The sequence below is a fragment of the Equus caballus genome, chromosome 11, assembly GCF_041296265.1.
Source record: "Equus caballus isolate H_3958 breed thoroughbred chromosome 11, TB-T2T, whole genome shotgun sequence".
In the NCBI taxonomy this organism is placed as follows: Eukaryota; Metazoa; Chordata; class Mammalia; order Perissodactyla; family Equidae; genus Equus; species Equus caballus.
In genome coordinates, this window is record NC_091694.1 from 9860442 (window position 1) to 10004620 (window position 144179).

A 144179-nucleotide genomic window follows, 5' to 3' on the forward strand; every position below is an offset into this window, starting at 1 on the left:
TCTGGTATCCTTATTATGCAAATGAGGAAGCTGAGGACTAGACAGGAGACTAGAAGATTTAAGTAACTTGCCCAAGGTCGAGCAGTGCAGCTGGGAGTCAAATCCAAGCTGATCCCTGACAGCTCATATGCAACAGGTGGCCAAACTACCCAGAGAATTGTCTCAAGAGATGCTGACTGGGCTGGTCTGCAGATGTATTATTTCCTCCAATCTGCCCAGCACTGGAGTTAATGTGCAGTAATATGAAGCGCTGGAGCCAAGAATCCTTTGCTGGGCAATCCTTTGCTGGAGGCAGGTCTCTTTAGCTCAGATAAGAGAATGGTTACAGAGAAAAAATGGTTGCCAGTTCTCAGGAAGAGCCCAACTTTGGCTGCTGCATGCCTTGATGTTTATATGACTTTAGAGGGCCAGGTTTTAATTTGAAGCTATCTTCGGGAGATCTAATTAGCAAGTCATAGGGTTTCCGTCTGCTGATCCTCCCTGATAGCAATTGTGTGTATCAAAACACAAGCAAGAAGACGCAGCAAAGGAGCCTCGGGAGGGGACTGGCAGGTCCTGGGCAAGAGTGCTGACTCAGTGCAGATGAGTCAAGTGTGCAGGAAGAGGAGGTGCAGGCCTGGGCTTCCTCCTGCTCATGGGTCTGGAGGCCCAAGGTGTAGGAGAGCCCAGCCAGGAAAGAAAACAAGCCACGTTTGGGTGGAATTGAGATAAGTAAGCCCGGTTGTCATTTTTAAATGTGGCTGAGATGGAAATAGGGAATTTCCCTTCTGTAGTGACAATTGATTCAAATTTTTATACTCAGCAGTTATCCCATGATTGTTTCAAAGATGTCATCAATATAAAATATTTTTTTAAAAAATCCATCAGTTTAGAACATTATAGCAGACTTTGGGTCAGCTAAGCCTAGGTATGAAACTTCACTGCACTACCTTCTAGAATCTGTTTCCGCATCTGAAAATGTGGGATTGAACAGTATCTTTCCCCCTGAGGGATTCTAACTGTTAAAGAGCTCTCTGTAAGCAAATCAGTGAGTTCAGAGTGAGTATTCATTGACTGTCATTAGCATCATTTATTAAGAGCACACTAACTGCTAATTATAAAATTAACAGTTATTGCTTGTTGCTTGTCCATTCTATATCATACACTTTACACACATTATTTTTATTTGTCACAAAAATTCTGTAAGATATGGCTGAAGAAATGGTAAAATTTGAGTCATTTTTTTTTTTTTTTATAGCAGGATCTCTCAGAAAATTTTAAATTCTAATGTCCCAAGGGGAATATAGGATCTAAGAGGAAATCACATAAATATGCCAGAATGTAAGACAGTTTTATTGACAAAACCATCAGGCAGAAAAAATGACTCACCTTAAATTTCAATCTTTACAAATCCTCTCCTATTATAGGATACTCTGTTAATTATGCATTTGGAAATGCAATTAGTAGTTTGAAAGAAATATTAACTTTTAAGTATATCAATCAATATTTGTTTTTTGTTTTTTTTTTTAAGATTGGCACCCTAGCTAACAACTGTTCCCAATCTTTTCTTTTGCTTTTTCTCTCCAAATCCCCCGAGTACATAGTTGTATATTTTAGTTGTGGGTCCTTCTAGTTGTGGCATGCATGCCGCCACCTCAGCACAGCCTGATGAGTGGTGCCATGTTGTGCCCAGGATCCAGACCAGTGAAACTCTGGGCTGCTGAAGCGGAGCCCGTGAACTTAACCACTCAGCCACGGGGGTGACCCCAATCAATATTGGTTTTGATGCATATAGGATTTCCTGAGATAAAAAGCTAAAAAAAGACAAGTTAAAAATGATGTCCGTGTAAATTAGGCATTTATAAATGGCTTTAAAAAATAAGTCTGGTATGATGATCACAAACATACACCTACAGTTCAAACTGAACCAAAACAACTATCTTTATATGATCCAAATGGGGGCATACAGCTTGTGATATAACTTCCAGTAACATCATTCTTTAGGCAGTAACAAATACTTAGAAAGAGGCAAAAATCACATGCTTTGAAAAAAATTTGACCAATGGCTTAAAAGTTTTTTCTTAAGAAAATCCTGTTGAAGATTTCGAAATAAAATGGCTTTATGAAATATAAGTGGAAAACGAATTATTTCTAAGTTAATCTCATTTAATATAATATGAGGTTATAAATATGTTACTAAATTAATAGATTAAAAGCAGCTAAACTTTCTCCTTAAAAGTTTTTTTTCATGTAGACAAAAAAAGAAACCCTTTCTCTTTTTAAGAATATTTATTAACATATTTAAGGAGATGCACAATATTGAATATTGCTGAAAGCAAGCTACTATGCTAGTTGTACTTATGGATACGAACATTAATCAGATACCAGTACTAACTTCAAGGAAACTTACAGAATGGTAGGGAAGATAGGACATATTTTAAAAGTAAGTATGAAATATGATAGGAAGTGACAAAGCCATAAAAGAAGTTATAAGTAAACTATTTTAGGAATTCAATGAGAGTTCAAAATAAGCCACAAGTATGAGGTCTAATAGGTTTCTTTCTGTGTGTTGTATTTTTTGTTTTGCTTTTGTCTGTTTCTTTGGTTGTTTGAGGTTTGAGCTTTAGTGAGGGGAGTAAGAAGGGGTGATTTAAAACATATCCGTGTCATGCTGACTATGTCAAAGAGGTCCACTGAATTAGATTCAGGTTTAAATACATAACTATACTTATCCTAGATCCCCAAATCAAGTAATGGTGGCTGATTTTATATCTTTTATCATTTCTAGGATGTCAAATTCTCCTGAAGTGCCTTTAATCATTCTTGAAGAATATACAAATATTACTACATTAAAAAAATGTGTGTCGATCTCCAAGGCAAGGGATAAAGGTGATTCTAAAAGGATTGACTATTTAGGCCAAGAAGAAAATCATTCCATATCTTTATGTGTTCAAAAACTTACTCATGTCATCTCCATGCATCTGTTTGGTATTTTAGCATCATAAGAAGTAATGCGCAAGTAATAGATTTTAGTCTCTGCCTCAGAAGAAAAATCCCATCCTCTGTATCTTTGGAAAGGCCATTGGCCCATCAGAACATCCTCAGTGACTCAGAAATTTCCATTTTATAAAGCTTCTACTTCGTCTTGGTTCATTATGGTGATAAACTTCTGTTTCCCTTAGATTGAATTAAGTTTTATTTCTTTATAAATCTTACTTATTCATTTAAATACTTCCTCCTGAAGCATTACAGAATATGCATATGCATAGTCATATTTTAAGCATATTAACTAAGAAACCACCAGAAAAGTGGGAAAATTGGGTTAGAGTTAAGCACATTTTAATGTTCTCTGGCCTCAAGTTTCATAAAAGATTATAAAAACTATCTCCTATGGCTTTAGGTAAGAGAATTAGTATTAAAATAGTTAAATCTTACTTGGAAAACAACAAAGAGGCAATTAGCATTATTAGGTAAGGTCCTTTATATTTTTTATTATAGCAATGATAACTTTGCTCAAAGGAAAAAACATCCAATGAATGCATAAGCCGGTCCACAATTCTAAGTCCAAGTCTATGCAAGAGTGAAAAAATCAGTTTATTCTTTGATGCCCAGCTCCAAGTAACCAGTTTGAATTGCTTCACCACCAGCCAACTATTTGGAGTCGCACAGGCACTATCTGGAGCTCTAATGTCTGTATCAAGCTTCTTCGCTCTTCACCCACAGCTAACCTCAGATAGAATTTCATTTCTCTCTTGGCTGTGAACTCATGATGAATCAAGGCTATAATGGATTTCCAATTGTCTTTTTTTTTTTTTGAAGTATTATTATTTTCACTGGATGCAGAGAGATGTATTTTCCTTTCTTCCGAGCAAATGCGTGACATCTGGCCATTTTCCCCCTGTCTGAAAGGCATTCTGCCATGGCTGGGCCGTGATCACACAGTTGTTAAACAGCAGGGATTATCAGGCAGGACAGTATTAAGTGGTATTTAACAGCAAGACCAAAGTTCTCTGTCAAATGCCTGACTTAGGGCTCCTTGACTGTTAGCATCGCAGCCCCGAGACCTTTTGCACGGAACCATTTTTCATTCTGACAACAAACTACTGTGGCTATCCAGGGTTGCTTTGCTGGAGCTGACAGCCAAGTATTTCTGTGGCAGAAATATTGCCACAGAGTAGGGGATCAGGGGTGCCGGGGAGACGTTTTTATCCCCTTTCACTCCAAGCGCAATGGCATTCCAAGCAGTAGGTGTCCCAAGTCAATGACTGGTTAATCTATTCAGTATGATCCCTTGTCTAGTCATAACAATAGGGGGGTAGGGGGCAGGGGAGTGTGGGGTATCGGCCTCACAATGCAATTGTCTAAAGTGCACACTACCTTCTCCATCTCTTCGAGGCACATACTCATTGACATAGGCTGGGGGGGTGACCACTGAGACTGTCAATTTAAGTACCATTCTCTAAAAGGTTTTTTATTGGAGGGGAAGGGGGAGAGGGAGAGGTGTTTGACAGGTCCCCAAAGTTCAAGCGCAGCCGTTTTATGACCATAGTGAGACATCAGTTATGGAACTTATGATATGATGGGTGCAAAGGCAGGAAATAAAAGAAAGAACTTAATGAAAGTTTAATCTTCTGGGGAGTTTGTGCCCCTCAGAGGCATAAATTGAGTGACCTAAAACTAAATTTCCCTGTCAGAGGCTGGCATCGAGTTTATGCACATTTTACAGCTATACTAGAGAGGAATATATATTTTTTAAATAACTATTTCTACTCTTAAGTGAGTACCTGTGATTGCTGATGGGGGCTGAGAACCGCTCACAGTAGATTTATTGGAGAGGTTATTGCCTGTCTGTGCAGCGTGCTTTATAGAAGAGTTACATGAACCTGGTTCCCTGCACAGTTGTCTGGTCCCAACTTTAGCTCTGCATGGCTGCTATTTGATTGGCTGAGAAGCTGAAAAAAATCTTTGGGAACAGTTACATCAGGCTGCTCTATCTGGGCTCTGGGATGCTAAGTCTGTATCATGGCTTCATGGCTTCGTATCAGAACTACTAACACTGGTTCATGGGTGAGATGTGCTTCACGGTCCCCAGGACATATGAAGCCTAATACAGACTGGAGGTCATGTGGCCAAGCCTGGACTGATTTCCCAGGTCTCTGGCAATGAACAGAGGGTCTTTGGTCAGAGGAGTGAGATAATGATTAAGACATGAAGATGATTAAGACATGAAGAAAGGTCATGCTGGGTGAGAAGATGCTGCCTAAAAGATGCCACGGTGACCTTCTCCTCTTTCTGACAAGAGCTACACTTGATGAGTGAGATCTTTGTCCATGTCAATGGGAAGTCTTCATTGTTTCAGTCTTTGTATCGCGTCCTCCATCAAGCCCAGCACATCTGGTCCTTGATCAGAGATGACATTGGGAAATTTACACTTCATGGGCAGGGCTTTTCTGATTGATTAGATCACTTCAGTAACAAGTCCTGAGCAAAATATCTTCACACACGTGCTGTGACTTGGTTGACACAATAAGCATTCAGTTTGGGATATATGATGTATTTGTAGGATGGACATTAATATTAGGTGATAGAGGCAAACATAATCTCTGATGTACATGATGAAAACAGAAAGAAAATAACATCAATATTCAATCATTGGAAGAGTGATAGTAATAGTTGCTTTCAAGGTCAGTAATAGTTTCTTTCAGATCAAGTTCAAATGATTAAATCTTCAATGCAAAGGGCATCCTCTATTCAGGCTTTTATTTTTCAAGTGTTAGAGATTAGTTACATTGCAACGAAAAAGAAGCTAAAGGAAGCATCTAAAAGAATATTGTTTTTTAAAAGCTCAATTTGGGAGCTAAAAAATTGTGTTTGTGACACCAGTTTAATTACTTATGATTATAAAATGCTCTGATTTAAGCTTCTAAGTCATTCTATGAACCATTTACCACTAAAAAGAGGAGTGTAGACTCTGGATTCGAATCATGGTTTTACTACCTATGAGCAACTTTATTAATTATTAAATGAGATCATGCCTTCCAGGGTTATTGGCATATAGTAACTGTTAAATAAATATAAGCCTTTATTATCATCCTTAATAATAGCCATAGTAGCAATAGTTATTTGGAAGTTAAAATTGGAGTCACCTTAATGCAGGGAAAAATGACAGAATAATTAACATCTACAATTAATTTTGTCTTTACAACATGCTAAATCTTTACTTAAATTGCCAGACTTCTAGCTCATTGTAATTGAGGAAGAGTCTTCAATTACTTTCCTTTCCTAATTGGATTAAATATGGTCTCATCTTCCAGGCATTTGAGGCCCTCTGAATTATAGCTTCCAAACTGGGTTTTCAGTCTTTCTCTCTCTTCAGTCCATGTGTAGAGATATGCACCAACCACTCACTTTGGCCAGGTGCCACATGGCCTAGCACTATAACTAATGCATGGCCAAAACCAAGATAGAAGCTGAAGTCAAAGATCACTGCTGTCGAAATCACTTTTGCCATATGAAGGTATACATGACATTTTATAAAAAATTCGCATTAATCTTGTGGTTTTTTAATTGTGTGGGTTTTTTTTTTTTTCCTTTCTGGCAGAGAAAGATTGGCCCTGAGCTAACGTCTGTTACCAATCTTCCTTTTTTTTTTTTTTTTTTTTGTCTCCCGGGAGCCCCAGTGCATGGTTGTATGTCCTAGTTGTAAGTGTTTCTAGTTCTTCTACGTGAGCTGCTGCCACAGCATGGCAAGTGACGGATGGGTGGTGTGGTTCCATGACCGGGAAGCAAACATGGGTTTCCGAAGTGGCAAGTGCCAAACTTTAACCACTAGGCCATCAAGGCTGGCTCTAATTGTCAGGGCTGGCCCAGTGGTGTAGTGGTTAGGTTCCCTCGCTCCACTGCAGCAGCCTAACATTCACAGGTTTGGATCCTGGGCACAGAACTGTACACTGCTCTTCAAGCCATGCTGTGGTGATGTCCCACATGCAAAACAGAGGAAGATTGACATGGATGTTAGCTGAGGGCCAATCTTCCTCACCAAAAGAAAAAAAGAAAAAAAAGAAAGAATTGTAATTGTCAAATGCCTGCGTGTTACATTATACTGTAAGAACAATTATTTCTTGGAATTGTCAGCTCCCAGATCTTTCTTTTTTTAAACTTCTTTTAGAAAACATATTTGCAATTACAAATTCATTCACATTTTCAAATGGTACATTTAAAATTTGGGTAACTTTTTAAATAGCTGACTACATAATACAAGTCTTCACTAACATGTTTTCTTGAAGGAACTTTGTTCTTAGGATTTATGGCTTATATAAATATCATAACCCCTTTCTCTTCAACTACTGAAAATAGTTGGCAGTCTATAAGCAATCATTTCAACATTTTGTTGTTATTGTTTAAAAATTTAACCACTAAGGATTTGAAACTATACAGAATTGTCTCTTTAAATTATTCTCGTAAAGTCTGTGATTTTGAAGTTTGAGTAAGTAATTGAAGCAAAATGTGTCTGAATACCTCATTTTCTCTAGCATTTTCTTCCTTTTTTATATTCCTTTTTTTTTAAAGATTTTATTTTTCCTTTTCCTCCCAAAGCCCCCTGGTACATAGTTGTGTATTTTTAGTTGTGGGTCCTTCTAGTTGTGGCATGTGGGATGGCGCCTCAGCATGGCTTGATGAGCAGTGCCATGTCCGCGCCCAGGATCCGAACTGGCAAAATCCTGGGCCGCCGAAGCAGAGCGCGAGAACTCAACCACTCGGCCACAGGGCCAGCCTCCCTTTTTTACATTCTTTATATTCTTAACTGTACCTGGATAAAAGAAGATTTATTAGCAATATTGTAAGTGACTTTTTGTTGCTTTTTTCCCCATTCTTTTGTATTTGCTTTTGGACTTTTGTTTTTTCCTTGCTTTAAGTATTTAGGGGGAAAGTTGACTGTATTTTTAGTTCTTTCTCACAAGATTTCAAGAAATTCTGAATGTAACTTTCTTATTTAAAAAATTGCGGACTAAATTTAGTTAATTCCCTGTAAGTTAATTGCATATTAAAGGATATTTTGTTTGATGTTAGGAATGCTAGGATAACAAATCTTTCTAAATAGCTTAGAATTATAATATAATAGAATTCTTGTTATTTTTCTTGTATTATTATTTAATTTTTATAAACATTTGATAACACCATCAGAAAATAATGTTTTATTACGTTTTCTAGTTAATGCTCTTTATTAATATTTGTATTAGATAACAATTTACTATTTGTGTATTTTTATGTATTTCTTTAATTGAAAGCCTTAATTGCTTTTGGTGGAAACTACTTTATCATAATAATAAATGTACATTATACTTGAGCTGACTAATTGAATTTCCACATATAAAATACTTAAGGAGATTTTCATTTCAATTTACACCTAGAATGAATTCTCTAGTTCAATGATTCTCGACTTGGTGTGATTTTGCCCCCCAGGGGACATTGGCAATGATTGTGACATTTTTGGTTCTTACAACTGGAGGTGGGAATGATGCTACCAGCATCTAAAGGGTAGAGATCAAAGATGCTGACAGACATCTTACAATGTGCAGGTCAGCCCCTGTGCAAAGAATTGTCTCACCCAAATGTGAAATCCTTAGTATGGAGTAGAATGTCTCCATAATCAGATCCCAACCTACCTTCCTGTGACAGAGACTGCTGAAATAGTCCTCAGATGTGTTCTCATTTGCTTCTGTAGCAAGAAAGCCCTTGATTTTAGGTAGGCACACATGGCCACCAAAATTAAAGACTATATATCCCAGCCTCCCTTGCATCAGCTGTGGCCAAAGAATCAAATTTTAGGCTATGGATTACAAGGGGAAGTGGTATGCACAAATCCTTCAGGGTGTTTAAAGGAAAGACAACATACTCATTTTCTCTTTTCCCTTTTCTTCAGGCCAGAGTGCATGTAAGAGGGTTGGAGCTGGAGCAAGTGTCTGAGACCACAGGGGCCTGGCTCCTGATAATTATGAAGTTTTCATAGCTGTGAAGGACCATCTATCCAGAGAGAGAGCCATAAAATTGATACAACTCTATGCTGTTGAAACTAACGTCATTTGCAATGGAAATTAATCCTAAATCATTGTCATCATCATCATCATCATCATCTCACCTCCGGTACATCCATCATACAACAGTCATTCCAGTCACCCTGGAGAACTTCCCAAGAATGCCCTATCCTTGCTCACACAGTTCCCTAGGGAGGGCTGCCTGCCTTAGACCCATCTCAAGTTGTATGTCTTCCCAGAATAATCAGTCTCTTCTAATTGTTCCTGATTTAATCAGGCTATTTTATTTGTAACACCAGATTCATTCCAGTTACCTCCAGTAATGGAGATTTACTATCAGTATACACAGGTATGAGAAGACAGGAAAACACGGAAAGCCAAGGTCTGCAAATGCTCCCATGAAAACAGGACTGGGAGGTCCAGGTAGAATCCTGAGCAGCTCCAGAGACTTCAGCAACTGGAGTTTGTGGAGCTTCATGGTTGATTTCTACCATTGCTGTGATTCCTCTGCTCTGTGTGTATTTTCACTCTTCCATTCTCTCTTCACACTCAAGCAATTTATTCTTTCCTTTTATTGCATACATTAGGTTTCAACTTGAGTATCTTTCTTTAGCTTCCGAAAAATACCAATGTATAGAAAATACTCTGTTTTAGAAAAGAAATTCTCAGCTTTAAAACAAATTGGAAAGTATTCAATTAGATGATTGAGGGGCCCGCCCAGTGGCGCAGTGGTTAACTTCTCACGTTCTGCTTCTCGGCAGCACGGGGTTCGCCGGTTCGGATCCCGGGTGTGGACACGGCACCGCTTGGCATACCATGCTGTGGTAGGCATCCCACATATAAAGTAGAAGAAGATGGGCACAGATGTTAGCTCAGGGCCAGGCTTCCTCACCAAAAAAAGAGGAGGACTGGCGGTAGTTAGCTCAGGGCTAATCTTCCTCAAAAAAAAAAAAAAAAAAAAGAGATGATTGATAATTTTACCTTCAATCTAAACAATTTGGTGCTGGGTAAAAAATTAACTATCACAAAAAAATTCATCTATTTTGACTGAGTTTAAGAGAGAATTATCATAGATCCATAACATTAACTTATTTCACAAGTAAAATTCATTTATTACACATACACATTTCACATCTCACTCAAGATGTCTTTAGAGCACCTGTTGGAATAAAACTTTATACAGCAAGCTGACATTGACCTGTGAAGGAGAGAAAAAAGATGCAAATCATGAATAAAATGCTCCAGAGTCAAAGGAGTGGTGCTAGAGATTGGCTAGAAAGTCAACTTATTGAGGAAGTGATTAGCACAGATATTATCATTTTCTTGGAGAAAGCTATACATCTGGCCAGCCAAAGCTGTATAAATCAACGATGTAACCCAAGTTGGGAATTCCATTAGCCATTGATTTCAAGGAGGTTAAAAAACGTAGCTCAAATACATTTGAAAAACAATCCTCTCTGAAGTGTGCGTGTGCACATGGAGTCATGCATTAAGAAAAGGCACAGCGCGGCAATCCCTTGACAGCACATGTGGCAGAGAAATCACTAAAGTTGGCTGCTTTTGTTGCTAATAGCAGAGCACTTGGTTTTACCTGCGACAAGACTCTTTGACAGTTCTTTTGAACTAGCAGCAACTGTTCCTCCTCTGCCTGTCAGAGAAAGTCAGACTTGAAACCTTGCAAACCCCATAGAGTGGAGGGAATCCCTAAATTAGAGAAATATGGGTGTTTTTTCCACCTCCTGTCCCTCAGGCAAGCTGCTTTATCCAGGACACAAAGAGACTGACGTTTCCTGTCTGCTCCACCCTTGTTGATATGTATGCTCCAAATCTGCAGACATTTTCAGGCTCTTAATTTGTTTAACAGCCTGATTCTAAAATTAAAGGTATTTGGATATATCCTAACTGGCTAAAATGGAATCTATCTCTTATTTCCTCTTTCAGAAGAGGCTCAATATATTACAGGAGACACAATTTATAATATGGGCTATTTTGGTAATTTGTCAGCTATTGAAATGAGTTCCATTTGGCTTGGCTTGACTCTGTAAAAATAAGTTGTAATAGTGTCTGTCGAATCAAAATGGGGCCCTGTTCTTCTTTGAAATGCCCTTGGCACAGATGGGTTTTTTAGGGCACCAGAGTTCAGGGTGAAGCTGACAGAAAGCGAAGGGTTGTGAAGCAACAGAAAAAGGAGTTTGCACAGGAGAAAGAGAAAAGGAGAGACATGAAAAATCAAATAAGGAATGCATACAATTTCCTTAGAATGTTCTAAAATATTAAAAATTATTAGCATCCTTCTGTTGTGAAAACTCTCTAGATTGATGTTTGCTAACTGGCCTTTTCAAAGAGCTTCATTCTCTGAACCTTTTGATGGGTCCAATGGTCATTTTACAAGCGCTATATTTTGAAATTCAGAGAATCAGGGAATTCTTCCAAACTGAAAGCAAGAGTCTGACATGTGGTTTTGGATGGAAGTTATTTTGAATTTCCAGAAAATGTTTTTTGGGTCATAGCTGGTTTGTTTCTGTTAATGCATAAATAGATCATCAGATGGAGCCTGATGTTGTGTTTGATTGTGGCCTCATAGCTTCAGAACCCCCACTTGAAAATGAAAGAATTGTAACTTAACTATTTACACTAAATGATTCTAGTTCTTTAGCTCCTTCCAAGGTTCCATTTGATGCTTTGATTTCATATACAGCACTAATTCGTCAGCTATTGAACTTCATATATACATATATTGAAATTCATATGTATTTTGAAATTCGTATGTATATTGAAATCAAAATGTCAAATACGTAAGAAGCACAGATGAAAAGGACTTCAAGGGGCGTGGATCTCTTGTCGGACTGGTTTTAATGAGGTACAGATCGAAGTCTTTAGGTTATATTCCATTCTGCTGCATTACTGTGAAAGAAATTTGCTTTTATTACCATTTTTATAGTCTCCAAACACCAGATTTCCAAATAAAAATGCAGCGGTCACTGCCCCTGTTGTATATAGTTCACCTTAGGACTTCATTTTGCACACTCAAGGTAGGGACCCTGGATGGAATTACAAGGCATGTAGAAGTGACTTCTCTCCATTTATTCTTACCCATTGAAGCAGCTGAAAACCCTATTTGGGCATATAGTCTTTTCTTTCCAAAGAAGAAAAACACTCCGTAGGATGCAGGTTAACTTCTCAAATTCACTACTGGTTTGCTTTGCCCTCTAGTTTATCTAGAACTCTAACTCTGTACCCTTTTGTATGCAGCTCCCATATTAGAGTGGCCCAATTTGAGATTTTGTTTAAAATGTAACATAGTTGCTCCACCATTTAGAGCTGTGATCTTGGCAAGATTTTTGACTGAATGAATGTTATTAGACATTATTATTTTTAATATTATAAGTTATATCTTACAACTTACGTAAGTCACGTCTTAGTGGTATTTCTATTTTCAAAGACCTTAACATAATTAGATACCAGAATCTTCATTTTAGGATGCATCGACATGGAAAAAGTAAAGAAACGAACAATTGCTAGTTAGATTAATATAAATTACTGATCTGGAAAGTTCACATTTAAAATCTCAAATAGCCATTTCTCTTTGGCTTCTGGAATTTGAGAGGAGGTTGAATTATCAGTCAATGACAGCAGTTACTCATGGAGTGTCCCATACAAACGTCACACTCTTTTATGTGCTGTGAGAGAGAAATACGAGGATGAAAACAGTGATTGCTTCACTCTGCCAGGAGGAGTTTCTTCGTGAGTATAATGGCACCAGAGTGGCCACAACTCATTCATCAAAATCTTTTCTCAAACTAGGTGAAGGAGGAAATCCGTCTAGATTGAAAGCCTCGTGAGCCACCACCAGACCCGCCTTCATGGTGTCCTTCTAGGTTGGTTGAGCCCAGAAGTCGGAGCCACAATGCTAGCTGGAGGAATGGAATTTCCAAACTCTCAGCAGAAAGAAAATCAAGAATAAACTGCGACTAACAAGTGGGATCGGAATGACCACAGCTGCACTGTGATCTCTGTGATGGTCTGTTTGGGAAAAAACATTCAGCATCGGGGCTTTTCCGCGATCATGCTACATCGACACCCATTCATAAAACTGTCAGGGTGAAATGGCAGATGCTTTGTAAATGGCCTGATGATCCGGATATTGGGCATCTGGAGACAAATTACACTGCTTGTTTTCTGAACCATGAATATACTCCCATTTTGCAACATTTTGCATGCATTAGTCTATAAATGGTCTAAGTATACATGGACCTATCCATACCTCCAGGCAGGTAATACATACTCAGAAAATATATGACTTTCTAACTCCCTTAACAACTGTTCCATCATTGATACTTAGCGAGCACCTTCCTTAAGGAAAACCTCAACGTGTCATGGGGACATTTATAACTTTAACAGTGTTTGATTGAAAAAATCTGATTTTTGTCTGTTTTCTTGAGAGATCTAGAATCATTTTCAGATAAGATCATCTATATCCCAGCTATAAACCATCCGTAGCACAGCTAGCTTTTAAAAGTGACGTGCAGTCATATTCCACAGCTATTACCAGAGTGTCCTAAACATTTTCTCAACATCTCAAGCTTTTTTTTCCTGCTAGGCAGCTGCATTCTTGGAAAGTTCCCAGCATCAGTTGTGCTGGAGTTAAAAATCACCTAACACCCACATAAAGATTTTTTTCCCTCCTTTATGAATTGGGCTTTAAATCTTTACCTTGATTTAGTGAGAAAATAAAATTGAGCAATAGTCAATGTCTCATTTGTATATATTTGTATAAATTCTGTAACCTGGAGGATATCTCCAATCCAAGGAAATGTAACCATTAACCCACAGCTAAACAGTTTCCAAAGAAACCTTTTCAAGGAATAGCTTTTAAATGCCCAAGGAGCTCAATCTAACGGCAAAGATATTTGAAATATACACAAACATACAAGCCTTTTAGATAAACACATTTTCAGGGAGCTTTTGATGAAAGTGATAAGTTACATTCTCTACAACTACACACACTGTATTTTATTACCCTTCAGTAGACACTTATCAGCTATAAATGTTGGGTGGTTTAGGCTAGGAATCAACCCTGAGGGAAACAGTGGGAGGACTCTGGAACTCACAGTTCTATAGATCAACATAAACCTGAGACTCAATTTTATTTTCATTTATTAAAAAGGTCTGTGGTCCACTTCTGCAATTTCAAATCCATTAGCTTCCTGCCCCCTTTAAGAAAAAAAAGAAGGTAACTGGAGATTTTATGGACTGATTGCTGATGGCTATGCTACTGCTCTATTGGTTTTGAGTGGAGAGTCCATTATAGATACATTATCCATAAACCATGTTTCCAGTGGAACCCGGAGCTTCCAATCTGACTGGGGAATGAGTGGAGCTGGCTTGGTCAAAGAGAGCCTGCGGAAAGGGTCAGGTCTCTTGGAAGCTAACACGGGGTAGGCACCGGTATAAATTACAAACTTTCTTCCTACTTCCACATAATTATGTCTCAAATGTGCAGCGGTTGGATTTCGTTAACCAGCCACCAGATGAACTTGGAAATCATATCGACAGTAGATTAGAGTGGGAGTTTTCAACCTTTTTCCCTGCCATGTATGTTCAAACAATATATTTGTCTGTCTTTGAAACTCCCTGCTTCTTGCCGCACATATTCAACAGCTGACTGTGCCCATATGGTTTTTCCTAGTCTCAGCTCTACCGTGTTCAAACCTTTTTCAACAAAGATGCAAAAACATTTTTAATGGCAATAAAACGAATGAAAATATGGTTTTATATTTTCCCTCTGTAACCCTAAATCTTTGATTTCCGAAAAGAAAAAAGTTCAATGTGTCTCCCGTGTGATTGCTTGATTTTCCTACTCAATAACCACTCTATTTGTGAAAGGAGACAGAAGAATAATAAGAACAATACAATTGGCATTCATATAAAAGGGGACTTTCTTTGAGGACAAGTCTCATTTATCTTTGAATTGCAGTACCTATAGACTTCATTTTTGGCCCATATTTGACGACCAATGAATTTGTCAAACTGAGCTAGATTTTTTTTAAGTGGAATTAATTGCATGAAACTAGTACAGTCATTCTTAAAATGGAAAGATACTTCGTTTCCATTATTAATGCAAAAGCTATATTCACTTAGGCAAAGCACAAGGAAGAATTTAGTTCTTTTTTTCTGGTAATTTTAATCAATGTGGTTCTTTCCAATCTACCACCTACACATTTTCCCCTCTACAGCCTGAAACTTCTACTTGAATTTGCCAGCATACATCCAAGATGTAAATAAAGTATGACAAGATGGGTCTTAAACCTAAGTATCTCGGTTTTGTCTAAACGGTGCCGTCAGATAACCTACTCTGATTTTTTTAAAGACTGTATTTTTTTAGAGCAGTTTTTGGTTCACAGCAAAACTGAGAGAAAGACACAGAGATCTCCCATGTACTGCCTGCCCATACACATAGCCTTCTCCATTATCAGCATCCTGCACTAGCATGGTACATTTGTTATACTTGATGAACCTACATTGACACATCATAATCACCCAAAGTCCATAGCTTACCTAGGGTTCGCTCCTGGTGGTGTACATTCACTAGGTTCGGACAAACGTGTAATAACATGCTTCCATCATTATAGTATCATAGAGTACTTTACTGCCCTGAAAATCCTCTGTGTTCTGCCTATGTCTACCCTGATTTAATTGCATATTGCATCCATTCATCAGTTAATCCTGTCTACCAATCTGTCATTTCTGACCATTATTTTAATAATTTTGCTTTCTAGTGACTAAAGACACAGGTTTAAAGTCTCTTCTTCTGTTAACTGCACGTCTTTGATGCTTAACCTTCCTCCCCTATTTTCCTAACCTGCTGATTGCTTTTGAGTTTTGTTATGTACGTCAAATTATATAAAATGTTTAAATCAGACATTAAACTCTGTGGTGACAGCATTAGAATCATGGTCACCAGCCAGGAGTTGCAGCTACTCATTTGTTTCGAGCTAAAAAGACTGAATACAGAGAATCACCCCCCTCCCTCCTTCTCTTCATCCTTTCAGAAGTCCTGCCTTGATGGGAGATTCTACTTTCAGGTCCCGTCATCATAGATCTGTCCATCATCAGCCGCAGTAGCCCCACAAGAAGCACAGGGTAACGTTGGCAGTTCTGCTAACAGAAGCTGTTAACAAAGATCGACTGACCCTGTGCTCTTTAAAGATGTTTTAAATTCCATCCTTTGATGCCCTTTGCCCTTTGACGGGAAGATATCAACCTGTCATCTAAAGCCAATGGGCTGTAATAGACAACCCTATGACAGTGAAACTTCCCTGCCTTGGTGGAGATATGCTTTGAATTCATGATTTTAAAATACAAAAATTCCATAAAAGCATCATTCTCTTCACCCACTCCGAATTCCCAGAATGTGCCATGTTCCCTACTCATCATTCTGACTTGTCAAAAAGAAGTCCTCGATATGGCCTTTCCAGCTATGGCCTATAACAAACTGGGGGAGGTTCAAACAGGTGGGATTGGCTGCAAGAAGTAGTACCTTTTATCCCGCACCCACATCTATAATATAGTAAGTAGGATTAAGGAAAATAGTAAAGAATTTTCAAAATGGGAGGCCCCAGAACCATTATTGTCTGTCGTCACGTTAGCCCTCAATAAGACCACAAAACCAGACAGTAAAAACTTGGAGCCTGTGGTTCTCTGTTAACCAAGGGAGACGAGAAAACAGAGAGGGAATGGCTATGTTTTCTTTTTACCTTTTTAGGGAACTCCTCATGAAGTCAGCCTTTCCCTGCTCAGTCCTGGTCTGACCACTGCACAGCGGTTGTCCTGTCTTCTCTAGGTATCGTGTGCTTTGTCACGGACACCATACACTTAGCTGTGGTTAAACCTTCTTTGCCAGTCCCCTCCCATCCTCCTAGAAGAAGAGTCATTTCAGGGTGGTGTGTGTGTGTAAGAGAAAGAGAGAGAGAGGGAGACAGGCAGGGTCCTTCCCTGGCAGCCATTGCCTATGCTGACCCCATTTAAGCACACGTTGTGCATCACTCTTGTGTACAGAAACAATCTCAGTTTCCAGGGCTGTGATTGGCATCACCCATCATCGTTTATTCTTTCATTTTAAGGGAGCACTTCTTGTGAAAATAAAGCGGAAACAAAATTCTCCCATTATCACTACCATTGGAAATAGCTGCTGTGCAAACGTAGAATCTCAAATTTGAAAGAGTGGTGCTTCTTGCTGGTTGCTAATGGCTAGTGTCTTTGGCCCAGAGCTCATGCTGTACTGGGTGAACAGAATCAAAGCCTGTCTGAACAGGCAAAGAATTGTAGAGGTAGAAATGGCCTTAGATTTCTGCCAACTTCTTCATTTTACAGATAAAGGAACTGTGTCAGTGAGGTTTAACGACTTGCTGAAGTTTACCCAGCTGATTCATAGCAGAACAGCAAGGTTCCCTGATTCCCATATGCCAAGAGCTTCTTCTAATACACGACCTCAATAATTCTCGGCAAATTGTCCAAAAGAGGGTGAGTGATGCGCTGGATCACTGACGTAAGCAATATCGATTTTCTCCATAGCGTTGAATCCCCAATGATGTTTTACTTAGCCGAACGTGAAAATTAGCTTGAATTGTGTACAGATCAATCTCACTCCGATGAGAGAGAGCCTAGAGTTTTGCTCAGTGGTAAGAGAGCAGCAATTTGGAGACGGAAATATTCTTAGGTATAATCCACAAGCTGGATAATCTCTGTGCTTTATTCACAATGTGGTTCTACCAGTTTTTCAGTGACCTCTTCCGGTGTGTTGATTGGTTTTCACTGAGGAAACATGGACAAGTGTGCTTTTCCGAAATGAAAAGAAAAAAATGTGTAGGAGATTAAAATGCAAATGAGCAGCAAATGAGAGAAAGATCTAGGCCTCCTACTTCAGTTCTTTGTGGTTCCCTGGCAAATACTGCTGCCATCCCCATTGCTTAGCACATAATTAGCCTTGATATTGGAAGCTCACGTTTGTAGATCTCACTTACCACATTTCCTGTATTGTACTAAACATTTCAACCCGAGACAGAGAGAAAGCAGGAGAAAGTGATTTCCACTGGCAAAAAGGCTCACATTTCTTCTGTCTTGTAAAACAAAAGAGGAAAAATAATGGTAAATTACTCTTATGATGACTTTTTTTCTTGAACTGCTCCCACTCCTTTCTCATCCTATTTTAAATAAAACCTGATGATGCAAAAGGCTGTTTGGTTTCTGACTCTGCAGTCCATCAGCTTGCAATGGAAATGTTTTCTTATTTTTATTTTTATTTTATTTTTTTTAAATGGCTACATATTAAAAGCAAACCAGTCTTTGCCAGGTTTGGATAAAAGGCTATTTATTTTCAACCAATTTGATAGCTGCAGTTTTCAGTAATTGAATTTTCTGTGGTCAGAAAAGCAGTAATCTTAGAAACCAAATAAATATTTTTTAATAAAATGGAACACTGAGAAACCCTATAATAATGTCAAAAATGTAGCCACTTATGGATGGATAAATATTTTAAGAAATTTACATTTCACCCAAAGCTTTATGCTTCTAGCTTCCCTGGAGATTTTGAAGAGCGTAACATTTTGCTTTGGGAATGGAACAATCTGGGGCTTAGATGAAATATACATGCATGTCCTATAGAAACCTTTCTGGTTGTTAGTTTCTCACAAGCTGGAAACTTTATCAATGCCCATGGTGAATAGTCCACACTAGGGTTCCTCCATCTTGGCACTACTGATGTTTCTTGTAGATGGCTGTCGTGTGCATTGCAGGCTGTTTAGCAGCATCTCTGGCCTTTACTCACTAGATATGAGCAGCATTCCCCACCTACCCAGTTGTGACGACTAAAAATGTGTCCAGACACTGCCAATGTTCCTGGTCTGGGGTGCAAATACAGCCCCATTTGAGAACCACTAGTGGAGTGAAAGGCTTAACTATGTTTAGTACATATTTTGAATCTCATAAGTATCTGGAATGTTGGTTCCTTTCACTATTTTCTCATTTGCATTAATTTGAGTGTGAACAAAAGTTCTTCGCAAGACCTGTGAAGATCTGTGCAGAAGAAAGGATCTAAATAGATTAGAAGCATGAGTTGACAGAGATAGCTCAGAGAGTTTTATGTTTTGGTGTAATGCTACATTTCAAGTTCTAATCTTGGCTCCACCGTAACCTCTGTGCCAGACTTCAGGCAATTATTGATTTTAGACAATTATTTTTACTGCGCTTCTGGCTTTTTAAACTATAAAATAGAAATGATATAATAGATATATTCAAATTTTTCACTACATATATTACATTGAATGCAGTGGGATTCAATGTTTATATGTAAACTGAATAATTTCTTACAATTTTTGTTATAAAAACACAAAACTAAGAAAATTTCAGCATCACATTTTTTTTCATTTCCCAGTTTCTACTCAGGATTTTTCCCAGACCACTAAGAGCAGATTGTGTAAACTGTCCTCTTAAAAACTTGATGGGAAGAAGGAAAGCAGATCATTATGTAGTTGAGACAGGAATGGAAGATCTCAAAAAGAAGTTGGTGGCCCGTAGCTTGTATCTCCTGTCTGTCTGCTAAATACGAATGGGCAGGACGTAGCAAATGCTGTAACACTACTCTACATTTGCTGGATTCCATACTGTGATTGCAATTCAGATGAGCAGAAGTCAAAGACCAAGATATTAAAATATTAGTTTTGGTTCACAAAGAAAGTTAAAAATTCCTCCAGAAATACGTCACAAAACTGAGAGGCCCCTTAGAAACTGCTAGATAGACCCCCTTCTGATGATGCTAAGGCAGGCCATTGCAATTCTCAGCTACTTTCCAATGCAAGAGGAATGATGCTGATAAGATGACAACATCAGGATTCAAAAAAAACCACAGCATAGGCCAAGGTGTGGATAATATCACAGTTATCATTTCCAATTAAATTTAACAATGTTATTGTCTGTCACTACCTATTGGGCTAGATCTATAGGCCAACTGTGACAATGGCTCACCTTGGTGATTGTGTTTTTCATCTTTAATGGCATATAACATGCAGCATTAATTTAAAATTCAATGAATACACAAGCATGTCATGACCTCATTTCACATGTCACGATTTAAAAACTATGGATTTTTCCCTAACGGTTGCTTCCTTGGTGTTTTTCGGAACTTTCCTGGAGGCAGTGGGCACAGTTTCAGAATAATTCCCAACATATACATGTGGTGAGAGGAAGGGGAAGGAACAGTCACATTTTGATTAGTGGATCCAGACCTATCCGTTGGCCTGGAAATTTCTTTTACCCTTCTGCATATGCATTTGTTTTCACTGATTCGATCCATTATTCAATTAAATTAGTCCCAGTTTAATAATAACGGCCTCCCTCTAGCCTATCCCTTTAATGTTCATGAAAACGAAAACCCAGGTGGTTTTCAACATGACACTAGGTGGAAATCAGTTATGAAATTACCTGTTTATTAATGATGTGTCAGGAGACTGACATGCTAACGGCGGGCACCGGCTGGAGTAGTGCTAATGTAGAAATAACAAGACCATATTATGTGCAATATGTATTCTATAGAACTTTAACTTTCATTCCCTGGGGACACCATTGAAATCCAGATGTTTTATCTCAAGATTTTAATCCTGGAGAGTGAAGATTTTAAAGTGAAATGAAGCACTCTCGAAGTCACTGTTTGGCTACACTTCCTCACTGGGGAACCCATGTGAGCAAATATTTAGTACCAGATGTGCAAAGGATTAGTGTCGTATCAGTTAATTAGCCAGACGGGAAAAAAGTCATTTTGCAATTGCAAAAGTGGATTTAAAACATGACTTTAAAATGCGCGCTGAAGACTGGGCTATTGATCAGGCTTAGTGAAGTTTTGGAGGTTTGGTAGTTAGGGAGCAAAATAAGAGCTGACCTAAATTGGAGAGAAACAGGTCACTTTTATTTAAAATAAGGAATTTTTACAGGAAGGTTTTACATTTTTATCATAAAGACATCTGGCCACACCACTATAAATAATATACTGGATAGATTCATACAGACCACTTTTTTTTTTTTAAGCAGACAAAAATGTGCCATAAAGTTGATATTAGTAACAGGTAAAATAAACCAATGACCCTTGCAACTTGGGTGGGGAGAGGAGTTTTTCTTTTTCTTTTTCCCTTAGAGTGTTTTGTAAAGTAACTCACACAGCAGATGGAGTGGAGAAATAGTGATCTGATGATTCTGTATTATTGCCCTACATGACAAACAAATGAATAATTTGTACGAAAATATACTCTTATACATGATACATCTCAATAGTTGCATTGGTACAAACGAGCTTGTTGCGCTCCATTTTTCTATCACCCCATCTTAATGCAAATATCTTGTCTCCCAGAGTCATCTCTCATCCTGGAGGCCGGTCCAAGCAGAGGGTATGCAACAGCCAGCAATTTGGAGTCTGCATAGGGAAAGTAACCTGAAGCCACAAAAGTCTTTAAGTCAAATAACTTCTGGGCGCTAAGAATCAGTTCTCTAACACAAAATGGCCAGAGAATTAAGAACACATCAGTGTGCTTTTACAAAAGAGAGGAAAAATATTACCTTTTTTACTCACTTGGACTTCAAATTGTATTTTGGCAATTTCCCTGCACTTAAGAAACCTTCCCCATTGCACAGAACAGAGGGCTGAGTGCTTAACTGGCGGGAGGGTAGGGTGGTGGTGATCTGGCCAGGGCAGATAATCTGTCTGGGTAATTAATGAAGCACGTTGGCTTTTGCGCTAGGAAAATCAGGCAACGAGTCACCCATTGCTGATCACCTGGAATTTAATTTCTAAAGAGATAATGAGGTGCTGAAGGACGCCTCAGATTTCAGCTCCAGAATCACCTTCTCTGTCTTCCCTTACCTCCTACTGTGCTTTTGACGTCCCACTTTTGTGCTTTCCTGGAATCTCTTCTTTCCTCCATCCTAGGTCTTTTGTATTATACTATTTAGCTATCTCTCCCTTCAGACTGGGGTTTAGTCTTGATTTCTTATGATTCTCCCTTTGAGGCAGGTGCCAGGCCCTTTATCCATGTTTACTATTTATCAAACACTAAATATTCTACACTAGTTCATCATGTACAATTCAGTTTCCTGTGCATTTTCTCATTTGAAATTTACAATGACTTTTCGAGGTAGGCATAATGAATATCAATAATCTCTATTTACAGAGAGTCATTGAGGGTCGGAGAAGGGATGCGTCTTGCTTAATACTACCAGCAGATGGGAAGAGCAGAGGATTTGAACTGAAGTCCTTGACTTCAGACCACGTATTCTCTCCCCCACACCACCCCGATACACTGCTACATGAACGAGAAACGAAACACCTTAGCTACCAGAGACAGTAGGAAAATGTCGATGGGTTAGCTGCTACGATGAAAACAAAACCATAATCTTGGAATTTAAAAGCACGCTTCTTAAAAGGAAAGGGCATCCTTTTGTGAACAAATGTTTTGATTACTAAGTCCAGCTTTTCATCTTGAAAATATCTTTTCAATTTGAGCCCAGTTTAATGGGAACCCCAGAATTGATAAGTCCTCAAAAAAGAAAAAGAAAAAATCAAGTTTCCGAAGGACCAGCAGGGGTTTGGAATATTCGTCAGAGCCTAAGGGATATATAAAAGCGACATGGTTATTTACATAAATTTCTTATAATTTCTATCACAAATATACCCTTGCTGTTTTCCTCAATCTTTATTTAATAAGGATTATAATAAAATTAAGTTTATCTTCGCTGCCTTGCTCTTGGTGCCAAGCAGCCAAAATCAGCAATCCATTTTTTTCCCCTTTTCAATAAAAGTCCCAGAATAGAAATAACATATGACTATACGATGCTTCTAGTCATGGTGCTTCAAAAGCACCAATTCCCGAGTGGAAATATAATGTGGATAATTATGAGCAGACTTGAGTTATTCTTTCAGTTAAGGTAAGCCATGGCGTCTTCTGGTGTCTGCTAATTTACAGGGGTTTGAAATCCCACAGAAAGAAAGTGTTATCCGAGGGTGCTGTCTTCTTTCACAGTTAGTTTCCAAAGAAAGATTTGTTCTCCGTAGAAATACCGGGTTTAGAAATCCAAAGGCTAGAAGAGATTATAGAAATAATTTAGTCCAGGGAGTGCTTAGTGGGTAGTTTCAGGCTTAGAACCAGTGTGAGGATGATCCTAGGCAAAAACCATAAAATGAGGGAATTCAGTGTCCAGTGTCCTTCTAATGAAGTGAAACTTCCTGAGTACAATGCTTGCCTTTATTAGCTAGAGAATTTGCTGTACTTATGGGATGAATGTTTACTTGTATTTTCTCTATCATAGATGCCTGGGTAGAGCATGATTTAATTAACCTAATAAAAACAAAAACAAAACTGAAAACAACAACCAAAAATTTCCTAAGATTTACTTTTAGGTTTTCCACTCTATCCTCCCCAATGCAGTCAATCTCCAAGTCCTGTGGATTGTGAGAAAAAAATACATATATATATACATGTATATATATATATTCCTGGCTAATATTCATTGATCTCTTACCGTTTGCCTAGATCTGAGCTAAGAGCTTTTACAGGCATTATCTACTCTTTAAAATTTCTTGAAATATTGGTCTTTGACTTTACATAAAGCAAACTCCAAGCTTCTTCCTCTTGGATCTGGACTCTAGTCCATGTATACACACTGTTCTCATTAGTGCAAAGTAGGTCTTAACACCATCTCTGATCCAGTCACTGAAACCAGGAAGATGAAATTCATTAATTAGCTTAGACTAGTCAGAGCCCAGCCCTGAAATTGAGGCCAAGGTCAATTCCATCCAAACTAGATAGACTGCGGGCTCAAGAGGTAATGGGGATGATTTTCTCAGGAAACTTTGGGATGGGGTAAATGGATGCTGAACTTCAAAAGTAACCTATCCACTCTTATCATTAGCTTCAGTCTATTTCGTATTATCACTGGTGGTTTATGTTCCTCTCTCTCCTTTTAGACGCTGAGATTTCTCTGATTTGGAACAATGTTCTAGTCATATTTGTATCCTATAACCCCTAGCCCAGAAACTTTAACATAGAAAGAACTTAGTGAAATATTTGTCCAAATAAATTATGAATGTTAGGAAGAGAGAGTCCAAGTATGTGGCCACAAATGCACCTAGGCTTCTATCTAACATATTTATGTGTCTTAGCTTTTTGACTTTAGTTTGTAAATGATTATCTTCCTTTGTTTTCCAATCCAGGATGATTCTTGGTATGTCTTCCACCTTGAATTTCTCAAGTGAGGAACATACCTCACAACCAACAGTGTCTGATGGAGGAATTTTTAAGCATGCCTACATCAACAAAGGCTACAGTAGGAATGGCAGCTTCCAGCTGAATAAAGTGGGGAGAAATGAGAAGAGAGGAATTCCTGCCAAAACTAGCCTTTCAGTGTGCAGTGAAGACAGTCTTGGCATCATGACAGCCTATCAAAAATGTCCCGAGTCCAACCAGAAATATTTGATTTGGGTTCAGAAGACTCAAGCGCAGCTGGTTGGGATTTCCTTGTTGAAGTTTTATCCATCCCAGTTGCTACTGAAAACAGCTTGCAATTCATCTGAGGATTCTTTACATATGCCCTGAAGTGTATGTGGCATTTAATTGAAAAACCACCAAATAAAGACTTCCGGGCCATATAAGGGGGCCATCTTTGGTGCCAACACTGAGCTATATGCCTCCATAGGTTTACCGTAATTGGATTTTGATACATGGAGATTCCCGTTATTGGAAAATTATCCTTGCCACAATTCCAGAAGAGGTACTTCAAGCCTCTGCTGGCTCCATCGAGAGTCAAAAGGGCAGACAGTTCCTGCGTTGGTATTACCTCCACTAAGGCTGCCAGTGTAGGAGACAAATTCATTTCTAAAATTAGATATCTAACCCATCAGGAAGATCAGGACTTGAGGGCAAAAGAATCTCTTTCCTTGTTTAAAAGAAATAATTGAAGAACAAAAGGAAAAAGGGAAGGGAGGAAAGAAAAAGGAAGGAAGGAAGAAGAAGGAAGGGAGGGAGGAAGGTAAGGAGAAAAGAAGGAAGACAAATTGCTTGATTCTTTAAAATCTATTCACATTTATCAAGTCACTTGATGGGGAAGGATATCTCAAAAATGTATTTAAAATGCATCTAGATATTTAACTCTTTATCCCAACACCTGTATTAGAAGCCTCCCCAAGTCCCACCCTATGCCCACCTCCACCAAAAAATTTTTAAAAGAAAAAGAAAAACTGTCTTCCTTCCAAAAGCCATTGTCTTCATCACTACTTGATGGATGATCCCCAGGGACTCCCTTGACTCCATAGTCTGTAGGAGCACTTCCGTCATTTAAGCCACTGAGATAGATCATAAACAGTGGTGGGCATACATATAGGATGACAAAGGACAATCCCCTCTCTCCCCCTAAATGTCGGGCTTACTTTCAATTTCTCCTTATGGACAAAAACTGTCTGTATCACGGTAAGGAGAGGGGGGAGCGTTGGGGGAGGAGGCTGGAAAAAACTAGCAAAGGGAAAAAAAAATTGGAGAGCCAGCCTGGCACCAAAAATATAATTTAGTGTGCAGGTATTTGATTTGATAGAAAACCTGCATTGATTTAAAAAAATAGGTTCTTGACAAGGTCGTAATTCATTGAGAGAGGCCAAGCCCGCAGCTTAAGTTTGACATCCCCCTCCAACCTAAACCATACTGGTTTTAGGTGATCCCCTGTGAGGGTAGCATGTTGCAGCTGGCAAAAAAATAAACACTCCTGAGCCCTGTGCTAACAGAATTTTTTTTCTTTTTTTTTGATTTATGCCACGAGCTAAGGAAAACAGTTACATATTTGTGAGTCCTGGTTTTGTTTGGCCTTTGCAAGCTTGCAGGATTGGTGTCTTGCTGAGGGAGAGGGACATTGCAAAAGCTGTAACAGGCAGGAAAGGAGCAGGCAGCCTGGAAAAGGCAGGGAGCAGGGAAGTTGAGGGTGGGGCAGGGAGTATACCCAGAGAGAGAGACAGTAGCTAAAAGGTTTGATTCGCCCCCAGCATCTCCTCTGGGCAGATCCCCTCCCTTTCTTTTCTGCCTCAAGGCCATTCAAATCTCAGCTCAAAGGCAGATTCCTTCAGAGCTGAAGACTTGTGAATGATTAGCTGCCCTTGTTTTCCCATGTGGCATCATCCTTTGTCTAGAGTTTAGTAGATAAGCAGTTTCTCTCTTTTATTCTTTCCTGAATGGCAGAGTCCACTCAAGTTTGGCAAATGCAAATGGCGGCCATCACGGAGGGCTTATGCAGTTACTTTTTTCAGAACTGTCCTACCGTCACAGACTCTTTCGGGTGAACTGTGAGGAAAGCTGATGTCTTATCAGTGTCCTCTGGCTGATACGTGACATGCTTAGTCCTCATTTTACAGAGGATGAGCTTGTAGGGAGTCCAGCGAGGTTAAATAGCTCAAGGTCACCCAGCTTCTTAGTGACAGGTCTTGGACTCAGGTCTTGGTTGTCCAATCCAGTAAGCTTTACACTCTACCACAGGCCCCACCCCCATTTAAAGAATTAAAGAAAGAGTTACTAAATGCAATAAGGTATCTTAGATTGCATTCTGGGACAGAAAGAGGACATGAATGGACAAAAACGATGAAATCCAAAAAAGACTGAAGTTTAATTCATATAATGTACCAACAGTCATTTCTTAGAATTGACACATTTCATAGTAATAGAAGATGATAACTACAAAGGAAACTAGGGGAGGTCACTTTGTACTATATTTTCAACTTTTCTATAAATCTAAAATCATTCCAAAATAAAAATTTACTTTCTAAAAGAAACAATCACAGGAAAACAAAGGTATTCTGCTACTTTAATCCAAGCTTGGATGAGAATGCATATGCCAAATGGACTCTCCTGAGGTCAGGCAGTTTGCCACTTACTCCCCGCAACTGAAATGGTCCTGCTCCTCCCAAGAATAAACTGGGAGATCAAAACAGGGGGATTTTGACAGTGCTAGAGAGATCTTTCAGTGGGCTGATGGATAGAGGTGCTGCCCACTCCACCAGATTCATCATTTTTATCTTTAGAGAAGAAAATTTACTTTTTCTAAATGAATCTTAATTTACAGATGGGGAAATTCAAGAGGCACATGCATATCTTGATCTCTTGCAGAGCCAGAAGATTAGCAGTTATGAGCCTTGAGCGAATCCTATCTTAACTCCAGTGTTTCTTGAAAAAACATAAACAAGATATTTCCCCAGGAGCAGGCAGCCCAACTTTTGCCAGTTGACTGTAGTCATGCCTTACTACTCATGTACTTGCCAGACCTCTCAATTACTTACATTATTACATCATCCTTCCTTGTGTATGTGCATGTTGCATTGCATAAATATACCCTCTCTAGCTCTCTTTAATCTGTTCTCTTTACAGCATGTATCACTAAAAAAAAAAAACGACTTCACAGAAGGCAAATTATTCCATAATAATGTGCAGAATCCTTTGAATCATATTCAGTCTCCATGACAATATGAAAATATAAATGTCTGGTGCACAAAAAAGGAAAAAAAAATGTGTCATGGTGATATAAAAAATGAAGTTAGTTCAATACTTAAACCAGACTTTTTTTTTTACCGCTTTGTTATCATAAGTGCGTGATGCAACCGTACCACCTTTTAAAATACACACACAGACAGAGAAATGGATATTTTTTCCACCCTATTTGTCTCCTTTTCAGACACAACCACTGATTCACCAGTTACTGGACAGGCAACAGCAGCAGCAGCAAAGGCGCCTGTGAACTTGAGTATCATAAAATTCTAGTATAACAGTGTGTTGAATGTTTACTTTGGCTGCGCTGCCCTCTCAAATCCCCCTTTTCAACTAATATTTTAAAATGTGGAAAGACATTAAAATGGAGATAAATTCAAGGCTCTTTCTGAAAGTGAGCGTCTCTTATGCTGAGAATTCTGAATTTTGCCCTTTCTGCTACATTCAGATTCTCTTCGTTCTGATAATTATTATGACACGCATGTTCAAGTCGCTGCCTGCCTTTTGGCAACCAGCAATTTTACTCTGAAGTAAAAGAGAAACTGGGGGTCAGATACGCTTTTGTAACTACTCCTATTTCATCCCTGACACTTATAATTGGTCCTAAGGAAAAAATGGAATGAATTGGAATTTATCATTGGTGCTTCATAGAGTGTAACAATGAGGCGTTCTTGTTTCAAGCAATGATGTGAATGAAACCCCACACTGCTCATTACTAAGCGTGTTAGTGGAGCAGATAGCTTGACCTTTCTCAGTTTCAGTTTCTTTATTCGTAAAATAGGGATGGTAGCAGCACTAATTCAATAGCAGAATTAAATTAGATAAGGCATAAAAAGCACCCCGCATGGAGACCCACAGACAATACGGTCTCAAGTGAGTTCACCTTGATGATTACTAATACTATTATAATTGATGCCTCTTTCCTTTAAGTCCTACCAACTCCATGCCAGCTGATGTTCTCTTCAGTAGAGAATAAAATAAAGTGCCTTTATGCATGGAGTTTATATTCTACTGGTAGAGATGGACCAATAAAAAACAAATAAATATATAATTTTTCAGGTGATCGGTTCTATAAAGAAGAACAAGCAAGGGTAATAGAATAGGGTAAGAGGTGCTATTTTAGGTAAGGTGGGCAGGGAAGAACTCTCTGAGGAGGTGACAGTTGAGTAGAAACCTGGCTGAAGTGATGGACATTGAACCAGGTGGATATATAGAGAGGGTTACTCCAAGCAGAGGGACAACATATACCAAAGCCCTCTGGGGAGCTCTATTGGCATGTTTGTGGAACATCAAAGGGCCCTCTGGGACTGGAATAGAGCAAAAGCTGAAAGAGCAAGAGGAGATGAAGTTAAAGAGGGAGGAGCATGCAGACCTGGCAAGTCCTGGCAAAGACTTTGGACCATATTGTGAATGGGATGGAAAGAAGCCATCTGAGGGTTTGAGGGCTGGAACAGTAGATCTTATCATCACATTATGAAAGTTTCAATCTGTTCAGGGAGTCAACTGGGGTGGGGAGAAGCAGGAAGAAGAGTCTTTGGCATTGGTCTAGGAGACAGATCATGACTGGGTCTAGGGATCAGTGAAGGACTTGGTGAGAAGTGATCTTATTTGGGTTATTTTTTTCAATTTCAGGTAGAAACAATAGATTTTGATTATGAAATGGATTCTTAACCTTCAATCCATCTGCATTATTTTTATCCCCATTTCCAACCTCAGTCAATGGATATTCATAGGTGACTCAAGATACTCTTGTTTTCCTGGAACCACTCTCCAGTCAAAAGCATAGGTATATCTCTTCCAGAGTGTGGACCTTACTAGCAGAAAGCAGAAAGATGTTAGGGATCAGTGAATGCCAAGTTTGAGTGCCTGCTTTGCCTGTTAGTAACACAGTGAATGTGGTGAATCAGATGAGGATACTAATAATATAACATCTAAGCAGCACATAGTATTCATCAGGCGTTGTTCTAAGCCTGTTTCTTTTATTTACTTTTATTAGCTTTTATTATGATTCTCAGAACGTGATGAGGTAGGTACTAAATGAATTACTCCCACGTGACAGATAGAGAAACCACAGTACACAGAGGTTCCGTGATAGGCCCATCTCATTGATAGGAAGTGGCAGAGCCGTGATTTGTCTGTGGCTGTCTGGCTTCAGCTTTCACAGTCTTAGTAATCTGCTTTAGTGCCCCTCATCCCACATATTTCCCTTCAAAGAGTGTAATAAACATTCATGCCCACAAATAAACAATTGCATTATGTGGTAAATACTACGAAGGAAAGTATGTAGGCATAGTAAATATGAACATGGGGGAAACCATGAACATACCTAGCCTGAGCCAGGTAGCATCCCTCCGGGAAATTGACATTTAAACTCAGAACTGAAAGATGAGAAGATTCCAACTATGCCCAGAGTGGAGGACTGAACATATATGATAGGCATCGAGTCATGAAGAATGTGTGGCATGTCTGGGAAACCAGAAAGAGAACGGTGTGGCTGGGGAAGATTGAGCAATGGAGACCTGCAGTTAAAGAGTCAGGAAAATAAGTGGGAATATTAGGAAGATGCTGTGTAAAGGATAATAGACATCTTTATTGCCCCAAGTGGGACACTTCTGAGAGTGAAGATAGATGTAAGGGCATACAGGCGCAAGCTGGCACTATCTCAGGCACACTAGGAAGTGTGCCCAACTGGAATTTGTGTGAACTGTCATGGAAAGTCATGACTGGGTTTTCTATTACTTTCAAAAACTTATGCTATACAAATCCAACAGAAATTCATGTATTTATACACCAAAAGTTGTGTACCAGAATGTACACAGCCATACATTCATAACTGCCCCAGGGTGAGACCTACCAAAAGGCTTTTGAAGAGTAGAATGGGTATATAATTTCTGGTACATTCAGGCAATAGAATACTACACAGCAGTGAGAGTGAAGAAATTGTAACTACATGCAACAATATGGGTAAATCTCAAAACTATAAGATTTGAGCAAAAAACCCAAGCACAAAAAAACTACTTAACATGTTATTCCATCTCTATAAAGTATAAATGCACAAAAAAATCTTCTATTATGTTTCAGGTCAGGAAAGTGTGGATTTTTAGAGAAGGTTATAACTGGAGTCCTGTTAATATACTGATTTTTGATCTGGGTGTTAGTTACATGGATGTGTTTAGTTTGTGAAAATTCGGAGTTGTTCATTTATGATATATGCACTCTTCTGTATATATACATATATTTTTTGAGGAAGATTAGCCCTGAGCTAACTACTGCCAATCCTCCTCTTTTTGCTGAGAAGACTGGCCCTGAGCTAACATCCATGCCCATCTTCCTCTACTTTATATGTGGGACACCTACCACAGCATGGCGTCCCAAACAGTGACCTGTCCGCACCCGGGATCAGAACCTGCGAACACCAGGCCGCTGAAGCAGAATGTGCGCACTTAACCGCTGAGCCACTGGACCAGCCCCGCTTCTGTATATTATATCTAAAAGAGGCAAGCTATCCTTCCTACTGTATAGAGAATAGAATGAAGGAGGTTAAGAGAAGAGGTTGTCCCATCTTTTACTCATTTCTTGTAACTTCTTTCCGAGATGTATATTTGATATACAAGAAATGCTATGGCATGCTTTGTCAACCTCAGCACTATTGATATTTGTGCTGGATAACTCTCTGTTGGTGGTGGTGATGGTCAGCTCTCTCACACATGGTGCGATGTTTAGTAGCATCCCTGGTCTCCACCCACTAGATGCCAGTAGCAGCCCCCACCTCCAGGACTCACAATTCAGTCTGTCTCTGAACATTGCCAGATGTCCCCTGGGGGGTAAAATCTCCCCTAATTGAGAACCACTGAACTACGGTGATCACAATCTCTGACATTTATTGAATGCTTTTTCTCCTAAGGTCGTTACATTTATTAACTATTTATTCTACCAACACCTCTAAAGAAGGTGCTATCATTTTCCTTGTTTTCCAGTGGAGGAAACAGAGGTACAGATATTTTAGGCATCTTTTCCAAGACATTGTAACTAGCTAATAGGTGACAGTGCCAGGATTTACACCCAGACAGTGCAGCTTCATAGCGCCTGGTCTTAGCCACCATGTTCATCTGCCTTGTGACTCTTTATCTAACACATGATCAATGCTGCACAGCTTGTGCTCAGATTGAGAGGGATGAACCAGGACCTTACGATTTTGGTGATGATGTGTCTTCAAACCTTTCCATTCTTTAAAGTTACACAAAGTTAAGATTCATATTTTTAAGAAGTACTATGAGACTCAAGCTTAATAACCAAGTAATAGTGTGACTCACAAGTTACACCTTAATAAAACTTCAAGAGCTCACAGAGACCAATGTGATTATGGGACAAATTATTCCATTTATTTAAACAGAGGGGAAATATACTTATATTTTACAATTGCCTTGAGTTATATATAAAACTAGCTTCTGGCCCTTTAATTACAGACAAAGGTAGACCCACTCTGAGAGGCTCAGGAATAAGGAAGTGCCATCCACACCTGAAAAGGCATTTCTGCAGGCTCCAGATTCAAGGTAAAGCTCTCCCTTTGAAGCCCATGCCCTCCCCAATTTGTGCTTCTTTGAGCAAATTATTTTTCTGTTGCTGACTAAATATGATCAGGAGTGCAAGAGAACCAAATATCAGAAAGTTTGCTTTAAAAAGCAGTATAAATAGAATGACCAGGAACTAATATTGCTGAATTCTAAAATAGTCACAAACTCACTTCATCTGTGAGGGAATATCGTTACATATTTCACTTACCATGCCTTTGTGGTCCTCCTGTGCGCCGCCAAGTAATGCACACTGCCGTGCTGTCAGCATTGTAGTTCTCTTCCTGAGGGCTGGTATTCTCTGGGCAGATGAATTATGTTGGAAAAGTTGGAAAGTTAGCTGTTTAGAACTGAAATGTATACACAAATAGAACTGTTACTGTAAACGCTACCTAGAGTCCCAGGGCAGCCACTCAGAGCCCCCCCAAAAAAAAAAAAAAAAAATGGGAAAGGAAAAGCAAAAATGTCGTGAGCTATTGGCATAATTCATTCTAGTAAACATATATGTGTGTGTGTATGCGAGCACATATGTAGATATATAGATCAAATAGATACAGTTATATACTTATTGAGACTAGATCCTGTAATTTAAAACTCTTGAAAGCTGTAAGTGTGGGAAAAATGCCATTTTAAAGCCTTTGTTTGTACAGTTTTTAATGCTTGTAGCTCTGTTGGTTTTTCTTCTAGCTATGGAAGTCTAAATTCATAACTGAGGAAATATCCCTCCTTGTTTTTGGAAAAGACATTTTAAGGACTCTTTTGACTATGCCTTGGTAAAGCAACTACTTTACTCAGAAGGGAAAGTTTGGGAACAATGTGGAGTGAGACCCTTCTCAGAATAATATGAGCTGTCTTTCTTGGAGACGAACTTAAAATTCTGTCAAGTGTTTCATTTTATGAACTTGTATTTCTTTCTGTGGGATTTAAGGAAATGGAGATCGGTCTCTTAAGAGAGGAAGGAGTCTCAAGGGTGCCTTCTCTTCAAGGTGAGCACTTTGACAGAGGACCAGGAGATCGGGAGAGAAGCTGTCAAAGTGTGGGCCTCAGACCAGCATCTTCAACATCACTGGTAACGTGTTAGAATTGCAGAATCTCAGGCCTCGCTCTAGAATCAGCAGTTTCACAAGATGTCCAAGGATGTGTATGCACTGTAAAGTGTAGGAAGAACTGGCACAAAGGATCTTCTGTAGACTAGAGAGTGGACTATGGAGTGTAGCAACAGTTATATCTATAATTCATTTTTAAGATTTCTTTGGCTTTACTTTGTAAATTTTCTGCGTTCTGTTATTTTTCAAGTCTTCAGTTCCATGGTGGGTTAAGGGGAGGGCCTTGTCCATGCTTGGAAAAATAGTGCTTCTAGCAAACATTGTTGGTTCCTGTATAGCATCCGTTTTCACTTCCTAAAAATTCGCAGAGTTTTATCCATGTTCGCTTCTCCTCAACAGAGTCAGTGCATTTTGGGTGAAGCTGAACCTGCCCTAGCCTGATGGTGGGTCTTGGTTGGTTCAGCCTATCAGAACATATTATTCCTTGGCCATAGCCATTGGTTCAAGGTGGTCTATTGTCTTAGTCTATTTGGGCTTCTCTAACAGAATACCACAGATTATATTGCTTGTAAACAAGGGAAATTTATTTCTGACCATTCTGGAGGCTGGGAAGTCCAAGAGCAGGGTGCCGGCACAGTGTCTGGTGAGAGCCCACTTTCTGGTTCATTGATGGTCATCTTCTGGATGTATCCTAACATGGCAGAAGTGGGAGAGGGAACTCTCCAGGGTCTCTTTTTATAAGGCCTCTGATCTCATTCATGAGGGCTCCACTTTCATGAACTAATCACCTCCCAAAGGCCTCACCTCCAAATACCATCACAGTGGGGATTAGGTTTCAACATATGAATTTTGGTGGGACACAAACATTCATTCTATAACAGGTATGTAACTTAAGCCAACCAGTTAGGCTGATTCTCGGTACCGTTCTTTGGAATGCTGGGTCAGACACATTCTCTTTCCTGTTTAACAAGAATGAGGAAACGTGGCATTATTGCTACTGGCAGAATTCCATGACCTTGGGGTCATGGGGAGTAGGAATGGAGGAGAGTCAGACATAGCATGAAGCTAACACCCCGAAGGCAGAGGAAGACAGTAGAAGAAAATATGTACTTGATGACACTTTCAAGCTGCTGGTTCATCAATTCTGAGGCCCTCCCTCTAGATGGACTTCCTGTTATGGAAACTGATAAATTCCCTTTATTGTGTAAGCCAGTTTGAGATGTGTTTTTTGTGACCTGCAGCATGAGGAGTCTTAAGAGATACACAGGGAGTGGCATTAGCGTGATTGAAGCCATGCTTGAAACATAAGAAGCAGCCTAAAACGTGCAAAATAGCTATCTGACTCCAGGGGGCTGGCTGACTGATCTGTGTAACGTGTAAGCATTTCTTAAAGAGATTATCAAGAACGTTTGAGGAGGGCAACTCCCATAAAAGACAACTTCCTGTGTTTGAGCAGAAAGAAAACCCAGATTTTTTTTAATCACTAAAGGGATGTGTGATCCTTGAAGACCGGAGATATCTGGGAACGTTAGATCGTATAATAGGTGTGTTACCTTGATTATGGAGTACTTGGCACATGTAAGGGAATGAATCAGATTTAAATTCATCTCGTTTTCCAAATCCCTGTTATAGCCTTAGTAACGAACGCTGGAAAAAGAAGTGTTAGTGAGATTAACTATGGTCCCTGCTCCTGCAGTTTGTCCCAGGGAGTTAACAGATGCTCATCATCTCTTTCCTCCATTACACTTTCTTCTTTCCCCTCCTCTAACGTTTCTGCTGGTCTGGGTGGCTTGCCTAGTGGGATGACACAGGTTCTCATCCTTGAGCTGTCTGAGCCCTTGAGTTTGCTTGTTGTTTTAGTTGCTTAACCATTTATAGTTAGAACTGGACATGAGGATACTAAGAGATGTCCCAGTGGCAAACATACTTCTCCCTGACCCTATTTTATAGCAATGGTTCTATCCTCTCATGGTAAGGACTTTCTGTGCCTGCAGTTTACTAAGATGAGGATCCCAAAATTATATGTAACAGCTTTAGCTTTAATTTTAGTGGAATTCTTACTGTTTCCTGCTGACAGCATCCCCTCTGAAACCCAGGATGTCTAGATCATAGAGCCTAAAGTTGTGGGGACAGGAAGCACACCTTCTCCACATGAGTCACCAAGCATGTGAGTGGGGCCACTCCTACTTCTGCTCTTGATTCCCAAACCCGTGTATTCTACCTACTGGGAACACAGCACCATAGATGAGATGTGGTTTAATATGTATACCATGTTCTGAAAGATGGTACCCCATTGTCACAGGGTGTCCTCTCCAAGCTGGTGCCTGGGCTGAACCCTCAAGAGGCCATGATCTTTCAATCCAGCAGCTTCTGGATGGTATAGTATATGGTAAGATCAGTGGATCCCATAGTCATGTTCCCATTGCTGCACCTTATTTGTAGTAAAGCATGTCCCTTTGTCTGATGTGATGTCATGTGGGATCCCACATTAGTAGATCAGAAACTCTGTGAGACCTGGAAGATTGTTGATGGTTGAGCCACTGCGTACAAAAATTGCAAACCCATATCCAGAATATGAGTCAATCCAAGCCAAGATGAAATATTTCCCTTTCTGACTTGCTACCAAATGGCTGGCTGATATACAGGAAGAACTGGCCCCCAGTAGGGAGGGCCAGCCACAGCCTTGGTCTCTATTGCCAGCAGGCCAGCCATCCACCAGCAGTAATTAAATTAGCCTTGGTGAGAGGCAACCCTTGCTGTTGAGCCTATGACTAACCTCCACCTCGGCCATCCTAGTTAGTCTGCACATGAGCCCATTGCTCAAGCACTGAGATATCCAAGGATATTAGAGGCTGCTGACATCTACTGGCTGTATCATTCTGTCAACTTGGTTATCTCCTCTGCAGTTGGCATTGCTCTTTGCTCAACACTAGTGTGAGATACAAAGATTCTCATTCTTTGTGTTCATTCCTGTTGGATCAACCACATGCCTCTTTCTCAGCACTCCTGTCTCCAATCTTCTAATATTTCCAGGTCCCTATCCAATCAGCCAGGCTATTTACATTGCCCATGAGACTGTATATTCTTATTTCAGGCCATTTTTCTGCTCACACAAAGTGGATAACCAGGTGCGCTGGCCAAAATTCTGCCTGCTAGGAGGTCTTTCCTTTTACTGTTGTCCTTTAGGGCTACTTCTAAGTGGGGCTGTGATCCATTTTTTATTGGTACCTACCTATTTAGCTGATCCTTCTATTGTTGTTTGTGTCCGTGATTCATTCAGATAGATTTGCCTTTTTATGAGCTTAGTGATATTGATTACGAGCTCACCGGTAGATCTTAAACTGTGTAATATCTAAAGACCTGAATTGGATACGTTTCCTCAAGAGAAGACTTGTTTTACTGGCTCCAGGAGTCCCCATTGAATTGCAGTCTCAGCCTAGCATCAGAGTTCCAGATTCAGCTTTGTCCCTTCTCTGGCTGGCTCCAGCTCAGTGTTCCAGTGGTAGCACTGTCCTGAGCTTTTGCCATCAGGGCTACTCTTCCCTCTCCTTCTATTTCAGATCCAGTCCACACCTTTTGTGTGACCATCAACATCCCCAAGAGTGAGTGTTGTGTAAAGTCTAGTTGTTTGGCAGTGGGAGGATGCCTCAGAGATCCCCAGTTAGGACCATGGCAGAAAAGGAGTGAATTTAAATTTCCAGAGCATAATTTTGATTGTCATTGAAATGAAGGAGGTTTCTTAAGGATCAGAAATCACAGAAAGTTTAGGACTGAAGGCAGTCACGGATTTCTCTGCCGTGATGTAATAAGAGTTCACATTGTATGCTTTGCATAAATTTTCTCATTTAATCCTCACACGACTCCCATAAGGTAGCTGCTATTACTGTCTCAGATTCAGATGAGGAAATGAGGACAGAGAAGTTAGGTAGCTGGCTAAATGTCACACAATTAGAAATGGTGAACTTGGGGCTTTAAACCCAGATATTCTGACTTTAGAGCCCAGGCCAAGCCACTGTGCCACACGGGCTTCCACAGTGCTAGGATATGAAAAAATGCATTGGAAAAGACAACAAAGCCAAAATAGTCTTGACTGAAGGTGATATTATTATATACCATGCATTTAAGCAACCTGATATTTGAATTGCCGTAGAAAGTTCACTCTGACCATTCATCCATTGCTCCTAGCACTTTCCCAGGAGCCTTATTTTAGTATTTGAATTCTGAAGTCATTTTCAACAACAGACATATTATTAATGTTGAATGTACTTAAGTGTGTTCAGTTTCTATCTTGTATATTGCAGTATTCTGACTGCAACCTACTTAAAAACAGCACTGACTTTCCTTTGAATCTGTATTTCAAATAAAAAAAATAGCTACAAGAGGGAGCATGAGGTGAAGAAAACAATCTATTTAACAAGAAATTAATTTCAATATGGATACTGCAACACTCAGATAATGATGATGCGAGTACTATGTTCAACAGAATAATTTCGAACATGACATCCACTTCAAAGAAACAGCATATAGAACTCTGCTGCCTTGTTCTGAAATAATCAAGAAAACTGCTGAGAAATACGCTAATCTTTCTTCATCAGGTTGGTATATCAGCTTAACTGATACCTTGTGCCAAAAAGTGTTTTTGGCAATGTTTCACCCTTGTTCTATGCCAAGAAACCGCTCCTCGGTGGATAACAATAAAAGGAGGTAGTTTACAATATAAAGTTCAATATGAAAGGAAAGCTAATAAGAAGTAAAGTACATTTAGTATACTTGGCTGAAGGAGCGGAGTGTCAAGCTACAGGAAATCTTCTGTAGTGATTTTATAATGTCTGTGGTCTGAAATAAAATTGCTCATGGAGTGTCCACTGAAGGCACAACGTCCACATTCAGCCGCAAGAGGACACGTGCTTTTGCGTTTCTTCTGTGGGACACGTTTGCTGACACTTTTGATTCCTTGACTGGTGTTTGCATTCTACACTGTGAGCTTTCAACATGATTTTATAGAACCAATGGACAGCTGGGGGCCAGGTGGATGGAACAACGCAAACAATTGTGAGACCACCACGACTTAACAACAAAAAGAAAGCAAAACATCCACAAAAGTAACCAGACCTGGACACATGGCAAATACTTGCCAGCAATACATACTGCTCCCCCCCCACGAAAAAAAAAGAAAGAAAGAAAAGAACTTTTCCAGAAATCAGTAATTTTAAGTGACACACTGCTACCTTCATTAAGTTTAACTTAGATTTGAGTTGGAAAGCTAAGTCTAAAATGATGCAAATAAATAAATAAATGAAATAAGTGAAAAGTCACAGCAAGAATAATTTGAAGCATTCCCTTAAAGTTGCGTGAACTCAGGAGATCATAAAAAGACACAAATCTAGAAGATGGAATGATGGCAGTTACAGAACAGTGCTTGCAGTTTCTATGTTAATAGCACCAACATATACACATTCACACACACGAAATGGGATAAACTATATAGGCAGAGGAGAGCTGTATGAGCTACTTAACTTGTTGTAGCAATCAAAGGTGTAATACAAACAATTTTGAGGCAGGATTTGACATTAGACTTGTGGTCCTGGAAGCAGAAGTATTTTTAAATTTTTTTTGTACAGAGAATTGACCATAAGGGAGTAGGGTTTTTTCATCATCTTCTTTTTCTTCTTAAAGAAACCATAACAAGCGTGACTGAACAAAGAACGAACTTCAAAGTCTTGCTGTTTGGTAGGAAGTGCTTTCGAACAAAAATCATAAACTTGGTCAATGAAACCTTTGTGAGAAGTGATGAACGCCTTGCCCCCACCTCTTGTCAAAGTCATTAAAACGAAAGGAGGGTTCTGTGCCATACAAAAGAATACCTCAGTCAGAGGAAGAGTCGTGTCCTAACAAACCTTCCCTTTGCCCCAAGCACTGTCCTGGCACCGAGCTGAGAAGTGATTTTGCAATACATCACAAATAAGGAAACATGAGTCTGGACTATTTTTTTTCCTTTTCTTTCTTTCTCTTATTTATTTATTCATTTTAATCTGTACCATCCTGTCCTCTAACAGGTCTTTGGGGAATTTCTAAAGCGAGGTCTTGTAACGAACACATGACAGTTGGAAAATCAAAATAGGTTTACCTAAGACAATTGCATTTGTCCAGGCTGGTCCACTGTTTCTTCAGCTGCACTTCACAGGAGTGCAGAAGAAATCTGTTGTCTGAAATGAAGAAAAAACGTCTCCCATCCCTCTTTCCACCTTTCAGATCCCAGTTTGAACACCCGCCTGCACAAATCAGATTGGTCAGAAAAGGCCCAGACGAGTGGCAGAAACATTCTATTTTGTGGTAGACAGCAGTGCTATTTTTGCTGTTTCCAAAGTCAGCCTCTGTAGGGCTATATTTGAGGGTTAGAAGAAATAGTCCAGACCAGAAAGGTTTGGCATCAACCTCTTCACGGAAAGTATAGAAGGATAAATGCAAGGAATTTTGGTTAGGTAGCTATCATTTTAACTAAAATCGTAACTTGATAAATATCTGTAATGAAGGTAATGAATTAATTTGAACCTGTAGTCTACATACTTATCACTTCTGTTTTCGTACTCCTTATATTTCATCTCTGATCCATTTTCCTTCAAATTATGGGTTGCTTTTGACTCCGCTAATGGAAATGAGGTCCTACGTGTCACCCTTGAGTTGTCAAAACAGAGGAAATGATATTTGGCAATTATCAGTCATTTTTTACCTAGATGTTTAGCAATATATTATGTAAATAATGAGTATAGGACACAATTCCTATTTTTTGTGCTGTGGAGCAAAGACAGTTTCTAACGTAGAACGCGGGAAGGAGGGCAACCTGTGCTGACGTGGGCACAGTGACTGATGTTTGGAGTAACTGAAAAATGGGAAGGAAACACAGAAGGTGCGATTTGACAGTCAGCCACCCTGGTGGGGTAAATTCTTATAAATGAGGGATCATCCCTTCACTTCTCACACCCGCTCAGCTTTAGGCAAACAGGGAGATAGGAATTAGACACCTGTAACAATAGAGGATCACAGAGAACCCTTTATGCAAGAATTAGTCCCAGCATGGAGAATTCTGTCTGAGCTACTACTACAGGCTTCTAATTTTCCAAATTATAATGATTTTGCCATCAAAAGAGACTTTCTTAAAGAACAAGTCATTACTTTATTTTCCATCATTTCACATCAGGCTTATTGCTATCAAGTTCTACAGAGAACGTTTCACCAAACAAGAATAAAAAAGAGGAAATTGTAGAAATTAAGAAACTGACCAATAGCACCTTGACTAACCGTGTAATCCTGAGTAATCCATAACTACAACCTTGCATACAATGAAATCCAAAACCTCTGTCTTTACTTGGCTTCCTTTCCCACGATAACTTTGAAAGAGACCAACAACATGAGAGCTCTTGACAAAAGGAAGCTTCCCCTCCATCTCATTGATATTCCAGGAGAAAGTCTTAAGTTGTAAAATATCTAGTTCTACTTAGAGCAGCCTTAAAATGTCTTCATCTCAGCAAGTGAAAGCGCACAACCATATAGTCTGGCTGAAAAAGGATGTAGTCCAATGATGTGATTTCTTCTTCCTCCAGTTGGAAGGATTAAGATGTTTCAAATTCTTAATTCTATTATTAGACCATATGTAGGTCAGGGACTCGGAGATTTACGATGCCTGGTTTTCTTAATCTCCCATGTTTAGTAAAATACTTAAAAATGCCAAGGCATTTAATCATCATATATTGACTTAAGCCTCAGAGTGTTCTTCTAAGAGGGCTTTAGTTCAAAAAGTCTACCTTAAGCACAGGTCTAGACTGAGTAACATATTTGGCTGAGAAAATCAAGTTCACGGGTGTCAATCCTTACCTCTGACATTCAAAAGCCTGCTTCCTATCTCCACCCAGGACTTTTCCAAACTGTAGTGAGCAAGCAATAGGTATATACAAGAAGAATGTTTTAACTTATCAGATATATTTGCAATGTAATTCAACGCCACCAAAATCTTCTAATCTGATATTTTATTATTAAATGCCGTTTAATAACAAAATCTGAACATTCCAAATGCGTTTTAAAAATCAAAGTGTCCTCAGCCTTTGAGTCTGTCTTCCCCAAACCCTTTGTTGCTGTAAAGATCAAATGATGTCGTAGACGTGAATCACCTAGCTCAAATTTTGACACACAACTGGAGCTAAGTACCTCTAAATCATCCTTTCTCTAAATTACCTGGGAAATTTCACTACCATTTTGGTGTTTTTCTGAAAGGCTAAGCTTTTGATTCTTGATACCTATGACTTAATGTTGGTGAATAAGGCTCCAAGCAAATGCTCATGCTTCTTCTGAATCTATGTATCCAAAAGAATTGAATCAAGATCTCAAAGAGATATAGCACTCTCTTGTTCATTGCAGCACTGTTCACTATAGCCAAGACGTGGAAAGAGCCTAAATGCCCATTGTTGGAAGAATGGATAAAGAAATGTTATATGTACACGCGATGGAATATTATTCAGCCTTAAAAAAAGAAGGAAATCCTGCAATATGCGAAAACGTAGATGAAACTTCAGGACATTATGCTAACTGAAATAAGCCAGTCACAGAAGGGCAAATACTGCATGATTCCACCTATATGAGTATCTAAAATAGTTGAAGAAGCAAAGATTAGGAAGTTAGTTGCCAGGATCTGGGGGAAAGGGAAAATAAGGCATTTCTACTCAACATGTATAAAATTTCAGTTATGCAAGATGAGTAAGTTTAGAGATCTGCTGTACAACACTGTGCCTATAGGTACCGATGCTATACTGTACACTTCAAAATCTCTGAAGAGTACAGATCTCCTGTCAAGTGTCCTTACCACAATTAAAAAAAAAAGAAATTCAGTATTCGCTCTGATATGGAAAAATCCCAGTGTTTTATTAAAACAAAATGGCTTGGCACTTGTCTAAATGCAAAATTTAAAACATAAAAAATATGGTTCAGAAGTCCTTATTTCTTCAGTTTCATATTCCTAAGAGTTTAGTCATTACCTAATAAATTGTCTCATTTTATACGTGAAGAAATTCATGCCCAGAGATATTTTAGAGGCTTCCTCAAGGTTAGAAGTTGATGAGTGATTCAGTAACAAGAAGAAGGTCTTTCCTCTCTGCCACCCAGCCAGAAAGATCAGCGTGAAAAGGAAAGACATTTGCATAGCCAGAGATCAAATTCAACCTTCCCTCCATAGGAAGGGCAGTTGGAATGACCAAAGATCAGACATGTTTTCAGTCTGTTTTGGCACCTGTCCACTCTGAAATCTGTATGACTGAATACATAACGGGTTTTGCGTAGCTGGCTCCTACTCTTCCTGCTAATTTTTTCATCTGTAGGCAAACAGAACATAAGAGACCTGGTATAGAACTTCAAGTAGGTTCCTGGACTCAAACCCGAGTCCTAATCCAGTCTATTATTTTCAGAAGTAGACAGAGAAATGTTTCCCTTGCTCTATTTCCATGTTTACTAGGATACGACATTGTTACACTTGATTGCATCAGAAAATATGGGAAGAGTTCTAGAAATTGACCCTAACACATGATCTCAGAGGACTGCTCTGTCGCCAGGGAGTTTACCAGCACAAACAAGCTCCCATAAAGAATGGGCTGCTGCTAACAACTGAAAGCTGAACCAATGTCCAAATTGAGATGGGAAGGTTTTGATTACGTTTCAATGAATGTATATATGAATATATCTGAATACATCGACTGGAACATCATATCCTCCTTTGCGTATTCCCATGGAAAGTATCGGTTTCCGAAATGCCTGGTATGAGCAGAAGCATCTCTCACTTCACTTAGTACCTTCGCGATGTTTGGCAGGGAGGTGGGATTTGTCTTGGCACCCTCGCTCCTCTTTTGGTGCCTCTCCTTCCCCTTCCCGGGCATTTCATTCCTCACCCCATCAGGTTTTAATCTTGCTCTCATTTTTCAAGTACTTCCCTTTAGGTGTTTGTGATAATGGCTTAAAACATTCTGACTCCCAGAGGTATTAGTACAGAGGTTTAGCATTTTACTATGGAGCTCAGAAACCTGGAAAGCCTTCAGCAAAGAAATTATTTAATGACTCTGGGACAGAGCAGTGGGAGGAAATCTATGGGTAGGCAGCCTTTGAGGGTTCTGGTGCCTACCAGGTCAAAAAGCCTTGGTCTGCCTTCACCAGTGTAGCCCTGACTTCACATGAGGAGCCCTAAAATATCTGGGGGACCAGTGAACGAGGGCCCTCCCCAAAGGAATGGAGAAGAGACTACTGGGGCTGAAAAGAGAAGAACAGAAGATTGAGAGAGCCTCATTTAGAAAACTAAAGTAAAATACACAGCAGTCATTCTTCCGCTCATAAATACATGTTGTCCTTGAATAGCTTCTTCCTCTTTCTTTTCTTCTTTCCCTTTTCTTTCTTTCTCTTTCTCTCTTTCTTTCTCTGTCTCTCCCTCCCTCCCTCTCTCTCTCGCCCCCCTCCTTTTCCTTCCTTCCTTCTTTCTTTCTCTCCGTGTGTCTCTGTCTCTCTCTCTCTCTCTCTGTCTGTCTCTTTCTCTTAAATAATATAAGCTTTAACCTTTTTTCTCTAATGTAAACACTTTGTGCAATTTTGAAGGACACTTTCCTTCAAAAATGCAAATGCTGACCCTTTGAGTCTTTGCGTCAATGTCTTGGAAGGAGCTATGAGCATGTAACAGTCAGCTATGCAGACCTCTATGGAAGCTGCCATTCATCTTGTCTTCTCATTTAAAATTTAGTCTTACTTAGTCAAAAAATATTAACTGCCTACCTACCAAATGCCAGGCTCTATTCTAGGTACTGGAGATACAGCTGCAAAGGAGCTAGAAGAATTCTTTCTCTCCACGGAGAATGACAGAAATAAACAATAGTAATAGTGCTGAGAGACATGCTGGTAATTTATTAGAGAAAGGCTGACTAGGTACTGAACATTTCGGTTCACAGGAACTCTATTTGAGATGATATTTTAGCAGTGATCTGAATGTCCAGAAGAAGTCACCAATGTAAATATTACCGGTACAGCTGGTTCAGTCCTCCTAAAAACAGCTTGATGTGTTTGAGGCACAGGCAGAAGGCCAATATGCGTCTGTTCAGTGGGCAAAGGAGAGACCAGCACAAAATGAGACATATGCATGACTCTGGAGGGCTTTGTGGAGGAGAAGAAGCACCTTTGATTGATTTTCATTGCTGGGGGAAACGCTTGTAGAATTTTAAGAAGAGTAATCTAATCTGGTTTCTGTCTTAAACACCACTCTGACTGTATCGAGCAGAGTTTCAGTTGCAGAAGAGCAAGAGACGAAGAAAGGGGTATATCCCAGAGACTATTTCAGAATTCCGGGTAAAAGCTGATGGGCGCTTTGGCGAGGGATGTGGTAGTGAAGATGGAGAGAAAATAAATAGATTTTTGCCTACGTTTTGAAGGGAGAGGATGATTTGGGTGGAGGGATGAGGAAAAGAGATCAATCAAAGATAATTCCCATACATTTGGCTTCAGCAATAGAATGGATGACATTGTGGTTCATTCTGGTAGGGAAAATATATGCAAGAAGATAGAATTTAAAGCAATACCAACAGTCTGATTGTTGTGCATTAAATTATGGATACCTATTAGCCATCAGTGTAGATATCAAGAAGGAGTCGGAATTCTGAGTAGAAGTCAGGACTGACCTACTTTAGGGATCATTGGCACTTATGCTGTATTTAAAGTCAGGGAATTAGATGGATCAACTCCCTGGAAAATGTGTAGATAGAAGAGAGAGCTATTCCCATGGATTGGAGTCAACAGAAGAGGAAGGAGCGATACAGAAGACTCTAAGGATAATCTGTAAGGTGAGATTAAAATGGAAAATTTAGCATCATGGGAGCCAAGCGAAGAAACTATTTCAACCAGTCCTTGAATGCTGCTGAGAAATCCAGTAAGATGAGGAAAATAGAAACAATTATTGCATTTGGTCACATGGAGGTGTCATTCATAATCTAGAAAAGGGTGGTTTTTGTGGAATAATGAAATATAAACCCAAATTGAACTACATTGTGATAATTAGGTAAAGAGAAGTAAGATCCCAAGTCACTATCATGGTTTGAACTAATAATTCCATCATCAACCAATTTATCTGGTGTGATCATCGGCCTTGGGGTGACTTACCTGTTGGCGATCCATGGTCTTTGGAATTCATAGAAAATGAAAGCTTATAGTCAGATTTAGTGCATAAATCAGCATCGTATTTCCATCCATGCAAACCATAGCTATTAAGAGCTAGTGTGAGGTCTGCAAGTATAATTTTCCTTTCCTTTCCTTTCCTTTCTCCATCCATCCCTCCTTCAAATCAAATCTCCCACAGACTAATGATCTTTCAGAAAAATAAAATTCAGCCTGCATTAGCCTGGCAAAGATGGAACTTAAAATAAGCTCTGAGGAAATGATAGAAAAGACAAAAACAGGATTCTAGATAGAAAGACTTGGGTTTTAATAAGCTCCATTTCTAAACGGAAACATTTTTGTGACTTGGAAATCAGAGGGACAAATATGCTAAAGGGATAAATGTATGAATGCTGGCAATCAGAGTCTCGAATGAAGAAATAAAACAAGGGAAATTTGGGTTTGTTTTAAACCAATTTTTTGATCTTATAAATGCTTAGCCATAAAAACAATGGAAGTGGCCTTAATGTTCCTTGAATTCTAAAACTCCTAAACCTTCTGAGGGACAGCAAGGAATACCTCAATTTCTGGTGTTAATTGTATTATGGAACAGGATGGCTGGATTTTAATTGATAATTACAAGCCTCTTTTATTAATTGTTAATTCTGACTGTTGTTTTAAACCTCTCTTAGTTTCTTGTTACAAAGGCACATAGAATGCTTAACATTTTGGCCTGGTATGAGAGTGATGGTTCTTCAGTCACATTTTTTTCTTATTTTTTAATATTTTGGAAGTTATTTTCCTTAAAATTTCCAAAGTTATAACCCATTGGTTGGCTGATAAAACATATTGTGAAATAATTTGGTTCCACCAAGTTTTAAATCTTCATCATTTCTCACCATCCACCTGGTGTGGAAAATTGGGCAGCCTTGCATTTAACGATAGTCAATGGTAAAATAACACTCATTTGTTAGTTCCAATGTCAAATTGAAAGTCTTGGAAATTTGTGGAGCTTTATTGTATCTTGGACCTCAATATTGCTTTTCACGGAAAATTCTAGTGAGAAATAGAAGTCACTTTAAGAACGGAATATGACCTGAATCACAAAAAGGAACACACTGGGTGTCCCCAGTTCTCCAGAAACGAGATTCTCTTCTTTACCTTTTAATTATCTCACCTTCTTTCTTTCTTTTTTATTGCTACAAGTCACTTGATTCATTAAAAATTCATAAATGCTTTTACATTTTCTGTAAATAGTAGTTGCAGAAAAGGACTTTCTAACAGAAAAGGCATTACTCATTTTCTCAGGGGAAAAATAACAACCGCTTATTAAACCGTGACATCAAATCTAGGCTGTCCATGGGATTATTAAAAGCCATACGGTGCTTCTTGGTGACTCTTATTTCCATTATTACTGCAATTATTTTTCATTCATAACTGAACTGTAATAGCAAAATATGTATGGAATCCTCTATGACAAAAAACCAAAGTCTCGGTAACAGCGGTTTTAATGATATGGACCTCGAATTAGACCTTAGTCTCATTCGAAACCAGGTAAGACTCACCCAGCCACCCCATGGCACGTGAGGAGCGTGTTCCCAAACATACGTTCTGTTAAGACACTAAAAAGAGGCCTCTCTTAACTTTCTGCATTTGGATTATTAGGCTGATTCTGGTAAAATATGGGGGACCGAAAGTCCTTATAAGTAGCTATTTCAGCCTAGGAACTTAAATGATCTGAAAGAAAGATGTAGATAGCTTTTTTAAGACCACTATGGTGAAAATTTAAACATTTTTATTTGTGTCATTTAATATTTACATTATCAAAGGATTGTCTGAACTTTCCTTCTGATAGGAATATTCTCTTTCCTTTTACATTTAAATTGTTTGGAGTTTCTTATGCATTTGACACTAAGATATATTAAAATAAACTAAAAATGAAAACTTTACACTTTAAGAATGTGTGAATGCTGTATTTTCATGTCCTTGTGAGAATTACACTACCCCTTCGTTTATCTGACAGGGTATTAGACAGCTGAATATCTCGAAATCCTTTATTAAGGACTCGGTGTGCCTAGGTCGAGCCGATGTGCCCCAGTGGGCTTGATCAGACGGAGCTCACTTCCTAACACCCACCGTATGTGTTCGCTTGATGTAATTAGCAGTGTTCCTTCTCTCTGCTCTATTCCTGTCCGGGGTGGAGCTCTGTCCTGAAAGCCTGCCTAACTTACTCATCATTTCTCCCTGGCACTTGTCTCTGTATACATATTTCCAGAAAGTGCCTACGGGTTCTTTTTCTGTCCAGAGAGCTACTTTCTAGAACCATAATCCTCCATACTACAAAACTAACTATAAGTAGTGCTATTAGCTTGAGGGAAGAAGCACATGGGCACAATCGCTGATCAATTACACCACTGGGGTCCCAGGGCTGGGGTGCAGCCTCAGAAGCTTTCTTTAACACTGCCCTCCGGCAGCCACCATGTATCGATTAGACCTGGCATGTGGGAAGAAACAGTTTCCATTCTCCTTTAAAGACTCCTGTGGCTGTGTCCCACCCCCAGATTCCTGCTCTTGTCTTGCAAGTCCTTAATGACGCCCAAGTTTGCCACCTCCATAATTTTCGACTGAGAGTAACCCCTGCAGGGAACAATCCACTAATATTCTCCCATTCCTAGACTTTCCTATTCCAGACTTATTTTCCTTTCCATACTAATATACCACTGAGAGCTTTTGGGTAAGTCATACAGAGATAGCTTCTGGTACATATTATTAGATGGTTAATCGGTCACTACTTAAATATTTTCAGAAATCCAAATCCATTATCTTTTGAGTGTTCAAATTCTTAGCAATATTGTGAGGTTTGGCCAAAGGTGTGATTTGGTCGTCACTCAGGTCCCCAGAGACTGCCTGAAATGGGATGTAGGATAAAATGCTATTTATTCCCAAACTATTCTGCTGAAAGGTATGGGGCTGTTAAATGCAAGCACACCTTTTCAGCATTGGCTCATACCGGGGCACCAGCAGAGCAAAGTTGGAGATAGCAGAACTGATGTTTTCATGCATTGAATATTGCTGTATCAATCCTATGAAGTGCCGACATCCAGGCTATCATTGAAATAATGAATTTTTTGGAGTCTGGTGTGAGACTTTACATGTGTCCCTAATAAATTTTTTCATGATATTATGGCCTGTTGAAATAATTTTGAATCTTGACTTCATTATTTATCATTTAAGACTTCATTATATCCTAGAGGCAGTAAAGCATCATGATTGATGCCACAGCCTCTAGAGCCAGACAGCCTGGGCTCATAGTCCAAATCCAGACTTATTAGCTGTGTGACTTCAGGCAAGTTACTCGACCTCTCTGTGCCTCAGTTTCCTCCAGTTATTATAGCAATAGGGTTTTGTGATTACTGAAGATATTAAAGCAGAAAAAAAGTACAAATAACATAGTTAAATGCTAAACACATGGAAGAATTCTTATTAATTAGCTATCTATCCCACAATTTAACTCATTTAAAATTTAATAAATGTGACTTTCCTGAAAATTGTTTATGATTTCTGTCAAAAAAAATGATAAAAATCTCTTACAGGACAGGAGTTTCGTTGTTCACTAAATGTAGACCTTTTTACTTGGGTATTTTTGATTGACACTCCTTAGATACTGGAAGTCATTCAGACATAAATCTACCTGGTAATATTATCCTATGTAAATATCTCCACCTTATTAATTGTTCTAACATGGAAAACTACCAAATATTTTGTCGAATAAAATTGCTCTGTGCATATTTCATCTGATCTACATTTTTATTTTACTAAAATGTAAAATGAAGTTTCTTCATGTGATTTATTCCTTAGGACCCATATTAACTTCTAGTGTTGATCACACATTTCCTGTCTATAAATCCTTTGACAATGTGTTCTGGAATTTTTCAAAGGAGAGTCATGTTGATTCTAGCATGCATTTATCAGAAATTATCCACTCTCTCTCTTTGAAGTCAGGATCGATTTTACTTATGTCTCCTGTTCTTCATGATTCTAAAGATTTCTGACAGTTTCCTTGAGCTCATCTCTTTGTATGTTACCATTTATCTTGTTCTAGATATTCTAGAAGACATTTATGCAAAGAATTATTTTATTTCTCTTTTCTAACTTGGATACGGGCTCCAATAGGGGGCAAAATTGCCTCTATTTGAGAACCACTGATATACATTATGCTTGCATGCCTGTAGAAAATTTCTGGAAAAATACATAAGAAACTAAGTGATTGCTTCTCTGGAATCACTTCTCTGAGGCAGAGGATGGCGAGTAACTTTCATGCTATCTGAAGATTTGACTCAGTATGTGTATAATTTTAATATAATCCTAAACACATTTATAATATGCATTCTCAAGTTGTTCTGGTCTTTAGGTACCCTGACAATGTTCTTTCACAGTTTTGTAAATTTTTCTAGTTGTCCTTGATTATATCTCACTCCTTCCCCTCCTCACGCCTCCTATTTTGTAATTCATTTTCTTTTTAATCTTGTGAGTGAGCACTCAACACTGCCACATTGATTTCTTTGGTCCCCATGTCACCCACCATTATTGGGATTGGCCCCTGCATGATAAGGGTTCTTTCTGTGTCTGGGACTCTCTGGGACTATCTTTTTTTCTCTTTCTCTGCGTCTCTTCAATTACCACTCATTACTCAGACCCTAAATCTGGAATTATACCCCTATTTTCACAAAATGTTTCAAATCAAAAAGTTTCTAAAGTTTGCATTACTCATTCAGATAGGCATTACTAGGGCTCGTATGGTTTAACCAAAATGCCATTTAATTGGGCACAGTGGAGCTTCCAGCTGGCGACAGTCAGAAAATAGCAGTTTCTACTTAGAACAGAACCTGGCAGCTGGGGAATCCCAGAGTAGCAATCCTCATTTCTAAAAATGGTTCTGATATTCCATTTAAAACATACAGTATATTTTTATTTAGAAAATATTTATTTAGCTGTCAGAAACACTTCAACTAATCACTACTCTTTAAAAGGGCTGGAATCTAGTTACACCCTCAGACATCATCAGAGCTCTAGGTTTTCATAAGCTGAGTATAATGAACTATAGTTGAAGAACCCTTTATAGTTTCCCCATGTGGAATTTTCTTGTCACCTACTGTATATACAACACAAATATCTAAATCCTTTGCATCTTCTAAGGTCCTATTCCTGCCTTGTCTGCACCCTCTTATCTCGCATAGTAAACAGAGACACGCCTTCAACAAGGGGAAGTAAAGAAGATCAAGGAGACTTAGTGACTCAATTTAATCTCCATATGTACCCAGACTGAGAGATTTCAGCAACTACAGAGTCAGACATCTCTTAATGGAGGAAATTAGAAAGCCTTGATAAGATAAGTCAGAGGAGGTGGTAACTGATTAGCGGTAAGGGCCTCAGGAACAGACTGACCATGAGAAAATCAATGGACATTTTTTTTTCTGTTTATAAAGCAAGTGGCATCCAAGAGAGAGTTCAGAATCAAAGCTAAATCAATAGTCTAGGAAGAGAAAGCCACGTTAAGGGGATCCATAATTGATTAAGCAAAGTCAAACTATGACCTAGCCAATCTTTTATTTTTTTCTCTGCCTTCTTTCCTCCTCTCCTAGGTGTGGACTTCATCTTAGAAATTATGCCTTCGAGAATATCTGTATTGAATGATTCCTGCTGCAATTACTATACACACGCATATGATAACATATGGTCATATACGTTACTCTCTATATTATTATATGCACACATATCCAAACACATATATTTTTTTCATCTCTTTGGCTCTCCTGTACTTTGTGTTTGAGAATTCATTTTACTTGATGTTTCTCGAGGGTTCCTAATTCATATGTGTATTCCAAGCACTGAATCTTCTTTCTTTTCTGCTGTCTTGCTGTCCAATGTTTCTTGCCCCGTTCTCTCCACTCTCCCCTACAAACCCTCTGCTCTATGTGTGTTCGCATATGCCTACTTAAGTGCAGGATTCTGCAAACTTGACATATGCTTAAAACATTTATGACCTACTGAAATTTCTGAACAATATTGGGCAAATAATAATAACGATGAAAATCCTGGAGATGTGCGGTTACTAAATCTTGTGGGACAAATCACTCGATGCTCCTTATCTGTGAACCACTTCAGTGCATCTCTTCAAATTCAGCAAGTATCTCACATAGCAAAATTTACACCTAGATTGGAATAAGAACGAGCAATTTACTCACTTATATTTTTATGTGACAGCATGGAAATAAAATGTAAATTTGGCTTTCATGGAAAATGAAGACAGTAAAGATTTGAGTCTGGAAAGAACTTAGTTTATATAGGTCATCTAATCTAACCCTTTCGTTTAAGGTCAATCAGATTATCATTTTGCACCTGGGCGTGAATTTGCTGAAAAATGTTTTCGTTATTTTATTGTAATTCCCAGAGAAAAAGTGAATTTGCCCATCTCAGCAGAGAAATTTATATTATTTACATGTGCCATTGCTGAAGACTTGTTAACACATCAGGTATGTTGGTGCAATGGGTCAGTCTATGTAGGAGCTTCTGGAGGAGGAGATCTGACATTTAGAAAACTTGTTTTCCGTGAGACTCCAATTTTGTTCAAACTGAGCTGATTTTAAACTGGTCTCTAGGCTGTCTAGATCCTTTCTCAACTCAGCACATCTCAGAGTAGGACCAGCCTGCTACAATGCTCGCAAATATTTTTTTCTTCTTCTATGTTTCAGAGAAATACGAAGTTAGTTCGCTGAAGCTGTTGGTAATGAAACTAGTAATCCAAATAGTTTATCTTGTTTATTCTGCCTGTGTTGGCTACTTTGAAGTGTTATATAACTTTCTGGTGATCTGGAAAAGTGATACAAAGAGAAATGTTGGCTAGCCAATGTTAATATTTGCTCAAAACAGTGAGTCACATAAGCTGGGATTTCCTCTTTGGGCTGCTTATTACTGGCATATTGTCTGAGTCTCAGTATAATTGATGCAATAGTCCTGTTTAGAATATGGAAGAATGCCTTGTTCAGGTTAACGGGAAGCCTTCTATTTGTCTTGATAGTCCTGTTGGAGAGCTCACTTCCGTTGCATTTGGAGGAATCAGTAATCTCATCGATGGTTACCTGGTAAAGCGGCTTGTTTTGCTTTTTCTTCCCTCTCTGTGACATGTGTCCACATACTGGCTCATCTGCATGTCTTCTAAGAAACAGATCTTTATGTGCCTTTTCTCATACACGGACCATGTAAAACAGCAGAAAGTTCAGAAAGTGACCTTCAACCAGAAAAGGCTTAGATGCTAACAGAATCGAGCCGAGAATAATCTACCACGTGAGAAATGAAAACTCATCATTTTCTTTCCTACAGGAAAAGTACAAGCTGTGTGTACTCTATTTCCTTGGGCCTGTTTAACCTTTCATGATTCCAAAGATTTCTTTGGGTTCTAGAGATTATACTATGCGATATTATCATGCCATCTGTTTATAAGATGAAGCTATTTACAAGCAAGTCCCTGAGAGGCAGCTTGGTCACATTTTCCCTCTCTGGACAACCCTGTACCAATGGCTCCAGGCAGTAACAGTGCAAAGGCTAAGAGGATGGGGTATGGAGTCAGGCCAACCTGACCTCGAGTCCAGGTTTTGCAACTTACTCATGTATCCTTTTGGGCAACTGTCTTCATCTGTAAATCAAAGATAATAAAAAAACCAGTCTCGTGTGAGAATTGAAAGGGATATTATAGGTAAGGCACCCAAGCAAAGGACCTGACACAGAGAAAATAGACTACAGACATTTGCAATTATCATTGTATACTTAAAAGTCAATGTGTCATGATGTGGAAAACAGTATGGCAGCTCCTCAAAAAAAAATTAAACATAGAATTACCATATGATATAGTAACTCCACCCTTAGATATATATACTGAAAAGAATTGATAGCAGAGACTCAGATATTTGTACACTCACGTTTGTAGCAGCATTATTCACAATAGCCAAAAAAGGGAAACAACCCAAATGTCCTTCAACAGATGAATAGATCAACAAAATGTATATACATACAATATAATATTGGTGAGCCTCAAATAGGAATGAAATTCTGACATATGCAACGACATGAATGAACCTTGAAGACATTTTGCTAAGTGAAATAAACCAGGCATAAAAGCACAAATATTGTGTGATTCCAGTTACATGAGATACCAGAATAGTCAAATTCATAGAGACAGAAAGCAGGATGGTGGTTGCCAGGGGCTGGAGGGAGGCAAAATGGAAATTTAGTATTTAACGGGCACAGACTTTCTGTTCAAGAAGATGAAAAAGTTCTAGAGGTGGATAGTGGTGATGATTGCACAACAATGTGAATGTACTTAATGCCAGCAAACTGTCCACTTAAAACTGGCAAAATGGTACATTTTATGTTATATATGTTTTATCACAATAGACATTTTTCTAAACAGTCCACTTGTTAGTCATTTGTAGCCAAAAAAGTTTATTCTTCTAAGCTAAGAGACATCCTTACATATCCCACACTCTTCATCATGATTATGATAACGAAATTATTGATTATTAATATCTTTTGGTTTCTCCTTTGTAGAACTGTAGAAATATAATGTTGGTGGAGGGGATGGGGGGGGGGGAATAGAGTATTAGTCTGCTATAAAAAAAATACCCAAGACTGGGTGGCTTAAGTAACAGAAATTTATTGTCTCGCAGTCCTAGAGGTTGGAAGGCCAGGATCAAGCTTGGTTTCTTCTAATGGCCAGAAGGGAAAGACGTATTTTAGGCCTCTCTCTTTGGCTTGTAGATGGCCACCCTCTTGCTGCCTCTTCACGTGATTGTCCCTCAGTGTCACATATATCTGGTATCTCTCCAGGTGTCCTCATCTCCTCTTCTTAAGAATACCAGTCAGATTGGATTAGGGCCTACTTTAATGGCCTCATTTCAATGTAATCACCTCTTTAAAGGTTTTATCTCCAAACAGAGTCACATTATGAAGTGCTTGAGGTTGGGCTTTCAACATATGAATTTTGGGGCAGGGGACACAATTCAGTCCATACTAGAGGACAGTAAAAAGAACAGATATTTTACTGTAACTTGTGCTTAAGAAATCAATCTAATTATTCAGTTCTGTACATTGACTTTTATTTTGTCCAAGAGAGTTAGTGAGAACCTACTGTCCCAGGCATTCTTCTAGCTGCTGGAACCACAGTGATGAGCAAGGCAAGGTCTGTGACTTGTTTAGTTAGGCAGGAACATCCAATCAACCAATGAATCAATGAACAAAAAATATAATTCTATGTAGTGATAAGTGGTATGGAAACAACTAATCAAGGGTCATGTATCAATGATGGAATGGTGGGAAGGTGATAATTAGATAGGGTAATAGAGGAAGGTCTCTCTGAAAGAGTGATGTTTTAGCAGACCTAAAAGAAATAGTATTCAGATTTGCAAATATCTAGAAGAGTCCAGAGTCAAGGAACTGTAAGGAGAAAGTCCCTGAGGAAAGAATAAGCTTGACATGTTCAAAGAATGGAAAGAAGACCAGTGTGACTGGAGTAGTCAGCAAAAGGAAAACGGTTGGAGAGGAGTTGGGAAAGTTCAACAGGGGCCATACTGTGTAGAATCTTGAAGGCTGGATAGATCTTATTTGGATTTTATTCTAAATGCAATGGAAGAAATTTGGATCTTATTCTAAATACGATGGAAGGCATCAGAGGGAATTACAGAAGAGAGATATGATCTGATTTGTATCTTTAATAGATCACGTAACTGGATTTTGAACAAGCACGACATATGACAAGGTCAAACCCTTTATACGTTATTCCCTCCATCTCCTTAAAATTTAGTCAATGGGCACAATCTTGCCCTGGTTCTGGATGAAAACTCTGGCACCCTTTCTACTCACTCTGTTGTAATAAACTGTTCTATAATGACTTAGGTCACAAACAGAGTTTCAGTTCAGGAGAGGCTTCAGCCCTGTGTAACATCCAAATCCTGAATTTGACTTAGTGTTCGTTTCTCTCCTCTCTCCCAGTCAAGCTGGCACTATATGGGAAGGCTGCCACGTTGGAAAGGGAATATAATTGACTTTTCTCCACACCCACCATGGCTCCTCCGCACTGCTCTTGCAGGTGGATGAGACTTGGCTTGGTGGCTTTGCATTCTCTGGGCTTAAAACATGATTAAAACTGTTGTGGGCTCATGTTTCTTGTATTTCGCTTCACCTGGTTATTTATATCTCTGCCCCTGTTGACTACTACATGTTCTTGCTAGGCTCCTGAGCATCCGGAAGTACACATCCAGGCCCTTTCTACCGCAAGTTCATTGTCCTCCTGGCAGCTCTGTTGGACAGGAGGCAAAGACATCCCCCTACCCAGCATCTTCTTCCAAATCCTCTTTCTCTTAGACTCTTTCTTGTTCAGAATGGATGATAGAGTCAAGGTACTTGGAGCAAGTTGTCCAGGATTTCTTTCAAAAACTGCATGTGAGGATTTGCTGACACCTACTTTGGTACCTGATATTGATGTTTCAGTGAAACTGGGGCAGGGAGAGTCCATTTCTTATATCGCGTCACATGACTGCAGCTGCTGCATGAAGAATGTACTGTATAGGAACCAGAGAGGAAAGAGCGAGACCAGGTGGGCAACAGTAGCAGTCCAGGTGAGACACAATGGCTACTTGGAAGGAAGGTGGTGATGAGTAGAAAGATTTAGGATGTTTTGAAGATAGAGCTGCGAGAACTTAGTATTGATTTAGCTGTTTGGGGTGGTGAGAAATGAAGGCAGACTTTGAACTTTTGGCCCAAGCTAGTGAGAGAGAGAGGTGCCATTCTCTGAGAAGCATGAGACCACAGAATACTGCATTTAGGGTGTGGATAGGGGTGTGTGAAAAGGAAGATTTATGAATGAATTGTTCTGTTCTGTGTATTTTAAGTTTTAGAGCTGGATTTATGAGTCTGGAGTTCAGGGAGGGTTCAGGACTGAAGCTATAAATTTCGAACTCATCAGCAGATAGAAGGTTTAAAATCCATAGGATAGGAGACGATTACTTAAGAAAAGAAGTGTATTTAGTGGAGAGTAGATATTCTACGGCTGAGTTCTTTTGATTCTAAAGTTTAGGGTTTGATAGGAGGCAGAGAGGTGAGGGACACGAAATAAGAAGATGTGCTCAGCAGATGAATGGAGTTACAGGAAAGTGTGGCATGTGGAACCTGCCAAAGTTTAGTAAGAAGACGCCAGATGATTGGATTCTGGACTTGACAAGAAAGAGTTGTTGGGGATCTTGACAAGAGAAATTTCACTGCAGTGGTAGAAGTAAAAATATGATGTGAGTGGCTGAAAGAGATTGAGAGAGGGAGACAGAGACAAAGAGAGAGGAGCAGAGGGAGAGGAAAAGGAGGAAGACAGATCACAGTGCACATTGGGTTGACTGCAAGTTTTATAAGTTTTTTCTCTATTTTCATACATAGCCCTGATAAAAAGGTTAAAAAAGTTCAAAGAAATAATGCCGTGGTCTGTTAGACACTTTGCTCCTGGGTGATAGAAAATGGAGTTCCATTGCATTGTCAATATTTTTAGCTCTTTTGGTGAAAACAAACAAAAAATATGAAGAAAGAAACTTGGCATGATGATTTCAAGTCCTTACTGAAGCAAGACTTCTTTCGTTTTGTTCTATTTAAAAAAAAATAGTAATTAGTATTGCTACACATCTGTTAGAATAGTAAAAATCCAAAACACTGACAAAACCAAGTGCTGGTGAGGATGTGGAGCAAGGGGAAGTGTCATTCATTGCTGGTGGAAATGCAAAATGGTCCAGCCACTTTCAAAGGCAGTTTGGCAATTTCTTGTAAAACTTATATTCTTACCAGGGTGATCCAGCAATTGCACTCCTTGATATTTACCCAAATGAATTGAAAGCATAAGTCCATACAAAAACTTGTACATGGATGTTTATAGCAACTTAATCATAATTTCCAAAACTGAGAAGCAACCAAGATATCCTTTAGTAGGTGAATAAATAAATAAACTATGATACATCCAGACAATGGAATATTATCCATTGCTAAAAAGAAATGAACTATCAAGCCATGAAAAGACGTGGTGTAAATGTAAGTACATATTACTAAGTGAAAGAAGCCTACATATCCTATAAATAAAACTTATAAGAAACTTATAAGTTTTCACTCTAAGTGAAAAGGCTACATACTCTATAAATTTAACTATATTCATTCTGTAAAAGGTAAAACCATGGAGACAGTCAAAAGATCGGTAGTTGCCAGAAGTAATGGGGGAGGAAGGAATGAATAGGCAGAGGACAGAGTATTTTTAGGGCAATACGACTATTCTATATGATACTATAATGATGGATGCATGCCATCACACATTTGTAAAATCTCATAGAATATATAATGCTAAGAGTGAACCCTAAGGTAAACTATGGATTATGGGTGACAATAATGTGTCACTGTAGGATCATTGACTGTAACAAATGTACCGCTGTGGTGTGGGGTGTTTGTAGAGGAGGAGGCTGTGTTTTGAGGGGTAGGGGTATATGCAAATCTGTACTTTCCTTTCAGTTTTGCTATGGACCTAAAACTGCTCTAAAAAATAAAGCCTATTAAAAATAATTAATAGTATTTAAATAATAAGTGGTTTTAGCAGATATTCAGATTTCTGAAATTTAATTCCATTCATTTTGGCATTGCCAAATCTTGGAGGTGAAAGGACTATGCGCTGTTCCAACAATTTCATTAAAATGATTCATTTCTTTTTACGTCAATTTAGTGATTCAGGCATCCATTAAACCCTAGTGCCGAAAACTTTTTCCTTTTTAAACAACTTTCTCAATCACCCAACACTGACACGTAATCAGAATTGTCACAATTAATTACTTAGAGATGGAGTGTCTGCAGTCCTTATAAATGATAATGATGTAGAATCTACCGAAATATGAAAAGCAACATTAAGTGAAAATGTGTAGAAAAAAGGAATGATCGTCATTGTAAAGATGTACAAAATTGGAATAGTTTACAATAAATAAATAAATAGACAAATATTTATATTAGAGTGGCAAGATTTTTGTCCTCTGTGTGCCAAAACAATTAACCATCTTATATAGAATTTTTATAGTGAATTTTTTTTTAGTGAAATGTCTTGTTCTGTTATACTTAGTTGATTTTGTTTTCATTGGAAAATAGTTTTAGTCACTTTCTGGTTAAAAAGGAGTACATTGTTATCAAGAATTTGGAATATCTGTTAAGTTTTCATACATGACGTTCAATGCACTAGATATCTATCCCTCACTTGGCATATTTGTGTTCTTCATACCATCTTCTCTAAGAAAAACTGTTTACTAGCTGATTCTATTTATTCTACGGAATAGAGAAGCCGTGATGTAAATTTTGTGCTTAGTGACTCGAGGATTGGCTTAAGCAATGGATCTAAGTAGTTTGAGACCATTGTGGAGTGTGTTTCTCTCGGGAAGTGGAGTATATTGTCAAAGTGCCATGGGGAAATCCATTTTTGAAGGGAGAAAGAAAAAGATTCTGCAAATGAAATTTTAAGTCCTGAATATGTTATCTAAACCCCTATAGTACTTGTCCCCTCCACCTCTCTCAGAACTGTTTGCTCCTATCCCCTTCATTTTCTCTGCTCCGGCCTATGCTGATAAGCTTTGCTCTCCACGAACACTTCTCCTTTTTTCTCCTCATCTCATTTCTTCTCCTCAAGGCTGCGATGCTGTTCCAGCTGCCTGGAAAACTCCCCAACCAGCCATCATGTTGACTAACACTGATTCAACGTTCTGTCTCCAGGAAAAAACCACCCTCCTCAATAAGTCTTCCCACATCCCACTGTAGTCAATTAACTGTCAATTGTAATACCTGTTTTTAGATTTCAGCGCTCTGCAGGCTGCTGGTCTGCTTTTGTATAGCCCTGCTTTCCAAATGAAGGCAATGCCTGCTATATAAGAGGTGCACAAAAATATTTATTATATGAAGAGCCAGCATCAAGTGCCCAGAACTGCTTCCTAGAGGGGTCACAGCAGGAGAACTGATCTGCTCACCATTGTTCGCTATTATTTATGCACAGGCTTTTGTGGCTGTACTCAACCACACATGCATTGAACATTAAAGTAGTTTTCTTATCACTTGCCATTTGAAATCGAGATGTAAACTTACACTTCGCCAAAGTCCCTCTTTTGAAAAGTTGTTTTCCAACTAGAATTTTCTTCCTGAATTGCCCATTGCTGAATCTAATAAAAATAATTTATCTATTTTGGAGTTCAACTTATAAAAGTTCCTGGAATCTAACAGATTTTAGCGATTTCTTGAAAAAAAATTACAACACCACATGTTCCCTGTTCCCATGAGGAGGTTTCAGGGAAGTTTTAACAGTTAAAGTAGGTTTTTTCTTTCTTTTGAAACCTAGCATGTGGATTTAGTGCTTATTCAAGTGAGAGACGAAGTGTAGTGGTTTGATTTGGGATTAGAAAAGGGAGCTGCACTAAAAGCTTAGTTCCAGAGCTGTGCCAAGAGCCCTTCCCTGAACAGCTCTCACACTTACTGCAAATTGCTGAGATAGCCCTTGGGTGCATTGTTTTCCACCTTTCACCACTTGGCACATCAGCTCATCCATTCCCTTCGAGAAGGCTGTGTTCAAATCCTGTGCCAAATAAGCACCTGCTGAAAAGATGGATATGCTTACTATTTGAATCCTTCATTCTCTCTTTTCATGATACAAACTCTCTGAAACTACCAACCACAAGCCTCTAATTTTTAAAAATCCAAACTGTGTGGCAAAGTCCACCCATAAAACACATAAACCAAGTGGCCACAGACACGTTGTTGTGCAAACAAATCTTTGTGTGAAGTCTGACGCTGTCTGGCCACTCCATGTCACTAAGACAGTATCTCGCTGAAAACGACCAAAAGCAATCTCTGTTAAAGAAAATATTGCACTAATTGTTTCTTATGACATCTGCAGTTATTAGCCAGAGCTAAAAAATTTTCCCACAGTTTAAAAAGATATATTTAGAGAGAATGCTAAAAATGGTATTGGTATCTAGTCTCCTGGTACTTACTGTTGGACAAAATTATCCAAGGATGTAATACCTAAACAAGACAGGAGAGGCCAGGGCTCTGCAGCTACGATAAGGACCTGGTCCCTGGGATGCTCATACTTCCCCCCTTTGCGTGACTGTGAAAACTGGTAAAGGTTCCAGAAAGAACCCAGCACCTGAATCACAGAGTACATCATAACAAACCAGGGGATGGAAAACCGTGTGCCCAGGGGCCAAATCTGGCCCATCGCCTGTGTTTATAAATAAAGTTTTATTAGAATACCACCATACTCTTCTGTTCTTGAATTGACTATGGCTGTTCTTGCACTACAATGGCGGATGAGGAAGCCTTTTAAAATATATTAAAGTGAGAAGCATAGGTATGGAGATGATGTCATCACCCCTTGGGGTCGGTATATAGGGTATGAATTGTGAGAAAAGTGTTGTTAGTGCCATCGAGTTGTTTTCGACTCCTAGTGATCCTATGTACAGCAACGCAGAACCCTGCCAGTATATCTTCTGGCGCTATATCAGACAATACTGTACTGCTATTCATAGGGTTTCATGGGCAATTTTTTCAGAAGTGGGTGGCCAGGTCCTTCTTCCTAGTCTGTCTTAGTTTAGAAGCTCTGTTGAAACCGGTCCACCATGAGTGAACCTGCTAATATTTCAAATACCAGTAGCATAGCTTTCAGCATCGTGGCAACACACAGCTGCCACAGTGTGACAAGCGACAGACAGGTAGTGTGGTTCCCTGACCTGGCATCGAACCTGGGTCATGGTGGTGAAAGTACTGAATCTTAACCACTTGACCACTAGGGAAAAGTGAGATGAGGTTAAATAAATAGGTTAGGGAGTCAAGACAGCTTCTGCCTCCCCATCCTTTTGCCTCCTCATTTAGTCCTGGACTATGGCTGTTCACCAACCAATCAGGATTCATCTCCATTACCATGGTAACAAGTTGGGGTATTGCTTTCCAAAGTTATTTGAATTAATTCCCTGCCATATGTATCACATGCATTTTGTCTTTTATAACTTCAGCACTTAGGGACTGCGCAAGATTTTACATAATAGTCTAGAGGTCTTTCCTGGCTATATATGTATGCATGTATGTATGTATGTATGTGTGTATCTATCCATCTATACAGAGTATTTTTGAAATAGTCTGTTTTTACTATATTAATATATTTTGGATACCCCTCATCATCTGAATTAATCCTCAACATAATTTGTGTTTCTCCACAAAATCTTTATGGTTTCATAGGACAATAGAAGCAGTCAGTTTAGTGCTTATAAACAAAAAATCTATTTAACAATGTGTTTAATATTTTTAAATGGGTAGATCAAAGTCTTACTATTCTGTACTAATGAAGAATGATCAAAGATGGTGAAAATGAGGCTACCACTTACTGATTACAGGTAAATTATTTAGCCTTCCTCAGTCTCAGTCTCCTCATATGTAAAATGAGAATAATAAGAATACCTAACTTAGCACTGGTATAGTAAGTAAATGAGATAATTCAAGTAACATGCTTGGAACATACTAAATTAGTTATTGTTATTATAATTATCAGGTCACTTTGACAACTCTCTATAAAGTTCAGCCACATGACAAGAAAAGAACAGCAGGATATTTGCCACATAATCGTGCATCAGTCTAAATGGAACATTTCCCACCAAAAGTGAAAATAGCCCAGTCTGGCATTTCTTTGGGTTGGGAAGGAAAAAAACAATCATTTGTCAGAGACACTATTTTATGAGGATTTAACTGGGCACAAATTGAATTTGTGGCTTGGCCAAGGAGAGAAATATTTGCAAAACATCTCGAAGATGACAGTGATATCCACATTGCCTTCTGTAGCAGTTTAAAAATGATAACATCATGCTCTCACATATTTCTGAGAAAACGGTAAATACTTACGGGACGATGAGCCCAACTTTCCCAGTTCATACCTGTCTCTTTTTCGATGACCAGAAGCACTCTTTCACAGTGCCATGTGGGAAATTCTTTCTCTACAAAATTAAGTGGCACACATCAGCAAAACTCCGATTTTTTTCTGCTTCAAGTTTGAAGCCTGAATGATCTTTCCAAATGCTTCATTCCAATGTTACAACAAAACTTGGCTTTAAATAAAAAGATCTTCCTTGTCAAAAGGAACATATCCAGTAAAGTTCAAGAATTAGAGTGATCATATTCTTTCTCTGATTTATTTCATAAATTATGTTGTAATGAGAAAAAATATATACTTTTTTGAAAAAGAAGATTTGTTGCTATTTCTATTACTAGTGAAACGCATACAACATGGGCCAAAATTAAACAAAACCTTATAATCATTCTAGTCAAGTTCAAATGAAGGTTGCTCATGGGAGTGACGTCTGAGGTGGATCTTAATTTACTGGAACTGGTTTACCCAGTCCTTTTGTTCTCATGATATGTAGTGTATGGTTAATTCACAATGATTGGACAACATGATATTTTGAAATAATCTATCACACTCTTGTGCACCAGGATATAATTGAAATGCATAGGGCACTTCCTAGAAAAACAAAAGATGTTTTGTACAGACCACATCTGACTACATGTCAATTTCGATATTCGTCTACTAGATTCAATGACATTGCTTAATTTCTACTAAACTCTTGCGGACTATTTTTCCTTTTTTTAAAAAAAGGCATGAAATAAAGCTTTAAACATTTAAATATATAAGTAATGGTATCTGTGGTGCTTCTGCCTCATCTTAAAGGAGAAAGTATCTTATATGCTTTGAGGGAACTCTCTAAATGGGCACCAGGAACTCATGGTAATAGTCACTATAAAGTGAGACTGTGATATTTCCCTTGATGAATCTCTTGGAATTTCCCAGTTAACTTTCAAAGTTAATATACTTGTGTTCTATGCTATTTGTTCTTTGGCATTAAAGCTCTTTATCATCATTAAATAGAAATAGATTAATGGATTTCTTCAAATCAGCTTATAGATTTTGGTTTACAGCTAATAGAAAGCAATGAAAAAAACCACTGGTTTGGCTGTCGTATAAAGGATGTACATCTCTGTAAGTGTGGCAGTTGCAAAACTTCACTGTCTATCAAAACATTTTTCCTTCCTTTTAGGTATAGTGAAACTGTCAAAGTTTTGGAAGACTTGAAGGCTTCTGAATTTTTTTAAATTAAAAAATAACTCATTTGGAAAATAGTTTGGCATTTTCTTAAAAAGTTAAATATAAATCCATAAATGTATCATATGATCAAGCAGTTTCACTCTTAGGTAAATACCAAAGAGAAATGAAAACATGTGTTCCCACAAAGATTTGTACGGGAAAGCTCTTAGCATTATTTAAAGTAGCCCCACATAAGAAATAGTCCAAATGTCCGTCAACTGCTGACATATCCATGTGATGGAAGACTATTCAATAATAAAAAGGAACACACTACCAACACATGCTAATAACCTGGATGAATCTCAAAATCTTTATGCTAAATGAAAAAAGCCCCTAAGACCAGCAACAAAATAAGGATGCCCACTCTTGCCACTTCTATGAACATAGCACTGAAAGTCCTAACCAGAGCAATTAGGCAGGAAAAAGAAATAAAAAGCATCCAAATCGAAAAGGAAGAAGCGAAATTATAAAATGGTCTCTGTTTGCAGGTGACACGATCTTATAGATAGAAAACTCTAAAGATTGCACCAAAAAGACTATTAGAACTGATAAACAAATCCGGTAAAATTGCAAGATACAAAATCAACATTTCTATCCACTAACAACAAACTATCTGAAAAAGAAATTAAGAAAACAATGCCATTTACAATAGTGTCAAAATGAATATATATCCAATAAAGGGTTAATGTCTAAAATATATAAGGAACTCTTAGAACTCAATAACAAAAACTAAACTAAAAAATAGGCAAAGGAGCTGAATACAGCAGACATTTTTCCAAGGAAGACATACAAATGGACAACAGGTACACTGATCATCAGAGAAATGCAAAGCAAAATCATCATGAGTTATCATCTCATTGCTGTTAAGATGTCTATGACCGAAAAGATAAGAGATAACAAATCCTTTTGGTGAGGGTGTGCAGAAGAGGAAACCCTTGTATGACATTGGTGGGAATGTAAATTGGCACAACCACTATGGAAAACAGTATGGAGCTTTCTCAAAAAAATTAAAAATAGAACTACCATATCATCCAGCAATCCTGTCCCTAGGTATATATGCAGAGGAAACCAAATCACCTTCTCAAAGAGATTTCTGCACTTTCATATTCATTCCAACATTATTCACAATAGCCAAGAAATGGAAACAGCCTAAGTATGCATTGACAGATGAATAGGCAAAGAATTGACTGCAAAAGGCCCATGAGGAATTCTTTTTTTGGAGGGATAATCGAAATGTTCTAAAATCAATTTTAGTGACTGGTGAACTATATCATAAACTTACTAAAAATAAATTATACTTCAATAAAACTTAAAAAACAAAACAGGACATGATATTTCTTTCCCCCCAAAAAAGGTACCATTTTGTCCATGGTGACACAGAAAATTAAGAGGCAAAGATAGAATTCCAACCCAGGTGTGCCTGTCTCCAATGTTTTACTTTGCATTTTTTTTAACTTTTTTGTTGCTATGAAAGATTCACCCTGAGCTAACGTCTGTTGCCAATCTTCCTCCCTTTTTTTTCCCCTCCCCAAAGTTCCAGCATATAGTTGTATACTCTAGTTGTAAGTCCTTCTATGTGAGCCACTGCCACAGCATGGCTACTGACAGACAAGTGGTGTGCTTCCACCCCTGGGAACTGAACCAGGGCCACCAAAGTGATGAGAACACCAAATTTTCACCACCAGGCCATCAGAGCTGGCTCCAACATTATAGTTTGCATTGAGAACTCAGTTCTACAGTGTACTAAAAAGCATGGAGCAAATTCATTTCAGAATTAAATTTAGTAAATATTGAAAGCCTATTCTATATTTAGCATTTTAGCACCTTTTGGGGAGAGAGGGTCTATAATAAATACAGAATGGCTTCTGTCCTAGAATAGTTAACACTTTATTTGGAAAAAATAGAAAACAATTATAAATTACTTGAAGGATTTTTGTAACTGGGAAAAAATATAGAGAAGTAAGTTTTTCAAGGGTTCTGAGGAGAAAGGTCATTGCCAATAGTCCAGGAGTAGTTCATAAAGAAATAAGATTTGTAAGGGAGATACGGAATTTGTGGCGTAAAAATACAGGCTATGAGCTACCCCATGGAGGGGGAAATCCAAGTCAAAGCCAAGCCAAAGGTGGGAACCAAGTGTGTGTTGGCACAAGAGAAACCTATTTCACAATGAAGGAGGAGAAATTAGCAAAGCTCCTTCAAGTTTCATGGGAAACAGGAAGTCACATAAGATTCAAGAGTCATAAGATAAACGAGAATTATTAGATAGAGTATTTGGTGGTGACCACAGTTGGTTTGTGGACAAGAGACTGGAAAAAGAAAGAGCAAGGAGGAATGTATTGCAGAAAAAAAAGTGACAGGGTTGTTGGCTGTATGGAAACAAAAAGGAATAGCAAAATCATAGACATTTTTAAAACACAGAAAAGACAGGTTAGATAGTCATTATATCATATCAGTTTATGATCGATAAATTTCTCCATACTTTATGAAATAGGCTGCTAATAGATGAGAAAAATAAGTTAAGTGCTTATTCAACATCACGCATAGCAAAGGCTGAAGAATATGCCCCATGACTCCAAATCTAGGGCACTTTTTTCTATACTTGGAGTTGTGCAATCAAAGATCTCCAGGAGTCAGACTGGCAACATAAATAAGTGAAGTAGATTAATAAAAGAGAAAAAATGATGTAAACATGATGAAAAATGGCAAGTGATATTTGACCTTATTTTCCAGGAGTAATAGGGAGTAGTGGAGACTGTGGAAAATTCCTCATATTAAAGGAAATCATTAATATACTCTAAAAGAACAAAGTCTGAACTTTTGGTTATCAAAACCAAGAATGTAGGAGTGATTCTTGATTCTTCCCCTTTTCTCTCACCCTACAGCCAAATCTTCAAAATATATCCAAAATATGATCACCTCCTTATCATGATTCCATTGCCTCTAAGCCTCCATCACCTCTCTCACATAAAATATGTCCTCCCAGCTGTGTTTTCAGAGCTCACTCTTGATTATCGAGTTTCTTAGTTAGAAGTTTATTATTATCTACATTATCTAGAAGCTTCTTAGAACTAAGGCCTTCGTTCCTTGCATGTGGGCCTCTCCAACATGCTTGCTTGGTTAAGGTATGCAAACTCACAAGGCCGTAGAGTCTACTAACAAGATGTAAGTTATAATCTTCTGTAATCAAACACACCAGTGACATCTCATCATTTTTGCCCTCTGCTGAATAAGACAAGCCACAGCTCCCACCTACCAGCACCCACGGGAAGGGGATTACACAAAGGTGTGAACACAAAGAAGTGGGGAACCTTGAGAACTATCTTAGGAATTGCTTACCACTCTGTGTCTGACAAAGGACTTGTATTCAGAATATTAATGAACTTCTACAGCTTGAAAATAAAAATATATACAACTCAGTTAAAATATGGGGAAAAGACTTAGGTGTTTCTTAAAAGAAGATATCTTATAGCCTATATATATGAAAAAACGCTCCTCGTCATTAGTCATCTGAAAATTCAAATTGAAACCACAAAGAGATTCTACTACCTGCCGACCAGAATGGCTAAGTTTAAGCAACTGACAATACCGGCTATTGTCTAGGAAGTAGTGTGACTAGAACTCTCCTTATTGCTTGTGAGAATATAAAATGGTCCAACCACATTGGAAAACACTGGCAATTTCTAATACAGTTAAACACACACCTATCCATGACCCAACAGTTCCACTCCTAGGCATTTCTTCTCTCAGGGAAATGAAGGCGTATGTCCACATGCGCACACACAAAATGCTCTGTTCACAATAGCCCCAAACTGGAAAATACCAGATATCCATCAACAGGAGAATGGAATTTAAAAAAACGTGGTATATTTGTATGAATCACTACACAGCAATTTTTTAAAAGGACAAGCTACTGATACACACAATATGAATGAATTTCAAAAACATTATTTGAAGGGCCAGCCCCATGGCGGAGTGGTTGTTTGTGCGCTCCGCTTCAGGGACCCAGGGTTTCGCCAGTTCGGATCCTGGGTGTGGATGTAGCACCACTCATCAGGCCATGCCGAGGTGGCATCCCACATGCCACAACTAGAAGGACCCACTACTATGTTCCGGGAGGCTTTGGGGAGAAAAAGGAAAAATAAAAGCTTAAAAAAAAATTATTTGAGGAAAAGAAGCCAGAAACAAACAAAAATTCATACTGAATGATTCCATTTTTATGAAATTCAAGAAAAGGCTGAATTAATATATCATGACAGAAGTCAGCAAAGTTGTTATTTCTTGGAGAGGTTGAGAAAGGAGTTTTTGACCCAGAAGGAACATGTGGACGTTTTCTGAGTATGATGGAAGTGTTCTATGTGTTCATCTGGAAGGGGATTGAGCAGATGTGTATACATGTAAATAGTCACTTAAGGTTTGTGCATCTTCCTGTGTGTTCATTTTAGCTGAACAAATTAAATCAGAGTGAGAAAACACTTTGAAGTGCATTCAAAACACTTGGGGATCTTGTTAAAATGCAAATTCTCATTTAGCAGGCCTGCAATAGCCTTCAGATTCTACGTTACTAACCAGCCTCCAGTGATGCTGATGCTGCTAATTCTGGACTGCACTTTAAGTAGCAATGTCCTAAAATCTATTCCTCACTGTTTCCATGACTATTGCTGTATAAAAAACACTCCCAAACTGGGTGGTGTAAAATAACCATTTTACCATGCTAATGAGTCTATAGGTCTGCAATTTGGATGGTGCTCAGCAGGGGTGGGCTGTCCTTTATCCTGAGGCTCTAAGAAATCTGAGGCCTCACCTGGGAAGAGTCAAAGACTGGGCCTTGAGGCTGGAATGCCTGAATGCCTCTTGAGGGACATGGCTGGCTCCTGGGCTGGGGTGGGGACAGGAAAGTTACATGTTTCTGACAAGTTATTGTCAAACTTGAGTGTATGTTAAAATTGTCTACAGGGCTTATTAAAACTAAGATTGTTGGGCTCTACCCACAGTTTCTGCTTCAGTAGGTCTGGAGTGGGCCTGAGAATTTTCATTTTAACAAGTTCCCAGATAATGATGCTGATGGCAACTATTTGTAGTGTTAAAATAAATGTTAACTAACATAAATACTGACATTGACATTGGCCTTTTGGCCTTTGTTGTTGTTGTTGTTTTTCTTTGCTGATCTCCATATCCACTGTTTCTTTTGCTTTGGTCTCTGCGTTTCGTCTTGAAGCTTTCCTCAGAAGACGCCTGGCAATCCTTGGGTGTACGTTTGCGGTTAAGATTGAGGCACTGGAGAGCTGTTGAGAAGCCTGTGTGTTTGGTGCTTTTCTGTATGGTGATTGAGTGTCCTCTTGGATCTGGTTCTCCAAAAGCACGCTCTAAGAGGAGATTCTCCAGAAGCAAAAGGCCATGAAGACTCGGCAATGGGGCCACTGAAGTGATGAAGGGAGTCGCAAGAGACTGCGGGTTGTGTTGTGGCGGGAACCAACAATGTCGGCTCCAGAGGGGCCGGAAGGTTTTCTTTGGAGAGTCCTGTGCGTGTTTTCTCTGGGGGACAGTGGGGCTGATGGGAGGGGACATGCATCGAGGGTACAGTGTAGACTTCTGTTTAGTCTCTCTCTCCTCTACTGTGTCCAGACTCCTCGGGTCCAGAGACTCACTAACTCAGTTTTTCCACAGAATAAATTTCTTGTCTCCTGTGAGGTATTGCCTAGGTTTTGTGATTTGAATCAGAATCCAGCAGGCCAATAACCCAGAGGTTTTGAGGAGGTGAGAGAACAACCTCCCACTCCAGAGGTTATTGAAGGGATAAGAAAAAAACCTGGTATTAGTGAAAGCCCTGAGGTACATGATCTTTGACCCGCCCAGTGGGACCAAAGGCATATTGCTTAAGTGAAACAAACTTAAGAAAGGCTGGCTCTAGCAAGCGGGCAAATCATAATTGGTGGCTCATACAGCTCTGTAAAATGAACCCAGACCTGAACTTTTCCAGACACAGTCACACCCAAAGTTTTTACCCCTGGGAATCTATTTCAGGGCCACAGAAGGTCAACTTGGGTGCCAACAGCATTTAGAGATTCTACTGTGGTTTACAAAGGGTAAGTCAGAAACCGGATAAGTGATAGATATGTTGTTAGTCTGGCCATATTAAAGACTGAAAATATAACTAGTTCATATCTGGAAAGTTTGTTACTCAGATCCTTCTTTGAGCGGAAGAACTCTGATTATCTTAATGGTTTATTTTCTCAACTTAATACTTTTGGCTTCTTACGTGAATAAGCCACTTTCCCCAATGTTTGAAAATTCTCCTAGGTGGTGTTACTACTCCTTAATGTAAATTAACAAAACTTATTAAGAAATAATCTATCATGCTTAACTTTGAACAAGAAATATTTACTAGGCAAGTTACTAGGTAACAAAATTTGAACAAAGTGGTTTACTAGATAAATTAACATTATTCATTCAGCAGTTTGCTATAGTAAAATGTACGAAGATTTGAATCAGAGTTACCAGCTAGAAAATTTAGCCAAGTTATTTGTCTATAAAATGGAAGCAATAATAGCTACTTCACAATATTGTTAAATCAGGTAATATCTGTAAAGCATGAATTACGATGGGTAGCCTGTTGTAGATGTTTAATAGGCTTCAATTTCCTTCTCCTCATCCACAGAGCACTGATCTCTAACCATCTCTATTCCCTGGTATAGGGTCCACTATGAAAAGTGCTATACAAAGTATTTAATTGCCTTGTAATCCTACAAGAGACTAAGTGTTACTGAATATTATATAATATTTGAAAACTGTCTTTTCCTTCTAGTAATCCCAGAAATTGGGGTAAGTATAAAGCAGTCAACACAACTAAAAGAACACTTATAGGGTCTAAATATCATCTTCATTATTTTTAAAATAATTATTAAAAATAAGGCAAATTTCCTTTTAGAAAAACCAAACCACATTTAATAACAAGGATGTGATGATCCTTTTCTTGGGGAAAATGAAATGATGAAATTGCCCTTTTCTGGTCATATTTACTCCTCTCCATTGTCCTGCCCTCCTGCTGCCACCATTTTCCATGGTACTGGGGAAGCTGGAAAGAACAAGGTAGGAGGACGGATGGATCTGCCCATCTCAGAAACCACCCACAATATGTGTGGGAACTAAAAGTAAAATGAAAACAAAGACTCCAGGATTAACAGCAAGTAGTCACTCAGCAATTCTAAGGGATTTTCACAGTATGAGAAGGAAGGAAGGTACAGTGGCCAAAATAACCAGTGAGTGATGGTGAGGAACAAAAGGAGGGTTAAAGGATTATTGTCCTAATAGAGAGTTGGGCAAATGAAGAGAGGGCTAAATTCAGGGATTACAATGTCTGAGTGTGGAATTGTTGGTTGTCCAGATGTGTCACCACTTTTCAAAATAATATTTTTTCTTGATTATAACGTATTAAAGGTTTTGTTGCAAAATTTGACAATGCAATAAAAGATTACATACACAAAAAAGCATTGCTGCCAAAAATTTTACTTAGTTTTTGCTTTTATATTTTATGTCAGTCAGAGGCCTAGCAGGAAACAGAAGACCTGCTCATATTAGGAAAAAAAATTGGGGTTTGCTTACAAAGGAACTAGTTACAAAGGTGTGGTTGAATGCAGGGGACCTACAAGACGAAAACGCAGGGTTAGCAGGGCTGTTGCCAAAAGGGATAAAGGGAAATGTTACTGGAAGTCAGAAAGAAAGATAGTTACTTAAAACAGGATGCTTTGTGAAGAGCATTAAGGCCTCTGACCTTTGGGAACACAGCCAGCTTAAGATGCTCTCTCATAGGACAAGAATCAGGAGTATAAATACCTTGGTCTTCCTTCCCTAGCTTCCTCCAGTCTTTCCTGTGGCATTCCCATTGATCAAACCTAACAGTAAGTCAGAGAAAATGGGGACCCTTTAATGTTACCTTGTGAATTTGGAAGTCCCCAAGAACTGAGGGTGGTCTCAGATTCAGTAATCTTGTAGAAGGACTCCTTGAACTCAGCAAAGCTGTTATACTCATGGTTATGGTTTATTACAGTTTATTACAGTGAAAGGATGCAGGTCAAAATCTGTAAAGCAGCGGGTACATAGGGCAGGATCCAGGAGGGGCCAGGCACAAGCTTCCTGTTGTCCTTGCCCAGTGGAGTCATTTGGACAGCATTTATTTCTCCCAGCAACAGCATGTGACAATACCCACAGGACGTTGCCAACCAGGGAAGCTCACCCAAGCCGTGGTGTCTAGTTTTATTGAGGGTTGATCATTTAGACACAGTTGACTGCCCACGTGACTGATCTTAGTCTCCAGCCCGTTCAGAGGGTGAGCTGATACCATGTGGCCCAAGGTCCCCACCATGAACCACATTGTCACTATAGACTATCTGGTATGGTCCAACACCTCCAGATAAACAAAGTCCCTCTTTCAGGCAGGACATTCCAAGGACTTAGAGTTTATCTCCCAAGACCTGGAAGCAAGGGGCCAAACTGTATTTGTACAAAGTAAATTGTATACACCCCTTCAGCTTAGCAGGACTGGCTACATAATTTGTAGGGCCCAGTGCAAAATTAAAATGTGGTGCACCTGTCCAAAACCTTTGCAAATTTCAAGATGGTGACTAAAGGGCATTAGACCCAGTATGGGGCCCTTCTGAATGCAGGGACATGGGCAATTGCACAGGTCACATGCCCATGAAGCTAGCCTTGATGCTCAGCATCCATCAGAGACCAGCAAGGATGAGGATGATGAGTGAATATGGAGGTAGAACGGATGGGAGCTATCTGGCTCACCTGTCATTTTACTATACAGACTTAAAAAAAGTGCCCTTACAAGGGATGGAGAGACCAGAGATCTCTCTCTCTCTCTGCCATGTGAAGATACAAGGAGAAGAGAGTGATTTGTAAACCAGGAGGGCCTTCACCAAGAACCCTACCATGCAGGCACCCTGACCTAGAACTTCCAGCCTCCAGAACTGTGAGAAATACATTTTGTTGTTTAAGTCACCTTGTCTGTGATAATTTGTTATAGCAGCTCAAACTGACTAAGGTATACATACGTTAAAATCACTCTCCCAAGACATGAAGTTGCTTTTCAATTAAGAAAAACTTTGGGTTAATCTTCTAACAGCTCAGTTTATTTGCTAATTGGTCATATCTACCCTCATTCCTATGGTACCAGGTGCTATGGGGAATTGCAGAGGTTGAAAGAACCTACTCGTGAGGCATTTACAATCTACCATATTTACAATCTGTTAGGGAAGACAAGTTATGCCCACAACTACCGCTAATGCAAGTTAATAGTCCAGGTACCTTCAGGAAAAAATAGGGAAATGCTGTAGGAATTTAGAAAGTTTAAAAAATATTCCAACTGGGATTACAAGCACCGTTGTCGCAAGGATCAAACAGATAATGTTTATGAAAGCAGGCTGAAAAAAATATATATTCCCATGTGATATGTCTGTTTGGTAAATAACCGCCTGAGTTTACAGATTCCTTTTTGTTTCCATCTGTCCTATTATTAGAGGAAAGTAAGATACTCAAAGGCATATGCTATTTTCCTTCCAGAGGACAAGCCAGCTCACCAAATGGGAAACATACACATTCAAGGAACAACAGGAAGGACGTAAGTCTGTGTCTCTCTGATGGCTCTTACCTATAAATTCAGTCCCAGAGTTAAACAAATATAAGCAAGCAAGCAAGCAACACAACAAACACAATGATGGCTGTTTTCTGCTACAATGACTTTATGTGTGTACGTGTTTGACTAGAATCCTACAAATAGGGGTTTGGACGCTTTTGCCACCTTTGTAATTGCATATCATCAGATACCCATGGAAAAATACAGAACGACGGAAAGAAAAGAAATATTTCAACTGGTAAAGTCCGTTGGTGCATTTCTGTTCATAGAGGGAAATAAAAAGCTCCAGTGTATGTGAATACTGGTGATATGGAACCTGTTTCGTTTCTGATGGCGTCTCCTGAAGAGAATTTGATTCCCCATGAATCCCCTAAGAGCAACTCAATCACATATCCTTCCTGACAAATCCTTCGAAGCTAATAATCAAATATAAAGACGTTGGATGTGGTCATCAAGAGGATGTGACTGCTAGTTGCCCAGTGAGCTGGACCTGGGCAATTGAAAGCTCCTCTCTCCCTTCCCTGTCCTTGGGATGTACGTCTGCCCACCATTCCTACAGTAAGAGTCATTTCCAAGGGCACAGCCTTGAAAGAACACTGCGTTGTTGAGGCCACCTAGACTGACCATGTGACTGAATCTCAAGGCCTCTATATAAACTTTTAACATTCTGGAGGGAGAGCACAGAGATCTACTTGTCTTGCTGCTGTCTGACAGGCCTCCTGTGTAAATTCCCTTGCTTCTTAAACTTGCCACCTGCCAATCTGGAGTGATCTGCCTCTGTTTTTGAGCAGAATGCAGGGGACAGTTTCAAACTTCACCTGGGGAACTCCTGAGATGGTGAACCAACAAAGGAAAAGCCACAGCTAGAGAGAAAAGATTGGTGTCCCAAGACATCAGCAAATTGAACGGTTGTTGATAAACAGTGACTGGAGATTAATAAGTAAACTTTTAAAAAGCAAATGGACAGGTCCCACGAGACGACTGAATTACTCAATAGGAGGCAATTCCATAGGCCATTGAATGTGGGAAAGGCAACCCCACAACTGATCCAATCTGTCAACCTCCAGGTTGTTCCTTTTGTTTAACCCATATTAGTTTTATAACTTACTTTTCTCCACCTATGGGTTAATGAAGTTACTGTTGCCTCCAGGATTAAGAAAACATGCTTCCTCTAATAAATCAAACATCTTCGGGTAAAACAGCACATAGGATTCTTTTCAAGTATGGCAAAAAGGGCTCTTGCCTAGAGAGGAGCACGTTTTGACAAAATCAATTTGGAATTCTTGAATGTAGATGCTGTTGCATTGCACGTTACATGTTTAAAATGGTCTTTTATTTTAATGGATAACATTGTAACATTAAATTTGGTACAATTAACCTCTTACAATGGCCAGGCAGGGGATTTATTGTAACAGTACCATATTAACCTTACAACAATTTTCTTTAAAAAGACAAAAAAGACACCCAAAACTTTATAATCTCAGTTACCTGGAAAGCCAACAGCTATAATTGAGCCATTTGATATTTTTGCTTGTGTTTTATTTTGTAACTGGACTTTAATACAATATGTGAGATACTTTTTATTGACAGATTTTGCAAGAGTTTGTATTAGTAGAATTGCGTTTGTTTGGGGATCTTTTGTGTGTCTTCTTTGCTTGTTTTTTATTTTCTTGCTTTTGTGGGTGCTTGCGTGCTTGGCAGGCTGTGTGAGTATACTCGTGCCTTTAAAGAACTCTTCTCAAGAGACGTGGAAAATGATAGTTGGAGGCTGGTGAGTTATGAATTATTCCAACTAGCAGGGAGAAAAGGTGAAAACAGTTTTGGTCTTTACCAGGAATAACAGCTACAATTAAAAAAAAAAGTGACACTGAATTTTACCTTCTTGAGGAAAATGTTTTAATCCTTAAACAACATTCACCCCACACAGTCATATATATTAAAAAATAGATCTATATCTAAAAAACCAGATCTCTAATTTAACTAAAGCAAAGCATTTTAATGTTTCATTGCATGTATCCAAATTAGTCCTAGATGAGTTCTGGAAAAGTTGCAAATATATTAAACTTTTATAAATTGCTAATACATTAATGTTTTATAAATTAAGCCATATTTATATTGCCAAAGAAAACTCACTTTTTAGCATGACACATATAATATTAAATGAAATTTATAATATAAAATATATGAATATATAGTCACTTGAAATTAAATTTTATTTCCTCAGATTTTCCTTTAGAAAGACCTACAAGCATTTATCTACGAATAAGCAAAGAATCCCCGATTCAATATCATGCTTGTCAGCACGGTGAACGTAATTTTATAAAATGGTGCACGTCTTAAATTTGGCACTTCTCTTATTTTAGCCAAATGATGTATTCCTCTTGATTTATGAAACGTAGCAAATGTTCTTCAAAATGGAAGGTGTGACCTCAAAGTTTGGAGGTTAAAACTAACATCGCATAATTTGGCATTATTTGATTTCTTCGCTCCTTGAAATTCCTTCTATACAGTGCTCTTGTTCCTCCCTCGCTGTGTTGGATCAGTTGCATTAAAGGTCAACTGTAGTGGCCTCAGTTCTGATCTGGACTTGGCCATGTGACTTGTTTTCACCAGCGAGATGACTGGTGTCATGACAAGGCAAGCAGAGACTTGAAATGATGCTTGCATATTTCCACTTGCACTCTGGCACCTTCTTCACCAACAAGATATTTTTTCCAAGCTAGAGGATAGGAGACATATGGGATATGTCTTATAGAGTCTACTTGCCTCAGAAATATGAAAGCCCCGTCAGGATCAGCTGAGGCACCCAGCCAACCACACCAGACTTGTGAGCCACCAACACTTCTTGTTGCATCCCACTGAGCTTTTGTGATTGTTTATGATGGCGCATTATCATGACAATAGATCAATCCATTACGGATATGCTCACCTTAAGGCACCCTTTCAAGAAATTGATTTATTTTCAACTTATGCAGCTTGGCCAATCCCTGATATCTTTGAGCCATCTGAGACTTTGGAGAAGGTAATTTTACCTCTCAGATCCTTGATTTCCTCATCTATGAAATAAAATCATCAAGACACATCACCTTAATGGTCACTCCTACATCTATACTATTTGATTAATTGATTGATGGATTGATTTTAAAGGTGATGACTTATCTTGAATATACCTTTAGAAGCCTTTTGTAAAAGTAAATTTATGGTTCTATGTTACTGGAACAGTCCTGAACTATTGGGGGTGATTTTGTTTCTTTCCATGAAAACTTACCTACCTAGAATTCCTCACCCCAATGTGCATATCCACCTCCCACTCCTGTCCCAGACAGAGAGGCAGCATAAGTGGTGGTTCAGCTTGCTACCTCTAGAGCCCAACAGCCTTTCTGCATAGCCCAGCTCTACAACTTAGGAAGTCATGTTGGGTCTCACGGTCTTCATCAGTAATGCTACTACTTACCATAGTGATTTGCTTTAAAAAAGTGAATAAGGGGCCAGCCCTGTGGCCTAGGAGTTAAGTTCGGTGCACTCCACTTTGGCGGCCCGGGTTCAGTTCCCTACACTGCTCGTTGGCAGACATGCTGTGGTGGTGACTTACATACAAAATAGAGAAAGAGTGGCACAGATGTTAGCTCAGGGCAAATCTTCCTCAATGTCAACAACAACAAAAAGTGAACAGGCTCATCCGTTAAATTTAATACATGTATTAAGAATTTAGAACGGGGCCCGGCACATCTAATATTTTTACACTTTGCCTATTGGAGTAGTGATCCTTCCAATTCTCCTGCCTCAAAGGTTTTGATTAAGAACTAAAATAGCTTAGTGTCTAAGTAGAAAGTAGGCATTTTCCCTAGGACCACATTTAGAGGAGCGTGACCAAGATCAGTGGCCTGTTTCATCAGGAATGGTGCAGTGAGGCATAGATAAATGCGCATACTATTATCATCCTCTTTGGGAGCCACCATAACAAAGATTCCAAAAGAACCAATGTCACAGCTCTCCTGTGTCAGAAGGAGGCAGTGTGGGGTAGTGGAAAGAAGAAAGAAAACCAGAAGTCAGAAGATCTAGGTTTTATTTCCAGTCGTTTCTAGTTATACATTTATTCCTAGTTTGTTATTATGTTTAACACCATCTCTTACCAATTTGCAATGGACTCTGATGTGACTTTGGACAAGTCATGTAACCTCTTTGAACCTCAATTTCATCTTCCATACAAATGACCATAAATGAGCTATTGGAAAAACCCCACTGAGATATCGATAATCGATAATGTATTTTTCCAATCTACTAGCCTTGCACTTCTTACATTCAGTGTACTAGGAATCTTTAGAGTGCAAGTAAAAATTCAGCTTGCATCAGGGAGTCCAATTTAGAGTCTGTATGTAGTGGAGGTCAGGAAATCTGCATTTTTAACAAGGCAATTCGAATGTGGTCTGTGGGACACACTTTGTTGCTTTCCTTCTCTGCTAATTAGGAATGTGAATAGCGCCTGCCACTCTTTGTAAGTCATGGCATTGTGGGCATCCAAAGAGAGGATGTGTGAGAAGGGGGTACTTTGTGTATAGTAAACCCCTGGAAACTTCCATTACTCTTATTGTTAAATAAATGCTCAGTGCCTCAGAATTCCCCTATCCTAAGTGCATTTTTGGTCATGTGGAATACTGATTCCCTACTTCTAAGCAACAGGGCTTTAGGACATTTCTAAGCAAGGCGTTTATGAGCTGATGGATGTGTTCTCATATTGATCTCAGGGAGTTACATGGAAAGGAGACTACAGATGGGACCCCAAAAGAGCCTTTTTTTTGCCACTGGATCTGTGTTTGGCCTTCTCCGCGTACGTCATCTCTTTGGATGCTCACAACCCTCATGTTATATAAGAACAGCTTCTTGTAAGTGTTTGACTCCAACCTGCTTCCAAATACCCGGGTGCATTGTATTTCCTGTTGGGAAATGGAAAAATCAAACTAAGCAACAAACACTGCTTTTTGAGCCTAGGATAATTCCAATCTAAGGTTTCTGAGGAGCTACAGGGTTTCAGCCTTGTCAAAACCAGGCAACTTTAGTTGAGCAGGTCAGGATGAAGCAATTAAAACCACTCGATAAAAATGGCAATTCAGACCCCTCCTAGCATAATTGCGGTTGACAAAGGCCAATCTTGAGTGAAGACACTTACAGCCTTTCCATTTCTCTTCCTTTCATCTCTGTTCTTTCCCCTTCACCTTTCTTGTGCTCTGTATATCTTATTTCTGTCTTCAACTTTATTGCCCTCATGGCATCCCTCTTTCTCCATTTGCAGCTCTCCTAGTCTTCCCTTTCGTCTTCATAATCTGTGTTACGTCTCTGGCCTGCCTCCCTCACCAGTGCGTCTCTTGGACCCTCTCCCTCCCTCCCCCCACCCCACCTCGCTCTCAGAACTCCCTACCGATTTTATAAGTCCCCCAGGTAGGTCTGCAGTTTATTGAAGGGTGAGGGAGGGCAATCCACCCTCTGCTTGGGGAGGGGGCAGTGGTTCCCTCCATGGGGTTCCCCAGTCATCGCAGAAGGGGCAGACAGCTTTCTGGCTCCCTTCTGTCGAATCCCAATCAGAAGGCCCTGGGCTGCTGTGGGTGTCTAAAAGCCACCTTTGGGCAAAAAGGATAATAAAAACGTTCAGTCAGACGTTCAAGGCAGCGTTCCAAACTTCGAGCTGCCAATTCCCCAGTCAAGAGAGGCCTGGCTGCAAGCCTCTCAAATTAACCCTTTTCCCTCCAGATCTCCATGGAGATATTTCTACTAGGATGCCTAGAATTGATGGAAAAAAGAGAGAAAGAGAGAAGTTTCACGATGAAATGGAACTTCGGGCAGAGTCCAAATTTCAGTGTTGCAAAGTTTTTATTCCATTTGGACAACTTGTGCTTCAATAAATAAGATGTTGTGAAGAGAGGGTGGTCAATGTGTTTGAAAGAAAAACATTGAAGGGTGGGACTCAGCTTTCCCTGGCTTTTTAACAGCCATGAACGGCTTGATATTTTTGGCTTGGGTGTATATGTGAATGTGTGTGTGCGTGTGTGTGTATTTTTTCTTTTTAAAAATATGAGGTATTAGGCTCTCTCCCAAAGCACATTCAAGTGAGGCTGCCTCTAAGCCACGCTCCTCTAATAGGCCAACGTGTCTCGCAAAAAGGAAACAAGAGGAAGGAAGGAAGGAGACTCGCTCCTTCTGACACACTCACCTACATCCTGGTGGCAATGCCACTTACTGTTCCTCTGTCTACCTCCCTTTCTAGCTCTGTCTACATAGGGTGCTTATGTTTAGAATGCTCAGCCAGTGGCTTCATTCTATTGCAAAAACCTCAAACATTGTATAGTTAATGAGCCCAGGTCAAAGGAGATAGAATAAGAGACAGACAGACAGGCAGACAGACTCAGAACTCACATAATGCTCAGTTTGCTTTGTCCTCTGCCTCATGGCCTGAGTTGAATTTTAGCTCTGCCTGATGCTGGCTCTGTTATTTCTTTTACATTTCTTTGCCGGTTAAATGAGGATGATAGTAGCACCCGTTTAATAAAGTTGTGGTGAAGACTGAATGAGAATACTTGCAAAATTCTTCACAAAATACCCGATGCAAATTAGTGCTGAAAAATATCTATCGTTATTAAATATTACTTATTATTACTATCATGATTACTATCAGGATTATCATAGCAAGACTTTCTGAGGCTCCTTAGGGGCCTATCGCTATGGAATGGAGTCACAGTTTCACTCCAAGACCATACCAGATTTTTGTTGGATAAGCATCCTCCATCTTGGAAGGGCCACATTGAAGCCCTATCACCCAGAATTTCTACAGCATTTTGCCAGATTCCCTAGATAACATTGTTCAAAGAAGAAATTGACTCGCCTTCAAAACATTTTCTGGTTATAGAGCAAATCCTCAACTGAGGTTTTGGTGCAATCTGAATGAAATCCATGCCCCAGGATAAACCTAGCCAATTCTTACCCCCCTCAGCTGCAATAGCTAGGTTTTGGCTATTAAAAGAAACGTATCTTTGCACAAATGTAAGTCTTGAGCCCCATAAGGAAGAGGACAAGGGTATTAATAATTTGACGATATGGTGGTGATAAGAAGGACTTGTCTGTGTTGATTTAAATTATTACAAAATTAGAAGAACAATCTACCAGCTATTGCTTAATCAAGTTCATCTAAAGAATAAAAATATTGAAGACTTGCCTCCTGTCTCATCTTTAGGTAATCATGAATTTTAATGGAAATCCAGTTTATGATCATTCTTCTTTCATCCTTCACAAGCCCAGGACCTTCATGCCGCACGTGGATTTTTCAAGACTAGTATTTTACCTCTTGGCTGACTTCCGAGGCAACATCCTTGGCTTCTCTTAACTATACTTTGTCTTCTCACCTCAGCTGTTTTATAAGCAAAGTAGTGATTTGAGAAAGACATCTGCACTTAGATGTTAGTCTTCTTTGTTTTCCATTTGTCCATGAGCGGGAATTTTCAGTAGGTGTACCACCTTATCTGATGAAATGACTGATTATAAAACTGGGAGTGCCTGACACCAAATGGAGAAAAAAAAGAGATGCTTGCTTCAGAGGCTTCCAGTTGACCTCACATTCTTGCCGACCTCTCTAGGCAACGGATATTTAACTCGAAACGCAGTCGTTGATCTTAAAGTCTACATTTTCCAGCCCACCTTGCAGCTAGGTACGTCCATATGGTAAGGTTTTCACCTTATGAATGAATGAAATGTAAGCAGAATGTTTTTCCTTCAAAGGGAATCAGCGTATCCTGCTTCTCTGTCTCTTCTTTCTTAACGTCTGGACTGTGGAGACAATGGCTGGATCTCCAGCACAGATCTCAAGAGTTCAGCGCACTGTGAGCATGTGTGTTCCGATGATCTATTGCTGTGTAATAAACCTCTCCAAACCCAGTAATGCATTTTACAATACTGGAGGATTCTGGGGGTCAGGAATTGAGACAAAGCACAGTGGGGATGGCTTATTTCAGCCCTATGAGATTTCACACCGTCTGGCACCTCAGCTGTGAGGGCTCAAATGGCTGAGCACTGGGATGACCTGGGCAATTCTTTAATCAAATGTGCAATGTGCTAGGCTGATTTCAAGGCTGGGCTCAGCTGGGACAGTCAACCAGAACACCTGCACATGACGTCTCCCTGTGCTTGGGCTTCAAACCGTATGGGAGTTTGATTCTAAGAGCAGATGTTCCAAGAAAACTAAGCAAAGCTGCATGGTCTTTACTGACCTAACTTGGGAAGTCAAAGAGCATCCTTTCTGCTCCATTCTTCTGCTTTCAAGCCAGCTCAGATTCAAGAGGTGAGATGACTTTTCTCCACCTCTTTAATGGAGATTGGCAAGGTCATATTGCTTAAGAATGTGTAGTAATGGGATCACACATTATGACCATCGTCGGATGGAATAAAATGATAGAAATATGGGTCTCTAATAACTCTGGACAGTCACCATAACTGTGCTAGACTGTTAACTCACAGGCTTTTCTTTTTTTGGGGGGGTGTGTGTGAGAGAGAAATATACTTTTATCATGTTTAGAATTTTCTTACTTTGGTTGTCAAACCAAGCAGTAACCAATACAGTGGTCAGTGAGCTCAGGTTTTACCACATCAATAGTTCATCCATATACAAGATCAGCTTCAACATCGACTACCAAGGGAATCAATGTAAGTTAGCAGCAAAATTCAACATCAAATCCATTGCCGTCATTAGACTAACAGCATTCTTTTTCGCTCCATTTATTCAATTTCTTTTTTATTCCTGCTATTTATCTTAGTGGAGAGAAGTAACCTCTGTGCTGAAATGGCATGGTGGGATTTCCCATCCAGCGGTGTTGCTGATGGTGTACCAGCACGTTCTGATCCCATTTTTGGAGCTGGAACAATCTAAACTTGTATAGAGAAAGCCTTCATGGGTTTTTGTTGGCATAGGAGAAGTCTAATTACACACATCCAAATACACAAGAGAGAAATGGAAGGTTTTTCCCCATTGACTTGGAAAAGTTGGTGGTTTTGACCTGCAGTACTTGAATGAGAGATCCAGGCTAATTATGGGATTGCATGTTTAAACAGTTATTTCTTTACAGAATACTCATAGCACATTTGCAAATTCAATTTTCTTTTGGATCCTTGCTTTTCATGGACTTTCTGCAAGGAATTCCTTCAATTCAAGAAAGCACATTAGCTTTCATTTATCAAAAATAGCCTCATTAATTATTTGCCTGTGTTACTAAGTAGAATTAAAAGATTGCTCTGCACCTATATTTTATGATTATTTTCTAGCTTATTTTATCTACTTTATTATCCGCTCATAAAGATAATTCAGTTCTATGTTTGAATCACTTCTGCTATGTCTTCCTTTTAGATTTCCTGAGGTCTGGCACCTGCTTTGTTTCATCAACTGAAATTTTTGTAGTGTTTTGAAGAGCAAGTACAGATAATAGGCACTCAATATGAATGAATGAACAACTAGACCTTATTATTTTTATGTCTCTTCTTATTTAAAAGTATTGTTATAGTAGATATAGTCCAGTCTTTTGTTAAAGTGCATTCATAGAAATTATCTCAGTATTTTCACAAAGACACATAGATCATTGACACCCTCTACCTGTGGAGATCTGGGATGATTCTGATATATTTGAGATGCTGATATGTTTGTCACTGATTATTAGAGCTCAGTAGAAAACTCCCTGCAACTGTAATTATAATTCTAGTACAAATATAGGACAAAAAGTATCCAGTTCACAGTAGGGGCTGAGGTAGGGTGAGGTATGATAACAGGAGTATCGAAACACCAAAAGTTTTAGGGTTATGGGATACTAGCAAAAGTATAGGATACTAGCAAATACGTCTCTGTTTGGCAAGTCCTAAGAGGAATACGTGATGCTTTAAACACACCGATTAAATAAAATAGGTTTCGCCAATGGGGAAATAAACCAAAGTAGGAAGTATGGCGGAAGGATCAGGAAAACTAACGTGCAACTCAGTGTAATTCGGGTACACTTTGGGTCTTTTTCATCCATATGCCTCGGACACAACACACAAAGCATTAACTCCATTAACCTAAAAGGAGGAAATTTTTAAATATCTTTTCAAGCAGAGGAAGCCATTGTTTCTTAGCCTTGAAAGAGCTCCCTCTGCAGGTGGTAGGACTATTGTTCCTGAAACTGACATGGGTAAAAAAAGACAAACCCGCAAAAACTGGCAACATGAAGTGTGAGATCTCATTTCATCTCTCCTCCCCTTTTGTCGTGTTTTATTTTCTCTTTTATCCTATAAGTCCTTTCTGCTCACGTTCTTTGCCCTTTCCCCCTCAAATTCCTTCCTTTCCTCTCTCTCTTCCAACAAAAATTTCAACCAATGATAATTTATATTATTGAGGGATGAGGGAGAGAGGAAATGGTGTCATGTGATACTCCTCCCACCTCTCACATGACCCTGAGCAGGTTAAAATGAATATTCCTGGGAAACTCGAGTGGCCAAAATCAGGAGGTGCTTGCTAGAGGGATATCTGTGCCTTAAGATTGCCTTTGCTCACGAGGAGCAGTTTTCTGCTCAAAAATTTTTTTGGAAGTCATTCCCATAAAATTCAAGGTTGGCTACCCCAGGGATAGTTTTAAAATGTAACTGTTTTAATTGCATGTATATTTGTTAAAAAAATCATCAGCTAGTATGAGTAACGAAATCTCACTCTACTGAAAACTGTTGCTGATTGCTTGGCACTGTAGTAATATGGCTACACTTTTGTTCACAGACACAAGGCTTATGCAGTGAGGTAACAGATAGATGGCCCTGACCATAATTGTTTGTATTAATTGGGCAATATGTTTATTTTAATATATAACAACAATGATCCCCACTCTAAGTCGGTTTGGGCTGCTATAACATGGTACCATAGACTGGGTGGCTTATAAACAACAGAAATTTCTTTCTCTCAGTGCTGGAGGCTGGAAGTCTGAGATCAGGGTGCTAGCATGATCAAGTTCTGGTTTAGGCCCTCTTCCAGTTGCAGATGGCCGACCTATGGTGTGCTTACATGGCAGAAAGGGCAAGACTGTTCTTTGGGTTGTCTTTTATAAGGGCACTAATCCCACTCATGAGGGCTCCACCCTTGTGACCTAAGCACCTCCCAAAGGCCCTCTCCAGATACCATCAGCACAGGGCTTTAGGTTTAACATATGAATTTCGAGGGGACACATTCAGTCTATAGCATCGACAGATAATTAGATACATAGATGTGGTATGTCTACTAGAGGGAAGAATTTTTAAATTTGCTTTCTCTACGTTTAGATTTTTTCCCCTTAATTTTTTATCCCTCAGTATACATTTTAATCTAGAAACAGTGAAACCACTGAAGATAAGGTCCCTAGTTTATAGCTTATACAATCACATCAGCCAAGAGGCATTTTTAGAAAGCTTTAACAGAGTAGTGGGGAAATTAGCATTGATCTTTTATATTGGTGCCAGGCATCATGCCTATACGTACTATATGTCCTGTATTTCCAATCCACTTGCTTGGTGGAAATTAGTAATCTCCTTTTGCCACAGAGTAAATTATTATTCTGAGAGTTAAATTAACTTGCCCTGTATGATGTGTTAACAAGTGATAGAACAGGATTTGAACTCAAGGCTTAGTGTTATGAAGTGTCTGTGCCTTTTTTCACACTATGCTCTGAAAGAATCTTTTTTTTTTTTTTTTTTTTTGCTGAGGAAGATTCACCCTGAGCTAACATCTGTTGCCAATCTTCCTCTTTTTTGCAGGTGAGCCACTGCCACAGCATGGCCACTGGCAGATGACAGGTGTAGGTTTGTGCCCAGGAGCCAAACCCAGGCCACTGAAGTAGAGTGCAATGAACCTAACCACTAGGCCACTGGGGCTGGCCCCGAATGACTCCTAAACACAGAATCAAACAAAAGAGAAAATGATGTGCTGAGACATAGCAACAATATCACGTGTCTTTTATCCTCTGATAAAGCATGTCCAAGTTATTTAGAGATAACGAGTGTCCAAAATAAAAGGTACTGTGGGTCAAAAGCTATGTGATAATATAAAACTAGATACATAGTCCTCATACTCAAGGGACCTTACAATCTTGTTAGTATCTTGTTAATTTAAAGCACAAATATATTACCTAGGATATGGTATTATTAGTTAGGAAATGAGACAATACGTTAATGACCATAAAGATGATTTATGCTTACCTTAGATTCCTCAGCCTTACATACATCCTGGGCTCCTTTGTCCTACAAAACATAGGCACTCAATGTTACATTTTGGAAACTAGATATAATGGGAGAGTATTCGTGGGTGTGAATGACACAAATCAAATACACTTCCACTTATCTCAGTCTCCTCCATAAGAGGGAGTGATCATGATTTAACATAAAATATTTATATTTATATTTATAGAATATAAAACAAAAAATAAGCTTTTGTAAATTGTAGTTTAACATTATCATTTTATAAATGAGGACATTGAAGAAATTAAGTCTTTAACAGCTTGCTTGAAGACGTAGGACTTGAATGTGAAGTCTCCTGATTCAAATTCTAATGTATTTTATGCCATGTCTATATCTTTTGTAAAATAACTGCATCAGAATCACTTGGAGGTCTTTTTGTGTGTGTGTGAGGAAGACTGGCCCTGAGCTAACATGTGTTGCCAATCTTCCTCTTTTTTGCTTGAGGAAGATTGTCACTGAGCTAACATCTGTGCCAATCTTCCTCTATCTCATGTGGGATGCCACCTCAGCGTGACTTGATGAGCGGTGATAGGTCCACACCCAGGACTGGAACCTACGAACCCCGGTCCCCAGAAGTGGAGCACAAGAACTTAACCACTACATCACTGGGCCAGCCCCTTGGAGGTCTTAATTTAATTTAATTTTTTTTTGTATCTAAGAACTACCTCAGTAATCCTGAATCAAAACAGAGTGGAAGGGAATCTTAATCTTCATCTTTATCAAGAATTCTTATTGATCTGATATATATTAACCTTCAAAGATAGTGGTCTAATGAGTACCGTATCAAAAGCAAAACAAATATTATAAAGCAATTCTATGAATGAAAATTCTATACTGAGAATATATCTCATTTTCCAGGAGCTTCACTCAAGTACAGACTCACAATGCCCAATTATATGTGGTCAATTTAGGAAACCAATACTTTAAGGATAGCGTATGTCTACATTCTTAAATAAATGTGATGCACTATTCTTACTTTTTTTAATGGGAAAGAGCAGAACTATTGTGCTCAGAAAGCACAGAGTACTTTAGAAACTACTGCCAAGTTTCATTAAGAATATTATTCCTTTTAAAAAGATATTAAAATACTTGATATGAGGGATGATATATGAAAGTGAACATTGCAGTGGAAGTATATCAGGGACTTAATTATTTGTTATCTCTGAGTAGTCTTGGAATAATGCTAGATTATCAAGAGCAAAACCAAATTTATATCTCTACTATGAATATTTAAGACTAGCAAAGTTAATTTTAATGAACCACTGACTGATAGTTGGGACCCTTTATGTTGTTGCAAACTATGTATGAAGATCTGTGATATTACCGTATTGCAGACTTGTAACCTGGCCTGCCGCAGGTTCATGAGTGCTAGTAGAAGACATAAGACTCCTGGGTCAGAGATGAAAGATGGTTCATTACTCGCAGCAATAACGATAGCCACAGTACCAACATTTTTGCGCTGGTTCCCCTGGGCTCCAATTCCTACAATGCTATGCAAAAGAGGATCAGATTACGTCTGCACTCACAGTGGGATGAAGAACTCTGAGCTGAGGAAATCTGAATCTTTTATAGTGGGCAGTAAGCATGCCTGCCTTTAGCTCCAGAGGGAGCCATTTTTATTATACTGGATGATAGCCATGCCTACCCATTTCCAGAGGAAGACATCATCTCTATATCCCAAGGCTGTTCTCTGTACAAACATCCTTGAAAATATAGTTCAGAACAGAGGGCAGTCATTGCCTCTGCTTGCAAGACATGAAGAAATGTGAAAGATCTATGAAGAATTATCTCCTAATACACATCAATAACACTTTTTGATAACTATATAGTTTATTCATCTTTCCACAAAAAGATTCTTTAAATATGCAAATAAGTATTAAAAGAACACCCTAAGAAATACTATAGTTCTTTTAAGTCCTAATAGACATTTTAGCAAATTAGTGTAAGGAGAAAAAGTTGTTAAACTTCCAAAGAGTACTTTTTTGGGAGAGAAGGGAAATTTTATTATTTCCATTATTTAGTTAAGGGTTCATTTCTCCCTTTTCTTTCTCTTCCTGTAAAATAATAGAGCAAGAGCTGTCACTTGGACACACTGGACCATAAAGAAGTTGGCAGACAAAAGCAGTGCAAGATAATGGGAAAGCTGGGTTTGGGTATCAGACAAAACTGGGCTTAAATTAAAACTCAGATTCTTACTAGATGCCAGTTAATTAAAGCTTGCTAATCTTCAGGTTCCGCATCCTCAATATAAGGATGACATTACCTACTCTATAGGACTAATGAATAATGTAAGGAAAATATTTATCAAAGTGTGTAATATCTTATGCTCAATAGATGATGGTATTAATGGAAGTACACAAAGAATTTAAATTCTTCACAGAGCTGATTCAATGTGCTTTCACAAATCTGTATTGTCTAATGCAGATGAGGAAACCGAATTATGGAGAGGTTAAAGGAATTGTCCGATACTGATTTGGGGTTTAAATCTTTGCAACTACCTGAGTCTGCTTAGACCACACATACACTTTATTTGGTTTTTCTCTGATAAATGATTTTTATAACGAGGACTGTTGTGTGGCTCCAAGTTCATACCTAGTATCCACACCATTGTGGGGGAACAGCTCAAGGAAACCAGTGGGGAACCTGTGAGCACGAGCCAGCACAACAGGATGCTAAATCAATCAAAGAGTTAATGGTAGTCAGTTCTAATTAACCAGATTTTAAAGCCTTCTTCTTTAAAAAATGCTCAAAGTGTGACAGCTGGAAGTTGGCAGTTAAAAGCTGTTGAGATCTAGGTACCTCAAGGTAAGCTCAATTTTGACTTGTCTAAAGGAAGAATCTATTTTTCCCAAAACAGTTCCTATTTCTCTGCTTTTCCCCTTAAACACCCATGTATATGCTTTTAAATGAATTGTGTTTGTTTTCTCTTAAGTAATGCTGCAGTTGATTGAGACTATGGGCAGCAACCCTTCATTGTCTAGCAAGTTTTATCCCTATTCCCCACATTAATATTTTTGTAGTTATGGGTCTGTGCTTTTTTCTTTATGTGCATCTCATGGTGTTGGTAGTGGGTGGGAGGAGAAGGAGGAGGAGGGGTGTGTGAGTGTGTGTGTATGTGTGTGTGTGTGTGTGTCGCAACTGTCCACCTCCTGCTAGCTGAGACTTTAGTTACGTAGGGGAGGAGGATTTTGGCACACTTTCCTCTAAAGAAAACACAGTCTGATCTAAGGAGTGCCTACCTCTCACAAGGCCTCGATTGTGTGAGAATGCCAAAAAAGAAACAAATGCAGTTTAATTGCGTCGGATGCTTGGTGACTAGTTCACAAATCTTTTATTTGTTTTGAGAAGTGCTGCAGTGGCACTAAATTTTGTGTGCGTTCAGGGAGATGCAGACGTAACTTACAGTAGGACTTAGAAGCCGGCATAATTACCTGGGCTCCTGTCAAACTAATAAACGAATAGAGGCTTTAAATAAAATCGGGAAAGACTGAAGATTTGGGAAACTTAAAGAATGAGACTAGACGTTGAATTCTGTTAAATTTTCTTTATGCATGTATTTGAGAGGCCAACGGTCCTAAGAAATATGGATTATATGTTTCGAATTAAAAAAAAATTTAATCTCTGTCAGAGGATCCTGCGATTTTGGAATCAATGTGTTACTCTTCTTCTGTTTTATTCCAGTTACACCGGCATCTCAAGGACAACTCTGAGAAGAAGAGGCTCCTAGTATAACGTTCCTGTCCACTTACAGAAAGCCATGGGCATCACTGTCATTTATATACTGTCTATAATCCAAAATCCATAAAATCTGAGAATATTTAAGAGCTATAAATAGCTATTGAAAAGAGCTTTTTGATAATGTAATAAGTTTACTTGGTGGGTATTTTCATGGAACTAGGAAACTTGGGGTACATTTCCCATCTGATAAAATCAGCCTTTTTTGATTTGGGATATATTTAAAATTTTTAGTATACTGCATTTAGAATGACTTAGTGTTCTACCCATGGTTCCTGAACCATAGACTGTAAGGCAGCCCTTCTAGAAATCATGGTCTGGCATGGCCAAAAGGCTGCGTAAATGATTGACTACGTGAGTGGATACATTTCTCTAAATGAATCCAAACATTAACTTTTTTGATTGTTCCTCTGACTTGTGCTATCCACGTCACTGGCAACCAAATTTAGTAAATATGAGTCATTTCTTCTACATAAAATATAATGAATATATTTAGAATGAGATTCTTAAAACCACTTGTGGTAATGTAACTGAGATTGGGACTATGGTATGATTTTGCCTTTCTCCATTTCCCTTTTTAATAATGGAATCATTTATCCAATCGTCTACTCATTCAATAACATTTAAGTGCTTAGTATGTTCTAGGAAATATACTGTGTATTGGGAATAAAAATAAGAATAGGATGTAGTCCTTTTCCTCAAAAAAGTCAATGGTTAATCACAGACTCTGAGATAGATATAAAGTAATTAAAGCACCATGCTAAAAATGGTATAAATAAGTACACGTTCAATATATCATATAAAATCAGACAGATATTTCACTCAACCGTGGTGGAAATGGGAAATCTCACAGTAGAGATGACATTTGGTTGGATCTTGAGTTCTAAGTGAGAGTTTGCCAGAGGAAGAATGGAAGAAAATATGTTAGATACGCAAAATAGGCAAACTTCACTAAAAAATGCTCTGAACAGAATTGCATAGATTAGATATAAACTACTATTATGAGGTCATAATTTGGGGCAGCTGTTTCCTTTTTGGCGGCCTCTTCTTTGGCACAATGAACTCTTAAAGACTATAAATTTATGGTTCTCTTGTCCTGGAGAGTTGTGTGACATATGAAGCTCCTTGAAAATGCGTGGCTATGCTTTATTTGACTTTGTGCCCCTCATACCATGTTATGGCTCTCAGAATTCTATGTAGGTGGGCTTAGGAACAGCAAGCTGATTGGATGTATGGCTGGGGGAGTTGTCTTGGAGCTTTTTGCTTAGCAAGTATACTGATTTTACATAGATTGTTGCTTTGGGGCATTGGAAATAGGAGGGAACCAAGGTTGTTCTCCAGCCACACATTGGCCTTGCCACTGGAATAAGCAAAAGGCTGAGTTAATAAATAGGTATGAGTCACTTTATATTTTTGAAATATAGAATCCAGAAACAGGCTCCTCAAAGTATATGGGGAATGAGAAATAATGGAGAAGTTTTCATCACTGCCCAATAAATAAGTGGAAAACTAATTGTGAAATGGCAGATTGTAAGTGCTGTCTGTTACATTTACTATAAAGTTATCTGAAACGCTTGATTAATCCTCTCTCTCTATGACTGAGTGTGAAACCAATCAAATGTTCTTGTCACCAAGCAGGGCAGAGAGAGGTTAAGCCATCTAGTCAACTTATCCAGTCTACAGTTTATTTGGAGTCTCGATTTTTGCCAAAGTTGTAAGTGAAAATATCCAGGATAAAAACCCTATACAGAAAAGAAGTTTTTCATCCACATTTCATGTAACACCATAGATCACTAAAGCAAAAAGAATTTTAAAATCTAATTCGCTTTTCACAAAGGATTGGGAAGCCTGACAGGATTTTGGGTTCTTCAAGTATCTTGAGTTATTTCTCAAATATTTTGGGTTCAATAAAATCCAAAATGCGTTTTGCCCTGAGCACTTTCTCCCTTAATTTTGAAACCCATGTGAAATCTAAAGGAAATGTAATCCATATGTTTCTGATTCATTTACACTTAACTCATCAAAATATTTTTCTAGGAGCTATTTGATGTTGAAGAAGCATTTCGAGACTTTTTAATAAGCTTTTTAAAACCTTCCCCTCACTCCTTTAAAACAGAAGGCCATGTTTTGGCAAGGAGAAATAAGCCCCAATACCAAAATATTTGGGTTCAGTTCCAAACTCTGAACCACAAACTTTAAGATAGGTTCTCAATGTAGCCAGTTTGCTCTTGTATCCCATTTTCTAGGTCTGGGTCAGCATGTGAAATTCAGTAGAGTTGTCTAAGATGAAAATGGGACTCCTGTGACTTTGCCACAGGATCAAGAGGAAGGATTAAGAGTGTGAGCTAACAAGGTTGTGATGTTAAAACAAAAACTTTAAAGGTTACCTCATATAGGCCACAGCTTCAGTTCCAGAGGGCAATGAAGAGCGGAGGGAAGTACACCGTTTCCGTTAGAATCATAGTCAAGATTACCCAACTACCATATTTTGTTTTGTATTGGAAGCATGGCCTCATTGAAGTAAAAATCCTCAGGAACTGTTTCAAACTTTCCCCAACATAAACTAAAATTTCCTAGTGAACTTACCTTTGCCACATATGGGTCCTGTTCCCCAAACTCTCCATCACCATTCTTAGTTGCAGCACTTGAAAATCTTGAGTTTCATCGCTTCATGTTCACTGCTCACCACAATTGTGGCCTGAGATACTCTCTGCCTCATTGCCCACTGGTTCTAATGCAAACCATGACCTCAGGGTAGTCAACACTTTGTATTGGTCCTTCCTCCGATGTTGAACTTTGCTGCATTTCGTTATGCCATGCTCATTGTCTTCAATTCCACCGTATTCATGGAAGCTTTCTCTGATCACCACAGGCAGAAATATTGCTCCTTTACCTGCATCCTTTTAGACCATAGTTTCTCAACTGTGGCATTGTCAACATTTTGGATCTGATTATTCTTTTTTTTATCTGGGCAGCTTAGCTATTGGTCCTATGCATTTCAAGATTTGGCATCCCTGCCCTCTACCCACTAGAGGCCGGTAGCCTTCCTCCAGTTGTGGCAATCGAAAATGTCTCCAATAAATGGTGTTGGGAAAACTGGAAAGCCACAGGCAAAAGAATGAAAGCAGACCATTCCCTTACACCATGCACAAAAACCAACTCAAAATGGATTAAAGACTTGGATGTAAGACCTGAAACCATGAAACTTCTAGAAGAAAACATAGGCAGTACGCTCTTTGACCTCGGTCTTAGCAGCTTATTTTCAAGTACCATGTCTGACCAGGCAATGGAAACAAAATAAAAAATGAACAAATGGGACTACTTCGAACTGAAAAGCTTCTGCACAGCAAAGGAAACCATCAACAGGTGAAAAGACAACCTAACAATTGGGAGAAGATATTTGCAAACCACATATCAGATAAGGGGTTAATATCCAAAATATACAAAGAACTCATACAACTCAACAACAACAAAAAACCCCAACAACCCAATGAAAAAATGGGCAGAAGATCTGAACAGACATTTCTCCAAAGACAATATACTGATGGCCAACAGGCATATGAAAAGATGCTCAACATCATTAGCTATCAGGGAAATGCAAATCAAGACTACAATGAGGTATCACCTCACTCTGGTCAGAATGGCTGTAATTTACAAGACAGGAAACAACAAATGTTGGGAGGATGTGAGAGATGGGAACCCTTGTACACTGCTGGTGGGAGTGCAAACTGGTGCAGCCACTATGGAAAGCAGTTTGGAGTATGCTCAGAAAATTAAGAATAGATCTACCATATGATCCAGCTATCCCACTGCTAGGTATTTATCCAAAGAACTTGAAAACGCAAAGGCATAAAGATACTTGCACCCCTATGTTCTTTGCAGCATTATACACAATAGCCAAGACTTGGAAGCAACCTAGGTGCCCATCAAGGGATGAATGGATAAAGAAGATGTGGTATATATACATAATGGAATACTACTCAACCATAAGAAATGATGGAAATCCGGCCATTTGTGACAACATGCATGGACCTTGAGGGTATTATGCTGAGTGAAATAAGTCAGAGGAGAAAGTCAAATACCATATGATCTCACTCATAAGTAGAAGATAAAAACAATGACAAACACACACATAGCAACAGAGAATGGATTGGTGGTTACCATGAGGGAAGGGGGAGGGCAAAAGGGGTGATTAGGCTCACATGTAAGGAGATGGACTATAATTAGTTTTTGAGTGGTGAACATGATGTAATCTACACAGAATTTGAAATATATTATGATGTACATCCAAAAGCTATATAATGTTATAATCCAATGTTACTGCAATTAAAAAAATAAATTAAATTAAATTTGAAAAAAAAAAAAAAAGAGAGAAAATGTCTCCAGATATTACCAAGTGTCATGAGAAAGGTGAGCAAAATTGCCCCTGAGTAGTTGAGAATCACTCTCCAGAACTTTGTTGGTACCACTCCTATGGGCAACCTTAGAGTACTTTCCTTGCATATGTATAGATTGGTATATATTTTGAGCTTCTGAAGGCAGGCAGAGTATCACGCTCAACTTTATAACCAGAATAATGAATTCTTTGGTGATTTATATAATCTTGTTTTTGTGTATTCACTAAGTTATTCGTTCAATAAAAGTGCTGGGGGAAAAAAGAAACAAGGGCCTAATTACTTTTCCTTGCACCCCTAGATCTAACTAACTCAGTTCTGCTGGAAAGGTCTGCCCCTGATCCCGCAATTCTCCTCTCCGATGCCCTGCTTTGCAGAGTCATTATCTTAAACCAGACCACTTCAGGCCTTCGTCATCATGGAATAACCACCACCTGGCCTTCTTTTTCCCCTGCCCCTTCTGCTCTAGGATAAATTACAAAATCTTGTCCTTTTGGAAGTTAAAATCGAAATGATTTGGAAAAACCTATGACAATATGTAAGTAAAAGTTAACTGAGCATCTTGTATTTTATCTGACAGCTCCCTCAATGTAGAAATTCTAAGAAGAACAGAAACAAGGATGTCAAGATATAGGGACAGGAAAAGACCTGGTTTGCTTGTAGAAATTAGAGATGGGTCAGATTTGAGAGGAGGGTGTATGTTAGGGAATAACATAACTGAAAAGTCCCTTTTCTCACCTCCTGTTCTCACTACCCATTGTGTCTCTTGTGCTACTCTCCTCACATGAACTGCCTTCCCACAGCTTCCTAGACTTCTTGACCACATCTCTATGTAATATATTCGCAATTGTTCATACCTATCTACTTTCCCCTTTTGATGATTAGCTCTCTGTCATTGCTATTTACTACCTTATCCACTATTGAGTTTCCTACCCTTAGAAACTCAAAGGAGTAATCTTTTTACCTGCTTCAAAGTTTGTTGCCATTCATGATCCATGGGTAAAGTCTAAACTTCTTAACCTGCTCTTGATGATGTTGATCAGTCCATTTCACCTGGCTGATCCAACCTGTTTTTGCACTGAGCTCTGACATACCCCTTCTTCCATAATTAAGTGTGTCTTCATACTCTCTGCCCACTGTCCTCGTTCCTTTGCTCAGCATTTTCTCCAGGTTAGGAATTGCTTTTTTTTCTCTCTCTGTTAAGCCCAGATCCATCCCTACTTCAGGAATCAGTCCATCCTTCATTCAAGAATCAATTCCAGCTCCACAAATGAAAGACTTTACTAATTAGTCAAAGCTGCTCCAAGTGCCCCCTGTTCTGAATTCTCAGAGCGACACTATTTAGTTTGAAGCAATATTCCAACTGTTTGCTTATATTCTACTTTAACATTTTTTCTTTGTTTCTTGGGCATAATTTTTATCTTTCTAACTAAACTATAATATTCTTAACCACAAAGAGAGCTTATAAAAACATTTTTCTATCTCCCATGGTGCCTGCCATGCTTCTGGGCATACAGTAAATGATCAAGAAATACTTTTTGGTTTTAATTGAATTAGCATCCAGGGAAAACAATTTAGAGAATAGTATATAATTCATATCAAATGTCTGAAAGTTTCTTATGAAAATTTGTAGGAAAACCTGTTTTAAAGATTAACCCTTCTTACTTAGAATTTTCTTGCAAGTCAAAGCATGAAAAATTTCTGGACATCTTTATGGGATACAGTACTTAAGTGTCACGGTTTGATACCCACAGCCTGAGCAACTAAAATGATGATCACCATCAATTACTGTCTTGAGTACCAACTATATTCTAGACATTGTGTCAAGCAGTTTTAAATTTATCATCTCATGTGATAGATATTGTATTTTTTCCCTTTTGCTTTTAAATAAAAAAATTGAGGGTGAGGAAAGTAAAATAAGCTGGCCAAGGGAACACGACTGAGAAGTGGCTGCACTGGGATTTATCTTAGGTTGGTCTGATTGCAAAACCTATGCTGGTTACTGCTATGCCCTTTTTCCTTTTCTAGCATGCATGAACAAAGGGAGGTCAACAGCGCCCCCTAAGTCCTGTATAATAATACCATCCTGTATATAATACAGTCCTGCATATAATAATAATAATATAATTTTCTCGAAGGCCAGTGGGGGGAATCATGCACCAAGCTGAGCTCAAGAGTTCTTCCACAAATTGTCGTCAATAACTTTCTATAAATCCAGCCTAGACATCTTTTATTTACCTCCTGCTGTTTTTCAAAAAGGTTTTAATGTAGGGCCTATTGATTCCATTTATTTTTTTCTTGTTCTCTCTGCTTTTGTTGTTCTTCCAGCTTTCTTTTCTCTTGCCTAACCTCTTGCACTATTGTACTAACTGATCTGGCCATCTTCCATCTCTCCCTATTCATCAACATGTTCTATAAAGAATGATCACATAAAGGATAGTTTTCAGGATGACATTGTATTGTTAAAAAAAAACCCCAACAACTCAATGACCTCCAGTGAAAACTGGTGAATAACCAAGATCTAATATCAGATTTCTTTAGGTTTCTGTATATGCCATCTTCTTTCAGGGTACATATCGGAGGGCAGTGCTCATATTTGATTACTCTTCATCCTTAGTTTCAGGGAATTTAGTATAATGCCTACACTTAGTAGATGCTCATTAAAAACCTATCAAGCAGACAAGTACAAGATTGAAAATCTAAGAAAAATTTTGAGATTTGAATAATATTACCTCCTGGAAACTAAACTGCAGCTCTTCAGATAACTGATCATATAAGCCAGTGGTCCAATTAGGAAAGAAATTATTCATCAAGAGCATTCTTATATTTCTGATTGTTCTAAAAGGAAACTATTTGAGATTCATTTGAAGACTCTCAATGCTTCAAGAAAATTGATGATTCTTCAGAAAACCTGGTGAAAATGACAGATTAATACTTAACTATCACATACTTGTCTTCATATCCTCTCCCTCTCTGCCTACGGTCTTTCCACAGTTATAACTACCATCTCTGAATAAGGAAAAAAAAATAACCCTGGAAAAGAAGGTTATTGATCTTTTGGAAATTCCCAATTTTAAGTGAAATTCAAGGGAAAAAATATAAATTAAGGGCTTGGGGATTTCACTCAAGGAAGATAATTTCACTGACATGTTTATTCATACAGAGAATGAGAATATTTGATGACAGAACATAATTCTACCGTGATTATAAGCACTGGCATTTGGTATTCCATTTAGCCCCAAAATAAAATTCAAATTTTGCAACACTTCATTTAGCAGAATATTAATCCCCTGAGACTGGAAAGGAGAGCCAGTGTGAACAAAGCTTTACAGGGTGGATCAAGTTAAAAACACACATACACCCATACACGTACACATACACGTGAAAGGAAACAGCTCCGAATGGTTACAGAAGTCCCCAGCTTTATGCTTATAATATTATCTGTATTTTGGCCACTGATCCACTTGCTCAGAACAGAGCAGGGCACGTTACGACGAATAATAATTCAATCAAATAATTGCTCCATGCCTCCAACACCACTCCTTTAAGAATTGAGCTGGAAAAAAGACCAGCAAATATGTAAATTGTAACTGATTAGGGGATTAACTTTCACTAAAAAAAAAAAAAATTAAAAATTGGAGTAAAAACAGCCTGCAAATCCCTCTAAGCCAGCCATGTCTCTGAATTACAACACCAGCGCCTGTCGGCTGTGATAATTTCACTTCATTAAGTTCCAGATATAAATAGAGAGCCTTTTTCTTCCATCCACCACTTTAAATAAGCATGGACTGAAAACACAGGGTTTATTGATCCACTCAGCTGTTTGTTATTGGGTCTTTGGTCTTGCTTCATTGTTGCATTAGACGTTTTCAAACACCTATATGGCGAAGCCAGGGACAATTCACCTCTGTAGAAACCGTTTTAAAGCTATTGTTTCCACTGCCAAAAAAATATGAAAAGAATAAAACTCATCAAGTATGCTACATACTGAAATGCAAAACAGACGTGTGTGTACACTATATATAAAGAATGCAGAGAGATTAATAAGAAAAGTTTAATATGAAATACCAGTGCTTTGGGCACTAGTACCAAATTGCTTTATACAGTAAGACAATATAAAATGCATTATTTTTCCAGAATGTTGAAAGGTCTATATTCAAAGTTTCTTTTCTGTAAATCAGGGGCTTCCATACTATAGATTTTTCAGATAATATACAATCCAGTTCCTTCAAATTAACTCTATTTTTGCCACCCAAAACTTTTGAAGACTAAAATTTATTACATGGAATACCACTAATTCTAGTCTTAAAAATAAATCCAGGAGAAAGCAAACAATCGAATGAAGAGAACAATAAAAAGTATACATTTTTATAGTTTAGGGCCAGAGTCAGCAAATTTTTCTGTAAAGGAGGCAAAATCAATGATATTATGTTGATACTTCTATAACCATTTAAAATGTGACCCTTTAAAAATGTGAAAGCTATTCTTAGCTTGGGGGCCTGACAGAAACAGGTGGTGTACTGGATTTGGTCCAAGGGCCATAGTTTGCCCACCCCTGGCTTAAGATACACAAAATACTGGTGCTTTACCAGTTTATATATTATTTACCATTTTTTTCTAGATTAATTTCTGGCCACTGATGAGTACGGACATTTAATGGATTTTGATTTTAACCTTTTATCTCAGAAAACTCAAGTTCAAAAATGTTTTAAGTCTCGAGGGGAAATGACTTTACAAGTTCTTTCCCTAATGTCAGTGGGCATTTGTCCATATAATAAAACGACTTGGCACCTCTTAGTACCAACAAACATGATTGGCCAGGTGGGGTTGGCAGCAACCTAAGAGTGAGTAACAGAATGAGGCTGTGGGTCAACATCGGGGAGAAAATTCTGAGCTATGGGGTGGAGGTATGAGGGCGCTCAGGGTCTGGCAGGGCTTGTCGTTGACTCAAGTCCGTTGATTCTATAAATCCTTTATTTTATTAGCATTGGTTTAGAAAACAGTTTCAAGAGGCCAACACCCAAAGACCAGGTTATGCAGGAAATTGTTTGGGGGATCCTCAACTTAATTAGTTTTGGTTTGTACGGGTCAATGGTTATTATTCCCCAAGAACTGCATGAATTGCATAGAAACCAATCATTACCCTAACTGGCTTTATGTCATATTCCTATTATCACTAATGCCTGACTGGTTGAGAGGGGAAGCAATCTCTTCAGGAAACTTTCATCCTAGCTAAGTCTAAACTTCATATTGGCTTTGCTTTGAATTACCAACATTCAAGAGATCATGGAGAAGATTGGGTCAAGGTCTGAAAACGTAGTTCACATAGGCAACTACAGAATATATGCTTTAAATATCTAGAAGAATAATCCCCTCAAAGGACGCTGGGAGGTTTAGAGCTATAGTACCCAACTTCTGAACCCGGCACTGCAAGGGAGCTGTGACGTTAACAGCAGGCCCTTTGAGAATTTGTATGTGTTCAAAGCACTGTTTGTCAACTGAGTGTCTTATACGCATATGTCTTGCTTGCTGTTGTGATTGTTAGGATACAATTTATGTCAAAAGGATTGCTTAGTTATAAAAATAATAGCTAGTATGTATTGAGTGTCCACTCTACCAGACACTGTGGAAAGCATTTTAAAAGCATTTTATAGGTACTGTGTCATTTAATCACAGTATCCAGGAGATAAATACTATTATCATCATTCCCATTCAAACAGGAGGAAACTGAGATATAGAAAAGTTATGTAATTTGCTGAAAGTCACAGGGTGAGTAAGTGGCAGAGGCAGGATTGAAACTCAGACTTCAGAGCTCAGTCTGTCACCATTAGACTTGAAATCAGTGTGTGGTCTCTCCAGCTGCAGATATTCAGAATCTATGAGTACTCTCATGTGGAGATCTGGGGAGATCTTGATGTTACGATGGGGTCCCTGGGGACAAGCACATTAAGGAGAACAGAGAATGGGATAAACATCAATGTTTGTACTGAATTGTTCAGAAAGGAGAGAGTCCTGTTAATGAACAAGAGAATATCGGTCTTTTTGGTGGAGTTATGTGCATTGCAGAAGGAGAGTATAAGAGCTTTGACTCACCAGGCTGTAAGGAAACCCTATTCAGATGTTTAAGTCGGTCTATAAATAGCTTACTTCATCACTTGCCTATGGCAGCAGAATACCTTGAATTCTCTTTTTAGTGAATAATTCTACACCCTAGTGATACACTCCACACACACACACACATGCGAGTGCACACAGGTTCACATGCAATTTTCTTATTGGTTTATATGTCTTCCTCTTACATTTTTGAACCTATTTCCCAGAGGCTGATAATCTTTGGGTCTACGAATGGATTTACATTTCTGCATTTGGAAAAATGAGTAATCATACTCTGGAATTTATTCATCAAATCATAAGCCTCTGGCATCCTCTAGGTAAGCACTGACTGATAGAAATATAATACAAGCCACATATGTGATTCAAATTTTCTAGCAACCATATTAAAAAAGTAAAAAGGTGAAATTAATTTTAATAATAATATATTTTATTTTATCCAGTATATCCAAACTACTATTATTTCAACATGTAATTAATACAAAAATGGAGATATTTTTCATTTTTTTGTGCTGTCTTCAAAATTTGCTGTGTATTTTATACTTATATCTCAATTCTGATGCTAAAATTTATTTGGAAACACTTGATCTGTATTTATATTCCATAAAACATACCAGTGAAAAATATATTCACATATCCCAGCTGTTCTAAGCATACTTAAAAGTTTTCCAACAACTGAATTAAATATTAGACTTTAAATTAAAAATAATTAAAATTAGATAACATTTAAAATTCAGTTCATTCATCACATTGAATATATTTGAGGTGCTCAATAGCCACCTGTGGCTAGTGGCTATAAAATTGGACAGTGTAGGTCTATTTTATTTTTTGATCTTTTTTTTCCTTAAGGTAACATTGGTTTATGACATTATATAAATTTCAGGTGTATATCATTAAATTCTGATTTCTGTGTAGACTACGTCATGTTCACCACTCAAAGACTAATTATTATCCATGACCCTACACATGTGCCCTGTTAGCTCTTTTGTCCTCCTTCCTTTCACCTTCCCTTCTTGTAACCACCAATCTAATGTCTATATCTATTTGTTTGTTGCTGTTGTTTTTATCTTCCAGTTATGAGTGAAATTGTGTTATATTTGACTTTGACTTATTCTGCTTAGCGTAATACCGTCAAGGTCCATCCATGTTGTTGCAAATGGCAAGACAATCTCTTTTTAAGGCTGAGTAGTGTTCCACTGTGTATATATACCACATCTTCTTGTTCCATTCATCCATGTTGTTTCCAAGTCTTGGCTATTGTGAATAATGCTGTGATGAACATAGGAGTGCAAATATCTTTTTCCATTAGTGTTTTCATGTTCTTTGGATAAATACCCAGAAGCAGAATAGCTGGATAATATGGTAGTTCTATTTTTAATTTTTGAGGAATTTCCATACTGTTTTCCATAGTCACAGTGTCTATCTAGATCATAGCTTTTAAACCCTTGCTAGGCAGCCAAATCAACTGTCAAGCTTATTGAACACACAACCAATAAGGAGTGATGAAGAAAAGAGCTGACACGTGTTGAGCATCTCCTCTGCCAAATGCTATTCTAAATGTTTTAGCTTTAATGATTATTAGTATTATCATTTGACAGAAAAGAACAGTGAGGCACGGAGGGGTTAAATAATTTGCTCAAGGCCACAAGTAACAGAGCCCCTTCAGAGCTGGTCCTCTTAAGTGCTCTACTATATATAATACCATACCTCAGTATTTATCGAGTCTGTCGGTTCCAGTAACCCCTAAAGATGATGATTTACTGTGTCTTGAGTGAGGCCTTGAGGTTTATATTTTCTGAAAGATCTACCGCTGATTGTGACGTCCACTGCCGATCTACATGACATCATTGTAGCTATCTTCAAAACTCAACGTTGGGGAATAAATATTGATTTGATTTAAATAAACCATCCTTCAAAAACTTTCACTGAGGATTTAAGGGTGGTTGTCAAAACAAAAATATTTTGCACCTGGCTGAATCTTTGGTGAAATAATACTGCATATTCAATGTCTAGTCCTCACTGATATGTTTGATTAAGTTTCCTAATAATTCTTAAAGAGATTAACTAAATCCTGAAGCAGTTGTAGTCAATAATTTCATACTTTTAAGAATAAGTGCTTCCTAGCTATGTAGCAGATGCCATCTAGAGGGTACTGTTATTTATTGAGTTATGTGACTTGAGGATGGGATGGGGAAACAAATAAGAAATAAAATATTAAATACCATCTCCTCCAATTCTCTTTAAGGCTACAATAATGCACCATAGTGTCTTGTGTTTTTAAGAATTTGTCAATGTGCTGACCCTGAGAAACTCTGCTAGGTTTGCATGAAATTGAGATCTGTGAATTAAGAACACAACTTTCATTTATTCAGCAACAATTGGAAAGTGTGCACGTTTCCATGGAGACAGGTAAGCCATTTCCTTTCCCACATTATGAGCACAGGTCTTACTACCAAGTCTGATTTCCGTCCCGTCACCCAAGGGTTTGGTGAGATTCGGGAGTTTGATCCTACGGTCTGGCATGGCTCCAGGCAGAACAATAAAAAAAGGCATAAATCATGGGGAAAAGAGGTTGACACCGGTGGGAGGTGTGAAGGTGGAGAGTTGAAATATGGCTGCCACCGCACATCTGCAGAATACAGAATGTGCTTAAATCGAAAGAGAGCATCTTAATGAAAATGTGTGTATAACCTCTGGTATTCATAGTACAGGTGTCAATATATATAATCCTACTAAGGGGTCATAGCCCAGTGGCATTCCTGGACATTTGTAGTTAATACCTGATCCTCAATTTTACTATTTCAAGATGTTATTTATCTAGTTACCCATTGATGGCTTTATTCATTCTTTTAGTAACCATTTATTAAGCAAATGCTAAGTATAAGGCATTATTTTAGATCAAGGGGTGGAGTAGAGAGTGTGAGGGAGATCCCAAATTGTTTCAGACATGCATCCTGCTGTGAAAGAGAGAAGCACATCCAAGAAGCAAGAGGATGCACATCCAAAAAAGAATCATAGCGTGAGGTAGACTTTTACAAAAGCCAGGAGATTTCCAGTGAAGTGCTCTGAAAATGGATATGGGTCCATATTTCGTTTTGAAGTTGAATACAATTAAAGGACAATGGTAGGGACATTTGTCCTACATTTATTCCATCCAAAAAGAGTGATTAACTTCTAAAATTAATTGACACTGATTAATTGGCATTGGGGTCACTGACACTAATTGGCACCACACAGAACCTGGGTCACCAACTCCAGCTTCTTACTCTGGACTCCATCATATCAATATATGGACAAACTGTTGCACATCTGCTTAGAGTTAACATAATCAGACTGTGCCAACTCAGGGGAAGGGAAGTGGAAAATGGCCTGAGTTTTGTAGATGAATATGTATATTTTTTGAGATAGATGTGATATATTATTTTTTGAATTATTTAGAATTTAAATAATCAACAGTGAAATTGATTGTTAGATGATCACCTCATTTAATACAGAATCTCCTTTTAGTTTTCCAGTGAAGACCTAGGCTCAGATTTCACCCAATAACATTAAAATCTAATAAGAAATATAAAGCAAAAGCAGAGTGCGCTTTCCTTTCCCTTCCTCCTTTCCTCTCTCCATCCTCGTCTTCCTCCCTTCTTGCCTTCCTTCCATTTTTTTTTTCATTCTTTAGATACTATTGCTAATTTGGGGACTTGGAGACTTTAAGTAAAGGACAGATGTGAATTAATCTGCTAATGGAGAGAAAGATCCCATTAAGTTCCTAAGTATCACCATAAATATTCTAAATTTCTGTTAACAGAACTTCCAGGATTATTGAGATTCGACAGATTTTATCCGCACCATCACTTATATTTTCCAAGTAAATCAGGCTTACTGCTCAGGGTTAGGACAAAAAAGTGTACAAGCCACTCAGATTACAGGTAGGGGCCATGTGATTTTCAGAGCTGCTTAGAGAGCCTTTGAAAAGAGTTAACAACTGCAGCATAACTCCTTTATTCGTAGCTCTTTGCTTATCTTTTTAGCCCACTCATTTTATAACTAGTTGCTTATATGGTGTCCAAGATTGAGACTAAGGTTTGTGTGTAGGTAGTTCATTTTGGGCAGTGATCATAAGAAACACGAGTGGGAGACAGGAAGAGTGAAATGGGAGGGAGAGGAAGCTAGTTCCCAGTGGAAGATTTTACACGTCAAGTATCATTAAAGCTCAACCCTGAAAACTCAATAGTGGTTGACCAGGAAGCGATTCAGTCTGAGCTTCTTGTGCCACATAAAACCATAGACAGCTTCCTCTTCCCAATTTTATGGGGCAAAAATTAAGCTGAGTTTCTAGAAAAGAAACACAGGTCCTGGGAGGCTTCTGTGAATACATATTGTTGCTGCTGGATACATTGCAGTAGATTTTCCAAAGTGTGACTGGATTTACTCATGAAATATTAAATTGTGTTTCTTTCTTTTTGTTGTAGCAGACTTCAAAGAATAAGAAAGTAATATTTTTCTTTTTCTCCCCATGGATCTGAATGCTTAAACTTTAGGCTCTTGTTTTGAGTATCCTGACTCACTTATGGGAATTTTAACAGCTTTGTCTTTCGAAAAAAGAGAGGTTAGCAGGCACCTGGAACACATCTTCAGGCCTAGGATTCTATTTGGAGACTAAGACGACTGAGCTGGGCCAATCCGGGTTAATGACTGAGAGAGAGCATGAGGCTAGTGCTGGAGGTGACCTGACGCCTCCTATGAGGCAACTTGGGAGTGGTGAGAGTTCTAATGGAGTTATCTATGAATTCCGGGTTGCTGAGGACCAAGAATCACTAACTTTGGATTTTAATTTTCAAAGATTCCTAAAATCAACCCCAAACCCTGGGCCTTTTGCCATAGTTTTCTGTACTACATATCACTCTGGGGCTGTTATATTACCTTAGAGAGGCAACAGGGCCCTTCCATGGTGATTGATACCATTTATTTTTTATTCTATGAAGAGGTGCTTAAAAGAGAGAGAATTTGGGATGGAAAATCACGAAAGTCTTTTCTGGTACCTGAGGCCCATAGAACAAATTCAGTTTCTACTTTAGAATTGAGCCATGGGGTCCATTTTCATTATGATTCTGTTTATCAAAGTTGTATTTTTCTTCATCATTTTATTAAGGTGCTGATCATTTACCCTTTATTCTCCTAAAGTGACAGTAATCAGAAGTACCTGATCACCGCAATTACTCCAAGAAGCAGAGGAAAATAACCACTCCCCCCTCTTAACATCCACTTGTTGCTTCCTTATAATATCTTCCCCTGTGAATGAACTCTTTCTTAGGATCACTGCTACCATTTGATGATCATTGTGCCCAGTATAGTGCCTTGTCGGGGGCATCATTCAACAGCTGTTTGTTAAGTGTAGAGTGAAACAATTGATGAAATTGATTGACATTGGCGAAAGGAAACAGGTTTAAATATCTTTGGGGAAAAAAAATCAACTTCTTCTGCTGGCAACTCTGCTTACAAGTACTTCCTGTTTTCCTTTTTCCTGCCTCACACAAGGTAAATCCACAGAAAGTTAAAGTTTGTTTAACCCCTAGAAGTGGGTATATACTCTTCATTTCTAGGAAAAAAAAGAAGAAAAAAGATGAAAGGAAAGGACAAAAAAAAGAAAAAAAAAGAGGGAAATGATAGGCTGAATAGGGAGATGGAAGGGACATCCGGGAGTTAGCTTTTTCTAACCCAAATGGGGTGATAACAGCAGCAGCAATAATTATAATAATGTGTCAGCTTTATTGCATGTTTATTGTACCAGGACTTTATTCTATTCACTCACTTGATCTTTACCGCACCTCTTTGAGGTATGTAGTATTACTATCCCCATTTGGCAGATGATGAAACTTCGCCAAGTGGAGTTGGGTAGCTTGTCTGTGGCTACATCGCTAGGAACATTTGATACTGGGGTACATGAAACCAGGCAATATGGAGCCACAGCCCGTACTCCTAAAACCACACTATGCTGCCTCTCTACAAAGCAGAACTATTGTTCACCAGATGCCTAGCTTGTACTTGTCAGCTTACCTGTGTCATTTTACTTAATCATCGTAACAATGTTGTGGGATGGTTTTCTGTAAGTTACCTATGATTTTCCAGCTTCTAAGAGGCAAGTTAGAATTCCAACCCAGGCTGTCTGAAGTCTAGAGCCCCTGTTCTTTCTCTGTGCCAAATGCCTCGTGACGAAAGTATGGCGAAAAGCTTTCCACTCTATCTCTAACTTTATGGGAGCTACTAAAGATTCCCACTGCAGCAGTTAAACTCACAGCCTTTTACCTAAAAATGGGGTAGTAATTTTAATTTGGGGTAATTTTACTTTTGATTGCCTTCCAGTTCCAGATTTCTGAGAAGTCGCCTATTTATCTCTGTCTCATTGTCTGGCACCACGCATCTCCATCCACAAGTGTCTGGAGTCCTTGCAGGCTCTCAGTTTATTTCCAATATGTAAGGTTAAAATGAATCACTGGTCACTTTTATATGAAATCATTTATATTATGGTCATGCATTTAAAAAAAATAGAATCTTTCTTTAGACTAATATCGATTCAGAAGATAGGATTCATGAATAAAATATTAAGTTTAGACAAAATACTTTTTCATTTAAAATACTACTCGTGTAGTTCACACATTTATGTCTTAGCATTGTACTTGAAAAGTTCTTCTCTTTAAAAACAAATGTGATAAATGGTTTAGTTATTATTTCAGTTTGGAAATAGGCAGCTACAGAAATAACATTTTAATATATTCCAGATTAGACTGTATGCTATATTTGTAATAAGGACTTGTTTCCAACGTTAGTTGGCAGATCACTTATATGAACAATTATCCAAATAGCTATTAGGATATGATTGCGCTCATTTCCAGGCAAAGCGGAGTTGCCAGAACTAAGCCTGGCTGCTGGTTAGATTTTGGTTTGACTTTTGGAGAAAGCCACAAGAATTTGTCAGTCATCTTGGCTGTGAGGGAGTCTCCCTGTCTCGAGGCTAGTCTCCTTCCTACTTGAAAATAGAGGCAAATGTGTTTCTCTTTTGTTTTATTTTTACAGTTTTACATGATCTAGAAAAAAAAAGAAGAAAAGGAGAGAAGTAGAGAGGAAAAGAGTGAAGGCTAGTGTTGCACAGGAAAGTAAAATGAAACGCTGAGAAAGTGAAGAAATCAAAGGCTTAAAACCATGGAGCAACATGATACAACAGATACACGTTCATGGCCATGTGTAGATCATTTTGTGGATATGCTCCATAGTCGTATCGTAGAAAGAAGTCCATACTTAGTGTAATTTATAGAAGTGGACGCCAAAAAGAAATGGTGTTTATAGAAATAGAGAATCAAACTTTTTCCTGTTGCCCATTCATTATGCTTCTGCATAGTTTGGCACCTGGGGATCCTGCTGGTTAATCTGGTCCAACACTCTAACTCAAGAACACTGACTCCCTTAGACTAGGTGAAGAAAAGCTCCCTTTGTGCTGAGGCCTATGGCCGGTGGAAAGAATATTTAGAAAGCCCATGTGCTTCAGGGGAGGGAGGTGATCCCTCCCACAGCTGCATCATGATGGAGGTTTACGACAGGTCTCAGATTCCACTCATCAACCACCAAAACCACTGTCCCAGCCACAGCTGGAAAGGTCTCTATTCTTCTTCAGATTGTGGCATGAGGAAAGGCTGAAAGGGCAAAGCAAACACATTTTTTTTTTCAATCTAACGTTATTGAAGTCCATCTTGCTGAAGACCTCTCCAGTGTATTTTGCCGGTTTGGGCCTGGAAAGACAAGTTATCTGAAAGAATTATCTTTAAAGGAAAGAAAATACCATGAACTCAGAAAGGTATTTTTTCTTACCTAATGCAAATGGAATGAAGATATTTTACTTTGCCTAGAATGTAAGGGTCTCCAATAGCCATCATCTTCTTTCCAATGATTATCACAACTAGGCTATGTAAAATGGTTGATGACCAATAGTGAATTTCGTGTTCTATTCTGAATGATTTCTATTAATGTGTACCTCACCTGACACTGGAATTCGGAGTGTTAGGAGAAAGTCAAAGACCGTCCTTGTTACTATCCTAGACCACTCTTGGTGCAAGTTTATAATTATTGACATCTAACATTTATTGAACTCTACCATGTGGCAGAGTTCTTACAAGTGCATGATCTCATTTACTGCTCACAATGATACTCATCTTATATATGGAAACGGGGTATCAGAGAGTTTCCGTGACTCATCTAAATGTGCGAGGAGCTTCAGAATGATCTAGGAAGCACACTCAGTTATTCTAACACTTAGTCCAGTGCAATGTGGATTCCCAACCATTAGGAGTTGCACAATGACCTATATTTTGAAGAAAATTTTCATACACATTATCTCAAAAGAACCTTAAAGTAGTTGTGTTTAATACAGCGGGAAGCAGAACCCTGACAAAATGGCGACCCTCCATCTCTAAAACTCAAGCGCCAGTTCCTTTTCTCTATCGTGGAAGTTATCGCCTTTTTCCCTCATGACCAGTGCAAAAGAACATCTGAAAAGATCCCAGAGTGGTTTGAAAGATAATAAAAGCCCCAACAGTCTTTGGCTCTTTTTTTGTAAAGAAACAGTTAAGGGCAGAGGTTTTCTTCATTGATTCCCTGGAAGAATGGGATAAGAGATGTCGAGAAAGAAAAGTGACTAGGCAAAAAGAGGAACTTTCAAGGAAAAAAAGATGTGATGACTGTACTCCGATTGAGACAAACGGAGATTCTCTTTCTTTTCTTCTTGACCCACGCTTCCCAAACACGATGATGATTTCAGCATTTCTCTTTCCTTAGAAAAATGTAAAATACAACTAATAACATATGTGTAAGTAAAAGATATTGAATCAACAGTTATATAACAATTCACAAAATTAGAGTTTCTTGAAAAACTTGTCTTAAAAAAATCTTAGCAGGAAAAAAAGACCCGTTGTTGCAATAAAGGGTTTTTCAAAATAGAAATCATCTTCTGAGCCAGTAGGATTGTACTAGAACACATTTAGGCATTTCTGTTTAAGCGCAAAAGAAATATATATATATATATATATATATATATATATATATATATATATTTCTATTTTTGGTGAGGAAGATTGGCCCTGAGCAAACATCTATTGTCAATCTTCCTGTTTTTTTTCCTCCCCAAAGCCCCAGTACATAGTTGTATATCCTAGTAGTAGGTCATTCTAGTTCTATGTGGGATCCTGAAACGGCATGGTGTGACAAGCAGTGTGTAGGTCTGTGCCCAGGATCCGAACTGGTGAACCCTGGGCTGCCAAAGTGGAGCACGTGAATTTAACCACTTGGCCACGGGGCCAGCCCCAAAAGGAAACCTTGATTTTTGTTTTGCCCAAGGGTAATATATGTATTTAGATATATGTATATTATATATTTGAAATATATATGTATTTATATGATACATTTATATATATGTGAAATTAAGAATGAAGAAAGGTTAAAAGATAAGGCATGATTGATTCCTAACCCCTAATACCCTAACTATTTTATGAAATCACAGCAAAAGTCACCAAAATACGATATCACATTCTCTGGAATCTTTTCTTTTCCTTCCCCAAATTCCAACTGTGGCCTGGCATTACCTCAATTTGTATTGTCAATTAGAGGGAAGGCATTGGGTTCCGTTTGCCACAGCCTCCATTCTTCATTGACTTCTGAAACATATCACAGTCGTATGAAGCTCACGTGACTCTGAAGGTCAAGGATATAATCAACTATATAAAGAGAATACACTCTCTTGTCTTATATAAATTCTTATTAAAATCTGCAATTGCCAGGGGTATAATGACATTCTGCATGCACTTTTCTTTATTTTTCATAACTACTGCTGAAATTAAACTTGGAAAAGAGAGGGAAAAGATTGATACAGTTGGTTGTTGGGGTTTGCGTTTGACATTCCTCAAATAATGGGATGTAATATGGTTATGCAGAAAACAGATTGATTTTTCACAATTTTCCCACAGAGGTAATGGGGAACAGACTGGAGGAAATTCCAAGGTTTCATTGGGGGAACTATTTGCAACACAACTGAAGAAGAAAACAAACTCAAACCATCCTTTTGTGCAATTTTCCCTTCAATATTTTAAGTAGGAAATTTGCTAACCAATTTGTTTTTATTCCTGTGAGTTTCAGGAATTTGGGAATATTTTCAGTTTTGCAGAAAGATTTCAGAAAGTCTACCAACTGGGTGAATCACAGATGATAACAGTTAAGAATAATGGTGATAGTAATGGAATTTACATAACATTTTCCTCTAAGGATTTAAGGTACGTATTTTAGAATTTACTCCTTTTTCTTCCTCCAACTCTTCTCTTCTCTGCCCCCGTATATCGCAGCAGAGGCTAAAAAATAATGGCAATATATGACTGATATTGAAACAGACCCAGAGATGTCGGCTCAACGTCACACAGTTGGTAGTGGCAGTGCTGAAATCCCTGCCATTCCAGCTTACACAGACTTTTATTAATGCTAAAGGAAGGAATGTAACCCATGAATTTAATTTCCTATTTCTTTGCAGGAAGCCAGTCAACTCAGTTGGTTAGAGTACCGTGCTAATGAGGCCAAGGTCACTGGCTTCACCTCTGAACGGTATCTTTAGCTTTGCATTTACGAAGTTTCATTCTGTTTCTAACCCCAAACAATGTACTTGCACAGAACAAAACTTTTGCTCCGTTCCATTTGTGATCAGAGTATGGATGGTTCACAGAAAACCCATCCTCACCACTGAGAAAGCAATTCGCAGCCTTTATGCTAAATCCATGTGTCCAAAATAACAATGTCACTAGGATAATCAGCCAAAATTAATGTCGGCTTCCTTCTATTGATTAATAAATCTTTTTCTCTTTTTTCCCACTGAGTATATCTTTCTATATATCTCTTATTCCTTGTGTAGGGAGAGAATTGTTGCTCATTGCCCCAAACAGGGTCTAGGGTCTAGCAAAATAGCTCCAGAAAGCTTCTGTATACATGTGGTCAGGAGTAGTGTGGGGCTATACATAATTTCCAGTCTTAGCTCTGGCACTCGTCATTGCAGGCCCTGTAAAGACTGAGTACTGAGGCTTCAGAAAAAGCAAAACAGCATACCATAGGTCTTTGGTCCATGTGTAGATATTGCCCTATTCCCTTTTTCAAATTATGAGTCTCATCTTTGATGCACATATCCCATTTCAGCATCCTTTCTTTCCAATTGCCTTCTCTTTTCCTGAGGCATTGACATTGTTTGTGGCCTGAAGAGAATTCCAAACATTTTCCAAATGACCAGTATTTTCAGGCTTATCGTCCTGTGCTCTAGACCAGAAATATAGCTGAAGAGGATGGAGTGGCAAAATGGCACTTTTCTAACAAGTCTATGATGAACTGTGAGTAGAGGAAGCAGTGTAAATATATTATTGAAATGTCACTGCTCAGGCTATGAAACATCTGTAGAAGGGAGTCAGAAGGTGATGCTTTGAGTCATGTAGACAGGTTAGAAGGTGACCCCTTTTTTATCTGCTCACTCCTTTATCCACTAATGATGTAGATCTTGTTCCAGACTTCTCTGGTTAGAACCTTGTACTTCTACTTTGGACATGGCCTTCTCCTCTCCGTCTTGGAAAAACTTTCTTGGATCACGTTTTCTCATGGGACTACACTCAACCAGCTTTCATGTTAGAAGGCCATCTTGTCTACTAATTGAAGTATAAACCTAGTTACTGTGTTTCTCTTCTAGGCTATGCTATTTTTTTTTTTTTTTTGGCAGTGTATAAAATACAATTTATTTATTTATTTATTAATGTTATGATAGATTACAACCTTGTGAGATTTCAGTTGTACATTTTTGTTAGTCATGCTGTGGGTACACCACTTCCCCCTTTGTGCCCTCCCCCCACCCCCCCTTTTCCCTGGTAACCACCGATCTGATCTCCTTATCAATATACTAACTTCCACCTATGAGTGGAGTCATATAGAGTTCGTCTTTCTCTGACTGGCTTATTTCGCTTAACATAATACCCTCGAGGTCCATCCACGTTGTTGTGAATGGGCCAATTTTGTCTTTTTTTATGGCTGAGTAGTATTCCATTGTGTATATATACCACATCTTCTTTATCCAATCATCAGTTTCTGGGCAAAAACATCCAAAACCAAGAGCGACAAATGTTGGAGAGGTTGTGGAGAAAAAGGAACCCTCATACACTGTTGGTGGGAATGCAAACTGGTACAGCCACTATGGAAAACAGTATGGAGATTTCTCAAAAAGTTAAAAATAGAAATACCCTATGACCCAGCTATCCCATTACTGGGTATCTATCCTAAGAACCCAATATCAGAAATCTCAAGAGTCCGTTGCACCCCTATGTTCATCGCAGCATTATTTACAATAGCCAAGACGTGGAACTAGGCTATGCTATTTTAAGTTGAGCCTTCTAGAGAAAACAAAAAATTTCTCTTAGGGCAACAATCACCAATGGATAGAAATTTAGACCCTGAAAGAGCCTGGCTTAGAAAAAATATGTTGAAGATAGGGAATCTTCCTTTAAACCCTTAAAATCATGCTATGTATAATCAATGTCTATCTCCGACTAGTATTCATAGGGTGAGTTCTGTCTGCAAACATGTTTGACTTCTTCATGCGGATTTCAACAAGTTCTTGGGGGACTTTGATGGAAAAGTAACCATCAGCTCTGAGATCGCTAGATGAAACCTCTTTATACCATCGGGAGATGATTTCTGAAGGGGCACTGGATCCAGATCCCCTTTTCTGCTGAGAAAACGTGCCCAATGTCTTATTCCCAGAGCAGACATGATTTTTGTAGTTTTTCTATTGCTTTGCTGGCAAGCCAGCCAAGTGGAGTACATTATTTCATAGTAAAATAAACCTTCACTTTTTTTGTTCCACGGGAAATTACTCAGTGTGTAGTACAGACGTGTCACCCTCACATTTCTACAACATTTGCTTCCCTTTATAATTGTGGATCCTGCTGTGTTTAAGAATGATCAAAAGTTACAGAAGCCTGGTTTTCATTTCTCTTCTTTTGTTACTTCCTAATCTCCAATTTCACTGACTTCCCTTCGCCCTTTCCCGTCTGACCAAAGTCCACTAAGAATAGGGACTTAGTTTTATCCACATAGATGTGCCATGAGTGGATTCAGTGGATAAGATACCCACTCTGATTTATCGGGATTGCCTTTTTTATGAGAATATGAATGAGAATTCATTCATCTGTGGAAATACATCTCGTTTTTTGTATCCTTCAGGGAAGCTATCTGCCTTTTTCAGTATTTTCCCACTTTGAGAGCCATGCCAACACTGCAAGTGACCAACAGCCTTGAGAATCAACTATAGCAAGTCTCTGTTCTTGTAGTTCACAGTTCCATAGAGAAAAAGAAAATAAGAGTTCCTGAAATGCTTTTTTGTGCGGTATTTCTTATAGGTGCTCTATAAATGCTAGTTGTTGTTTTCTATTATTGTGGTGGTTGAAAGGATGGTGTTCTGCGTTAGACGTTTGATTAGAATTTTTCCTTTAGAAAAACTGTTCTATATTTTAGAACCTAGATACATAATGTGATTGCCCTGTTTTTAAAGCATGAGAGTCGTAAAAGAGAACAAATTGATGACTTGTTAGAAAAATTCAAACCAAAAAAAGCAAAAGCATAGGTTACTAATGCCCAGGTGCGTAGTCAGCTTAAGTAGTTAGAGCCATACACCAATGGAAGCAAGTCCTTGGGTCAACCTTCCTAGGAAGTGGTTAAACTTAATTTATTCCACTGTCACAGTCAATGAACATTACCCTGAAAGCCCATCTGGCTGATACCTGTTATTAATCACAAGAAGGAGTAAGAAAGTTAGCTAAATGCTACCAAACATTCCACACCATGCAAAATAAAAAAAATGAATTCCAAGTACATGGCCTAATGATGATGAGTGCAAAGCATCACCTTTGTATACAAAATATAAAATATTGTCAAACAGGTTTCAGAATTGAAATATGTAGTGTGTGCAATTTAAGAACTTACTAACGTTTCACTACAAACCTGGGAAAGAGTGGTTCAAAAGCAGTGTCCTCCATTTATGACTTAAGTATATAATTGATGTAAGTATGTAATTGATTCATGGATATGAAATCTCCTTCCGATATGCCAAACATACGTGCTTAATTAATGCTAAAGAGAGATAACACACCAACATGGCATTGATGGAGCATGTTGCACTTTGTAATAACTTTACTAGGACATTCAAGAAAGGTTAACTATACAAACTCTCCACCATGGTAGGTGAACTTATTAAAAGAAACATGTGCATGTATTTAGGAAGAATGGCTGGCTTTGGCCTCCTTCTGTAAGATTTTTGGGTAATTGGAAAATGTAAGAGCGTTATAGAAAAATAACAGGCACAAAGAGGCACTCAGAAATGCTATTGTATCATCCTCAACACCGAGAGTTTTCAAACTTCCTTTCTTATAAATGAAAGAACTACTTCCCCACACCCTAAAAATGGTATCTTGTTGGACCTGTAAATGCATAAAACAGGTAAAAATAGAGTCTCTTAGGTTGAAATAAGAATGGCGGGTCTAGGGCAGCCTAAAGCTACCTAACCACTCATCCTCTGGTGATTCTTTGATGGAAGTGGGGAGGGGAGAATGTGTTGTTGACAATTCCCATTACTGTGGAATCGTGAAGCACACTTTTTCCTTGAGTGTGTCAAGCAAGGTCTCTCTCCTTATGCTTACAGCTCCTAATTCTTATGCCTAAGGAAAGGAAAATATAATCAGTCTCAGACACACTGACATAATCTATGCACAGAAACACACTTAGAGTGATTGAGAAGCTAAGAAAGGTTGATCTTCAGATCCATACTAGGGCTAGGAAGGCAAATGCTGCCTGAGTTCTCATCTCAGTCCTCTTGTTTGCTAGGTGTATCCTACTGGGGGACTAAATCTCCCTGGTTGTCATCTGTCAAGTGGACACGATGATATTAATACTTATAGCCTAGGGGTTCTGTGAGGTCCAAAGAGAAGACATATATGAGGTACTTAGAACAATGTTAAGCATAAAGTAAGTACTCAATAAATATAAACGTCCTTAATAAATAAAGAATTTTAATGGAATAGGAATATATCATAATCATGGATTGAGAATATAGCAAGAATTCTACAAGTTTAAGCTAGAATTTACTCAGTGATACTATACTCTCTCTCTTAACTTCAGACAACATTATCCCTTTAAACAAGGAACCAAGAATATTAAATGCCAAAATAAAAGGTTATTTATGAAGCTTATCACTGCCTGGCAAGTTTCCTTATAGTAGCTAATGAAGACATGAGTGGGTAATTTATTATCTTGCTTGTTATGTGTGAAATATTTACCATTTTAGTTTCTGGTGATTCTGCAAATTAATGAGCACTGCCACTGGTTGTAACTTGTGTCCACCAATTGAATGAAGGTAAATGATTCATTCTGATGTGAGAGAGAACAGATGATGAGTTGATATGATATTCCTTATTGGCTTCAGAAGCTGAGTGTTGGCAGTTAATAGAGGAAAGAAAAAAGAATATAAGATCAACTTTCAGAATGCTCAATTAATTAAAATAATATATTGTAAAGCTCAGCATGATTCTTGGCGCAGGCTAAACATTCAACAAATAGATATCACCTTCAACATCAATATCATCTCTGCTACCATCATCATTCAAATGCACCCCTGCTGACTGAAACGGTGTTTTCATCCCAACAATTCAGGAATTTTAAGCTGTGTCTATTAATACAAAATGGAACCTACTTTTATGGCACCCACACAAACAGACAAATCATTCTTATGGCTAATGTAACTGAAAACTTTTTTTTAAACAAATAAGTATTACATTAGACAGATTAGACTTTTAAGTTTTGGCAAGTTTCCAAAAAACAAGTGCTTTTATTGTTGTTGTTCTTTTGGTTTCTTTTAGGAAGATTAGCCCTGAGCTAACAGCCACCACCAATCCTTCTCTTTTTACTGAGGAAGATTGGCCCTGAGCTAACATCCATTCCCATTTTCCTCTACTCAATGTGTGGGATGCCTGCCACAGCATAGCTTGATAAGCAGTGTGTATAGCTGCTCCTGGGATCCAAACTGGTGAACCCCGGGCCACCAAAGTGGAGTAAGCGAACTTAACTGCTACGCCACTGGCCACTCCCACACAAAAAAATTGTTTTTTAAGACATCATTGTATTACATTATATTCCTGAATTTCTGCACTATGTATTTTAGTCATAAGTAAGCTGAGAGGCTGCAGTGGCTTGCCTGAGACAGAATCGGAGAGAATGAGAAAATGAGGAATGGAATCCGGGGTTGTCAGGCTGAAGTGTAGTTTACCTACTGGTCCTGCCTGTCTCTGATATTTTGAGGAGATTTGTGAAGAGTCAAGTTAATGGTTTAGTGATGATCTGAAGAGATAGATAGATAGATGGGTAGATAGATAGATAGATAGATAGACAGATAGATGGATGGATGGATAGATGGATGGTAGATGGATGGATGGATGGATAGATAGATGGATAAATAGATGGATAGATAGGTAGGTAGATTGATAGGTAGATGGATGGATAGATAGATAGATAGATAGATAGATAGATAGATAGATAGATAGAATTATACCTCTAGTATTCTTTTTACTTTTCCTTTGTAGCTACAAACTAGTAATTGGCAAGTAGATGAATGAGATAAAACAATCTTAGCACCACTAGAGTTCAAAAAGATGCTACAACGTTTTCCACTCCCGTTGACAACCAAAATAACTCAGAGACTGAGGGTCCAGAGACGAGCATGCCATTTTCTTTATTATGGTACCCTAGATCAAACTCATAGTTTGAGATGTTTTAAATGAAAAGAGGAGTGATGTTAATGATCATCTGTGTTCACTGTGCACTGAAGCTTTTTAAAAAACTGGGTGAGATTTCTTGGCTTGAGGTTAGTGTCATTTCTCCAAGTCCAAGCTTTATTTCCAGAGGCTCGTGGTTTGGAATCCCAGTCTGGAGTTGGCATTCCAATTCGCCCTCGGCCTGCCACAGCTAGATTGAATTTGCTGTTTCTGGACTCAAGTGCTGAATAAGATCCTGGTGCCTCAGGTAGGGGATGTTTGACCATAGAGGAAGAAATATCTGTCTGCAGTGTTCTTTGCTCAGAGAATGGAATCACCCATTAATATGTGGTGGAAATACAGTGCAGGCATTGAACTTCTGTATATAACATATTAATGCGCTAGTGTTTAATTTCTTCTGTGGAAAAATAAAGTGTATTTCCTCCCATAAGGTTATCCAAATAGAGTAGATATAAAGCACTAGCAGTAAGGTCATAGAATTTGCCATCCTACAGCTCTGGCACCGTGGGAGTTTACATTGCTCATGGTTTCCAATAGATTTCTGAAAAACCTTCTTAGGCTCTGTCGATTTTACATAAATTATGACAGCATAATCATAAATGTACATTAAGAGCAGCATCACAATCTTTAAAAAGGTAAACATTTAAAATGTGAGTGGCATAGGATAGCCATTTAGAAAAAACCTCCTCTGGGTCGATTATAAAATAAGCCAGGGGAGAAATGCTATGGGGAGCGCGGACTAACATATCACTTTAACTTCTGTGAATGGTGAGCGGTTCCCAAAATTATTTACAACCTTACAGTTTTAAAATCCCTAGTTTCCTCCTCTGTCTCCTCTCTGCCACAATGAAACTTTCTTCCCCTGTTGTCCAACCTAAATCAGTGAAACTCTAAAAGGTTTCCTGTCCCTCACCCCAAATCTTCCTAACATGAGTAGTTGCTGGAAATTTCCCTAGTGTTCTACAATGTTCAATCTTTTTAATTTGACTTTATGTAAGAGAAAATCCAACTGTGCTTCTCTCCGTGTCCTCATCCCACCCAATTAAACTCTGCGTAAAGTTGTTTCATTTATTCTGTAGAGTGAATTTCAGACCTAGGAGCAGGTTTTTGATGGTGTGGACAGAGGAGAAAGGAGATGATGGAATGGGGGAATCCAGGGTAGAGAATAGAGATATGCATCCTGCTTTTGCTTGTGTAGTCACTTTTGGGCTTCATCTGGGAATGAAAAAGGAATTAAGGATTTTCTTTCTGATTGATAGTTGCTTCCTACTTTTGTTCCCAGATAATCCTAAAAATTACTGCTTTAAAAAGACAGATATGACCCCTTTAACTCTTCCAGGTTGTACATTTTCACTGGCTGATAAGTGAGATAGGAATAATGATACATATTGAGAGTGTTCGTTTCTTCAATATTCTAAATCTTAGTTTTTGCTAGAACTGTCTAGGAATGATTAGATAGTAGCTATTTAATTTGGCAGAGTTACACAAGTGGCTCTTTAATATAAAAAATAAGATAATTTTTTTTCTGTTTAGAAGGATTTGTCCATTGATTGAGAAGGGAGAAAAAGAGATCATATATTCGGCGGAAAATTTTTAATAGTCAACCCAAATAAATACATTATAATCAGGTTCTCTTTTAGTTTTCAAGGAGTCCTAAGGAAGTAAGTGGAATCCTAAGTCATATAAACTCATATAACTTGAATACAGTTCTGGAAACGTTTCCTCTTAATTAATTACTAAATGCACCCATAGTAGATGGCCTCACTCTACGAAAGTTTAAGCCATACACATTATAGAATGACAATCTACCCCAATTTCATCTACTTCTGTGGTCCCCATGAGTATCCATTTCTCTCTATATATTCTCTATATCAGATTTTAGCCATCCTTGAGTTTTCAACAATTATCTTGGCATGGAAGACTCCTGAATTACAAATTCTGGCTTCAACTTCTTTTGAATTCCAGATCCACATTTGCACCCACTCTCTAGACATTTCTATTGCAATACCCTTCTTTCAGCTTAGCTAACCCTAAATCAGTGTTTTTCACCCTTCTTTAAAACTGATACACTATTATAGATTTTCAGTGCCAGTATTCTGCCAACATGGACTCATCTATAACTTTTAATTCAATCACCACTTTTATTTAGTTGATAAATTCTATTATTACCTCCTTCCAAATAAGTACTGTATTTGAATTTTTCTCTCCATTTTAGCCCTGAAACCATGTTTACCTTTTATTACGTCTTATCTATAATAATTTCTCACTCTAACTGCTTTTGTTTCTATTCTTTGGGCCATTTGGTTAGCAATTTGTTATGTACCACCTTTTATAATGTCATCCAAACTTTAAAAAATAATTTAGAATTGTATTATCTTAAAGCATAATTTTATTTCTCCAATTTGATTTTAAGAGCCTTCAAAAGCTCCCATCAAGCTGAAGACCCAGCATAGCTCAAAATGCATCCTTTCATGTCAATCTCTGTTGATGGTTTTCACTGTTGCTGATTGAACCAACTGGTGTTTTATTTATCCTTGTTGATCCTTATACTTATTAACATCTTTAGTTGAAATTTAATAACAAATAGACTGCTGAGAAAAAGTCGTATTGGACAATTTGACTAAGAAACAGGAAGGGAGATGCCACAGAATTTAATTAAATTCAGAAAAAAAAGGTATGCTTAGCTATGGCCACAAGAGGTTTCTCTTTCTTCTTCAAGTGACTTTTAGACAAAAAGAGGCACCTAGTATGCAAAGATCATGTGTTAATGTGTCTTTCATTTATTCGTTAAATTACTAAACACAAATATTGTTGTAACAGCATTTTTAACAATGGTAGAAAAATTGAATATCCCAGCAGAAGGCACAGTTAAGTACTGCCAGATTTTCTCCAGAAGGAAAGCTTTACAGTGCTGTGAATCATAGCTGTGTGAGGCTTATCTACAGAAAAACAGAGCCGATGGTTTTGGTTATTTTAATACACATGTTATCCCCACCTACAGTACTTGTTTAAGACTCATAATTCCTACCTTACTCTACAATTATGTTGTGCAGACTGTTCTAAAACAGACAGTACTGTCATTAAAATGCGTCCTATGCTTTGGTCCTGCTGAAAACACCAAATGCCGTGGGCAATCTTAGTGACCACATGCTGAGGCCAGTGGCAGAAATCCCCATCCTAGGTGACTGAGCTGGCAGATGCACTCTCATGAAACACAACCATAGCTTTGAGTTTCATGTGTTACGCAGGCAGGGGACACCTCTTTCCTATAGGCTCCTTAATGACTAACTTAAAAGTGTGAGATGCCATCTGCTGGAAAGTGATAATATGGACTATGATATTCTGCAATAATACTTGGGCTGTGTCTATCAGCAGGACTATAACATTGACATTCTTTACACTTCTTTTTCTCTTCCTCTTCTTTACACGGATGGTGTATGCACAGGGTTATTGAACTAGCTAGGAAAACTCCTGCATCGCTCTGTTCTAAGCAACCTTCTACTTTAAGATATAAATTTGATTTAATGATCATTTTTTTAGGGTTGGGGAGACTGATGGGAGAGGGAATAAGCCCAAACCCAATGCCAATTCAGTTGTAAGATGCATCTTAATTTCAGAAATGTTAAAATAGAAAAAAATTGCACTTTACCTTTTAAGGAAACTAGATGTTACAATAGGAAGCTTCAATTTAAATTGATCAGGAGCACAACTGACAGATTCAGAATTATGTCATAGGTCAACTGAACATTTACAATTAGGGTAATTAAATAGGGATAATGTGTGATTGTGTTTGAAAATGCTTTGCTGTATAAAGTGCTCGGCACTGTAATGTAGATATTTGCAGAATTTAAACGTGATCAGACGTTATAGTCAACATTGGTCTTGGAATGTTAGCAATTCCAAGAGCACTGTAGCATTAGGATATAGACTGACAAATTCCACATGTACTTGACACATAGTAGGTGGTTAATAAATACTGACTGACACGTGGGCTCGAATTTAGTTTTGAGCTTGTGGGTCTATACGAATTATTGTACTTGACTCTTTGGTAGCCTTATATATATATTGTTTTAGCTTGTTTTATTTGAACAAATTTGTGCTTTGGATTGACGACATCTAATTCTGCCCTTGAGCTAATTAAAATTACCAGGAATTACTCTAATTCTTACAGTGCACAAAACGGAGAGTAACCTACTTGTGTAGGTTATCTTCTTGATCAGAGGACATATATCGCATGACAATCCAATTAAAGGCTATGTAAGACATCAGTGTTTACCAACAAATTGTAGAGTTATTTAGAGTCTGATATAATAATTCTATTCAAATTAATAACATAATTTAATGCAGTAATTTTAAGATCTTTTTCACTCATATATATATATATAATAATATCAGATGTACACATTTTACCTTTCCTCTATAGTTATGTATATATTTATTTTACCTAATTCACCTAGTCTACTTTCAACTTGAACTTGATTTTAATCCCCTGTATATCACAATAATAAATTTAGCACTTTTAATTTGAGATATGAAACTATTCCTAATAATGCTAATGAAACATTTGTGGTACTATTTTTTTCTATTGTCTGTTTTGTAGAGGTTTCAGAGCCTATGACAATTTTCAACAGCAGCAATAACAGAACACTTGAAAATTTAACAGCAATTGTAATGAGTATTTACAGGCATGCCTGTGGCCATTGAGGAAGACACACTGAAGTGTAGTTAAATGATTCTCTCACCTCTGTGATATTAAATAACACTTAATGTTCCTTTATAAAATCTCCACATTGCTTTTGGAGTTTGATAAATGGTACCACTTAGAAATTTGTCTTTCTTATTTTTCTGGTCTAGTAACCTTAACCGTCTTGGGTCTCTGAACTAATTCTTGTAGGATGTTTTTCTTCAGGTTTACGATAGCTATAAGAAGATGCCAGATTTTTATGTTCCTTTGCCTCCCTGAGTTGTTTCTGTTCCTCAGAAAGGCTTCAGTTTACTTCCTTTACCATGTGTGGATGCCCAGAGAGAAGAATCGTGTATCTTCATGTCCCACTGGATGCTGTGTTGGTTCTCATCTCTTATTCTTCACACGCCACCAACTTGCCTGTGCTGCGTGGGATCACAGGTCTCCCTATTAAGACAACACATAGGTGGCACTGACAGTTTTTCTCTTCCCCACGAGCATGGCTGAAATCCAGACTAGAGACTGACAGCTCTTCGCGCTGCTTGTGGTTCAACTTGAAACCACAAGGTCCAGAGGCACATGGTTTAAATTCAGTGTCTTTCTCCAGCTAACACAAACCATTTGTTCAAGCAACTTTGGTATCTGTTTGAGAATAAGAGATCTGCCTCGATACTCCCCAGACAGTCAAATAAATTCTCTTGGCTTCAAGACAAATTCAGAAAATTCTACCCAACAATGGCATACGGTTCAGTTTTTTCGTTTATTTTTGGAACTTGTAAAGGAACGGCTGATAGAGTCCTTGAAAAAAAATCAAAAATGCCAGTCAAAGTAGTGGCAAATTAGAGAATCGTTTATTATGGAAAGTTCCTATATTACATTTAGGGAAAATGCAAATAAAATGATATGTCAAACGGGAAATAGAATTAGAGGCCTGCCAGGAGCAGAATACCTGCCACTGATATTTTTTTCCCTACTTTTAATTCTCCCATTTAGGAATAAATGCTATTCATGGATCTTGGGGAGCAAAATGAAATCTGTCTGAGAAAAGATTATGTTTTGTTCGTTTCTGAGGAGCCTCACATTAATCCTGCTGATGTTTGAGTAAATCTAGTCCACGTAATTTACACCTTTGCTCTCATATGCCCAATGTCCATGGCTATTACAGTTTTTCCTTGAACTTATCTGGAAAAGTATAAGAAGAGATCATGTAATAGTTGTCATGAGCTATACTAAATTCATTTCCAAGATACTTTACATCCTTTGTCCCTGTCGTGATTTTAAAAGTTAAAATTTTTAATTAACCCTCTTTGGGGTAAGCCCTATTCTAGTCATTTGATGCTATTTAAATCTCAGCATAAAATAAATAATAAAATTAAAATAGCGTAGGAAAATACCTGGGATAAGTCAATAATGATGACCAAATGTTTGTATCCAAATGTAGGAATTTGGCGTACTTACTGAAAGAGAAACACTTTCCATTAAAATACTAACTCAACAATCTAGTATTTTAATCTCAACCACCATTCTATGTAGTTATAGTAGGCTACTTTCACATTTATTGTTTAACCTAATTCAACAAGTATCTACAGAATCTTTTCCCAGGAGCTGTGTGAAGGGATCTGGTGGGAGACACAAAGACAGACCCGACTCTTAAGTTGCTTACTCTCTAGAGGTTGTGAACAGTGTAAACACATAAACAAGGAGTCACGTTGGAAGGATTCTGTTAAGCACTTCTGTTACAAGCACAATGGACTACCTGAAGCATTTTGCCTTCATGAAAGAGGGGGCATTGGAGCTGAGACTTTGGTGTAAAAGACCTGATGAGATAGTGAGGGCAGACTGTAAAATATATATATTTATATTAAAAAGGAAGGGCTTGCAACTTTTCGAAGAGCACATGGGCCAGTTGAAGACTTGGGCCAAGATTGATAATAATTACTGCCATCTTCTTCTTTAGTCTCCCATGTACTGATACTTAGGGTGACTCCATCACACTCATTTTCCAAAGGACAAATCTGCTTTGGATTTAGTATGAGACAAATCTGTTTAAATTAGGATCAGTGCTAACATTATAGATGTTTAAGGACGATTATTTCATCATTGCTTGGATGCAGTAAAGGATATAGGGATATCTTAATAAGAATTTTGTATCTCTATCTATCTGTCTATCTGTTATGTATCTATCCACATTTATTAGGCACTAGAAACTGCTATAATTGTTTCACACATACTATACCATTTAATCCCCGTCACAGCTCCAGGTGGATTCTTTTCCCATTTTAAAGAGAGGAATTTAAGGCCCTGAGCTGTTGAACAACTTGTTCAAAGTCATGCATTAAATAACGGTAAAGCTAGGAGTTGTATCCAGGCCAGTTAACGTCTTAATTTCTTCAGGACACTGCCTGCGCTCTTTTCATTATGCATACGTGAACCAACATAAGGCACTATGACTGACAGCTGTTAAACTCAAAAAGAGAGGAAGCTATGAAGAGAGAGAACATGAGAGGTTTCAATCACACAAAAAAAGCTCCTTTCATTTGGCTTTTTGAGATGAGCTACATTTTGTGGGGAATAATTGATGTTGGACAAATATTCCTGACTTCTGTGGAAACAACAGTGCATCCAATTTCCATGTTCTTCATGGTATATAAGGTAGATTCATGGTGGCAAATAGGAGTTTCCAAATTAGTCGGTCAAACCAATTTAGTGACTAGGGTTGTAAATCCATCCTACTGTAAGCATTACAGATAGAGAGGCTTTCCATTATGAAAACATTATCCTATCAGTTGATCTTTGAGTCGTGTTATTTCTTAAATAGATCTTTGTAACAAAGAGCACAATATAGCAAACTGGTTTACCTGAAAATACACACACACACAAAACTTTTCTGCTCTGCGTCTCTATCTCCTAGTTAGGAATAAGTGACCATAAAACCCCTGAAAGTGTGAAACCACAATATATTTCCCCATTCTATCATTAAAAGCTATTTGCAACATAAGTGGGAATCAGAAGCAGAGGGCTGGGAGGAGAGAGAATAGCTTTAAGATTACATATAAGAAATTATTTCCCAGCAAGGATTGGTTCTGGGAATTTTGGTTCCTTGTTCTTTAACTGTTATGGGAATCTTGAAGAGACTTCTAATGTTACAACCTCTTAAATTTCTATATAGTACTGTATCATTTATATTAGCAAAAATGAGTTCATAACATCAGAGGCTGATGTCACAAAGTTAATGAAGTGAGTCTGAGACATTGGGAGATGGATATACTGTAGGTACAGTATCAGGAAAACTAACTTGGCAACCTCGTAACTGAATGGAAGTACAGATTTAGCTTTTATGTCTGTTGCTTGAGCCCGTTGGCCAGGCATCAAGACCGGCACTGGGCTGAGCTGTTCACCAGAGTTTCCAGTGTACTTACTGAGTCAGTCTGCCGTAAACATAAAATTGTCAAGAGTACAGCCTTGGCAGGACAGAAGACTTTTAGACGGCACAGTGAATGAAGATGGTTAAGCTCTGGGGACAATTTTAATGAGAGGAAAAAAAAGGCAAATAGAGAAATACCTAATTGAGAATAATTTCATGTGTGTGAAGTATGAAGAGGACATAGGGCATAGGGACATGGGGTGTGTTTATGGACACAGCAAAGTTTGGAAAAAGAACAGCTTGTTGAATTCGAAGGTCTGTTTGTTTTTGACACAGCTTCTTTGCAATCGGTCATCAATCTACTGTTTTGCTTAATGATAGTAGAATTGTTTTTAAAGAGATTTAAAACATGGACAGAGTCACTAGAATGTTGCAGTGGTGATGAATTTGAATTAAAGGAAGGACTTTTACTCCTTTCAGCAATAACATATATAATCAATGATATAATTAGATGCTAACAAATAAAAGGCATAAAAAGTCATTTACATTAGCTTATACTATCTTGTATTGTGTCATAATAAAGGCACTTTAAAACATAATTTTATGCTCACCTAAAATAAGAATTTGAAGCCTCATTAAGGAATAGTTAATGAGTTAAGTATTGATTTCATTAGTTACTGATTTTACACTAGATTCCTCTTCTTTATATGGGTCCATTTAGGTAATAAAGTAAACTTGGTATTTTAGCTCATGAAATTATATATAGCCTCACAGATGTCAAGAGACTTAGTGGGACTTATGTTTAGAATAGAATGGTATACATAGTCCAAATGGAAACAACCCACTGGAGAAGAAAGGGAAAAACATTGCTGGGTGAGAAGCCACACAAAGCTTCCTGGAAATTCACAGGCTGAGGATGCTTGCACACTGGAGATTATCTGAAGGCAATTCAAGGCAAAGAAAACACTGTGATCAAAGGGAGGTAGTGATCTGAGGGTTTATTTATAACAATTAATATGATATCTCACATTTAATGTGGGCTCTTCTGGTCGGCATTGCTCCAAGCACTCTACCTATTAACTCATTTAATTCTCCCCAATACCACAGGGGTAGGTATTATTTTTATCTCTGTTTTAGAGATGAGCTGAGTGAAGAACAGAGAGGTTAAGTACTCTGCTAAGTAACAGATGTCAGAACTGAAATCGAGACACACTGTGTTACAGATGGAAGATTTCAAGTGCCCAACATCTGGAAAATGTCTAGTTTTGCTGAAACCAGAACATCTGATATAGTCTTGATTTTCCTTGTAGGTTGTATTTTGCTTAAAATGAGGGAATCATGCATGAGACCTGTTGTACGTCATTTTTATCAGCAAGAGACAAAAAGAAAAATTCATTGATGATGGGAGCATCATAGGAACATGAGAGAGAGAGAGAAAAAAAATATATCACCCAGAGCCTAGATGATGAAGAAAGGTAATACCAGGCACAATCAGAGAAGAACCCTAGACTTTCAGAAAGTGGATTAAATACAAACATTAAAATACATGGGAGTTCCCATGAACATTTCTCAAAAGCACTTCGGCTCAGAACTTAATATGGTAAGTTCTTACAAAAGGCTCTGTACTATATCCTTCGGAAGAAAAGCAAAGAGTAAGAGTAAGCATAAGAAACTCGCTCTCGGAGCTAGAGTCTCGAACAGTGGCAGCAAATGGAATACCATGGCCAGGGAAGTAAACATCGTTTCTAGTACATCTAGACAAAAATGAGTCAACATTCTTTTTCAGTGGAGATATTTATCACTTTTACATTTTTAAGTAGCAAAATCTAAACTGTGTTAGTAAAGTGCATTCCTACTAACCCAGGTATATAAAGATACTTAACAGGGATTTATTAACTTGGGACTTGACCAAAGAACATTTTAGAATGGCAGCTATGTAAGTTGTGTTATACAGTTTAGGTAGCTGTCATATCAGTTGTTTCTATGAAACTGGCCATGCTGCTTAAACTACATGGGAGAGCAAATAAACGTCTCTCTTCTGGTCTGCTCTGGGTTTTTCTTTTGGGTTCCTTTTCCTCATCTCCCATCCTCCTCCTCTCCTTTACTATTACTACCGGGACATTCTCTTCTTTATTCAAAGGCTATGTTACAATTGTAGAATGTTCTTAATTTTTGCTGGTACACTTTCTCAAATTCTGCTTTTTAAGTACTCTGCATTTATCAACAGTTTCCTAAGACTGGCTGCTTGACTCATTTCCTGGGAAGTCTGCATAAAGTTGTAGGTCTCTTTTCCTCTGTCTGGAACATTCTATCTTATGTTCTCTCTATCTTCAATGTTCCATTTACTATGGTGATGCCCCAGAGTTAAATTCCCTTTTGTTTAGAAGAATTACTTCCTGCTTGGAGAACAAACAGGAAACAAATCACCCACGAAGTAGCTCCATGACCCTTTCTGTGTAACACTACTGAATATTTCTCTCACCCTACAGATACATACATTTTTGAAATAGGAAAACTTTTCATTTTTAATATTATCATATTTGCGTTTTTTAGAAGAATGCTTTCTCTTACCTATTTTTGTTGATGAGGGAATGAAATGCACCCTTTCATACTGTACCGATGAGCTATCAATTGGGGGAAAAGTTCTCTTGGAAAGCCGTTTGGCAACATTTTTCAAGACTGTAAAAATGTCCATCTCCCTTGACTCCTTAATTTCACTTCTGGGAATTTATCCTAGGGAAATAATAGTAAATACAGAAGAGTTTTATGAAATAGCAATGCTACTTAACGTAGCACCCCCTCTGAGAAAGGAAACATAATAAGCGTTCAATAATATGAAAATGATTAAAGACAAAATAAGACATTCTGCCATTAATATTATACCTGAGAATTTGTATTCGTACAAAATAAAATTTTGATATAAGGTTTAGGAGAAGATGATTACAAGTTATAAATTCCATATGATCATAAATACGTAAACTACTGAAAAGACCAGAGAGAAATACAGCAGTAACTAGCTGATTGCCTAAGGGTGATGGAATTAGGGGTGACTCCTTTTTCTATTTTTTAAGTTTAGTCAATAGCAAGCATGTTCTATTTAAACAGAGAGAAACAAAAAGCAAGTTCAATTTTTTAAAAAAGTTTTCTAAAGTAAGACTTCTAAGGTTAACTTTCAAAACAGGGGTTAGGGAGAAACAAATCAACTCAGTATTTTTGAACAGGGGTGAATGGAGAGCAGTAGCTCAATGACGCAGCTTTATAAAGGCAGGTTGACCTCCAGGACATTGGGGAGAGATGACCTTGAACACCTCAGACAACATTAAACTCCAGGTTACAGCTGACTGGAATCCTGAGGTTTTATTGGCCGTGAGCCAGTCTGCAGCCCTCTAGTATTTTATAACATTGTAAAGACTGTATTGTTTCAAACATTTCAAAATTTTACACACAACCTGGCAGTCATCCAAAGCCATTTCCAATGGGCCAAAACTATCAGCAGCCACCCACCTCCTTGGCCATGGCTGCCTGATTAATGATGTTCCACCAACAGGGTCCTCCATTAGGATCATCTACACTGGGAAAGCCCAGGACAAATACGATCTTTGAGATTTGTAAATTGTCTATACATTTTGCAGCTGATTTTCTTTTTAAACGGAGATGGAACATTAGAAAGTAGAGGTCTGGTGTGGTATAGCTTGGATTGGCTGAAGGCAGCAGGCTTTAATTCAATAAAAAAGCGAAGGATGCTCTTTGTCACAGACACTGTTCTTAGTTCGGGATATTTGTTATGGCATGTAACTTTGCTAAGCTTCTCAAATTTCCCCTCTTCACCCCTTCCCTTTTTTCTATTGCTTCCTTATCCTGACTTCCAGTTTATTCACCCCATGGGCCTGGAACTCAAGTTTAAAGAAAGCAAACCTAATATTAAATATTCTCCATTGGCACTTTTCCTTTTGAGATGAATAATTTACACATTACTAAGTGTGTTCAAGTCCTTCACATCATAAGTTACTTCCTAAGATACTATGAACCAGTTCTATTCTGAAGACTTTGCGTACATTAACTCATTTAATCTTTTCTCCAGCTCTAGGAAGTAGTTATTATTGTTAGTGCCATTTTACCGATGAGCAAAGGAAGGCATAGAAAGATGAAGAATCTCATCCAAAGTTATTCACTTGGTGTGTAATTGATAGAACTAGGAAATGCACCAGATCAGGTAGATAGAGCATCTATGATTAACCGCTCTGCTGTCTCCCTGCTTGTGGTGATTTTGAGTTTTGAGTCTCAAAATTTCTAACAACCCATATTTCTTCACTGCTTCATTAAAATAGAAGATAGAAATTGTTCATTGAGAAGGAGAGAGATTTTCCCAAACTTGTAGTACGGAGCAAAGAATGTCTTCAGATTCTGATACTAGTCTTCTGCTATCTCTAGGAAAAGGATAGCTTTGTTTGCCTGTTTGATTTTCTGACTCAGAAAATACTATATCGCTGTGTCTCAAATTATTTTTGGTCTGAATGATACAGTAACTGTCAGAAACACATTTATCACTATCATTAATTACTTGCAACTTTGTTTCACTTCCAGGAATGTTATTTGTTAGGCTGACCTTGTAAAAATGAAGGGACTGTACAGTTAGAAAAGAGAGCTGACTCATTCCCATCCTATAATCGTGTGCTGTTTATCTGAAGAGTGGGAAATGAAAATAAGTAAGATTTTACTAATGGCCACTGAGACATTCCAATCATTTCAGTCAATAGCTTTTATTCAATTATATAAACCTCGGCTATGCATTTTTAAAGCCAAATTACAGTGTATGATAAAACAAGAGCCACAGGCTTTACAAAGAAAACCGTCCAATGCCATAAAAGGCCCCAGATGAGCCCGTTATTCCAACTTGGTTCCCTAGGTTGACAAGATTTGTCAGAAAATTCATCTCTTGATTTGGCTTTGCTTTTGTTTCATTGACGTAAAGTGTATTTAAGAGCATCGTCCTTTAGTACAGTTATGCCACATGATGCTCTCAGTAGAGGTGGGCATCTACGGTCTTGTTAAGACGCAGCTGGAGGACATTATACTAAGTGAAAGAAGCCAGGCACAGAAGGACAAATACTGTATTATTCCACTTATATGAGGTATGTGAAATAGCCAAACTCATAGAAGCAAGAATAGAACGGAAGTTTCCAGGGGCTAGGGAAGAGGGAAATGGGAGTTGCTATTCAATGGGTACAAATTTTCAGCTATGCAACATGAATAAATTCTAGAGATCTGTTGTGCAACGTCATGCCTGTACTTAACATTACTGTATTGAAAAAAATGTGTTAGAAAGGTAGATCTCATTCTAATGTTCTTACTACAGTTAAAAAGCAGAAGAAAGGCAAGCAGTTGACTTACTTATACGTAATATCATGGAGGACAGGATCTTATCCTCAGGGCATATATCTGTCATCTCTGAATGCACGGTTTCCACCCACAGAATGGGCAGCCAGCATGGTGGAAAAGAATGTGGATTTAGCAGAAGTCAGGTATGGCTTTACTCTATCCACCCTTTACTTGTGGTTTGGGGATGAGAAAAAATAAGTGATATGCAAAAACTTACTTCCCTCATTTGTAAAATGGTTAAGATAATACCTACACTACAGGATTTTCAGAAGGGTTAGAAATAATATTTCAGAGCATGCAATAGAGTGTCTGGAAAATAGCTGGCCTGCAATAAAGGGTAATCAGTATTATTTTACGTGTTAATTTCCTCTATCATCAACCCTGTGAAGATGAGGATGCAGTGGTGCCTCAGCAGGCACCAGGTATCATAAGCGAGTGCTGCATAAGATGGCATTTTACTATGACAGATGCTGTGCTAATAGGAAACGTAGTAACAGCAGAGGTAGGACTATTAGAGATTATCTAGTGCTGTTCCTGCGGAAAGCTCAGGCTGTACACGGATGAAGGACATCATAGTGCAGTTTGTGAAAAGAAAACAAAATTTGTAAGTATTATTTCACTCCTTTTCGGAGACATTTACTCTTCTATGTTTTTGCAATACTCTTATCCAAGTAAACCATGTCTCTGATGGAGGTGAAATATAGATTAAAGCTAGAACATCATTACTGAAGAGTCAAAGGTTTCCACTCATTGAAATATAATATAGTCTTTAGGACACTCTGAGTGTGGGAGGGATTAATCTCAACGTCCTTCAAATTTTGATGCAGTACATACTCTGTAACAACAGGCAAGAATTAACGTTTAAGGTGCAGTCTAAGATAGTAACTCTAAACCTCTCTTAACAATCCCTCATATTGTTCCAGGGCTTCCATTGCAAGCCAGTTAGGAAACCAAGCTTCTATTTCGGTGGCTAGTGTGATTTGTAAGTTGTTTTTCCATAGCGATTATTTTGTCAGGTTAAACCTTGCTGCTCAGAGATTTCTGTGCTGTAAGCCTGAATGCATCTCGATGTGTTTGCTTGTGCTAAATCAGGGATCACCACTCACCAAATGAAAATCTTTTTGTTATAGATGGAGCTTGAACAAGAAACTTAACCACTTGGTTGGATAAAGAACACTTTGAACATTTGCTTATTCCAACAGTCTCAAAACATTAGGGTGGGAGTTAAGCCCACAATTTTGTTTTAAATTAAGTGCTCCTAAAAAGCGTGAGACTAATAGCACCGACTAAAGCCAGTTATTTTTCTGGCAAGCAATATGTGAGTTTCCCCTCATTGCTAAGCCAGTAAAATTCAGCATTACTGTGGCAATTTTCCTACTGTTCCAATTCTTGGACTGTGTCTACACAGCACCAAAATAGCTAGATGTAAAGTGAAAACTTCGGCTGGTCATTAGGATGCTGCCAAATATTAGAACACGGTGTGTTGTAAGTGCTCAAAATGTTTCATTATATTTTCTCCCTTTTTATCACATATTTTGGAATTGTGTAGATGTCAACTTCAACTTTTCTCCTAAGGACATTTCATGGATTCATAATGTTCAGGAGGGAACAAGAGAAGGAACATATCTTTGAACAGATATCTGTTCAAAGGGGGGACATCTCAATCCAAATCTGTACTTTTTCAATTTCTTTTATTTTAAACTAAAATAATCTTCTGTTTTGGATCTGCAAGAATCATGCATCCTGGGTTTTTACGTTTTACCTCAAACTTTCTCTAAGAAGCCTACCAGATGCTTATTCATCCATTTAAGATAGTCAGCTTTCAAAAGACAGAAAACATCCATCAATGATAACGAGCTTTGGTTGAATGTTTACTGCATTTCGAGCACTGTGCTAGATGGTCAGACACATAAAAAAAGGGGAAGTATAGCTCCTGCTTTCTAATGATAAATTGCATTGCAGAGAGAATATATATCCATACGTATATAGATATGAATAATTAATACACTTCAAAATGTAACGATATTTATTAAAATAGTAAACAAGAACTATTTCTGAATGTAGTGGAGAAGATATTGTGAAGTGTGGCAGAGGCTTCAAAGGTTTTGCTGAAGAAGTAAAGTTTTAGTTGGGTATTAGAGGAAACAGAGAACCTTGATAAGTGAAGAAGAGAACAGAGGACCTTCCAGCCAAGGGAAAGAGCAAGATGTTTAGGTGGTAGGGTGGCCGATTCATCCCAGTGTGCTTGGAACTTTCTCAGTTTTAGGACTGAAAGTCCTGTGTTCCTGGAAACTCTGCAGTCGTAGGCAAATTAGGAAGGTTCATCACCCTGCTAGGTAGTGATGAGCATGACCAGTTCAGGAAATAGTGAACAAGTTAAATTGGGGGATTTAAGGTGTAAATGGAAGAAGAAACTGGAGAGAAGTGATTTGAGCCATATGTCAAGGACGTTGCGTCTCATATTGGAACATTTGAAATATATTCTATGTTCAAGTGGGAAAATTGCTAGTCCTTTTTCTAAAAAGTGTCTGAACTCCATAAAAAGTTATTTTTGAGAGATCAGCCATATCACAGTATGTAGATGTATTTAATTAATTCATTTGTTTAACAAATATTTATTGAGGAATTACTGTGTGCTATACATTGCTCTAAACATTGGAGATGCTGCAATAAGAAAAACAAGGTTTTGTTCTCATAGTGCTTACATTCTGGTGGTGGGACCAAAACAAATAAATAATTATATGATGATACATCTCTTTTCTTAACAAGTGAATCATGGTAAGGGGATAGGGAGTGAGGGGGAGCAGGGCGCTATTATAGAGGAGAAGTTGAAATTAGGGTGGATAGCACATGAGAATATGTTAGTGCTATATTTTTACAAGAAGGAATTACTCTACAAACAATGAAATAACACTGTGCTTCAAATGAGAATATGCATTACCCACTTCTCCAGCCCATCCTATCCCACTGTAAAAGGCCGTTCATGCAATTAAAAATCACTTTGATTAAAGTGAGCAAGCCAAAATTTTTCCTATCTTATTAATATCTAAGGAAAACTCTTCCAGTCAGATATGGTGCAAAAATCCAGGAACAACAAATATATTTTTATATCTTTACAAGAATAAACTCAAAATACATTAAGTAGTTTTTACTTTTAATAATCAAAATTTACTTTACACAATTTTTATTTAATATTTTAGAGAGGTAGCCACTCCATAGGGTACATTTTGTGTGTTAGATTTTACCTGGGAGATTTTTAATTAGAAAAGAAAATTTAAAAAGAAAGAGGAAAACATAGCTGCAAACTGTTGTCCCATACTCCATGGGTGCATTAACATTTAAAAACTATGTAAACAACTACTACTCATTTTCATATAGATTTGAGTTTTCTAGCACATTTGAAAAAAAACTATTAATTTTCACGCAAAAAATCATATTGCTTCATCCACCCAAATATATTTTTATATATGACAACAATTCTTGATTTGTATTTTTTCAATATTATCCTTTTCTCCCTCATTTTTGGAACAAGTTATTTTCTTACACCACAGAATCACATGCTAATGCAATCTTAGAACTGAAAATTTAAATCTCCATAACTCCAGAAAGTGAAACCTAGGGTTTTCATAACAGCATTGCTTTCCCAAATTTTTTATGTCTTCTAATAAACTGTACATTTAGAACACTAATCAGCAGTCCTAGAATTATATATAATCAAGGGTAGACAAATTAATGATACTAAGAGGATCTTAACCTTTTTATTTTCTGATTTGTTTCTTGTTGTCTGCTTTTAATTAAATCTTATTTTGTGATAATTCTAGATTCATATGCAGTTGGAAAAAATACTGCAGAGATCCTGTATGACCTTCCCCTCCATTTCCCACAATGGTAACAGTTTGCAAAACTATGGTACAATACTGCAATGAGGCTATTGACACTGATACAGTCAAGATACAGGACATTTCCATAAACCCAAGGGTCCCTCCAATGCTGCCTTTTTTTAAAGATTTTTATTTTTCTTTTTTCTCCCCAAAGCCCCCCGGTACATAGTTGTATATTCTTCGTTGTGGGTCCTTTTAGTTGTGGCATGTGGGACACTGCCTCAGCGTGGTTTGATGAGCAGTGCCATGTCTGCGCCCAGGATTTGAGCCAACGAAACACTGGGCCGCCTGCTGCGGAGCGCGCGATCTTAACCACTCGGTCACAGGGCCAGCCCCCAATGCTGCCTTTTTATAGCCACACCCATTTCCCACGCCCTCCCACTCTCACACCTTCCTTAACTTATGATGAGCACTAATCTGTTCTCCATTTCTATAGTTTTATTTCAACAATGTTATATAAATGTTATAGAAGTATGTTACATAACCTTTGGGATTTTTTTTTTTTCATCCAGCATAATTCTTTGGAGATTCACCCAAATTGTTGTACGTTTCCATAGTTTGTTCCTTTTCATTGGTTGAGTAGCAATCCATGTTACAGATGTACAAATTTGCTTAACCATTCACCTGTTGAAGGACATCTGAGTGGTTTCCAGCTTTTGGCTATTATGAATAAAGCTATTATAAAGGTCAAATTCATCTATTTGTATAAAATAAGTTTTCATTTCTCTGAGATGAATGCCCAGGAATGTAATTGTTGGGTTGCATGGTAGTTACACGTTTAGCTCTACAAGAAGCTGCCAAACTGCTCAACTGTTTTCCAGAGTGGCTGTAGTGTTTTATATTCCCGCCAGCAATGACTGAGAATTCCTGCTGTGCCACATCCTCGTCAGCACTTGGTATTATTATGTTTGTGACCCATTTTAATAGTATATAGTGGCATTTCATTATTGCTTTAATTTGCAAATCCTTACTGACACCCGATGGTAAGCGTTTTAGTGGCTCATTTGCCATCCATATGTCTTCTCCAGTGAAGTGTCTTGCATCACCCTCTCTCTCTTCTCCTCCTAGAATACCAATCACATGAATGTTAGAGCTTGTTGTAGTCCCTCAGGTTCCCGAAACTCTGTTCATTGTCTTTTTTATTTTATTTCTGTTGTTCAGATTGGGTAATTTCTATTGTTCCATCTTCAAGTTCACTAATTCTTTCCTCTGCTCCCTCCATTCTGCTATTGAGTCAATCCAGTGAGTCTTTAAATTTTGCTTATTGAATCTTTCATTCTAAAATTCCATTTGGCTCTTCATTATACCTTCTGTCTCTTGGATGCGACTTTCTGTTTTATCCATTTGTTTCAGGCATCTTTACAATTGCTCCTTGAAGTTTTTTTGTGATAGCTGCTTTAAAATTGTTGTCAGATAAATCTATCGTCTCCATTTTTTCAGTGTTGTCATCTATTGATTGGGTTTTTTTCCCATCAGTTTGAAATCTTCTGAGTTCTTGCTAAGATGAGTCAGTTTTGATTGAAACTTGAACATTTTGAGTATAATGTTATGAGAATCTGGCTCTTATTTATATCTTCCGTTTTAGCTGGCGCTTTTGATACTGCTTTGGCGGGGGAAGTGGTGGTCATGCCACCTCATTACTGCCAGGAGAGGGTAGAAGTCTAGGCTTCCCAATCAGCCTGTGCTTTGGGGCTGGGGGTAAGGCACCGTATTATCTATAGTTTTTGGCTGGAGTAGACTGGTTATTGTCTAAAACTGCTCTTTCCTGCCAGGCTGCCGCTTTCTTGGTCCTTTGGCTAAAAGAGTGGGCTTTTTTATTGGCGTGTCTTGTGCCTGTACTTACTGGTGTTTCTGGATTGCTGGCTTCTTCAGCTTCAAGTCTGGGATATAGGAGGCAGCAGGAAAACTCAGAACAAACCTTTTGCTGTTGCTTGGATTCCAAGGTCCATAGCCAGTTGGCCTTTCCTTTCTATCTTTCAGAATCTTCTAATATTTGTCTTATATACATCATCTAGGGTTTTTTTCAGTTGTGCTTAGCAGGAAGCATAGGAAAAAGTACATCTACTTCATCTCAGAAGTAGAAATCTCTTTCATCTCTTTTGATCTAAAGATCAAAATTTTGAATTGTGGTACTATACAGATACAGTCTAATTTGACACCAGAACAATCTTTTCTAGCTCCACAGTTTCAAACTGAACTTTGTAAAACTCTCAAATTCTGACACCTACCCCAGTTGCATGTCCCACAAATACAAATATCTGATGAACATCTTTACCTGGGTGACCCATTATCACCTGAAAGTCATCACATTTAAATATAAAATCTAAAAGTGAACTCATTTCCCTTCTATTGTCAGGCCACGTCAAATTTTTCCCTGATATTTTAGTTTCTGTTCTCATTATCCTTCTGCTACCACATACCCAGGTTCACAATCTCAGAACTGCTCCTGGTGATGCCTCACCCTCATTGCTCCAGTCCACTCCGTCACATCTTCTGTGGTACCTCCCCTTGCGTTCTGCCTCACGCTTACGTGCTGCTTCTAATTCCTAATGCCATCCTATTAGCCAAGATCCTTAACTATGGAAATATTTTCCTTCTTCTTCCTTCTGTCACCTTCAGAGAACAGCTCTTATCCATTTTATAACACATCAGCCTTCCTGAGCCAAATAGTCATTCAGTTTCAGATTTACCAATTCCCCACCGCTGTGCCTTGGCTCATGCAACATAAAATCCTGCCCTTCTTATCTCCAAATGTTCAATAGTTATGCTCTTTCATGAATGGACCAAAGAAATGCTTCTGAAAAGTTCTCTGTGATCCTACCAGTCATGGACAAACACTCTACCCTTGACTACACATTCACTTTGTCAGTAACTTCCTATCATTTTTGTTTTATATATGGCATCTCTCTTGTAGCGTCTCCTTGAGAACAGAACAAGTATCTTATTTATCGTTTTCTTCCTAGAATCTCACCCCAAATATCATCTATATAGTAGTTGTTAAAGTTATTGAAAGAATGAATAAAGGAAAACAATTCACAAAATTTGTCTTGAGATTTTCTTCATTTCCTGTCACTTCTGTCTCTTTAATCTCTTCAAAGTGATAAAATTCAATCCAAAAGATTTACAAATATATTAAAGGTCATGAGAGGATAAATAAAGGATGAATAAAGTACGCTTGGGTGTAAATATTTCCTAATAGGGATGAGGAAGGCAATATATAAGATGGCCTTTCTTTCATGAGTGGGAAAGGGCAACTATACTTCTGCTTATAAAAGCTCTGAGTGAAGCACGATGCCTGAGATGATATAATCAGTGACAAAGAACAGCATCATCCAACTCAGTGACTTCCAAGTTGTCTCTAGGCAACCACAATACAGCCACATTAATATATCAATCCAAATATGTAATTTTAGAAGAGCACATAACCTCTGAAGAGAGTTGCAGACAACGATTTTGCTCAATAGTGACTCATCTTAGCAGTTGACTTTTTTCCTGGATTCAACCAAGGAACTCTGAGTAAGTTTGCTTTGCCACGTCCCAGAGAAACCCAGGGTAACTCTCACTCAGGCTTTGCTGTGAGCAGAGACTATCAGGTCACCTAAGAAATAGCAATTTGTGGGCTCCTGCTTTATGCAATGATGACCTTGGCTTGCACAACCCAAATAGAATGTGCCCCAACTTATGAAGTCAAGGCAATGTGGTAAACAGAGCCTGTGCCAACAGGACATCATTTCAACATCCTCTGGCATATAAAACATGTTTGGGCAGGGGCACACACATCATACACTGTATTTTGGTATGGATAATCTGGGAACTCAGTGGCAACCATGTCGTAGATCCATTAGCTTCATGGAGACAGCCTCTGATGTTACTTAAGTCAGCTACTTGTTAAACTCCTGAAAAGGCACTGAAATGAGTCACTTTGAAACATGAACAATGGTCAAAATGATCTGGAAACAAAGCAGATGCAAGCTGTCGGAAGGAGGTGTTAAGGCATTTTTATGATATTGGTTGGTTTCCAACACAGAGTTTCTTCTACAGTCCCGTCCACTTCCCATAAAATTGCTGAACTACCTAAGAATGTCCAGAATTACCTTCCACGTTGTATCAATAAACTCTTGTAATGTCAGGTGGTTCTTTAAATTTTTAGAATATTGATTGATACGCTGCTGCTGAAAGTTGCTTTGTACCAATTGACATCAGCTGACCTTAAGGTTTTGCCTTGAGGTCCAGTGGAAGCATCTCAGAGTTTTAAGACGAAAGATGAGTTTCCTCCCTTGAACATCTCCATAGAACTTATTTCTACTGAGTACACTCCAGCCCGGCCTCCAATAATAAACTAAATGAACATAGCCTGAAATGTAGTTCATGCATACAGCCCTAGCACTTCAATAAATGAGTATTTAGTTTACCATTTTATAAAATCTTTTGCCATATTAATAATTTAATGCCTACATTTTGTAGAAAGCCTTTCAATTAATATTGACTGCTTTAAAAGCACGTACAAAGAATGATCTTTGAATCCTTTGTGCTCAGGACCGGGCCAAGAACATAAAAAAACACTCAATAGATGTCTGTTTAAATGGGTTTGTTTTGACATTATGTTAGGCTCCCAGGAAAAGCAAGCGGTTCCAAGTTGCTAACTATCTTAGTTCCCAAAACTGAGTTGTACCTGAGTCTTTAGACTGCTTGAATAGATTAGGTTTAATTGCTAAGTACCTTCAGCAATTTCACAATCTCAGATTATTTTGCCAAAGAGTACTATATTCAGGGGACATTTACAGCTCAAAAATCAGTCAGTAAAATGACACAGTCTTCAAATATCATTGCTGTTTTGAAAAAGGCTGAGAGATGTGAAATTAAGAGGAGGTAAAGATGGAGTAGAAGCTTCACAGAATAATTTGATCACATTTTTCTCCTGGCTCTGGCCCAGTCATTGGGCAGACATCTCTATCCAATCATCACAATGGTTTGCACATTCTCCTTGGACTCTAATAGCTATTTTTGACCAAAAAAAGCGGATTGTGGATCTAAGCTGTTCACATAGTTGCATGCAAGAAATATGAACTTGGAAACTCAGACTATGCACCTTCGTTCTTATTCTGCCTTTGATTCTCAGCTTTCTCTGGGGCAGCTTTTTATAGATGATATTACATCTCTAGGGCCTAATTCATACAAACATTAACTTGTGATGGATAAAACAAATGTGAGATCTTGTAATAAATAAATAGCACCATTTCATATGAACCAGAACACAAAGAAACCTGAAGATAAAATACAATATGCTCAGAAATATGGGGACCATACTGCGGAAAGAAAAGATGTGCCAAAGTGAGTTGAGAAATATGATTTAGCAAATGAGCCAGACCATAAAAGCGTTGTAAAAGAGAACTCTCTGAACTCATTGAAGTGATTTCTAATAAGTTATTTGCATTTTTAAAGAGCTTGCATGAATTTGTGGGGCCCCACACTGGACCGCATAAAGTAAATCTCCTGTTGAGTGAGAATATTTTTATTATATTTGACATACAAATGTATCAAAATTTTTATATACAAAGGTAATAATTGGTGTCTGTATAGTATTATAGTTTTCAATGGTATCTTATTTCAGAATAAGTAGAAATATTGAGATTATTAAACATTTAAATTGGGGCTGGCCCCGTGGCCGAGTGGTTGGGTTCGCACGTTCCACTTAGGCGGCTTGGGGTTTCGCCAGTTCAGATCCTGGGCGTGGACATGGCACCGCTCATCAGGCCATCTGAGGTGGCATCCCACATAGCACAACCAGAGGCGCTCACAACTAGAATATACACGTATGTACTGGGGGATTTTGGGGAGAAGGAGAAAAAAAAAGATTGGCAACAGTTGTTAGCTCAAGTACCAATCTTTAAAAAACAAAACTTAAATTTTGAACCACTATCACTAACATTTGCTAAATGAAATTAAAACCTCATTTATCCACAGTATCATGAGAGAATGAAATGAAAACCATGAACTTTCTAGATAACAGAAATGTATCTCTTGTGGTGAATTTTATTTTGAATTTGAAATATTTTGAACTGAAATATTAATATCTATTAAGTCTTTCTCTATTCTTAAGGCATATGCTCTGGACTACATATGTGAGCCTTCACCACGAGGTTAAGCATCTTTATGATATTCAGGCCAATGAGGAAAGAAAGAACATTGACTTATGTTGTGTTACAACACAGTATGTTGGTTTCATGTGGGCTTATTCTTGTCACTTTATCCATTGAAAGGATATTACATTGTGCATAACTGATTTTAATGCCATAAAAAATTTCTGTGCTTCTTATAATGCTCACTTTACTGATTTATTGTGAGGGTAAAATAAAAATACATGTCAACATGTATTGAACCTGGCTTGTGCTCAATAAATATTAGCTAATATAACATGATATTTGTTACAGACAGAGTTCTGTGGGAAGCATCCTCAAAGATGGATCTTAGTGGGCAGCAAGTTTTTATAAAGTGCCCTTGAGGTCAACACCTGTGGAAGGGAGAGTAAGGAAGCAGGAGTGGACAAAGGGAGGAGTCCAGTTATAACTCAGTCCCCACATCAGCTCTAGCTAACCTTGTACAGAGCTCTAGAGCTAGAATGACCCTTCAGAGTTGGCCCCAGTTGGGCGTGGATGGCCAGGCTCCTTCCACATTGGTCAGTTACTGGATGTGGGCTACTTGGGAAGAGCGTGACCTTGGTGAGGCAGCTCTCCACAACTGAGGCAATCTCTACAGGGTCAGAGTGTTAGGGCCAGACTCGGATGAGGCGAGTAAGGCAGTGTCCCTGGTAGAAAATTTAAGAGGGTACCAAAAACTCAGTGATCAAAATAACTAATATTTTAATGCAATATTTTTTTTAAAGAATCAAAATTTATGCAAAAGAATCCACGAGGAACAAAATATCAAAATTTAAATAAAGACAAGATATTGTTTGTTTCTTTGATGGTTCTGTAATGAAAACAGTCGTTTCCAATTAGTCGATGGGTCTCAGGTCTCCACAGGTGTTCAGTCTTTACTGGGCAGATTTCTGACAGCTGACAATGGTTGCAAACAGATTGGGCAGTGCAAGAGTCTATGTATAGTCATGTTTTTATTTTTGATTTTTAGATTGGAGAGCTTTAACTAACTTTTTCCACTTAGTTCAAAATATTGGAAGATACTTGATACGTGTTTATAGGGGCACATAGTTTTGCTTTTGTTTCAGGCTCTTATATGGCTCCCAAGGGTGCTGTTAAGTATCCAGGCTTATCTGCCAACAGCATTCCCAGCTTCTGGGGCAACAAGTTCTTCACTGAAAGGAGATTTGGGAAGCCCAAAGTGTCCTCCACAACTTCTTGTATAATTGAATAATTGAAAATATCACCCAAGAATGAGGTTTTGGTTTATAGTAAGTAATGAATATACTCAGCTCCAGATTGTAACCATTATCACAGGTATAAAGGTTGACCAAACTCATTCATCATTATAAATATCACTTGCTAATATTTAATATATTAGGCGTGGCTTGATATTAGCTTTAGGTGACAATGAGTGATTTGGGTTCTATCCTCTTTTGTAAAAAAGACAACTAACTGACCACATGCTAACCACTTAGTGGTCTCCCAGAATTTCAGTTTCCTTTGCCACAAAACGAGGAAGCTACAGTATTAGGTAACTTTTCAAGTCTCACCCAAGTTTCAGTTTTAAATGTCTGAGTATTTACAGTTTTGAGGATGATTAAAGGCCTTCCTTTAAGAACAGAAATTCTTTTGTGTTGTGAACCCTGCAATACTTCAGAACTGAACTCATAGAATTGTTTGTTACTACCCAAAATGGCACCAGCCCATCACATATTACAAATTACTCCTGTTTATTTTAGTTGTCTCATTATATGGTCATCAGGATATTAGCTATTATTAATTGGTGGTATAATTATGCCTAATTCTAATGATCTTCTTCACCAATCTATGTGTGTTTTTTTTTTCAAACTTGAGATTGGATAATCAGCTTGATATAATTGCCTAAAGCTGTGTTTACTAATGAAGCCAAAAGCTCGGGGCTGGGGAGGGGCGTTCAAATGAATTTTGAAACAGTAACTTAATGATATCCCCCCAGAAATTCGCAGAATAGAGCAACAGATTAAAGCTTCTGAAAAGAGAAATTAGGTGGTAAACAAATCTGTTAAAATTTTGTTTAGTGTTTCATTTTGTGTGCATATCTCCCCAAAAGGATTCTTTGCTCAATGAACACCTATTATCACACACTTTGGGAAAAGCTGCTGTAATGTGAAAATAACATTTGAAGGGGGGATTTGGTGGCTCTACTTTGAGTGATTTGCATGAAATTCGATATGTAGAGTCATCGTTGTGTAGAGTCTCCCTATTTCTTGGATTTTTAGGATTATTGAGATGGCAAGAGAATTAGCCTCTGATTTTGTGATGTACCTAGGATTCAGCTGTCAATTTATTATACAAAGCTATAAAGTGAAAACCAATTAAGTGACTGTTGGTGATTAAGGGCTCTTGTATTACCAGTGTTATCTATGCTTGGCAGAATTGAAGACCCATCCAGATGAATTGCTTCTTTTAATTTCCCTTGTCTCAAAATGTCAATATATAACCATGAGCGTGGTGATTCCCTCGGTTCTAATTCCCCAAGGTGAAGAAGAGGAAAAATGGTTCATTTCACAAGTGGTTTTCAGGAGGAAGTAAATTCTCAAAGTGCAAAGAGTGATTGATGAACAGTACTGAGTTTGTTTGCAGGAGAACTTGTCTGACTTGTTACCCTGGCTGTCTGAGTAGAATGCCTTGCAGAGGAAGAGAGAGGAAACACGCATACACACACAGAAATGTCAACCAAGCAAATCATAATTGGGAGCCTGCTGCTGTGACTGCGTAGCCCCATCATATTCTGTCATGTGGTATTTGGAGCTGGGTGTACATAGTGTGGTTTTCAATCTCTGGCAATTTCATCCTTTCTTTAAATACTCATGTCACATTTGTGCTGTTGTCAGTGCTTCTCAGACCCTCCAGAAGAGGTAAGAAAATGATTCTGATACATAAAAATCTTTCTGTTATATAAAATTTATTTTGTGTGGGGGCTCTTACCAAAATTAAATGCATATTTATCTCTATCAGTTGAATGCTCATTTCATAGGCCAAAGATTTGGGTAGACATGCACAGATGGGGTCATGTTTCAATATAATAATTTTTTTTCTGTAAGGGGACACTTCAAGCAGTGTGGTTTTCAAAAGCTGAATCCGAAGTTAAAAATACCCTACTATATTAATAGGACCCTAGTGACTATGCTTAGGAATGCCCTGATGCCAAAATAGTTCCCCAAAATGCCACAGTGTGTCACAAGAGAAAATAATAATTAGGACTCAATGAGCTACATACACCCTACATTTAACTGCTGTAACTAACTGGAAATGTATATATATTATTTAAAATTAGACTATCTTTTAAAAACTCAATTTGCTTCTTAACTTGTTTGCTTAACTTGTTTGCGTAAAATCAGAATTTGAATGATATCCATTGTTTGCGTTTGGAAGTTGTACAGTAGAAACCATGAAGTTCAACTAAGTGAATAGTTGAGATTTCTACATACGCCCCTTTTTACAATATATATGTGTCTTTCTGTCTATGGTCACGTCACTTAATTTAATTTATCCAAAATGGCCTGTCAATAAAATTATTAAAGTCCTGGCATGATAAACTAGCTCAAGTTAATATCACATTAAGCGAAAATAGGCAAATTTACCCAATTAATACAGGCTGACCTCTAATCATTCTGGCTTTTCCTTACTATTCTCTGGATTATCCTATCAAGTGAAGGAAATTTTACCAATTTTGAAACATCTTTCAAATTTTGTTCATACACATTTAATTTATACCAAATTCTGAATCAATTCCCCCACCTCGCCCCAGAAAATAACACTGAAATGTATTAATCTCACCCAGAGATGGGCTCAAACTCTTTTGGGAATACAGAGGAATCCAGTTTTCACTAAATCACCTTGTATGGCTAGTATCAAAGTTGGTAATAATAGATATGGGCGAAAAAAAATACTCTAGTGAAGGCTTAGCAGCACTTGGAGACTTTTTATGTTTCCAATAAATACCATTGGTAAAAAATTTGATTCTATAAAGTAAGAAACACATCCTCTTGGTGAAGTATTTCTATGTGATCGAGAATGGCTCTGGACTGCAGCTCAGATAAATTCCCGCCTCTACCTTCTCTTACCCAGATGTCCTTAAGACGCTTCACTTCTCAGATTAAA

The 144179-nt window shown here is 38.3% G+C and overlaps 2 long non-coding RNA genes across 2 annotated transcripts in view; both read left to right on the forward strand.

Moving 5' to 3' along the window:
• Positions 1–32045: 32045 nt before the first annotated feature.
• LOC138916113 (uncharacterized) lies at positions 32046–93577 on the forward strand. Its single transcript, XR_011422846.1, has 3 exons — positions 32046–32124; positions 33071–33211; positions 89156–93577. It is a non-coding gene; the product is annotated as an uncharacterized lncRNA (long non-coding RNA).
• Positions 93578–142699: 49122 nt separating this feature from the next.
• Positions 142700–144179, forward strand: part of LOC138916115 (uncharacterized) — a 2692-nt gene continuing 1212 nt past the window's right edge. The window contains exon 1 of the long non-coding RNA XR_011422849.1: positions 142700–142933. This is a non-coding gene — a long non-coding RNA (uncharacterized lncRNA). The remainder of the gene's footprint in view (positions 142934–144179) is intronic.